Source organism: Bufo gargarizans, chromosome 6 (genome assembly GCF_014858855.1).
Source record: "Bufo gargarizans isolate SCDJY-AF-19 chromosome 6, ASM1485885v1, whole genome shotgun sequence".
Classification (NCBI taxonomy): domain Eukaryota; kingdom Metazoa; phylum Chordata; class Amphibia; order Anura; family Bufonidae; genus Bufo; species Bufo gargarizans.
Window position 1 is genome coordinate 294,452,365 of NC_058085.1, and position 144,179 is coordinate 294,596,543.

Genomic DNA, 144,179 nt, shown 5'->3' on the forward strand with positions numbered 1-144,179 from the left:
AAAGGGCTTATTAGCCGTTGTGTGGTGAAGTGAGAAAATTGCAGACTTTTTTGGGGTGTTTCAATTAGCTTTTTATTTTTTTTATTTGATGTAACAGTATGTCAGCCAGAGAAGTACCAGGCCCTGCACTGGGGAGTGGCAGAGGCGTAAATGTTTCAGGCGGAGGAAGAGGTTGCAGCAGAGTTAGGGGCCATGGGAGCAGGGGTCACTTCGAGAGCTCTGAGCTTCCAGTGTCAGCTAGCGGTCGTGTCGTGAGCAGCAACCCAGCGGTTCTTAAGTGGTAGCGTCGATCTTCGACTTCGTCGCAAGTGATATTAGACACCCCCAGCCAAGATTCAGTGGGTTCGTCAGACACAACCCTTAGTTGACCTGGCCTGGGAGCAGGCCCTGTGCACTCACCTGTCCACAACCTTCCTCTGTCCTTTTCTGTTCCCAGAGCCAGAGAAGTATTGTATGCTGTGGGCTCAGCTCCACTATACAGTGAAAACGAGCTACTAGAAGACAGTCAGCAGCTAATGGCCAGCCAAGATGTGGATGAGAAATCCGCCGCTTCCTCCACTAGGCGGGCAAGTAGTAATGAGGAGAGTGGCGTGGGAGCTGGTGTTTCGAGTGGTCAGGCTTCTGACCATAAGACGGTTGAGGAGGACATCAGTGACCTGCAGACAGTACTCGATGATGATGATGTAGCTGATCGCACTTGGAAGCCGGGTGACGAAGGGGCTTCATTATTTTTTTCTTTATATAATAATGTAATATTATACAATCTGGTGTCTCCATAATAAATCTGCAGAGTGGGGGCCCCGTGTGGCTTCTACACACTTTCAAAATAATCCTTCAGCGGTGCGAATAGATGCCGGGTGACTGGGACGCTCTATGACCTTCCCAGGAGCTTCTGTCGGGAGCAGCGGTTCATTTCTGAGATGTCCGTATAGTGCGGGGGTAATAGGAAGATCCTCTCCATCTCCGTGCACTACAGGATGTCCTCCTTCCCATTCATGATGACTGGGAACTCGTGATGTTTTCCCTAATGAAGAGACCAGGGACTAGTAGTTATGGTTTGAATCTTGATGAACTTTGCGACTCTTCCGGGCTCCAAGCAATCTTGAAGCTTTGTCTTCTCATTGTCTGTAGCTACTAGAGGCATGTTCATGCCAGGCAGGTTACCCCAGAAGTATCTGGGTTGATGAGCAGCCGATACTGCACTTGCATCAATCTTGACAGGATTCGTCTCCAGGTGGAGAGAAAATGTTTTTTGGAATGCTTTCTCCATCGCAACAACATTCTTGAATAGCAAGAAGACTGGCCAATTCTCTCCTGTCTTATGCAACACTTTATTGAGTAATCGTGGAAAGTCAAAAAGTCAACAGCCCCCATAAAGGCCTTTCTGGTACGGGTTAATCACAGATAAGTTCTTACCAGAATGCGAAAGGACGGCTCTGGATGCGTATAGAGATCCTCTAAAACGTCTCCTTTATTTGTAGATAATAATAGCAGCAAACATATCCACCAGTACACAAGTTCAGTTGACGCGTTTCGGAACTATGTCCTTAGTCGTAACTTTGTAACAAAATGTAGCACCATATTTAAATACATTTCTAATCCTCCTTCCCACATTTTCAGGGAGGGGAAGCTGACATCATTGGTTGCTGCATTAACGTTAACACCCCTCACATCTAGCACATCTAATCAAAGTAGAAAATGACTTTCACATTGTGCAGATACCTGAAGCCCTTTAACCCTTTTTACTTGATGGTCTTGGTTTATTGAGATCCATGCGAAGGGCGAAATAATAATAAAAGGCGCAGGGAAAACGCACAATGTGAACAACGTGGAAATTAAAAACAGGTAACATTAATTAAAACTAGGTAAATATAGCCTTCCCTTTATTGCTATACCTTTTTCACAATACACAAATATTCTATTATGTCATATTATGCCTTGGATTCATAACCATATAACAGAACATACCACATATAAATGAAACCAAAACCTGATAATACATGTGGAATGTAAAATATACAACAGTACTCTCAGATTTATTGGTAGATCTACATGAGCTCCTTCTTTAAATTTAACCCCGTAGGGACCCTGCTGCTCAATCTAAAAATCCCAAATGCCTCCCGCAAGAGGAGTTTTTTACGATGGTCACCACCTCTTGCGGGTGCAGATACCTTTCCTATCACAAATGCAGTAAAATTGCTGACTCTACAAGCATGAGCCTGTATAAAGTGTTTTGCTGCTTTTGAGACACCCAAGGCATTGGGGTTGCTGATATAATTTAGATGTTCCAAGAGTCTGTTTTTAAACTTTCGCATGGTGCTGCCTATATAAATTAAATCGCACTCTGAACAACGGATGATATATACAACTCCCTCCAAGTTGCAATTAATATAATTTTTAATGGAAAAACTACAGGAGTGGTCTGAAGACTCAAAGTATTGAGTGGGAGTCACATATCTGCAGCATTTGCATGGATTGCTCCCACATGTGGTGAACCCTCTATAGCTAAGTCAGTCAGTGTGGAGTGTTGGGGGTAAAATCAACTACTCGGTGGTGAGGCAGTTTTTTGTTAAGCCGCTGGAGGAGGTGAACATGGCCATATATAGAATCTGTGGGAAGAAGGTGAAGCATGGCGAGGGTGCCACAGCCCTGCGTCAACATATGCAGCATCACCATAAAGTGGCCTTGGAGAACCACAGCTCCTATGTGGTGGTCCAGCCTGCCGCAGCTACCGATGCATCACCCAATGGGATGCAGCCGATTTCAGGCAGTCAAGGCTCGACCTCCTCAGCCGAACCATCATCTGCTGGTCCTGATGCTCCTGCTCCTCGCCCTCCTACTCCTCGTCACTCATTCTCCTACTCATCGTCATTCATTCCATCAGCAATCGATCACTGGAGAGATTGCCAAGAGACAACGGTATGCATGCACTCATCCAACAGTGCAGAAACTGAACGTGCTCCTGACCAAGTTACTGGTGCTGCAGTCCCTCCCTTTCAAAGTGGTGGACTCTGCACCTTTCAGAGAACTAATAACTTGTGCCAAGCCAAGGTGGAGAGTCCCAAGCCGTCATTTCTTTACCAAAGTAACAGCCCTGCATGTAGAACAGAAGGTGGGGCAGTCCTTAAGCCTGTCAGTGTCTGCCAAAGTGCATGGCAGCGCCAACGTGTAGAGCTGCAACTACGGTCAGGGACTATACAAGTGCTTTACGGCCCACTGGGTTAATGTGGTTCCTGCACAGCCACACCAGCAACTTGGCCAGGTGACGCCGCTTCCGCCTTCACATATTCACACTGTTAGTCCTGCGACAATGTCCGCCTCTGCCTCCTCATCCTCTACAGTGTCCTGAGCCTCCACTGTAGGGACAATTCACAGGGCAGGGCATGGTGGTGTCACTGTTCTGCACCTCGTTTACCTGGGCGAATGGAGGCACACATGGGAGGAACTGCTCAGTGTCCTCCATCAAGAAATCGAATCCTGCCTTTTTCCGAGACAACTCAGAATCGGAACCATTGTGACCAACAATGGGAAGAACTAGCTGTTGGCGCCCTGCATGGCACATGTGTTCAATCTGGTTGTCAATCGGTTCCTGAAGTCTTCCACCCATCTGCAAGACATCCTAAAAATGGCCAGGAAACTTTGCATGCACTTCAGCCACTCGTACACCGCAAAGCACAGCCTCTTTTAGTTGCAGCGGCAGAACGGCATCCCCCAACATAGGCTGATATGCAACGTTTCCATCTGCTGGAATTCAACCTTTCATATGTTGGACCAACTATACGAACAGAAAAAGGCCATAAACAATTTCTTGATGATCCACGCGGACAAGAGTACTCCCCTGTGTAACTTCGATGTCAGCTAGTGGCAGCTTATGCGTGACACCTGTCATTTGCTCAGGCCCTTTGAGGAGGCCATGTTATTTGTCAGTCGCCAGGACTATGGGATTAACAACGTCATTCCACTGCTTCATGTCCTGGAACAGATGCTGGTAAATCTGGCTGGTCAGGGGACTGAAGACGTGGTGCCTAGATCTTACGGCCACATGAGCCCTGTGGGGGTTGAACTGGAGGAGGAGGACACTGGAGCACAAGCAATGTGTAGCAGAATGGGTGCTTTTTCTACACAGGTGACAGGAGAGGAGGAGCAGGAGCAGCCGGAGGGTACCTCTGAGTCACTTGCACAAATGGTCCAATGCATGCTCACTTGCTTGCGTACTGACAGCCGAATTGTCAGCATTCGACAGAGGGAGGACTTCTGGCTCTCCACCTTGTTGGATTCTCTCTACCGGTCCAAAATGGGGCCTTTTTTACACCGGCTGAGAGAGAGGACAAACTGAACTACTATAGAGACATCCTATGTGTTTAGTTGGCCGTTGCCTATCTGCGCCATCGTCCATCCTCTCGCAAGTCTGAGGAGTGGGCCCTGAAAAAGCTGTCCTGCCCGGACAGTAGTGTGGCATCAGAGTAGGTGTTTAGTGTGGCTGGGGCCATAGTTACCCCAAGAAGAACTTGCCTGTCCACCCAAAATTTGGAGAGACTGACCTTTTTCAAGATGAATCAGTTCTGGATTAGCCAGCATTTACACCCACCAATGCCTGATGCATCAGACTAGATCATTCAGGGTGCCACACCAACACTTTGACAAAAGAGACCGGTTTCTTCTGGCTACCCGCCTCAGCTACTATTCTGATGCTTCCACCAGTCTGATGCCACACATCTGATGCCAAGTGCTCCGTCTTTCACCCACAATCTTCAGCTGGTACTGGTATTGTCACCCACCTCCCCACTCTGTCACCGGGTCACTCTGTGGTCTCCTGATGCTGCTGCCACCTCACCACTCAGGTCTCCTGATGCTGCTGCTGCTACCTCCACACTGTCATTGGAGCCACGGAATGTGATTTGCGGCCAAATATAGGACATGTTCTATCTTTGCACGGAACGGAGATACAGAAACACGGAAACGGAATGGATACAGAGTACATTCCGTTTTTTGCGAACCCATTGAAATGAATGGTTCAGTATACGGACTGTATGCGGAATGCAAAAAACGGCCTGCAAAACGGAAAAAAAAAATGGTAGTGTGAAAGAGGCCTTAGTATAAGGATGTAAGTCCAGCTACAAAGAGTGCCAGGTTTGAAAGCGATGAAGCCAAAAATGACCTGATGATCAGGACAAGAGATGAGCAAATTTTTCAAATATTCGATTCGCAATTGCGGACAAGAATAGGACATGTTCTATATTTTTCGGGATCGGAATTGCGGACTGTGATTCTAAGAGCGACGCCTGTCATCTACATTTCATACTGACTCACAGTATTGTTTCACTACCACAGCCACTATGCGTGTTACTGCAAGGCACAGTGTTCTATACCACTATAAAAGCTCTCTGCAGCCAGGAAATAGCTGTTTTTAACACAATTCGCGACAAATACATTCGGATCAAACTGAATTTTTTAGGAAAATTCGGCGAGGAGGCAGAATCGAATTTTTAAGAAATTCGTTCATCTCTAGTATAACTGTCAAATGAAATGCAGAATGTTAAAGTAAACTAAAGTGGCCTCTCTGACCTATTAAGAAAAGCAGCAGTGTCTTGAAAAGATTAACATAGACAAATCACCGCGTCCAGATGGCATACAGCCCGTATCCTAACAGAATTAAATAATGTAATACAGTATTCCTCAACTCCAGTCCTCAGGGCCCACCTACCGATCATGATTTGAGAATATCCCACAGAATGAATACCTGTGGTAAGTCCTGATGCACTGATGCACCTGCTCAATACTAAGCAAATCCTGAAAACATGACCGGTAGGTGGGCCCTGAGGACCAGAGTTGAGGAACCCTGATGTAATAGACTGACCCTTATTTCTGATATTTAAGGACTATATATTGACAGGGAATGTTCTACAGGATTGGCACTATATGGTGCCAATATTCAAAAAGGGGTCAAAAACAGAGCCTGGGGTTCAGCTTGGGCCCCCCTTCCCTCAGTGCTTTGTAGCACCTAGCCTTTCTGTTGCCTGAGGCAAAAATTTAAATTCTACCCCCCATGCCGAATTATCAACCTAACCCTTTCTCTCCAGCCTTACTGTTAGGCCTCATGCACACGGTCATTGTTGTGGTCTGCATCTGAGCCGCATTTTTTGCGGCTCAGGTGCGGACCCATTCACTTCAATGGGGCCGCAAAATATGCGGACAGCACTCCGTGAGCTGTCCGCATCAGTTGCTCCGTTCTGTGGCCCCGCAGAAAAAAATAGCATGTCCTATTTCTCTCCGTTTTGAGGACAAGAATAGGCATTTCTACAATGGGCCGCCCGTTACGTTCCGCAAATTGCGGAACGGTGGTGTGCATGAGGCCTAAAAGACATACTTGGAAAACATTACATACAGTGCTACAAAACATACAGTGACGTCTCCTCTGATGTAGACATTCTCTTTCCTTGTCTTCTTCCTTCAGACAGACAGCCATTATGATTTCTTTGCACCATCTTTTGTCTCTGCAGAGTTTGACCAACTGACATCTCAGTTTCCTTCTTTTTTTTTTTATCATCCTTCTACCTTATAATGTGCTCCAGTCCAAATAATACCCCCTTATAATGTGTGTCAGTACAAAAAGTATTCCTTCATAATGGGCGCAGTTCAATAAATACCCCCTTATGATGTGTGCCAGTTCAAAAATACCCCATTATGATGTGTGCCAGTTCAAAAATCCCCCCTTACATATCTCTTTACCTTTCAGATCAGACAAGTAACACCAATAAAGAACGCACTCTACTTATATAATTGTAAAAATTAAGATACTTTATTATGATGCACTAATACTAATATAAGGTATTGACACACATCTCAGATGAGGCACCAAATACGTGGTCATAAGTGACACAATGATAGCAGCAAGACACAAGTAATACAGACCCAGTATGGTGCCTCAAAACAACCCCTGGAGGGGGTGAGTATGTGAGGGGAGGGAGCTCAATTATGACCATGTATTTGGTGCCTTATCTGTTGTGTGTGTCAATACCATATATTCATTTTTTAATCGTGCGTCATAATAAAGTATCTTAATTTTTACAATTATATATGTACAGTGCGTTCTTTATTGGTGCCGCTAGTTTAGTGTATGCATCTGCATTGTTTTCAATTGGCCCTATGTTTTTTGGGCTTTCAGATTAAACCCCCATATCAGACCTAAAATTAAAACCCTATATCACACCTCAAATCAGAACCCCATATCATACCTCAAATCAGAACCCCATGCCATCTGAATGTTCAGTGAGCAGGCAGCCTGTTCCCATTGAAGATAGATCTGAGCAGTAGATTTAGAGTTAATGAAGAGAAGGGGTAGGAGTGGAGATTAGTAAAAGTAGGAAGTGTCTTTCTCTGATGAGGTATATTATATTTTTTCTTATATTTGCCTATACTTATCATGTATAGAAAAAAGTGAAAAAATAAGCAAAAAAAAGTAAAAAGCAAGTAAAGAAATATACAAATAAAAAATACCCTGCATAAGTACAGTCACCATCAGATTGGATATTGTTAATTTTTGTTATGAGTAGGTGTAGGAGACGGTTTAATATTTAAGAATTATTAATGATTAACCTGAAAAGCTTTTATCTTTTTTCATTCAAATCATGCAGTGCAAAGGTATGTGGATCCTGTTCTCTGTATAGACTGCAGACCTGTGATGTTTGTACTGAATAGTTTCATTATTTCCTTTACTTGACATATTGCCTGTGTTCAAATATCACAATCATCTTGTATAAAATGTTGTTTCAAAGCTTAATAGCTTCTTTGCTACAGTTATCAGTTATTGTGTTCAATTCTACTTTCAAGTTTTCAGTCTTTCTTGTCGTTTCATAGCTGATAAAAAGGACACTTTCTATAAGATTTTCCTTAGTTTTCTTTTATATTTCTGATCAATGATCTCACATCATTAAAAGTACATTTCCCTGAAGGATTTTTTCATAGGTGATTAGCGTGAAGCTCTGTTCACTCCACCTTTGGCATTTATGCTGAGAAAATCTCACAACATATATGTCATACAAATGTACACATCACCCATTGATTCCTATTGAAAAAAAATTTGCACAGTATAATTATTATTTTTTTTGCAGTCTGTCCTTGTATTAACCCCTGAACAACCAGACTTTTTTTTGTGATTTAGCAGCCCTAACTTTTTTAGATTTGTTGGGCAAAATAATTTTTGCAGCATTATATGCGTGACATACAGGACTGTTTCTTAATATAGTTTTAGAGAATTTTTGTCTTGAAAGTTTTATATGGGTAATTTTTTCCATAAACTCTTTATTCTTTAAATGAGCAAATTGACACAAATATAAATTATTAATATTGGCTTTCCATTTCTGTTTAAATATGTATAGTCTGACACAAACAGAGTGGCTATGCATATAGTTTCAATTGTTGTTAACCTTTTTAATATTTGTTTTTTTACTTTTCTGTACTTGATTTTTTTAATGCATTTTTGACACTTAATGTGTTATTTACATCAGTTTCAGATAAGCATGTTCATTTCAAGAAGTGGTATTGAACGCTGCTCCTATGAAGTAAGCTTGCAACATTATAATGTTATCACATAGCACCTTGATAACAGTTCAGTAGATCAGTGCTCAACCTGCTCCTGCTAGATTGCAAGAGCAGGAGTTTAAAACCTGTTCCGTAAAGCTTAGCAGCCAAAAAGCTTTTTAATACAGAAAAAATGTTGGCTGGAGTATGTTGGACCATTTATAGAGTATGAGCTTGTTTAGTATATATATTACTTTGGGAGGACTTATGCCCTATACAGCTAATGTACCTGCCTTCTAAAGTTCTTATATTTATAGAATGTATACTAGTAATCCAATTCTGTAATACAATCCATACTGCTAATAAAACCATGCCAGTAATACATTCCATTCAAACAAAAGTCCATCGGGTCATTCACCCTATTTACACAAAACACTTCTACATGTATATTGTGCCAATAATCACCACATAGAAATTAACATGTAGTCACTACTCATGTAGCTACTGGAATAAATGTGAAGCTTTAGTAACTTTTAACATGTGAGTGAAATATTTATGAGGTTATCAATTAACCAAGAAAATACTGTAGCAACCAAAAGAATTATTTTATTAGTTACTTTTATTGCCAGTGGTGAACATGAAATAAAGAAAAGTTATATGGACTGTGGAGGAGGATAAGGACTGGCAACATATTAACCACAACAATTTCCATTCATTTCACACAGTGTACCATTTAATTGATCTTGATTAGAGTTGAGCGGACACCTGGATGTTTGGGTTCGAGGGGTTCGGCCGAACTTCGCTAAAAAGTTCGAGTTCGGGACCCGTGGGGGTCAGTGGGGACCTGAACTTTTGAGCACTAAAATGGCTGTAAAAAAGTCATGGAAAGGGCTAGAGGACTGCAAATGGCAGCAAAATGTTGTTAAGAGCATGGCAAGTGCTCTGCAAACAAATTTAGATAGGGAAATTAATTAAATTAACATAAAATACGTAAAATTAGGGTACACCCCTTAACATTCGGAAATATAACCATGTGTTAACCCCCTCCAGCCGTGCTAAACAAATGTTCAGACAATACACTGGCTGCAGGGCAGGCCAGCATCTTCAAGGCATAAAGGGCAAGCTCAGGCCATATGCCCAATTTGGAGACCCAGAAGTTGAAGGGGGCAGAGCCATCAGTCAGTACGTGTAGGTGTGTGCACACATACTGCTCCACCATGTCGCACGTCCCCGTGATGTCCACATTCCAATTGGATATCTGATCTATCAACTTTCAATGTTCTTTTCTGCACCTACCATGTTAATCACGGTTAGCGGCGAATCAGGGTTCCGCGCCAGAGAGGGAGCATGAGAAAGGGAGACCACATCCACGAGAGGTCAATGGCTGCAATGTGATCAAGCTGAAATGTGGGACAAGTTATTAAAGCGGAAGGATCAAATGAAAGGGCCAATTAAAGACGAATTTTAGAAATTAAATTCCCTGTCACTGTCAACTTTGTAGAGCAGGGGTTTTTCATCGCCAGAAATGGGTTAATGTCACCCATCAAACAGATGATTTTTAAAAAATTTCGGTCCCTGTCACGTATGCAGAGAAGAGGTTTAATCACGGCAAAAATGGTAAAATGTCACCCAAGAATGTAACAGAAAAATTTGTGAAATGTCTTAACCTCTCTAATAGGTAGAGCAGGGGTATATTATAGCCAAAAATTGGTGAATGTCACCCAACAATGTAACAGAAAAATTTGTGAAATTTATTAACCTCTCTAATAGGTGGAGCATGGGTATATCACAGCCAAAAATTGGTGATTGTCACCCAACTATGTAACATTAAAATTAGTGAAATTTATTAACCTGTCAGCTAGGTAGAGCAGGGGTATATCACAGCCAAAAATTGGTGAATGTCAACCCAAAATGTAACAGACAAATTAGTGAAATTTGTTTACCTGTCTACTAGGTAGAGCAGGGGTATAGCACAGCCAAAAATTTGTGAGTTTCACCTGAAAATGTAACAGACAAATTAATAAAATGACATAAAATCAAATCAAATACGTAAAAAAAATAAAATAATAATCTTGATATATGAAGTGGAGGTCCATATGGAGTAGCGGTGTAGGTGGATGCGGCGGTGGAGGAGGACAAGGTAGCTAACACTGGTTTTTGGTTTTAATAATTATTATTATTATAATATTATTTTTTTATTAGGGTACACCCCAAAAGAGTGGGAAATATCAAAAATACAACAATGAGCAATTGCGCTGTAGTATAACAATGGCTGGGTAAGGCCAGTATAAATGTCTGTTCTGCACAAGGTATGGACAAGTCCTGTGGGATCCATGCCTGGTTCATTTTAATGAACGTGAGCTTGTCCACATTGGCTGTGGACAGGTGGCTACGCTTGTCTGTGATAACGCCCCATGCCATGCTAAAAACACATTCAGATAACACACTGGCTCAAGGGCAGGCCAGCACCTCCAAGGTGTAAAGGGCAAGCTCAGGCCATGTGACCAATTTGGAGATCCAGAAGTTGAAGGAGGCAGACCCCTCATTCAGTACGTGTAGGCATGTGCACACATACTGCTCCACCATGTTGCTGAAATGCTGCCTCCTGCTAAGACTTTCCATATCAGCTGGTGATGCTGGTTGTTTTGGCATGCTGACAAAGCTTTTCTACATTTTGGCCATGCTAACCCTACCTTCTGAGGCGCTGGTGGTGCGCCAGCTGCGTTGGCGACCTCTTCCTCCTCCTCTGCCTTGGCTTTGTGCTTCCACTGTGCCCCCGCTGTCAGGTGGGAATGCCACCAGCAGCGCATCTACCAGTGTGCGCTTGTACTCGTGCATCTTACGATCACGCTCCAGTGACGGAATTAAGGACGGTAAGTTGTGTTTGTAATGGGCATCGAGCTCTGTTTGGGGGACTAACCCCACACCGCACAGGAGCTCCACAGCTCCTGTGCGGTGTGGGGTTAGTCCCCCAAACAGATACGTTTTAAAACTGCCTGCTGTCGTTTACCCCTGGCTGTGCTGAAGTTGGTGGTGAAGGTGTTACGCTGACCGGATGAGGAGGCGGTAGAGGATGAGGAAGCGGAGTAGGAGGAAGCAACAGGAGGCAAAGAGAAGTGCCCTGCAATCCTCGGTGGTAAAAGGACATGCGCCAAACTGCTATCCACCTCAGGCCCAACCACCACTGCATTTACCCAGTGTGCTGTTAGGGAGATATAACGTCCCTGACCGTGCTTACTGGTCCATGTATCTGTAGTTAGGTGGACCTTGCCACAGATGGCGTTGCGCAGTGCACACCTGATTTTGTCCCCCACTTGGTTATGCAGGGAAGGGAGGGCTCGCCTGGAAAATTAGTGGCGGCTGGGCACGACGTACTGTGGGACAGCCACCGCCATAAGGCTTTTAAAACTCTCCGTCTCCACCAGATGGAATGACCAGTAATTTTGAATTGCTGGCATTCGGGACCAGGGATCGCGGGTGGGTAGGGGGGTACTTCCTCTTCTGCTCCAGTGTTTGGGAGATGGAGAGCTGAATGCTTCTGTGGGTAATTGTGGAGATGCTTGGTGACCCAGGTGGTGGTGTTGCTGGCATATCCTCTGTTTGCGGGGTGGCAGGTGCCACTGTCACTCCAGAGGTGGATGAAGAGGCCGAGACTGCAGCAGAAGAGGAAGCAGGAGGCGCCAGAGACCTTTCTTTGTTTTTGAGGTTTCTACTCCACTGCAGCTCGTGCTTTGTACTTAGACGCCTGGTCATGCAGGTTGTGCTCAGGTTGAGAACATTTATGCCTCGCTTCAGACTCTGATTGCACAGCATGCAAACCACTTGTGTCTTGTCGTCAGCACATTGTCTGAAGAACTGCCAAGCCAGGGAACTCCTTGGAGCTGGCTTTAGTGTGCTCGGTCCCTTGCTGCGGTGTGCAGTAGCAGGAGTACTGTATCAGGGACGGCCTCTCCAATTTTGTACTCTGCTCCCTCTTCTGCTGTGCTGGTGGCTCTGTGCGACCACCACCTCTTCCACTGAACTACACAGGTCACTCACATGACCTTGATTCCATGTGGGGTCGAGGACCTCATCGTCCTTCACATCTTTCACCCAGTCTTCACCCCTGCCCTCCTTGTTGGTCTGCACACTTTCAAAAGCCACAGCAGTTGGCACCTGTGTTTCGTCATCAACCGAGATGTGCTACGGTGGTCCTCCCATGTACTCATCTTGAAACATAAGTGGTTGGGAATCAGTGCCCCACTTCTGGGGCAGGGCTATGTGGATGGCCTTGGGAAACCCTGCTAGCAGAGTCATCAAAAAGCAGAAGAGACTGCTGCATGACTTGGGGCTCATACTGCTTGGCTGATTTGCAAGGGGGTGAGGAGAAAGACTGATGGACATTAGCCGCAGGTGCTAACTCTGATCTTTCAGCAGGAGACTGGGTGGGACACAATGTGAAGGAACTGGAGGCACTGTCAGCAACCCAATCTACTATCGCCTGTACTTGTTCTGGCCTCACCATTCATAGAGCCGCATTAGGCTTGGCCAAATAACGCTGAAGGTTCTGTCACCTATTCGCACCTGAGGAAGGTGTTTCACTTGTGCGTGTAGCTGGCACAGTTGGACCACGTCGTCTCCCTGCATCAGGAGCTCCACCAGCAGCACCTCGACCAGGGCCACGTCCCTTATTCAACGCTCTCCTCATTGTCCGCAAATTTAGTATTTGGCCAAAAATGGGTGTTTTTTTAATAACAGTATCTAAAGTGTGTATTTCACACTGACAGATGCAGCAAACGCCTCAAATTTAATATTTTGCCCAAAATGGGTGTTTTTTTAATAGAAGACTATAACAGCAGTATCTAACTTGTGTATTTCACACTGACAGATGCAGCAAAGGCCGCAAATTTAGTATTTTGCCCAAAATAGGTGTTGTGGCGAAAGCCACTTTGCCACAGTGTTTTGGAGGGGGCTGTTTGCCCGCCTCCTGCCCCTGGATTACGGCCCTTTAAGATACTGGTTTGGGCAGGAAAAGCCATGCTTGCAAGTGATAAAAAAGAGACTTTTAGTAACTTTTAAACCCCTGAACCTATTCAAGTGGATTTTGGATAGGTTTGTCCCCAAGTTATACTGGTTAAATTGATATAAGTTATATGTATGTACGATGTAAACTCACAAAGTTGTAACAATTTATAAGAAGTGTAACTTTTCAGCTTAGGAGATAATTGAGTAGATACAGAAATTGACTCAATTATCTCCTAGACAGAGGGGAGGAATATGCCGGGTGTGTTTCTATTGTCCCATTTTGTCCGATGGGCTGCTGTACTTGCATTGTATGTGTTGTAATATGTTGATTGGTTAATGTATAGGTCCAGGGGGTATTCCTCTGGACTGACAAGGGAAAATAAAAGAGGCTGTATGCCCCAGGACAGGGTGTTATGCTTAACCTTCAAGCAAAGTGTCGTCTCGTTCTTGGGGGGGGGGGGGTAGGAGTGTATGCTGTTACAGTGCGACTGCCAGGAGTGTAAACTGTTCATAGGGTTTTTCCTGTTCGGCTGTATACAGCCTTCATGTGTTTTCCCTTTGGGAGTATGGAGTAATCACATGCTTGCAGTTCGGTAAATTGGTGCTTGCAGTAACTGCCTGTCAATCTGAAAGGAGGATATCGTCTGAACGGAGTTGTGTGCGAACGGTCCGTTACAATTGTTTTTTTTTAATAACAGAATATAACAGCAGTATCTAACCTCTGTATTTCGCACTGACAGATGCCGGAAACGTCACAAATTTAGTATTTTGCCAAAAATGTGTGTTTTTTTAATAACAGAATATGACAGTAGTATCTAATGCTTGTATTTTACACTGACAGATGCAGCAAGGGCTGTAAAACTTAGTATTTTGCCCCAAAAGGGTGTTTTTTGAAACCCAGAAAATTATTGCAGTATTTCAAGCTTATATTTCACACTGACAAATGCTGCATAGGCCCCAGATGGAGGGTATTGCCAAAAATGGGTGCTTTTTTAAACCCAGAAAATTATTGCAGTATTTCAAGCTTGTATTTAACAATGACAAATGCTGCAAAGGCCACAGATGTAGGGTCTTGCCAAAAATGGGTGATTTTTTTTTAAACCAAGAATATAATTTCAGTATTTCAAGCTTCTATTTGACTGTTACAAATGCACATATGCTGTGTTGGTGTAATGAACTTGCATAAAATTGCCTCTGCAGCCCACCTAACTAATAGACAGATAAAAGTTATTTTTCTGTGTCCCTGGGCTCAGGGCAGGGTATAAAGATTGGGCACTGCATCCACAAAACAAAATCTAGGTAGATCGTTGAGTTAACAAGCACTTCAGATTAAAGATTCTCTATTCTCTCCCTCACAGCAGCAGCATCCTCTCCCTACACTAGTAACAGCAGAGTGACGTGCAGCGCTACGTGACTCCAGCTTGTATAGAGGCTGGGTCACATGCTGCACTGGCCAATCACAGCCATGCTATTAGTAGGCATGGCTGTGATGACTTCTAAGGGCACACAAGTTAAATGCTTGTTGATTGGCTGCTCTGCAGCCTTTCAAAAAGCGCCATTAAATCGCCGAACACCGAACCCGAACCCTTTTACTGAAAAGTTCGGGTTTGGGTCCAGGGTCCAAAAATCCTAAAGTTCGGTACGAACCTGAACTTTATAGTTCGGGTTCGCTCAATCCTAATCTTGATGAGACAATACCTTACTAAGATGATGAATGCCAGGCTTCTGAGCCTACCCAAAAGTTGTGAACCAGAATTCAGTGCCAGGTATACAGGTCCTTCTCAGAAAATTAGCATATTGTGATAAAGTTCATTATTTTCTGTAATGTACTGATAAACATTAGACTTTCATATATTTTAGATTCATTACACGCCAACTGAAGTAGTTCAAGCCTTTTATTGTTTTAATATTGATGATTTTGGCATACAGCTCATGAAAACCCAAATTTCCTATCTAAAAAAATTAGCATATTTCATCCGACCAATAAAAGAAAAGTGTTTTTAATACAAAAAAAGTCAACCTTCAAATAATTATGTTCAGTTATGCACTCAATACTTGGTCGGGAATCCTTTTGCAGAAATGATTGCTTCAATGCGGCGTGGCATGGAGGCAATCAGTCTGTGGCACTGCTGAGGTGCTATGGAGGCCCAGGATGCTTCGATAGCGGCCTTAAGCTCATCCAGAGTGTTGGGTCTTGCGTCTCTCAACTTTCTCTTCCCAATATCCCACAGATTCTCTATGGGGTTCAGGTCAGGAGAGTTGGCAGGCCAATTGAGCACAGTAATACCATGGTCAGTAAACCATTTACCAGTGGTTTTGGCACTGTGAGCAGGTGCCAGGTCGTGCTGAAAAATGAAATCTTCATCTCCATAAAGCTTTTCAGCAGATGGAAGCATGAAGTGCTCCAAAATCTCCTGATAGCTAGCTGCATTGACCCTGCCCTTGATAAAACACAGTGGACCAACACCAGCAGCTGACATGGCACCCCAGACCATCACTGACTGTGGGTACTTGACACTGGACTTCAGGCATTTTGGCATTTCCCTCTCCCCAGTCTTCCTCCAGACTCTGGCACCTTGATTTCCGAATGACATGCAACAGTCCAGTGCTGCTTCTCTGTAGTCCAGGTCAGGCGCTTCTGCCGCTGTTTCTGGTTCAAAAGTGGCTTGACCTGGGGAATGCGGCACCTGTAGCCCATTTCCTGCACACGCCTGTACACGGTGGCTCTGGATGTTTCTACTCCAGACTCAGTCCACTGCTTCCGCAGGTCCCCCAAGGTCTGGAATCGGTCCTTCTCTACAATCTTCCTCAGGGTTCGGTCACCTCTTCTCGTTGTGCAGCGTTTTCTGCCACACTTTTTCCTTCCCACAGACTTCCCACTGAGGTGCCTTGATAAAGCACTCTGGGAACAGCCTATTCGTTCAGAAATTTCTTTCTGTGTCTTACCCTCTTGCTTGAGGGTGTCAATGATGGCCTTCTGGACAGCAGTCAGGTCGGCAGTCTTACCCATGATTGCGGTTTTGAGTAATGAACCAGGCTGGGAGTTTTTAAAAGCCTCAGGAATCTTTTGCAGGTGTTTAGAGTTAATTAGTTGATTCAGATGATTGGGTTAATAGCTCGTTTAGAGAACCTTTTCATGATATGCTAATTTTTAGAGATAGGAATTTGGGGTTTTCATGAGCTGTATGCCAAAATCATCAATATTAAAACAATAAAAGGCTTGAACTACTTCAGTTGGTGTGTAATGAATCTAAAATATATGAAAGTCTAATGTTGATCAGTACATTACAGAAAATAATGAACTTTATCACAATATGCTAATTTTTTTAGAAGGACCTGTATATATTAGAAACCCTTATGCTGAAGGCTGGAGAGCTAAGTAACTAGGAATGTCTGTCTGTATGTTTTTTTTTTCTCTAAACACCATTAATATTGTTTTTGAGCCTTTTTCTCTAAGCATGTTTGAAATCATAGACAACAGCCGATTTTATAGCATGTCTGAAAAATGTTATTTCAGTTTTTCACTCATTCATCTGATTCATTTTATCCAGTCCTTTTTTATAAATACTATTAGTGATTCACTTTGTTACAAATTAATTAGTCATAAAGTGCTTTAATTTAGGTTTATCCTGGCTTGCAGTTAAACTTTAGGGAGAATGCATCCTGGTGTACATCACTGTGCTGTGCAGCAACATGCATAGCTAGACCTTTCTGGTAGCGAAACAGTTACTGTGCGTCAGAATAACAGGCAGGTCACATATATGGACGTGCACATCATCGTACAGGTCATCAATATTCCTAGATAGCCCCTAGCTAAACCCCCTCCAAAAAAGCATACAGCATCCTTCAGTAAAGCAAAAAAAAAAAACACTGCACACCCCTGCCGGTTTCCCAATAACTCTTTGGAACAAAATAAGGACATGAGGTATAGTAAAGCAGTGGAGAATAAAAGGTTCTTTTAATTCATGTTGTTACAGTGCAAACACATGTGTTTGAACCCCTTCGGATAGCTGTAGAATGTGTGTCACTATTAGGCTTAGTTCACACTTCACTTATTTGGTCAGTTATTCTCATCCGTTATTGTCAACCCAAAGCAGGTGTGGGTCAAAATAGAACATGCACAGATCTATTCATGACACCTAATCTGAGAGTAGGCTTGGCTCCTGAATTCAATAAGTGATTGAAATAACTGGCCAAATAACAGAAGTGTGAACTCAGCCTTACAGGTCAATGTTAGTATCAGGTCTAATTTATCAGCATGAACTTACTTATTCAAGGAGTGCCCCATGACAGTATGGAGGGTGACTGCAGTAATGCTGTGTTCACATCTCTGCTTATTTTTCCGTGCATCTGATCTATCAGAAGAACATCGAAAAAAAGCTGATCCTGTAGTATGAGTATCGGCCTTCAAACCCTGAATATTTGGTAAGCATTTGTTCAGTATTGGTAAGGTAAAAACAGGAGTGGGTCCAAAACATAATTAACATGTAATGGAAATATTTGCATGTCTTCTGTGTTTTGGACCGACTGTAATCTCACTGTGCCAGAGGGTGGCAACAGCATGAAGATTCACAATAGTGGCCCCCAGAACAGAGTGGTGAGGGTGGCAACAGCATGAAGATTCACAATAGTGGCCCCAGAACAGAGTGGTGAGGGTGGCGACAGCTTGAAGAGTCACAGTAGTAGCCCTGGAACAGAGTACAGGGGGGGGGGGGCAACAGCAGTGGTTGTAACAGCACAAGCTCATAGCAGATCACAGTAGGAGCAGATGGCAGTAGAGGCAGCAGGCGTGTGGCATCAGGTGGATGACAGCATCAGAATAGTGACAGCAGCACGTGGGCAGAATTAACATTTCATTTGTCACAATGTTGCATAGTGACAGCACTCTATAGCCAGATCATTACTGCCAAAATGATCTATTCTGTTGTATCATTCACTGGTGTCTGGAAATGCTGGTTGATCCAGACCTGATTCATCAGTATAAAGGTTAGTCTCTCAACATTTTGTGTTGAAAGCTAAGTTCTCTTTGGGATAACTATGTCACCCACCGCACTAAACATTTGCTCTGATGCCACACCACTGGACAGACAGAAAAGCTTGCCCAGGGCCAGTTGCAGCCACAATTCAGGTTTGGCTGCCTAGTAGTCTAGAGGGATCTTGGATCTGAGGTTACTGGGTGCAGTCCAAGTATGCCATCATCTGCTGGTTCAGGTTCTGCTCTATGTCCTGCGGCTGGATTGTTTTCTTTATTAAGCGGATGAAGAAAGTGCTCATTAGAAATTTAAGTTGTTTCTCTTGCCCACCCAACCTCCTCCAGCAGTCATGGCAGTGGACCGTGAACTCAGAGGGTCCACCAGGTTAGAATTTTGTGCTGATGGGTGATGGTGCATGTAGGCAGTGAACAACCAACTACAAAGGATATCTCGATAGTAGTTGTGTTTTTCATCTCCACTGCATACTACCACAGCCTGTCAGGGTCATCTGCATTGTCTTTGTCATTGCACTCTAGCTCCTCCTGCTCCTCTCCTGTCACTTTGGCAGATAAGCAACCTAGTTCCATATAGAACCTCTTCGTCCTCCTCCTGTGCCAGTTCATCCTACACAGGGATCAGGTAACCCTGAAATGTAGTTGCCTGTCTCCTCGCCAGTCATATTTATCAGCATCCATTCCAGGATGTGAATGAGTGGAATAATATAATTCATCCCATAGTCCTGGCGACTGACAAATAAAGTGGCCTCCTCACAGACCCTGAACAAATGGCAGGTGTCACGCATGAGCTGCCATTGTTTAACATCAAAGCTACACCAGGGAGTAGTCCTCTCGTTCGGCATCATCAAAAAATCGTCACAGGTTTCCTGTGCTCATACAGTCACTCCACATGTGGAGCGTGGAGTTCCAACGTGTGGAAAGTCTGCCTTTGCAGCTCTAGGAGGGTGTGTTTTGCATGGTAAGAGTGGCTTAAGTTCATGCAAAGTGTCCTTGACATTTTCAAGACATCTTGCATTTGGGTGGAAGACTTCAGGAACCGGGTGAAAACCAGATTGAATATGTGCGCCATGCAGGATGCATAGGTCAGCCCTCTGTGAGACATCGCAGACAGAGTGTTCTTCCCAATTTTGGTGACCATGGTTCCTATCTCCAGTTGTTAAGGAGACAGCCAGGATTCAATTTTAATCTGGTTGATGACAAGGAGCAGTTCCTCCTCTGTGTGACTCCGTTCACCCAGGGTGACCAGGTGCAGAACCACATCACAATGCCGTGCTTTGCGTGCGGTAGGTTGTATGCTGGAGGACCACTCTAATCTGTGCCTACAGTGATGGTGGAGGACAAGGTGGAGGCTGTGAAGGCAGAGGAGGACATTGGCGCTGAAATCTCACATTTACCTGGCCAAGTTGCTGGTGTGCCTGGGCTGGAACCGCATTTATCCAGTGGGCTGTAAAGGACATATATTATCCTAACCATAGTTACATCTCCATACATCAGCTGTACCAGACTCTGACAGGCTCAAGGAGTGGCCCACCTTCTGCTTAACATATAGTATGTGTGCAGGACTGGTACAGCTTTTATAGGGAAGTAATGATGGCTTGGGACTCTCAACCTTCGGTGGGCACAAGCCATCAGTTCTCTGAAATGTGTAGAGTCAACCACATGGAAAGGGAGGGATGTAGTTCCAGCTACTTGGCCAGGAGCACATTCAGCTTCTGCACTGCTTGATGAGTGCACACATACTGTTGTCTCTTTGCCATCGCCTCGGTGAACGATTGGTGGAGAAACATGTGACGAGGAGTTGCATCAGGAACTGGTGGAGAGAAGGAATGACAGCTTCCTTCTACTGAGGTTTAGGAACCCTGACTGCTGGAGAAGGCGTGTGGGCCACTGGGAGATGCATCTGTTGCTGCATCAGGTTGTAGCACTATTAGCGCAATGGTTTTCCCAGGCCACTTTATGCTGACGCTCCATGTGTTGATGCAGGGCCATGGTGCCAACATTAGCACCCTGACCGTGCTTCTATTTTTCTATTTGAGTTGTGGAACTGCAAATTGCACTAACATTATGGTCGTGTGAATGCACTCTTACGAAGAGAAAGTAGCATTCGAATGGAGCACCACCTTCTCTTTAAATAGTTGTTCCCCAGGAGTGCCCAGTGTGGAACCCCTGCTGATCAGATATGGATGGCCTATCCCGAGCATAGGTCATCAATATACACTGCCTGTCCAAAAAAAGGTCGCCACCTGGATTTAACTAAGCAAATAGGCATAAGCCTCCTATTGGATAATTACTGCATGGGCGATTATCTTTCAGCTGGCAACAAGTTATTTAACCCCAACTGGTGCAATGAGTTGCTTCTCATTTCTTAAACAACCATGTTGAAAGACACATCTTGTGGTCATGGAAAAGATGTTAGTCTGTTTGAGAAGGGTCAAATCATTGGCATGCATTAAGCAGAGAAAACATCTATGCAGAAACAACTAAAATTGGGTTAAGAACTGTCCAACGCATTATTAAAAACTGGAAGGATAGTGGGGACCCATTGTATTCGAGGAAGAAATGTGGCAGGGAAAAAATCCTGAATGATTGTGATCTGCAATCACTTAAACATTTGGTGAAATCAGATCGAAGAAAAACAACAGTAGAACTCAGGGCTATGTTTAATAGTGAAAGTAAGAGAATTTCCACATGCACAATGCGAAGGGTACTCAAGGGGTTAGGACTGAACAGCTGTGTAGCCGTAAGAAAACCACTAATCTGTAGGCAAACAAGAAAAAAAGGCTTAAATTTGCTAGGGAGCATAAAGATTGGACTCTGAAGCAATGGAAGAAGGTCATGTGGTCTGATGAGTCAAGATTTATCCTGTTCCAGAGTGATGGGTGCATCAGGGTAAGAAGAGAGGCAGACGAAGTGATGCACCCATCATGCCTAGTGCCTACTGTACAAGACTGTGGGGGCAGCGCTATGATCTGCGGTTGCTGCAGTTGGTCAGGTCTAGGTTCAGCAACAGTATGTGTTCTAAGAATGAGGTCAGCTGACTACCTGAACATACTGAATGACTAGGTTATTCCATCAATGGATTTTTTCTTCCCTGATGGCACGGGCAGATTCCAAGATGACAATGCCAGGATTCATCGGGCTCAAATTGTGAAAGAGTGGTTCAGGGAGCATGAGACATCATTTTTACACATGGATTGGCCACCACAGAGTCCAGACCTTAACCCTATTGAGAATTTTTGGGATGTGCTGGAGAAGGCTTTGCGCAGCAGTCAGACTCTACCATCATCAATGCAAGATCTTGGTGAAAAATGTATGCAACACTGGATGGAACTAAATCTTGTGACATTGCAGAAACGTATCGAAACAATGCCACAGCGAATGTGAGCCGTAATTCAAGCAGTAGGTTTTTTTTTTTTTTTTGGGCGACTTTTGTTTTGGACAGGCAGTGTACTTGTATAGATACTTATATATAGGGTGGGCCATTTATATGGATACACCTTAATAAAATGGGAATGGTTGGTGATATTAACTTCCTGTTTGTGGCACATTAGTATATGTGAGGGGGAAACTTTTCAAGATGGGTGGTGACAACGGTTGCCATTTTGAATCCAACTTTAGTTTTTTCAATAGGAAGAGGGTCATGTGACACATCAAACATATTGGGAATTTCAAAAAAAAAACAATGGTGTGCTTGGTTTTAACGTAACTTTATTCTTTCATGAGTTATTTACAAGTTTCTGACCACTTATAAAATGTGTTCAATGTGCTGCCCATTGTGTTGGATTGTCAATGCAACCCTCTTCTCCCACTCTTCACACACTGATAGCAACACCGCAGGAGAAATGCTAGCACAGGCTTCCAGTATCCGTAGTTTCAGGTGCTGCACATCTCGTATCTTCACAGCATATTGTGCTGTATTTTATATACTTGTGCTAGGTCTGTATTTATATATTATGCTTAGTTGTGGTGGAGTGAAATTTATGGAACTAAATCTTGTGACATTGCAGAAGCTTATCGAAACAATGCCACAGCAAATGTGTGCCGTAATCAAAGCTAAAGGCGGTCCAACGAAATATTAGAGTGCGTGACCTATTCTTTTGGTGGTGACTTTTTTGGGGGGACAGGCAGTGTACATTGCTGCAAAACCCTTTTAAATCTAAAATGTTGCAAAACATTGCATTATATAATGAATGATTATTGATTAAGCATTCATTTAAAAAAAAAAAATGGAAAAGCACTCTAGTCTGCTTTCAAATGGTCATGTGTGGTCAGGAAAAAAATGGTCCGTGTGATGGACACTTTTCCCAGACCAACAAATAGTGCTCTATGATGCTGTGGGTTCCAGCCCGACCACATATGAAATGTGGCTGCCACATTGAAAGTTTTTCCTAGACCACATGGCTATATGAAAGCAGACTATTTCTTTAAATCTGACTATTAAGCCCATTGCACACGACCATATAGCTTTTTCAGTGTTTTGCAGTCTGTTTTTCACGGATCCATTGTTTCATTTTTTGTTTCCATTGTGTTTCCGTTTCTGTTCCATTTTTCGTTCAGTTTACCGAACGAATACAGAAGACATACAGATGCATTTCCGTATCTGTTCCGTTTTTTTGCGGACCCATTGACTTAAATGGAGCCACAGAACGTGATTTGCGGGAAATAATAGGACATGTTCTATCTTTCAACGGAACGGAAAAACGGAATGCATATGAAGTACATTCCGGGTTTTTTTCTGACCCATTTAAATGAATGGTTCCGTATACGGACCGTGTACGGAACACAAAAAACTGCCCGTAAACGAAAAAAAAAAAAAAATGTTGTGTGCATGAGGCCTTACTATTATGAAAAACAAGTTTTGGGCATTCAGGAATGTATGATGTAACAATTAATCAAGCTGCCGGATACTCAAATAAGAGGACAATTTAAGGACCTACATTTAACGGTAAAACATTAAAACATTGTAAAATCAAAGTATTGCAATGTATTAAAACACTTCTACAAGTTGCTACTGTCTTTAGAAGGAAGGTCTGATCCTTTAACAGTGACAACCATATTAGCATAAAGTCTCACACTCAGCCTAGAATTTCTTTATATACCTGGTTATTTCTTATAGCTATACACTTTGGGGCACATTTATTAAGACCGGTGTTTTAGACGCCTGTCTTGTGACATTGCAGAAACGTATCGAAACAATGCCACAGCGAATGTGAGCCGTAATTCAAGCAGTAGGTTTTTTTTTTTTTTTTGGGCGACTTTTGTTTTGGACAGGCAGTGTACTTGTATAGATACTTATATATAGGGTGGGCCATTTATATGGATACACCTTAATAAAATGGGAATGGTTGGTGATATTAACTTCCTGTTTGTGGCACATTAGTATATGTGAGGGGGAAACTTTTCAAGATGGGTGGTGACAACGGTTGCCATTTTGAATCCAACTTTAGTTTTTTCAATAGGAAGAGGGTCATGTGACACATCAAACATATTGGGAATTTCAAAAAAAAAACAATGGTGTGCTTGGTTTTAACGTAACTTTATTCTTTCATGAGTTATTTACAAGTTTCTGACCACTTATAAAATGTGTTCAATGTGCTGCCCATTGTGTTGGATTGTCAATGCAACCCTCTTCTCCCACTCTTCACACACTGATAGCAACACCGCAGGAGAAATGCTAGCACAGGCTTCCAGTATCCGTAGTTTCAGGTGCTGCACATCTCGTATCTTCACAGCATATGGTGCTGTATTTTATATACTTGTGCTAGGTCTGTATTTATATATTATGCTTAGTTGTGGTGGAGTGAAATTTATGGAACTAAATCTTGTGACATTGCAGAAGCTTATCGAAACAATGCCACAGCAAATGTGTGCCGTAATCAAAGCTAAAGGCGGTCCAACGAAATATTAGAGTGCGTGACCTATTCTTTTGGTGGTGACTTTTTTGGGGGGACAGGCAGTGTACATTGCTGCAAAACCCTTTTAAATCTAAAATGTTGCAAAACATTGCATTATATAATGAATGATTATTGATTAAGCATTCATTTAAAAAAAAAAAATGGAAAAGCACTTTAGTCTGCTTTCAAATGGTCATGTGTGGTCAGGAAAAAAATGGTCCGTGTGATGGACACTTTTCCCAGACCAACAAATAGTGCTCTATGATGCTGTGGGTTCCAGCCCGACCACATATGAAATGTGGCTGCCACATTGAAAGTTTTTCCTAGACCACATGGCTATATAAAGGCAGACTATTTCTTTAAATCTGACTATTAAGCCCATTGCACACGACCATATAGCTTTTTCAGTGTTTTGCGGTCTGTTTTTCACGGATCCATTGTTTCATTTTTTGTTTCCATTGTGTTTCCGTTTCTGTTCCATTTTTCGTTCAGTTTTTCCGTATGGCATATACAGTATACAGTAATTACATAGAATAAATTGGGCTGGGCATAAACCGAACGAATACAGAAGACATACAGATGCATTTCCGTATCTGTTCCGTTTTTTTGCGGACCCATTGACTTAAATGGAGCCACAGAACGTGATTTGCGGGAAATAATAGGACATGTTCTATCTTTCAACGGAACGGAAAAACGGAATGCATATGAAGTACATTCCGTTTTTTTTTCTGACCCATTTAAATGAATGGTTCCGTATACGGACCGTGTACGGAACACAAAAAACTGCCCGTAAACGAAAAAAAAAAAAAAATGTTGTGTGCATGAGGCCTTACTATTATGAAAAACAAGTTTTGGGCATTCAGGAATGTATGATGTAACAATTAATCAAGCTGCCGGATACTCAAATAAGAGGACAATTTAAGGACCTACATTTAACGGTAAAACATTAAAACATTGTAAAATCAAAGTATTGCAATGTATTAAAACACTTCTACAAGTTGCTACTGTCTTTAGAAGGAAGGTCTGATCCTTTAACGGTGACAACCATATTAGCATAAAGTCTCACACTCAGCCTAGAATTTCTTTATATACCTGGTTATTTCTTATAGCTATACACTTTGGGGCACATTTATTAAGACCGGTGTTTTAGACGCCTGTCTCACTAAAGCCCTAAGCTGGCTGGGGTTCCGCCGAACCACAGCCACCGCCGACCTCTTCATAACTTCGGCGGAACCTCTGCCAGTTCTAATTGCAAGACCTTACATTTAGACCTTTTTTACACCTCAAACAGGCTTAGAAAATTTAAGACCTGGTGTGAGCGGGGAGAAGTCGCAGATTGCGGCACAACTATCTGTTGCACTGCAATCTGCACCTGAAATACGCCTAATTATCAAATTGATAAATGACTCCGTTATGCCTGCACCTTTTTTAGAGGCCTAAAGAAAAAAATTTAAGGAAAGAAAACATTTTTGGCTGTGGAGCTATTTATTCATATAGTTTGATCTGAATGGTTGAGCTGAGGAAACAACTAAATCTAAATGAAACCAAAACATATTTTAAAATTTCACCTCCAAAACTATGGATTTGTTATGCAAATAAAAAAAGTGAGCTGGTAAACAGTGAAAAGAGTGCAGCGCTTATACAAACACTGAGTTTTCTTACTTTTCAACAGCTGATTGGTGGGGTATGCCAGGAGTCAGACCCCCGGCAGTAGGAGATTGATGACCTAACTATCTGAGAAAACTAAACAACCCCTTTAAGGAGGCCATAGACCTTCAATAGCTGCTAACCGATGTTTATATCTCCCAACTCCCCCCAAACACATGCACTATGGACTATATGTAACTCCTCAATTTATGTGCAATATAGGAATGATGACCTCTGTCCAAATTGTGGAATGAATGGAGCAGATATGATACCTAACACCTCATACATGTTGAAGAACATCAAACAAGAATGCAATTGCTCATTATGGCTAGGACGCATGGACAGACAGGCCATAGACCCTATAGGAAATTTCCTGCTGGGCGAATGCCCATAGGGCCACCTGAGCCCTCCCGGCCGGCTGCTGGCCGGGGACATGCTACTGGTGAAACAATAGGGGTAATTTTTAGAGGAAGTCCATGCAGAGTGCTGAAGGTAGGGCAGTCTTGGTGTTGTGGACTGCATGTCACCTTCTAAGCCTACTGCTTCATATCTATATTATAAACAATTGGAGGAAGACAGAACATAGCAGCTATTGATGGCCACCACAGAGAGACATCTTCAGGTGGGGGGGTATTTTGTGGTTTACTGTGATATTTGGTTCTGTGGGATGGTATTCTGTTCTGCACTATGGTATTACTCACCCTGGCAAATTGCATTGGCCCCAACTACTTGTGTTGCCCCACCGCCTGTGAATTTATATCCATCTACAAAATTGGGGGCCACTTTTATTTTATTTTTTCCAAGGCCATTTTAATTTCCTAGTCTGCCTTGCCTAGGAAGGTCATTGCAAATAATTGGTATTCAAAAGTGCAACTAAATTCTGAGAATTGGATTCAAATAGTAAATTAATGTTTTAGGTTGGACAGTCAAAGTCTTATGTGTTGAAAGATAATAGTTGACACCAAAGAAAATGACAGCCATCTGTGAATGTTCTCTTCCTCTGGTTCCAAGATTATTAGATAATCTAGGATATATAAATTACTTTTTTGTGAGCAAGCTTTTTTTAGGCAGCCAATTAATAGCATGCAGTAATAATTCATACAATTGAAGGTGAAAATGTAAAATGATATTACATGTATCGGTAATACAGTGGATAAACATAATTTAGCAATCCAAAACAAACCAACAAACTCAAGTAGCAATACACAACGAAAGCCTTAATACTAATAAGCTAAAATCTGAGATTCTTAGGATAAGCCATCAATATCAAATCAGTGGGGGTCTAACTGTTGACACTTGTATTGATATGCTAGTGGAAGGGACCATGGCACTAGGGTGAATATTGCCACCTTTTTATTGTTTTCCAAGCACACTGCCATTTTGTACATTTTGTGCATGGTACTGCTGTTTACTGCACCTCTACCCCATCCAGTTGAATTTGACTGCTGCAGAATGTATGGACTTGCTTAATTGTGGCAGATCCTTCAAATAGCTCATTGGGGTCGTAAGTCCGACCCACACCAATCTTATATTGATTACCTATCCTAAGGATAGACCATCAATCTTTAAGTACCTGAACACTATTTAACAAAGGAGAAGATTCGCTATAAAGAGGGTCTTAAAGGGAACCTGTCATGTGGATATTTGATTATAATCTAACTAATTATATACAATCATTAACTACTAAAAAGTACCTTAGATGTATTCACTTACTGGTGTGACCGATGGTTACCTCATAATATGCACACAAAGATGCCGCATGCTGCATGCTAATGAGCTGATTCGAGTCTGGCGTGATGTCATTGAGTCCAGCGTATATTTAATTCAGATCTGTAGCCACTCTCCTGCCCATCTGCTGCTGATTCATACTCAGCAGCAGGTGGGCGGGGAGAGTCAGGAGCTCATAAATATTCATGACTCATCATTATCAGCTGGAGCTTTTCAATACAAGATGTTGGCAGATTGACTGGGTCAATTAAAGAAAGTGACCCAGCATTTTGCTAAGCGAATCAGTCACTTATTTATGTTGCCCTTAGTTAGGACACCATAAAACTGGTGACAGGTTCCCTTTAAGGTGTCCGTTTAGGGATGGTTGCCCATATAACAATAAAGCTTTACATGAGCAGCTGCATATACTGTATAACAGCTGACCCCCGGATGTAGAAGTGGCTAACTGCATTCTGAAAGAGGGCTGCACATTTGAGATATCTTTTGCAGTATTTTGTGCACCATATATTATCCGTATTATCTTATGCATCTTTAGCTAAACTTGTATAGTCGATGACAGACCATAAGAATTAGCAATTGTATTCTAACCACATAGGGACACATTGATTAAGACCAACGTTTTAGACGCCGGTCTTAATAAAGGCCCATAGCTGGCAGGGGATCTGCCAAAGTTATGAAGAGGCGCAGGCCTCTCAATAACTTTGACGGCTCAAGCTCAGTTCTAAATGTAAAACAGCTTCTGAGCGGTCTTATATTTAGACCATTTTCTATGCCTAAAACAGGTGTAGAAAATGTTATATGAAACAGGCCATCTGGGCCATCCGGGCCGTCCCCTTCCCCGCCCACACCATGCCCACAATTGTAGACCTGGAGTGAGCGGGGTAAAGTTGTAGATAGTGGCGCAACAAACCGTTGCCCCGGCATTCTGCACCTAAACTATAATTTAGGCATATTTCAGAATAGTAAATGACCCCCTTAGTATTTTGCACACAAGAGAATTTCTGTCCACTATAACTTTACTATTTTGATACATGACATTTGCTTCATACTGAGGTGACATGTTTTAAAGCTCCCAACTACTGCACGATAGCATATAAAATGTAGCATTATTGAAGTTTTACAGAAAGGGATGCCTGATCCAATTTTTGTGTTTACAGCACATTACTAATCTCTGTCTACCAAGGACGCGAGTGACTGACATTGAGATTCACCCAAGGTTTGACTGCTTCAAAAGCAATGAAAATATCACAGTCACAGCTTATCTGCAATAGATTTTTTTTTATTTATGACCTATATTCTCCCATTAATCTCAGTTTAACACATAATGATTTAGCAAGACCACAGTTCACAGAGCCCTCAGATTTGCAACGCTCCTGCTGTGTTTCCATGTGTGATCAACACAAAATAACTCAATAATTGGTAACAGAAGAAGCTAGAAAAAAAATCTATAAATTTGTTCCTTGAGCTTGTTATGTAGCTGAAAGCTTTTTAATTCCCTTAAAGTATTGAAGGTTTTGAAATCTGTAAGAATATCTACTTTTGAATAAAGAACAGTAAATGTATATGAAATAAGACAGGAAAAAAGACTATCCCTTATGTTTTTTTAATTTTATTTGCTACCTAGCAGCTGGCTACAGACTGCTGATTATTTAACTTGTGATTGTAAAAATCATGTGCGGGTGCAAAACAGATCAACATCTGCACCCATCAAAATGCTGCATTTTGTAGACAGTTGCTTAGTAGGTTGTTGCAGGAAACATCTGCAAAAGAGTCCCTCTGCGCATGCGCAACATCACTTAACATGGCTTGTAGCTGGCCAGCTAAGACCTGTCCTAGGTTGCTTACATAGCTTATATGTTTATACAGCTAGACCTGCCAATAACCTTAATACATTTCCTATGTTTTATGTGCTAAAGACAAAAGCAGAGTTATTTACAGTGATTTCATGTTTGGATGTCATATAACTGTTATATATATATATATATATATATATATATATATATATATATTGTGTTCACAGAAGCAGAAAAGATAATATGCCTCTAAGATTAATTATATGAATGTGAGGTAAGCTCAATGACACAGAAGAAACAGCAGAAAGCATAGAGTTAAACTGTTGTTGCTGGGCAGGAGTCTAGACCAATCACAGCCAGCCTCACACATAGCAGGAGTCTTGGCCAATCACAGCCAGCCTCACACACAGCCTGTGTGGGAAATTCCCTAGCAGGAGTACTAGAAATGATTATTCATTAGAGAGAAGAGCTGAACAGACATTCACTCCACTAAGAGCTGTGTTTTATGGAAGCAGAGAGGCCAAAATAGGTATTTAAAACAGTTATATAATTTTCCTACTTTTAATATAGTGATTACAACTGTATAATGAACCAGTTATATGGGTGTACGAAAATTTCCACCAATTGCATACAAGCAAACTACTGAGCCATACAAATCCAATTGAAAACGACATAGTTCACAATCCAAATTCAAATTCAATATTGCAATACAGGGGATCAGACCCCAATAGTTGTGGGAAAAATAAAAGTAAAAAAAAATGTTAAAATTAAGTTTTGCATAATAAAAAAAATAAAAGTTTCAAGTAAAAAAAAAGCGTTCTTTTACAATAATTAATAAAATAATTGTAAAAAATAGGAATAAAAAATATACATATTAGGTATCGCCGTGTCCATATCGACCGGCTCTATAAAAATATCACATGGTCCACCCTGTCAGGTGTACGCAGTAAAAAAAAAGCCAAAACAGCAATTTTTTTGTCACCTTCCCTAACAAAAAGTGTAATACCAAGCGATCAAAAAGGCGAATGTACCCCAAAATGGTACCAATCAAACCGTCATTTCATCCTGCAAAAAATCAGACCCTACCCTTAGACAATCTCCCAAAACATTAAAAAAATATGGCTCTCAGAAAATGGCAACACAAAAACAAGATTTTATTCTGTTTAAAAATGCTTTTACTGTGTAAAACTTAACAAAAATTAAAATAATAGACACATTGGGTATCACCACGTCCGTAACAATCTGCTCTATAAAAATATCACATGAGATGCCCCTTTAGGTGAATGCAGTAAAAAAAATATAAAAAAAATATATGCCACAACAGCCTTTTTTCACCTTACCTCACAAAAAGTGTAATACCAAGTGATCAAAAAGTCTTAGCTACCCTAAAATGGTACCAATGAAAACATCACCTCATCCCACAAAAAATGAACCCCCACATAAGACAATCACTTAAAAAATAAAAACCAATGGCACCCGTAAACTAATCCATCAAAATCTGTGCTGCAAAAGTCATATGGCGCGCCTTCCGTTCTGAATCCTGCCATGTGCCCCCCCAGCAGTTTAAGACTACATATGGGGTAACAAATTATGGGGTGCTTTTTACCCCTTGCAAAAATTAAAAATTTTGGGGCTAAAGCAACATTTTATGAAACTTTTCATTTTCAGAGCTGTTTCCAAATTCCGTAAAACGCTTAACCCTTAATATATTCTTCGAAGGGTGTAGTTTACAAAATGGGGTCACTTTTTGAGGGTTTCCACTGTAGGGGTATGTCAGGGTCTCTTCAAATGCAAAAAGGTGCCTAAAAACCATTTTAGCATAATCTGCCTTCGAAATCCATATGGCGCTCCTTTACTTCTGACCACTGCCACATGCCCATAGAGCAGTTTATCGCCACATATGAGGTATTTATGTAAACTGTAGACTCAGAGTAATATTTATTGAGATTTAGTTTACTGTTAACCCTTGATGTGTTGCAAGAAAAAAATTATCAACATGAAAAATCTGCATACAAAATTTAATTTTGCTTGAATTCTTGTGGAACACCTAAAGGGTTAACAAAGTTTGTAACATTAGTTTTGATTAATTTTAGGGGTTTAGTTTCTAAAATGGGGTCATTTTTGTGTGGTTTCCATTATGTAAGCTTTATATCTGAATTGGTGCTAGAAAAATGGCTTCTAAACTTCTAAGCCTTCTAACATGCTAGAAAAAAAATTACATTTACAAATTGATGCCAACATAAAGTAGACATATAGGGAATGATGACTGATAACTATTTTATTAGGCATTACTAAGAGAAGTACAAATTTAGAAAATTGAGAATTTTTTTAAATGTTTGGTAAATTTGGGATTTTTTTTATTAATAAAGGAAAAATATATTGAGTCAAATTTACCACTGTCATGAAGTACAATGTGTCCCGAGAAAACAGAATGGCCTGGCTAAGTAAAAGTGTTCCAAAGTTACCACATAAAGTGACACATCTCAGATTTGCAAAAAAATGGCCTGGGCAGGAAGGTGAAAACTCGCCCGGGGTAGAAAGGGTTAATTCCTGTGGAATATATAAACATTTAAAAAAAACAGCTTTGAATAGTTTGATGGGTGTAGTTTCTAAAATGTGGCAATTTATGGGTGGTTTCTATTATGTCAGTGTCTCAAAGTGACTTAAGAACTCAATTGGTCTATAAAAAATAGATTTTGGATTTTTTTTTTCACAAATTGCTTTTTAAATTCTAAACCTTTTAGAAAAAATTAAATAACATTACCAAAATGATTCCAATATAAAGAAAACATATGGTGAATGCTAATGAATAAGTATTTTATGAGGTATCACTATCTGTCTTAAAAGCAGAGAAATTACAGTAATTTTTGGTAAATTTTGGATTTTTTTTATAAATCAAGATAAAAGATATTGACTCAAATTTACTATTAACATTATGTACAACTTGTCACGAAAAAACATTCTCAAAACATCTTGGATACGTAAAATCATTCCAAAACTATTATCACATAAAGTGACAAATAAATACCTAATTGGTCAGATATAGTAACAATGCTGTTACTGGGATACTCAAAATTATCTATGTCACCACACTAAATGAGTACTACACGTTCCGTTCAGTTTAAAAATATTTAATCTTTATTTAACAAATCACAATATCAAGATGATTCCACATCTAATACACATTTCATATATTAATGCCTAAGCCTTCTAGTGGATATATCTAATAAGTTACTACACCTATTATAAACGGAGTATACCTCATATAAGGAAAAGATTGTCAGTGGTGAGTGTCATAATAGGAAGTAGGGATTCTATGGATCAGTCTAGCATGGGGCACAATGAGATTTCTCATTATACATGGACCAAGTCTAAGGTTAGACGATAAACCCACTTCCTAATAGACAGTCTTAATTACACAGTAAGGTACTAAATGTTCCCAAACTAAAAACCAAGGACAGATAAGATATCATACCAGTGAGGGTCCAGATTAATATGTAGTCTCCCCGACGTACGTTTCACCGTTCTGCGTCCTCAGGAGGAGTAAATAGATGGGGCTGGATAATCGGTATTTAAAATGAGGTCATATCCAATGGGGAGAGTCTATTGCGGTCACATGTATAACATGTCAAATGACGGCCCTCGTTAGCGCATGACTCATCAGAGCCGGCCGCCTGGTATTCACTTCCGCCCGTCCCCCGAGTCAAACGCCGGCAAGGGCAGTCACGTGTCACGCACGGCACTGACTGACGTCACCGACGTCGGATCTCCTTGGAGACGGAGGGAAGCCTGCTGACCATTGACTCGTCATGCGCACTGGGCCGATCACATCCCTTACAATGATGGCTTTCACCATTGAACATTAGACCGGTAAGAGAATGGGGAACGATATTCCACTCAATAATATATTAATATTTACAGGGGAGTATCTAAAATTCACCTCTATCGACATATGAAAAGAACATGAATTTGGCTGATCTTTTAAGACAATACAAAAATAAAGGTCACTCATTACATGAATTTCACTGAAAAAGTGACAGTATCAAAGAATAAACATCAATATTAAAAGTAGATACTACAACACAAAGATATATGTTTACGCATGATAATAAATAACAATACAAAGCAGTGGAGACTAATTACTGTGTAATAAATAAATTGAAAATAAAGTGCAAAGTGCATTAGATAATAGAGCCATATATAAATGGCTTATTTAATACCCGCCAATTAATGGGGGTTTTTAGGTATAAAGTGGGTAAATGGCCTGGTCTGGAAGTGGTTTAGGTGTTGGACAAAGGGAGTGTGTTCCTTCTGTCAGTACAACATAACCCCACGCCACCATCATGCAGTGTCAATTTTTGCTACAGGACCTGGGAGATCTAATAAAGGGCCCCAGGCATGCCCACATTATCTTCCTATTAGGCAATGCCACTGAAATGGCTTAAAAAGTTGCCTGTCAGTGTATGTAATGCTTTGATATATGATGTAGTGATCACTTCTTCAACTCCTCCTGACAAATAGACACATAAATAAACCCCTTTTTTGTTTTTTATCAAACATTTTTTTTCCATAGAAATACATATTTGTTACTGCCATAATTGTAACAACTCCCTGTGCCCTTGCTGATCAGTTGTTCATAGTAGCTCCAGTGCAGGAAGTCTTTGTTGGAACTACACAACTCTTACTTTGTGTAGTGGATGGAGCTTGCAGCTGCAGCAGTAACCACATAATAGACAGAGCTGTGTAGTTCTGCCTCTGTCTTACGATGCTAGGGCTACTCTGAAACAGCTGAGGCTGAGTGGCTGGGATGCAAGGTGTCTACCCTCCAACGATCAGATGAGCTGTACACTGAGGATAGGCCATCAATATTAAAATCCTAGAATATCTTTTTAAGGGACTGCTCTGAGAAACATGATTTTGTAAATGAGTATCAAAACATAGAAAAATGGCTATCGCAGAGGGGCTACAAACCATTGATGTGGCTACCACATCTTCGTAACCAGGAATATTTTAATCTGTGTATTTATGTATCCATTGCATGTTACTATGCCACTATGTACCTGCCTACCGACACCTTTCTGTAAGTGGTGGGGCAAATTATGTTTTTATGCCATGACCAAGGCTAGTTTTACACTAGTGTTAAAGAGACCTGGCAGACTGTACTGGCAGGGAATAGCCTGCCGAAGCATTCTGGATACGGCATTGCCAAAGCTGCCTAAATGCCCCCCAGGCCCATTAACAGCCTGACGGATCTCATTAACATTAGTGTGAAACTACTCAAAATGATAAATGTGGGTTTTTTAGGAGGATGGGTAGCTGATCTATCTTTTGGCAGCCACAGAGAACAGTGAGTCATTTAACAGCTTACTTTACTTCACCAACACTGGCCTGATAAAGCCTGACTGTATCTAAAGTTCTGAATATATACCTCGGGCAATGAGCTTTGACTCCCCAGGCCTAGTGATAATGATGAAAACCAGATAAGGAAATAAATCTAGAAATCCGGTATAAAATCACAAGACTTGATATGTAAGAAAGGAAATATAACACAAGACTAATCCCTGATCTTCAGCCAAAATGTAACTGGTTTCCATGCAATAGATGAGTAATATAGCACTGCAATGTACAAATATTAAACACAACTTTCTCAAGATCTTTTGAAGAACCTTTTCTAAATCTGTGCTGGCAGAGTGATATTGAACTATTTCCATAGATGTATTTGGAGATACTGTACATTCCATATTTAATGGAAAACAGCTTTATTCAATTATTGTACTTTGAATAGATTATATTTTACAAGCAAATTCAAAAATGTGCCTCCAATATTTACTTGATGGCTATACTGTAGGTCAAATCATTTCTCATTCCCATTAAGTTTTAGAGCATTGCATAGGCAAAAACCAAGACAAAATCTCACCTATGGCCCTAAATGAAGGTCTACAGCTGGTCATAGACATGAAATGTAAACTGAACTTTTGACTATTTTTGGCACAATGACCAAATGTAATACAAAGAAAGAAAAGTAAAAACACCAAGTCCTATGAGCTGCTAATAGGTCCATTTGCTATAAACTACAAATCACAGGGCACTCCGAAATATCATATAACAAATATTCAGGGATGAGAATAATCTTAAAAGCTGACAAAATTAAAATTAAAATATAAATTAAGGCATATTCTAATATTATATTATATTAATTTATATTATATTCTACTACTACTTTTTGACTGGGTGAGTCAATAGGGCTTTGCAGCACCCACTCCAGAGTTACTGACAGGGTGAGCCACCATTTTCCTTCAAAATTAAAATTATGCCAACAATAAAATGACCAAAAATACAAACATGTAACTCCTCTCTGGTACCATCTTTCTAATTTCTCCTCAAAGGCCACACCACATAGCAAATAAACAAAGGAGCTTTCTCAAGTGTTGCTTCCAATGCCCCAAAATGTCTTCCGTATAAGGCATGGTAATCAGAATGGTTGCTTGTTGATAAAAGGCTTCCAAATCACTTTTAATCCATGGGTGCAGGACGTCCACTTTCCCTAAATTACCTTGTTGGGAAATTGACACAAAGGAACCTAACCACAGGGTCTCTGCCCTGATAAGGACAGCTTGGTAAGGATCCTTAACCTTAAATACAGCTATTTTCCCTTATTTTTTTCCTAAGAAATGCAATATATACTGTATCTATTATTAAATGAAATGTTGTGCATGTTATAGATGATTTAGCTACACTTCCAGATGCGACGTTCCTTTTGTGAGAAAAAACTAAACATGTTAAACTTGTGGGAAATTATGCAAGAGAATTCGATTTGGCTGGTTTTCAAAATTTTTGGGAAAAATTCGCTTTGATCTGAATTTATTCATGGACAATGGCGTTAAAAAACAGCTATTTCCGGGCTGCAGAGAGCCTTTATAGGGGTGTAGAACACTGTGCCTTGCAGTAACACGCATAGGGAGTCTGTTGTGGTAGTGAGACAATACTGTGAGTTAGTATTGCATGTAGATGACAGGTGTTGCTCTTAGAATCACTGTATACTTCACTTATTTGAGCAAAAAGTGACCAAATAACTCAAGTATCAACTCAGCCTTACAGGTAGATGTTAGCGTCAAGAAGAAGCACACTCCTTTTACACCGTCGTCAGCTGATTCCACATAGATGTCTACAGAACCTGTTCTATTAAATGCTTAGAAAAGTAGAGCCCCCCTGAACAAAGTGGAGAGGGTGTCAGCAGTAAGTTTGTGTTGATGTCACTGATTATTTTGCCCTTCCTCTGATCTGTCAATAAAATAACCCCTAAAAACAAATCCTGTCTGTGGAGCAACTGCCTTCACTTGGTCAGCATTTGGTCAGTAATCCATCAGTATTGCTAAAGCCCAAAAAAAAAACAGGAGTGAATGTAAAACAGAGATGACACGTGAACCGAATATTTGCATCTCTTCTGTGTTTTATAGCCACTCCTGCTTTTGGCTACCATACCAATATATAAGCCAATTCTGATGGGACCATACAGGCCTTAACGCTGCTACACAGACAGGATCCGTTGTGCGTCTCATTTTTCCTTCCTTCTTACAGATCAGAAGAAGTGTCAAATGATGTCAGCGAGGCCTAAAGCCAAAATTATGGACCAGTCATGAAGTGGGGAAGGGTGGGAACAGCATAAGAAGTCCACAGAAGTCCACAGAGTGGACCTATGACAGTGGTGAGGAGGAAGCAGGATGATGAGACCACAGAGTGGCCCAATGACAGAGTCTGAAGGTGGAAGCAGTATGAGGAGGCCACCAAGTGCCATAATGACAGAGTCTGGAGGTGGCGGCAGTATGAAGAGGCCACTGAGTGGCACAATGACTGAGTCTGGAGTTGGCAGCATCATGAGGAGGCCACAGAGTTGCACAATGACAGAGTCTGGAGGTGGCAGCAGCATGGGTAGGCCACAGAGTGGCACTATGACCTAGTCCGGAGGTGCTAGCAGCATGAGTAGGGCACAGGAGGGGCACAACGACAGAGTCTGGAGGTGGCAACAGCAGCATCAGGAGGAGACCACAGAGCGGCACAATGACAGAGTGTGAAGGTGGCAGCAGCATGAGGAAGCCACAGAAGAGCACAATGACAATGAGTGTCAACAGACAATGACAAGCCAAAACGTCAAGATAGCTTTGAGCCCGGAAGAGTCGCGAAGTTCATTAAGATACGTCACTAAAGATCTTACCGCATATAACCGCAGCGCTGATCACAGAATAAATTTAGTATGTCAACCAAAATACTTCAATAAAGAATAGAAACATAGAAGCATAGAATGTGTTGGCAGATAAGAACCATTTGGCCCATCTAGTCTGCCCAATATACTAAATACTATGGATAGCCCCTGGCCCTATCTTATATGAAGGATGTCCTTATGCCTATCCCATGCATGCTTAAACTCCTTCACTGTATTTGCAGCTGCCACTTCTGCAGGAAGGCTATTCCATGCATCCACTACTCTCTCAGTAAAGTAATACTTCCTGATATTACTTTTAAACCTTTGCCCCTCTAATTCAAAACTATGTCCTCTTGTAGCAGTTTTTCTTCTTTTAAATATTCTTTCCTCTTTTACCTTGTTGATTCACTTTATGTATTTAAAAGTTTCTATCATATCCCCTCTGTCTCGTCTTTCTTCCAAGCTATACATGTTAAGTTCCTTTAATCTTTCCTGGTAAGTTTTATCCTGCAATCCATGTACCAGTTTAGTAGCTCTTCTCTGAACTCTCTCCAAAGTATCAATATCCTTCTGGAGATATGGTCTCCAGTACTGAGCACAATACTCCAAATGAGGTCTCATCAGTGCTCTGTAGAGCGGCATGAGCACCTCCCTCTTTCTACTGGTAATTCCTCTTGCTATACACCCAAGCATTCTGCTAGCATTTCCTGCTGCTCTGTGACATTGTCTGCCTACCTTTAAGTCTTCTGAAATAATGACCCCTAAATCCCTTTCCTCAGATACTGAGGTTAGGACTGTATCACTGATTTTATATTCTGCTCTTGGGTTTTTACGTCCCAGGTGCATTATCTTGCACTTATCAACATAAAATTTTAGTTGCCAGATTTTTGACCATTCCTCTAGTTTTCCTAAGTCCTTTTCCAATTGGTGTATCCCTCCAGGAACATCAACCCTGTTACAAATCTTTGTATCATCAGCAAAAAGACACACCTTACCATTGAGGCCTTCTGCAAATTCACCGCATATAACCGCAGCACTGACCATTGAATTAATTTTGTTTTTCGACCAACATACTTCAATAAAGATTTTACCACATATTACTACAGCGCTGAACGCTGAATAAAATTTGTTTTTCCACCGAAATACGTCACCAAAGATTTAACCACATATAACTGCAGCGCTGAACGCTGAATACAATTGGTTTTTCCACCGAAATACATCAATAAAGATTTTACCGCATATAACGGAGCACAGAGATAGAGAGGGTGTTCGGATTCCCCCCCCCCCGGACATATACGGACATTTCAGAAATGAACCGCTGCTCCCGACAGCAGCTTCTGGGAAGGTCATGGAGCACCTTGATCATCCGGCATCTATTCGCTCCGCTGAAGGATGATTTTGAAAGTGTGTAGAAGCCACACAGGGCGCCCACGCTTCAGATTTATCACGGAGACATCATGGAGATTTTACCGCATATAACTACAGCGCTGAACGCTGAATAAAATGTGTTTTTTCCACCAAAATACATCAATAAAGATTTTACCGCATATAAGTACAGCGCTGAACGCTGAATAAAATTTGTTTTCCACCAAAATACGTCCCAAAAGGTTTTAACTAAAGGTGGCACGAATTAAATATTTTTAGAATCCAAATCCGAAAAGGTTCTCAAATATATTGAATCTCGAATCCTATGAATCCTGCACATAAGAATTGTGTGAACAGTGTAAGAAACAAAGTGATCTGTGGATGACACACTATTATAAGGGATCTGTGGATGGCGCTGTTATGGGAGGGATCTGTGGATGACACTGTTATAGGGGATCTGTGGATGACACTGTTATGGGGGATCTGTGGATGACACTGTTATGGGGGATCTGTGGATGGCGCTGTTATGGGGGATCTGTGGATGGCACTGTTATGGGGGATCTGTGGATGGCACTGTTATGGGGGCATCTGTGGATGACACTGTTATGGGGGGATCTGTGGATGACACTGCTATGGAGGGGATCTGTGAATGACCATGCTATGGGGGATCTATGGATAACACTATATAGCATCTTATGCTATATGTGTCATCCACAGATCCCCCCCATAATAGCGCCATCCACAGATCCCCAATAACAGCGCCAATCCAGAAATCCCCCTCTCCATAACAGCGCCATCTACAGATCCCCCCATAACAGCACCATCCACAGATCCCCCAAACAGTGCCATCCACAGATCCCCCTCCCCATAACAGCCCTGGCCTGGCAGTAACTTTTACTTTAACTTTAAATCAGGATCAGCGCATCTGTATTACCTTACAATGAAGCTCCAGAAACAGGCAGAGCATGCGGCGTAACGTAACTCACTCACGTGACGCGCCTGCTCCGCCCACTTTATGAATAAAGCAGGCGCGTCACGTGAGTAAGTGACGTTACGCTGCCACCCGCTCTGCCTGTTACTGTAGCTTCATTGTAAGGTAATAAAGATGTGCTGATTTAAAGTTAAAGTAAACCGCCCGCATAGCAACGAATCAGCCGATTATTAGATAACGGGTTTCTTCAACCACGAATCCCGTTATCGAACGTCGGGATTTGAGTCCACAAATCCCACAAATCCAGCAAGATTTGAGGGATTCGTGGATTCTACAGATTTGTCGTCCCTCCTCTAGTTTTAACACATAGAGCTAAACATATATGTCAATTAAGATTTTACCACATATAACTAAACTGAGAATGTATTTTTCTGTTTGTACTGAAATAGGCCACTATACGCTTTCACCAGAATTAACTGCAGAAATGCACTGAGAATATATTTTTCTTGTTTTACTGAAATACGCCCATATACACTTTCACCAGAAATAACTGCAACAGTGCAGTGCATATATATATTTATTTTTTTACTGTAATACGCCCCTATACGCTTTCAACAGAAATAACAACAGAAGTGAACTGAGAATATATTCATCTTGTTGGACAGAAGTAGGCCACTATATGCCTTTACCAGAAAAAACTTACAAAGTGAAGTGCATATATATATTTTTTCTTGTAGTACTGAAATAAGCCCCTGCACACTTTCACCAGAAATAGCTGCAACAGTGCAGAGGTATATATTTTTCTTTTTTTACTGAAATATGCCCCATACGCTTTCAACAGAAATAACTTTAACAATGCAGTGCGTATATATTTTCCTTATTTTACTGCAATATGCCCCTATAAGCTTTCACCAGAAATAACTGCAACAGTGCAGTGCGTATATATTTTTCTTTTTTACTGAAATACACCCTATACGCTTTCACCAGAAATAGCTGCAACATTGCAGTGCGTATATATTTTTATTTTTTACTGAAATACGCCCTATACGCTTTCACCAGAAATAACTGCAACAGTGCAGTGCGTATATATTTTTCTTGTTGTACTGAAATATACCCCCATAAGCTTTTAACAGAAATAACTGCAGAAGTGAAATGAGAATATATTTTTCTTGTTGGACTGAAATAAGGCCAGTTTACGCTTTGACCAGAAAACAATTAAAGAGTGAAGTGCGTATATATTTTTCTTGTAGTACTGAACTACGCCCCTATACGCTTTCACCAGAAATAACTGCAACAGTGCAGTGCGTATATATTTATCTTTTTTTAATGAAATACGCTCCTATATGCTTTCACCAGAAATAATTGCAACAGTGCAGTGCATAACTATTTTTTGTTGTTGTACTGAAATACCCCCCTATGCGCTTTCAACAGAAATAACTGCAGAAGTGAACTGAGGATATATTTTTCTTGTCGTACTGAATAAGATCCTAAGATATAAGCCACTAAAGGCTTTTCAGCATAACACTTGCAGCCCAATAACAAAAATCTGGAATGACAGAGCTGTCTAATGACTATTTGTATCCCCAAATAATCGATCCCTGCACTTGTAAATCACTTCCCTTTCAATGTCCCTAGCGCCTTCTGACATCTCTCCCTGCACTAAGATGCTGTGAAATGATTCATATCCTTTCCCTGCACTTATAAATCCCTTTTTCTTTTTTTTTTTTCCCACAATCGTTTTCCACTTGCTCTCCCTAGCACCTTCACACATCTGTCCCTGCACTCTGAACGCTGGAAAATGGCAGAATCTAAAATGGGGGCTGTGACATTACAGGGCTGGCTGCTGATTGGCTGCATGCAGGCATGTCAATCAGGGTGATCCCGCCTTCCCAGAGCTCCTTGCCCCATGTCCTCATATGTGTAGCCGCCACTTTAGGAAAATTGCGATTCGTTACCACGAAGCGCGAGGAAATTTGCATTCCTTGCAAATCGAATTTTTCCTGAAATTCGGATCAAAATCCACTTCGTCAGCTTCAATTCGCTAATCTCTAAAAAGAACTGACGGCAATAATTTTCCCTTTTTTTCTTTTAAAAGGCATCAACTGTACTGCGACAACTTCATTTATTATTGACAACCTCTCCAAGCCTGTTCACTCTGTGGCTACCAGCTTTCGTTAGAGATCTCTCTAAATGTCTGAAACCTTGGACCAGGGAACCATAGTTATGAAATTGGCCCACCATGACTAGCCTATGAAACCTTAGGAACTTTAGAAAACTGTTTCAAATGTTTTTTATGTTCATTGAGAATTGCTGGACTATTTTCTCAGCATGCATTTCATGTGTTATGAGTTTGTAGTTAGATAGCGAGCTCTAACCAGAATTTGCAATTTCATGTACAAACTCTCAGAGAAAAGGGAATATAAAAATAAATAAACAATACCCAGTACTCTCTTCTGTTATATAATGGCTCTGCATACAGAGAAGTAATTGGGGGTACTCTGTAAATCTATATTAGCGAGGAGAAAAGGACACACTTGAAAAAGAAAGCTTCCTAGGTTGGAGTGTCCTCCCTGGATATTGCAATGGTCCATAATGTGACTGTTTCTTCTACAAAAGTCTTACGGCGCTATTGTGGATGACAAATAGTATGTAATATCAAGCCAAGCATGCATGTGTGTATTTTTAGGTCAAGAAAAACAAACATTTGGCTGGCTGATATCTAAAATGTATGGTCAGCTTAGGGCGGATTTGCATTTGCGTTATGGAATTCAACAGGACAATTTTTTCCGTCATGTATAACAGAACCATTATGTGTCCCCATAGACATCTATTAGGACGTAGCAAAATCTAATGCCTCTTAAAGGCTTCTGTTTTGCATTCCATGCTAAAATTCCATTACGAAACCTATAACGGAATTCCAAAACGCAAGTACAAACCCGCCCTTAAAGGGGTTTGCCACTCTGTTAGCACTTATTAAAACTCTAAAGAAAGGTTGGAGATATTACACTTACTAATATATCTCCTTAAGCAGATCTGCCTGGTTTCCTTGCTATTGGAAGTCAAACTCCCTCCTGTCCTGCTTTCCCTCATCCATCCCTGCACATGCCTTGTCCATCAATGCCTGAAGCCTGTGCTGCTGTCGGGGTCGTAGAAGCACCCTGCTTGGATCAGAGGTGCCTTCTGTCTCTCATGGCTGTGCAGGGCTGGAGGGGCTTAGCAGGAAGGAATGTTAAAAGCAGAAATAAAGGAAATCTGCAGTAGGAAGGGAGACTGAGGAAAAGCGAATATGATGAATATTCTACAAATTATTCGTGAAATATTGTGAATTCGAATATTGCCCCTGCCGCTCATCACTAGTCATATATTCATAGATGATGTCTCGGCTGTCAGCTGGGAGTAAGGCTACTTTCACACTAGTGTTTTTTGTGGATCCGTCATGGATCTGCAAAAACACTTCGGTTAAAATACTACAACCGCATGCATCAGTCATGAATGGATCCGGTTGTATTATGTTTTATATAGCCATGACAGATCTGTCATGAACACAGTTAAGAGTCAATAGGGGAGCGTCTTGCTCCATACCACATTGTGGACAGAAAAACGCTGCTTGCAGCGTTATTCTGGTCGCGATGGGGACGCAACCAAACAGAATGGAATGCATTGTGGTACACTCCATTTTGTTCAGTTCAGTTTTGTTCCCATTGACAGTGAATGTCCTATGACGGATCTCAATAGCGGAATTGAAAACGCTAGGGTGAAAGTAGCCTAAGTTTTGTGTTGATAGTACAGTGCCGGGAGGCTCGTTGCTGCACGTACGATATCAGAAGCATGCAGCATCTCTCTAAGTCAGCAGACCTAAAAGTGTTTGGCAAAACCATTGCATACCCACCATCAGGGTCGCAATGTGTGCAACAGCCTGCATAAGGGAGCTCCTCCAGGAAAGCATGTCATAGTGAACAGGTTACAAAAATGATATATAGCCAGTACATGTCACATGATATAAATACTTCATAGTTTTGGTTATTGTCTGGGGCACTTTGGATTTTTGATACCTGGGGTGGCTAACACCTTTAAACACTATCCATAGATAAGTATAGCCGAATGGCAGAAGGGCTCACTGTTGGGGTATTATTAGTTTGGATATTATAACAGCCATTTGAAACCAACTATAATGGAAAAACGGTATGAAGGCGCTAATTATTAATCAGTGAAATGGGCAATTTAATTATCTATATTAAAATATGTTTTAGATAAAAATAAGAAAAATATATACTGTAAACTTTTATTAAAATGAAATATTTTACCATCCAGCATCTCGAACAGAAAATAGAAAATCAATCTAAATCAAACCTAAAAGGCTTTTAATCACAGCAACTGTTCAGAAGTGTACCAAAGTCGTTAGCTATGTCAGAATTCAAAATATCTTAACAAACTGCTCACCAATCGATCGAAAGTAAGCTCTCATTAATGTGCTTTTCCTATCTTAGATTTTAACCCCTTCCCAACATATGTTATACTACTACGTCATAGTGGGAAGTGACTTCCCGCAAATTGGCGTAGCAGTACTTCATGATGATTGGGCAGGCACAGGAGTAGTGCACGGCCAATCAATGTAAAAGCAGATGTCGGAGGATTAACCACTTATATTCATATTTTTTTTTCTTCCTTACTCTGGATCAACTTGCAGGATAACAGGCCGAACTAGATGGACAGATGTCTTTTTTCGGCCTTATAACTATGCTACTATGTTACTAATTATATTTAAAGGGAATGTGCCACCATTTTTCTTCTGCCAGTAAAAAACAACAAAACATCTCCTTTTTTTCTAATCAGTTTTTATTCTCAGGTTTTTTATTCAATTTTCTGAACATGATTATAGGGGCAGCCATCTTTAAAGAGCTGTTCTTTACGGCATTTAAAAAGCATTAAGAAAATCGCTTTACTGCAGCCACATAGGCCATAGACACAATGGGGGACCTCATTGACTTCTATGGGAGAGTTTTTCTTTACAAGGAAAGAATAGATAAGCTTTGACAATCACCTATTGTGATCCTCTTTTATTTGCACACAGAGGTGCTATCTGTCATTCTAATCCTGCTTTTAATGATAAGGAGATAATTGCAGTAAAGTGATCTGTACAGACTAAGAAGTTTTATTAGGTTTAGTGGCCAGTGTGAAAATTGCAGGATTTATGGGTTTTGTTTAAATATAGTTATTGACATGGAAAATTAAAAATAACATAGTCAAAAATTCTTTAAAATTTGTTTAACATAAAACATCATTTAAACAATAGGTCATTTTATGATGACATATTACCTTTAATATTTTGAAGACCTTCCTGGGCACTGCTATATTATTGACACACACCTCCATGCTGCATTGTATTTATGGACAGTGCTTTAGGATGTGTGTTCTGCAACTGCAGAGAATTGGAGTTAATATATAGAAAAGTGTCCAGAGGCAGATAGAGTCTCCATGAAGTGATGGAGTACAGAACCCTTTCTCAGAGACCAGGGAGTGACTGACGATCTGCAAAAAAAAATCCTGATTTGTGTGTATAATATTATTAATTAGCCCAATCTCTGGGCTGACTACACACCATTGCTGAAAAGTGAGCTGGGGAAGTCAGGAAATGTCAGTCTAGTGTGAATGACCTAGTGGTAAATGTCAAAACTGGAATATGTCAGGATTTTTTTTTACATGGGTACATAGGATTAAAAAAAGAAATGTGATTTTGTGATGATACATTCTCTTTAAAATTATAAATGTGATTGAGCATGCTCTGCATCCAAATTTATCAAGTTCTAGTAGATTTCAGGGACACGAAGCATTAAAGCTCATAGATTTATAAGTATAATTAAGAACACCACAACAGGAGAACCATGCATTGTCTATATGGTTATTAATAGCAATGGATTCAAAAAGTAAAAATGACATACTGTAAATAATAAAAGGATATTGCTTTGTAGATGAGGGAGGTTAGAGGAGATATGCAATGCTTCCAGAAATGTTAAAAGATAATCATATTAGATTTTATTTATTTTTAGTGCAAAGATTCTTTAGCTACATAAGTCAAGCATACATACATATATTTGCCTGATGACAGTAACAAAAAGTACAAACTGGGAAATAAATTCTAATAACTATAGGATTTATATTTTGGCATTATTACAGTATACATCTGCAAATCTTGGTATTTTGGTATTTTTTATTTTGTGATGGATTGGTCCAATTCAACTTTGCTTTAGAAATTGTAATTTCTTTTTCATCTAAAATATCAAATTACACATTTTTTTATCTGTCATTAAGGGACCTTATTCTAGTGCCACATTTTAATGACGCTCTAGAAAGACAGCTGCCTGGAAGGTTGGGCCTCTTCTGTTATAAAATAAATTTGCAGCATACAAAGAAAAGGTTCCACATGTATAGCTTGGAAGAAAGACGAGACAGAGGGGATATGATAGAAGCTTTTAAATACATAAAGGGAATCAACAAGGTAAAAGAGGAGAGAAGTTTTAAAAGAAGAAAAACTGCTACAAAAGGACATCGTTTTAAATTAGAGGGGCAAAGGTTTAAAAGTAATATCAGAAAGTATTACTTTACTGAGAGAGTAGTGGATGCATGGAATACCCTTCCTTCAGAAGTGGTAGCTGCAAATACAGTGAAGGAGTTTAAGCATGCATTGGATAGGCATAAGGCCATACTTCATATAAGATAGGGCCAGGGGCTATCCATAGTATTCAGAATATTAGGCAGACTAGATGGGCCAAATGGTTCTTATCTGCCGACACATTCTATGTTTCTCTTTTAATAAAATAAAAAATAAAGCAAAAAAAAAAAATGTATAGCCAAATGTCTGTGAATTCAGGCAGTCTGTAAAAAATGGGACCTTTGGTCAGCATCAGCAATATAAAATAGTTGTGTCAGTAACTTTTGAAACTGAAGATAATTGTTAGTCCTCATGCACCGTTGTTTTGGTCTGCATCCGAGACGCAGTTCTTGCGGCTCGAATGCGGACCCATTCACTTCAATGGGCCCGCAAGAGATGCGGACAGCACTCCGTGATATTTTGAAAACTATGAAAAGAATGTTTTTGTTGCACAACCTCTTTAATGGAATATATTAACACATACTCTTCTTTGTAAGCTGTTTCTGTAACGGTATCAACCGTTGGCGACATCCTTCTACCCTAGTAAGAGTGGCGCTGTAGAGTTGATCCAGCGACTTCCAAGGCCGAGTTGTGATTCCCAGTATCTTTGCAGCTCTTACATGAGCAAGTAGTAATATTGCTGTTCCCTACAACATGAGACGAGGCGGAGAGTTGAGGGTAAAAAGATTCACCTTTATTGGTGCCACACTTGGCCTTATATACAAGTCCCCATGCAAGGGAACCTCCCCTCTGGACCTAATGGGGAACTGGGTGACAAACATACAGACCAATGGAAATAACCACACAATCCGGGACACTCCCACACAATGCCTCCCCTCTGCCTGGAAGATAATTAGGTCAGATGCTGTATGTAACCCAATCATCTCCATACAGTAAAACCCCATCGTTTATAAAAACTCCCATACAGGACACACAATGCCTCCCCTCTGCCTGGGAGATAATTAGGTCAAAGCTGTATGTAAATCAATCATCTCAACAGACAGAGGGCTTCTGTTACAGTTTCATTTTCTAGTTGTAGGTTTTTTTGTTCTATTTTATTCCAATATGCAATATGATATATGAGTCAGTAATTAACCAGATGAGTAGTTTTCAGTTCTTATTTCCCAAGGAGGAGTGGTCTTCATTGCTCTGATGCAATGTTGATTTTATAGTGTCAGTGCATTAAAGATCACTCCCCAGGGAAACGGCATCAATGTACAAAAGGTTGTAGGTTTCAAAAGTTTGCACAGGTGACAGGTCACTTTAAAGACTCTAGGGGTCATTTAAGTCCGGAGTTTTAGCTGGACTCTACATAACTTCGGCACATCCACTGCCAATCTAAATCTATGCCAGTTTCCTTGCTAGAGTAGATTTAGAACATATTCTATGCCTAAAACAGACGTAGAAAATGATAAATGAGATGGGCCTGGTGGCTTGTCCCCTTCCCCACCAATCCCACACAACCTTTTTTAGACATGGCTTGACATGACCGGGCAAAAGTCGCAGATTGCAGCACAAATAACCTTTGCGCTGCAATCTGTGACAGATATCTGCCAGAAAATGGGTGTATATCAGTTATTAAATGACCCCCTATATTCTCCTATAGAAGCCACTTATCTAGAGAAGAATACCTCTATGTGTATGGAGTCTGATGGAGCAAGCCATGCTTTTTTTTTAATGTGAAAGTCGACAGTAAAAACTTCCGTACTTCCATATGAAAAATTGAGGCTTGTGAATATACAGTAGAGGAGGTCAGTGGAAGCCCTATTCTGGCTCCTTACAAATCAGCCTTTACCTAGAAAAGGAACTGGAAGTTACTCATGAATATTTACATTCTGATTGATTGCTCTTCAACTTTGAACATGAACGTCACATTATTTTAATTCTATGAATACAATATTGTGAACAGTTCTTTTAGGAATATTATAGAATTTCAGATTTAAGCCTTCCATCTTAAGTTGTATGCATATTTTTTTTCCTTCTGAAGCTTTATAGATGTATTACAATTATAGCCTGTTTGATCTGAAAAAAAAAAAAACATCTTATGGATCTGTCTTTCATAATCATATGGGTGAAATTCCTCACATTCTTTTATATATGGATTCATGAGAAATGAGTTAAATGTCTTTGAAGTCTTTCTCCCTATGTTGAGCTTTTACTGAGTGCTCTTTAATCTTAAACTATTAACCAAGTATTTTGTGAACAATAATTCATAATTTAATTTTGTGACATCACGGCTGAAGAGCGAGCAGATCCAGGCTTATACTTCTCCTGCCTGAATTTGTGTAAGTACCTCATTGTACTGGAATGTTCAAAGAAGAAATGTAAACAACTTAATTCTTTCCTCATCGCCACAAAACATCTGGCCAAGCTAAATTCGAAGGCTCACTTTCATGCTCAGCTTTTATTTTTAAAGAAGAAACAACTACTCAACCTTTACAGTGTAGATTTACATTTTTTTTTTACCTTGGATGACATAAAATAGTATTTTATTCCATGCATTATGCAGATATTGGCCTCTAGAAATATAAACAATGCAAACATTGTTATTACAGGGACACAAAATACAGAACATGCATACAAAAATAAAAATGTCCCTAGCACGATCCCTTTATCAATGAGTCAACTCAATGCTCCTCTGGGTTTCTAGGAAAAATATATGAAAATTAGCACATCTTACATCTGCTGGCATCAGACAGGCTTAGGTAACTTGAAAGCTAATTTGAATATCTTTACCAGAAACCCAGAGGAGCATTGCCTTGCTGCACTTCACACACATACTATGCATAATAAGAAATTATCAGAATCATAATCTCTCTCTCTTTCTTCAAAAATCTGAAATCCATTTTTTTTTTTATTGGTTCATTTCTAATATACTTTTCATTGTATTATAGTGAAAAGTCAGCCATGTTTACCCCTCCTCCTTATACTGCCTTGTGTCTGGGAGATAGACATCTAGCTGGAGCAGGAGTCTTCCTGCTGTGCCCTCTTTGTGGTAAGAGAGAAATGTCATTACCACATTTTATTTTCTCGGGTCTATTAGAAAGGTACATTATGTAAACTGTAATGAATGTAATCTTTTTACCGGTGGCTGTATCATGTGAAAACACTCTATCTCTCCAACTGACATAGTGGGGAAAATTTATAAAAACTGGTGTAATGAAAAAAATTGCTTAGTTGTCCATACCAACCAATCAGATTCCACCTTTCATTTTCCAACGAAGGTCTACAAAATGAAAGGTAGAATCTGATTGGTTGCTGTGGGCAACTAAGCCAGTTTTCCTTTACACCAGTTTTGAAAAATCTGCCCCAGTGTCTTATGTGTGAACATGACGTCTGATTCTCTTTTTATTCATATGAGACCTTTAATATGAGTTTCATATGAATGAGAAGAGAAACTTACGTTGTGTCAACAGAGCAGACAATGAAGTTTAATATTTGAAATGCACACTTTTGGCACAATCTGAACCAAATAACTGCCAAACATAGTTTCCACTGGAAGTATTTCAGACCATTTCGTAATGTTTTTACGTTTTTCCCTACAAGGGAGAGTGGCTTAAGAGAAGGTTTGTGGCTTCAGATGAATAGACCACAAGTTAAATGTGATGCTATGTGACAAAAAACATCAGTACATTTTTTTTTGCATTTTAGGGATAAAACTAAGCCCACAAATAGGGGATGTAAATATATAATAGAGAGTCCATAGGTATGAAGATATATCATCCAGCATCAGCCACTGTGATAAACCCAGTGCAATTTAAAACTAAGTCTATGCTATCTTACTTTTAGACAGTATTAGTAAATTTCCCTTACTTTGAACCAAAGTGTTAGTGACATGACAAAGCTGAGGACTAGAAGGGAGGGAATAACTCACAAATGCAGCTAGATTACCTTCACTACAATTTATATAATTTACTATGTTTTTTGGAAAGTCTTCAGACCCTTTTTTAACATTTTATAGGAAATAGTGACTATAAAGTAATAACCTTCCAATTATCATTCTTCACGGAGGAATAATAATACCAAGCTTCAAAAATGCTAAATTTAGAACTAAGAGAACTAAGAGAGGCCATAGGCCTAACTAACTGAGACAACGTCCTCAAAAATAAAAATACAGCCACAAAATTGAATATTTTGAAAAGCATCCTAAAATCTAATTGTGAGAGGTACATACCTTATGGGAAAAAAAATGAATGGACAAGAAGAAACCAATGTGAATAAATAGAACTGTAAAGAAAGCAATAAATGACAAAAAAAAGCATTTAAATCACTAAAACAGGAGGGTATCGAGGACGTACTGAAAAACTATAAGGAAAAAAATAGAATATGTAAAAAACAAATAAAAGCAGCCAAACTAGAGACCAAGAGATTAATTGCCAAAGAGAGCAGAACTAACCCTAAAATGTTCTTCAATTATATAAATAGTAAAAAGTATAAATCTGAAGGTGTCAGCCCTCTACAAAGTGATGAGGGGGAAGTTGCAGAGAGCAATAAGGAGAAGGCAAAACTATAAAAATGTGTTTCTCTACTGTATTCACTGAGGAAAATAAACAGTCAGATAAAATGCAGAATGTAAAAGTTCATTCCCCATTAATAGTGCCCTATCAGACCCAGGAAGAAGTACTGCGGTGTCTCAAAAGATTAAAATAGACGAATTGCCAGGATGGCATACACCCCCGTATTCTAAGAGGATTAAGTAATGTCCTAGCCAGACCCTTATTTATGATATTTAAGGACTCTATACTGACAGGGAGCCCAAAAACAGAGCCCGGAAAGTATAGGCCGGTAAGTTTAACATCTGTCGTGGGAAAACTGTTTGAAAGTTTTTTAAGAGATGCTATCTTGGAGTACCTCAATTTAAAATAAGCAAATAATGCCATATCAGCATGGCTTCATGAGGGATTTGTCATGTCAAACTAATTTAATCAGTTTCTATGAGGAGGTAAGTTCTAGACTTGACAGCGGCGAATCAATAGATGTCGTATATCTGGACTTCTCCAAAGCATTTGACACTGTACTGCATAAAAGGTTAGTATATAAAATGAGAATGCTCAGACTGGGAGAAAATGTCTGTACATGGGTAAGTAACTGTTTCAGTAATAGAAAACAGAGGGTGGTTATTAACGGTACAAACTCAGATTGGGTCACTGTCACTAGCGGAGTACCTCAGGGGTCAGTATTGGGCCCTATTCTCTTCAATATATTTATTAATGATCTTGTAGAAGGCTTGCACAGTAAAATATCAATTTTTGCAGATGACACTAAACTGTGTAAAGTAATTAACATGGAAGAGGACAGTATACTGCTAAAGAGGGTTCTGGATAGATTGGAGGCTTGGGCAGAGAAATGGCAGATGAGGTTTAATACTGACAAATGTAAGGTTATGCACATAGGAAGGAATAATGCAAGTCACCCGTACATACTAAATGGTAAAACACTGGGTAACTGTCAGGGTCCCTCAGTTGACTGATGTCAGGAAAAGTCTCTACAGAAGTTAATTGTCGCGTTTGTGTTTGTTATATTCCCTGTTGTTTGTATCTGGGCCTGTGACAGAGACTTCCATTCGTCCATCTGGGGAGGAATGGGTTGTCTCTGGTCCTAACCTTTTCCAGGGCCTTATAGGGATATAAAGGCCTAGGTTTACTGCATACTATCCTACCTTCAGGGTCTATTTATATTGATAGATAGGGTCTGGATTAGGGTTGTCTAGGAGGTGACCTGTTTCTTCCCTAGGTTCCAGGCCCAGTTACTGTTCCCCTTCCCTTCTGTGTTCAGTGTGGAGTTTCCCCCTCACACTGATCGTGACAGTAACACTGACATGGAAAAGGACCTAGGAATTTTAGTGAACAGCAAACTAAGCTGTAAAAACCAGTGTCAGGCAGCTGCTGCCAAGGCCTGTGATGAGAACATAGTCCTACCACTTTACAAATCACTAGTCAGACCACACATGGAGTACTGTGTACAGTACTGGGCTCCTGTGAACAAGGCAGACATAGCAGAGCTGGAGAGGGTTCAGAGGAGGGCAACTAAAGTAATAACTGAAATGGGGGTACTACAGTACCCAGAAATATTATCAAAATTGGGGTTATTCACTTTGGAAAAAAGACAACTGAGGGAGATCTAATTACTATGTATAAATATATCAGGGGTCAGTACAGAGATCACTCCCATCATCTATTTATCCCCAGGACTGTGACTGTGACGAGGGGACATCCTCTGCTTCTGGAGGAAAGAAGGTTTGTACACAAAAATAGAAGAGGATTCTTTACGGTAAGGCAGTGAGACTATGGAACTCTCTGCCTGAGGAGGTGCTGATGGTGAGTTCACTAAAAGAGTTCAAGAGGGGCCTCGTGGTATTTCTGGAGTGTAATAATATTATAGGCTATAGCCACTAGAGAGGGGTCGTTGATCCAGGGAGTTATTCTGATTGCCTGATTGGAGTCAGGAAATAATTTTTTTCCCCTTAAGTAGGGAAAATTTGCTTCTACCTTTTTTGCCTTCCTCTGGATCAACTTGCAGGATAACAGGCCGAACTGGATGGACAAATGTATTTTTTTGGCCTGATATACTATGTTACTATGTTATGTTGCGACCTTGTGTTAAAATAAAAAAATATATATATTTTGTCCCCACATCATTCTGCATTTAATACCTCATAATGACAAAGTGAAAACAGAATGTTAAAAATCTTTGCTAATTTATTGAAAAAAAATCTAAAATATTGCATTGACATAAGTATTCAGATCCTTTACTCTGTACTTAGTTGAAGCACCTTTGGCAGCCATTACAGCATCCAGTTTTCTTGGCTATGATGTCACTAAATTTGCATAACTAGATTTAGGGATTTTCTGCCATTCTTCTCTGCAGATCCTCTCAAGCTCTGTCAGGTTGGATGGAGACTGTTGGTACAGAGCCAATTTCAGGTGTCTCCAGAGATGTTCGATTGGGTTCAGGTCAGAGTTCTGGCTGTGCCACTCAACAACATTCATAGAGTTGTCCTTAAGCCACTCCTGTGCTGTCTTTGTTATGTGCTCAGGGTCATTGTCTTTTTGGAAGGTGACTTTTGGCCCAGTCTGACATCCAGAGCACTCTGGATCAGGTTTTCATTAAAAATATATCTGTACTTTGCTCCTTTAAACTTTCCCTCAACCCGGACCAGTCCACGCCACCATGCTTCATGTAGGGATATTATTGGGCATGTGAAGAGAAGTGCCTTTTTTCTTCCAGACATTAGGCTTAGAATTGAGACCAAACAGTTGGTTTTATCATACCAGGGAATCTTGTTTCTTACAGTCTGAGAGCCCCTTAGATGATTTTTTGCAAACTCCAGGGGGCTTCATCTACTTTTACAGAGGAGAAGCTTTTTTTCTGCCTATAAAGTAAGATTTGTGGAGTGGTGCAGTGATAGTTTACCTTCTGGAACTTTCTTCCATCTGCACATTGGGTTCTTGGTCTCTTCTCCTACCAAGGCAGTTCTCCACTTATTAGTTTGCTGGGATGACCAGCTCTATTAAGAGTCCTGGTTATACCAAACTTTTTTGATTTAAGGATTATGGAGGCCATTGTGCTCTTAAGAACTTTCAGTGCAGGAGAATCTTTTTTGCTTCCATGCAATCCTGTCTCTGAGCTCTACGGACAGTTCTTATTTCCTCATGGGTTGTTTTCTTCTCTGATATGACATGTCAGCTGTGAGACTATTATAGACAAGGTGTGTCTTTCCAAATCATGTCCAAGCAGCTGAATTTACCACAGGTGGACTCCAATCAAGGTACAGAAACATCTCAAAGATTTCTATAGAAATAGAAGGCCCCCACATCAAAATTTCAAAAGTCATAGCAAAGGGTCTGAATGCGTATGTCCATGTAAAATTTTAGTTTGTCCTTTCGAACAATTTGTTTTCACTTTCTCATTATAGGGTATTGAGTGCAGATTGATGGGGGTAAACTATATTTAGAAATAAAAAAATGACTACAAGGTCACAACATGCGTAACAATGTGAAAAGTGAAAGGGTCAAAAGACTTTCCAACTGCACTGTACCTTTTTAACGGCCAGAGAATCAAACATTTTTTGTGAAAGTGCTTCTTTAAGCTGCACATTTACTATGCTTCAGCTGAACATAGAAGAGATCAGTAGATGATTAACCTCTATGTTCTCTGCAGGAATTGTACCAGAATGGTGTATCAAGATCATGCAAAAATATGCTGCAGACTGACAAACCGTGAGAACAACTATATTTTTTGGGTTCACCTTTATGATTCATATCTAGGTTTAGTGTTCCTTTAAATATTATTTTCATTATAAATGTCTTGTTTCTGTGCACATATATTAATTTTCCGGTGATAAAACTGCTTCATGAAAAAGGCAGTCAGAGAACCAGTCACTGCTATAGAGCTATTTTAAAGGGGTACAAGGGTTCCCCATTGAAAAGCTAAGTACAAAGTGCACCTCTGTTGGCATCCATCTCTCCACAGTTTTATGGGTTTTGTTTTTACAAAGTTCCCTATGTGGTAAAACTAACCTGTTACCTTCATTCTGTGGGCCAGTACAATCACTGCAATACCACATTTATATAGTCTTTCTTGTGTTTTAATACACTACTCAACACTGAAATTGCAACATCAAGAAGAATAAATCATAGCGTTGTGGAAATCGCAGGATCAATAGACAAATTAATAATATGCAAATTATACAAAATTGGAAACAAAAAAATTTAAAACATCTCAAACATTTATTGATTACTGAGTATGAGCGCCATCCTCAGAAATACACTTACAGTACTTACACCTTGGTATGGTATCAATGAAGTTAATAATGGTTGTCTGAGGAATGTTCTGCCATGCTAAATGCTCTAGGACACGCAAATCATAAAGATCCACTGCTGGGAGCTACCTCCACTGCTGACTAATAATTCCCCAGATGTGCATGGCAAACCGGAAATGCTGCAGGCCGAGGTTGCACATTTATGGTAAAGGAAATTCTGGTCAGGCGCAAAATCACTGGTTCAAGTCGGTCTCTGAAGGTGAATCTTCTTGTATTTGCATAACAAATGTATATACACAGAACAACGCGTTTCGGGGCTCAAATTGTCCCCTCCATCAGGTTCATAGATAATCACTTTTTTTTTTAAAGGGAACCTGTCACCTGGTTTTTGGGTATAGAGCTGAGGACATGGGTTGCTAGATGGCCGCTAGCACATCCGCAATACCCAGTCCCCATAGCTCTGTGTGCTTTTATTGTTTAAAAAAAACGATTTGATACATATGCAAATTAACATAAAAGAGTCATATATTACTTGTGTGACCAGAGAAGAGTCATATTTTCAAGCTCTGACTTATCTCAGGTTAATTTGCATATGTATCAAAGCGGTTTTTATACACAATAAAAGCACACAGAGCTATGGGGACTGGATATTACAGATGTGCTAACGGTGATCTATACACAAAATCCAGGTGACAGGTTCCCTTTAAGGTGAATCTTCTTTTATTTGCATAACAAACGTATATAAACAGAACAACGCATTTCGGGGCTCAAATTGTCCCCTTCATCTGGTTCATAGATATTTACAATGACTAGTAATAATCTCAGGTTTATATACATGTTGAAAAACCGCCAAAAACGAATGACCTGAGGGCTGCCCTTAGGTAGGAGGGGCTAGCCCAGGTATCATAGCATATAATGAAAAACAACTATTTATAGTCTTCAAAATGCATGTGGTTATATATTAAATTAGGTTTGTACATAAATTCATTAAAACGATGGGGTAAATGTGTAAATCTAATAAAATAAAAATCCGGCTAGAAGAGAAAGGTCACGTGACCGCCTCACTTCGTTCACGTGATTGGGGCAGGCCGGCTCGTGGGTTCACAGAGCGCTAGCGCATGCGCTCTGTAACCCTGTCTTCTCTCTAGAGGCAGCCCGGTCATGTGATCGCCGACCTTGCGATCACATGACTGGTCTCCCTGGAAACAATGACGCTAAGGCTACTTTCACACCTGCGTTCAGGTGTCCGCTCGTGAGCTCCGTTTGAAGGGGCTCACAAGCGGCCCTGAACGCAGCCGTCTGGCCCTAATGCATTCTCAGTGGAGGCGGATCCACTGAGAATGCATCCGCCTGCCAGCGCTCAGCCTCCGCTCCGCTCAGTGAGCGGACACCTGAACGCTGCAAGCAGCGTCCGGGTGTCCGCCTGGCCGTGCGGAGGCGAGCGGATCCGTTCCGACTTACAATGTAAGTCAATGGGGACGGATCCGCTTGAAGATGACACCATATGGCTCAATCTTCAAGCGGATCCGTCCCCCATTGACTTTCAATGTAAAGTCTGAATGGATCCGCTCAGGCTACTTTCACACTTAGAAAATTTTTCTAAGTTCTAATGCAGACGGATCTGTTCTGAACGGAGCCTCCGTCTGCATTAATATGAGCGGATCCGTTCAGAACGGATCCGATCGAACGCTAGTGTGAAAGTAGCCTTATGTGCGTCCGAGCGGAGCACACTGACTAAGGCTGGGGGCCATTAGCTGTAATTAGCGTAATACAATGGTAGTGTGAAAAATATGTTTATCTATATATTGCCATTATTAGGGCAATTTAGAAAGGGTTACTTAATGACTCCTATTTATCTATATGTCGCCGTTATTAGGGCAATTAAGAAGGGGCTGCTTGGAGATGCATGCCTGTAAAAAAATATATATAAAAGTATACAGCAATCAGTGGCCGGCGCACTTGGTGGTGATATAAGGTTATATGCAGATTAGATATATATATAATAGGACCACCTACACATATATGAATATTGGATCTAAATAGACACATAAAACTGTTTAAAACTATTAGTGGAGATAAAACATTACTGTGGGGGTAATAGTACAATCACATATGATAATATAGGAATAAAAAATAAAAATAAATAAAAATATACATATATACATAAAAGAATATATACAAAATATGTAAAATATATAAAAAATATATATATAAATCACATAAATATTGTAGAAATTTTATGACGATGAATATATTGAGGTTATTACTAAATGTACATATGGAAAAGGGGTAATAAATACATAAAATATCAAATATTCATTCTACCAAGTAAACGGGAATAGAACACAGCGGCACTGCAAGCGACAGGTCGAAGCTCCGGTCCTTAGTGCTGGCTAAAGTAACAGCAATGTAGCTAATCTGCTTCATATGTGGTGCTCAGCATAGAGACGGGAGGCGGTATCAATTGTAACAATGTAGCGAAGGTAAAAGAAGTATGCGGCACTCACCGAGGAATATGAATCTGTATCTTTTTATTCAGTCCTCAACATTGGACGAACAGGTGGGGTTATGAGGCGGACACGCTCCTGCAGATGAATGGCGGCTACGGCTGTTTCGCGCAATGTGTTGCGCTTCTTCTGGCCGATGATCGTCAAGGCGCAATACTGCGCCATATATAAGCGACGCCCATCAGCCGGCATCCTGTGCAGCAAGTGACTTAAAAACATGTCAATGTGGTAGAGGGGGAAGGAGGAACATACCAAAATATAAACAGAAAAGCAAAAGCAAGGTTAACACATCCGGCAGCAATAACTTATCATACAGGCAGAAGTCATTCCTATGGACAACAATTTTAAATTAAAACAGCACGGGTGTAGAGAGGACAGAATCCGAAGGGGTAAATCTCTAAAAGGGCCATGGGATCCATTCATGACACAACAAACCCCCCACTTTGGCTATATTCTTAAATGCCCCACTCTTAAAGGAATACGGACATGTCATTCCTATCGTTTAGTCCTGCAGCGCCGGTGGCTTTGGTACGGAGAATCCACCTTGCTTCCCTCTGCAGGAGTAGCCGGTGATGATCCCCTCCCCTAGGGATGGGTCGGACCTGTTCCACTCCCGCAAAGGAAAGACAACGGGGATGACCGTCATGCGCGTCCCTGACATGCTCGATAAGGCGGGGACATCCTCTACCTGAACGAATGGAATTAACGTGCTCCCGTATCCGTTCAAAGAGCGGGCGAATGGTTTTACCGATGTAGTACCTATTGCAAGGGCAAAACACGGCATACACAACGTATGGCGTGCGACATGTTATGAAGTCCCGTACCGTGTGCTGAACCCCTCCTATCAGCAGCCATTTACTGCACGTATTTAATGCGCAAAAGGAGCAATGCCCACATTTATAATTGCCCTCAGGTTTTTTGCTGGTGAGCCATGTCTCCACCTTGGGTGTGCAGAATACACTGTTCACCAATTTGTCCTTGAGGGTTGCGCATTTTTTAAAAGTAACCAATGGTCGCTGACTGGAGAGGTTACTTAAGGCTGGATCTCCCTTAAGAAGGTCCCAATTATCATGTATTACACGCTTGATGATGTCTGCAGCTGGACTGTACTTAAAAGCAAAAGCGAAACGGGGTGATTTAATGTTTTCAAAAAAAATGTTTGCTGAATCTCCCTCTAGAAATGCTACACCACTGCCTGGAGAGATCCCGGCGACAATCACAGGGACTGATTTCCATCTTAAGGGTCGTTTCAGTGAAGAGGAGATACAGTGCATCCACTTTCTGGCCAACATGGAGACAGACACCTTAGACAGTGGTGGCCATAAGGTGGATACATATACCGGTGGCATCGGGTCCACCTTCCTTCCTCCCATGCCGGCCGGCTCCGCCATTGACCTGTTCCACAAACGGGTGCTAAGAGATATACGTGCGCTGATTTACCCAGCAGCACCCCCGAATGTCACCGGGGAAGAATATCGAGCCCTTCTGTGGTTTAAACAACAGGATGGCATTATTATTAAGCCGGCCGACAAGGGAGGGAATGTGGTCCTGATGACCAGGGAATATTACATGGAGGAGGCTGGGAGGCAATTGGGGGACAGCGCGGTATATCTTAGATTGAAGGGAGACCCTGTACAAGCAATACTAGATAAACTTCAGGTATTCATTGAGAAGTACATAGCAGCTGGTTTCTTGCCTAAAGGCATGGCCAATCGACTCATCCCTCCCCAATCCCAAAGTTCCGGTCTGGTACTTCGTACCAAAAATCCACAAGTCGCTGACCCGGCCCCCGGGCCGCCCTATAGTGGCCGGGATCGGGTCAGTGACGGAGCCACTGTCTGGCTATGTGGATTGGCTCCTCAGGCCACTTCTTTTGGGGACCCCGACGTATCTCAAGGACACCGGGGACTTCCTCCGAGCACTCCAACACTTTGAGTGGCGGAGGTAGTTCCGCCTGGTGTCCTTGGACGTCGAGAGTCTCTATACCAGAATCCCGCACGACCTGGGACTCCGGGCTGTTAACACTGTTTTGAATAGAAGTGACAAAGACCCTATGTTTAAGGGCTTTGTTATGGATGCGCTTGACCTCATCCTCACCAGCAATGTGTTCCAGTTCGACGGTCAATGGTACCGCCAGGTACTAGGTACCGCAATGGGCACGCCCGTGTCGTGCACGTTTGCGAACCTGTACCTGGCGGTATTTGAAGATACATATATATTCTCGGTGGGTAACCCCTTCCTGCGGTTCATGCATTTATTCTTACGTTATGTGGACGACATTTTTCTGGTCTGGTCAGGCAGCGAGGAGTCGTGCCGCAATTTTGTGGAGCACCTTAACACGCACAACAGGATGAATATGCGATTCACCCTCAATTTTGGGGGCGAGTCGCTAGACTTCCTGGATGTGCGTGTGACAGTCAAGGATGGCGTATTACACACCACGGGCTTTCGCAAGCCCACTGCGACTAACTCGCTGCTTCACCAGACCAGCTATCATCCACCCTCAGTCAAGAAAGCCGTCCCATACGGACAATTCGTCCGGCTTAGGAGGATTAATGATACTGAGGAAGGTTTCCACAGGCAAGCTAATGAGCTAAGTCATCGACTCGTGGTTCGGGGTTACCCGCCGGGAGTAGTCTCGGCAGCCCTACGTAAGGCTGCCGCACTTGACCGTAACACATTGCTGGTGGAAAGGAATAGAAACATTGAATCACCCCGTTTCGCTTTTGCTTTTAAGTACAGTCCAGCTGCAGACATCATCAAGCGTGTAATACATGATAATTGGGACCTTCTTAAGGGAGATCCAGCCTTAAGTAACCTCTCCAGTCAGCGACCATTGGTTACTTTTAAAAAATGCGCAACCCTCAAGGACAAATTGGTGAACAGTGTATTCTGCACACCCAAGGTGGAGACATGGCTCACCAGCAAAAAACCTGAGGGCAATTATAAATGTGGGCATTGCTCCTTTTGCGCATTAAATACGTGCAGTAAATGGCTGCTGATAGGAGGGGTTCAGCACACGGTACGGGACTTCATAACATGTCGCACGCCATACGTTGTGTATGCCGTGTTTTGCCCTTGCAATAGGTACTACATCGGTAAAACCATTCGCCCGCTCTTTGAACGGATACGGGAGCACGTGAATTCCATTCGTTCAGGTAGAGGATGTCCCCGCCTTATCGAGCATGTCAGGGACGCGCATGACGGTCATCCCCGTTGTCTTTCCTTTGCGGGAGTGGAACAGGTCCGACCCATCCCTAGGGGAGGGGATCGTCACCGGCTACTCCTGCAGAGGGAAGCAAGGTGGATTCTCCGTACCAAAGCCACCGGCGCTGCAGGACTAAACGATAGGAATGACATGTCCGTATTCCTTTAAGAGTGGGGCATTTAAGAATATAGCCAAAGTGGGGGGTTTGTTGTGTCATGAATGGATCCCATGGCCCTTTTAGAGATTTACCCCTTCGGATTCTGTCCTCTCTACACCCGTGCTGTTTTAATTTAAAATTGTTGTCCATAGGAATGACTTCTGCCTGTATGATAAGTTATTGCTGCCGGATGTGTTAACCTTGCTTTTGCTTTTCTGTTTATATTTTGGTATGTTCCTCCTTCCCCCTCTACCACATTGACATGTTTTTACGTCACTTACTGACGGCGCACAGCTGCTGCACAGGATGCCGGCTGATGGGCGTCGCTTATATATGGCGCAGTATTGCGCCTTGACGATCAGCGGCCAGAAGAAGCGCAACACATTGCGCGAAACGGCCGTAGCCGCCATTCATCTGCAGGAGCGTGTCCGCCTCATAACCCCACCTGTTCGTCCAATGTTGAGGACTGAATAAAAAGATACAGATTCATATGCCTCGGTGAGTGCCGCATACTTCTTTTACCTTCGCTACATTATTACAATTCATTCTACCAAGACTTAAAAGTGTTAGCTTCTATAAATTAATCTCAAATGCTTCGTTAAGACCATAGGGGTTTAAACTATTCAATTAAAAAATCCAGTACATTTCTCTATGTCTAATGTACTGGATATCCTTTTATAAGTGACTTGGCATTTGTTCAATTGGGGTCACATTAAACCCAGCTGAACTCCCCTCATGGTGTTCTGTCGCGTGTCTAGATACACTGCGTTTCAGATATTTTTTCCTGATGTTTGATCTATGTTTGTTCAGTCTATTCCGCAATGTTTGAATCGTGCGCCCCACACACTGTAAATGGCACAGACATTCCAAAAGGTATATAACATGATTGGATTCACAGTTCAAACTACTCAAAATAGAGAAGGACTCTCCACTCACTCGGCTATTGAAGGTGGATTTCTGACATATACTTGAGCAGCATAAGCATCTTTTGTGTCCGCACCTTGAACTGCCTTTGGGGGTAGTGGTACCATGATTCTCAGTGTGATGTTCAACTGGATTTAGTTTACTAGGTGCGAGAATATTTTTTAAGGTACGCGCTCTTCTGTATATAAGCTTTGGGAGTTTAGGAATAATCTGATTTAAAATGGGGTCTCTTCTTAAGCTATGCCAGTGTTTTTCTAACATCGCTTTTATGGATATATGATTTTGATTGTAAGTAGTGATGAAATTGCAACCGTATTTATCGCTATTGTAATCTTTTTCTTTTTAGATACAGGAATAAGACATTCATCTTGAGTGAGTTTGGCGGCTTTCGTTCTTGCACCAGAAATAATATTAGACGGATAGCCTTTTTGGCTGAACCTAGAGGCCAGAACATCACACTGTTAGGCGAAATCATCTTCAAGAGTACAGTTTCGTCTTAATCTTTTGAACTGACTGAAAGGAATGTTTGAATTCCATTTTCTATAATGTGTACTCTTAAAGTCCAGGTAGCTATTACTGTCAACTTTTTTGTAAAATGTATGTGTGTTTATTTTATTATCCTGAATAAAGATTTCTAGATCCAAAAACTCGATTTTGATGTTATCATATATTCCAGTAAAGGAGATTCCCCAATCGTTGGTATTAAGATGGGAAAAATTATCAATAGATGATGAATCCCCATTCCAAATAAAAATGAAATCATCAATATACCTGCGAAAAAAAATTATATTGTTGTTCGCCCAAAAGTTTGAATGGTAGATAAACTCCTCCTCAAATTCCCCCTTAAATAATGGCAAAACGCGTCCCCATTGCGGTCCCTCGCATCTGCTTGTAAATATCATTTTGGAACATAAACACATTGTGCGTGAGTATGAATTCAATGCTCTTCATGATAAACGTCTTTTGGATAGCAGGCATTTCATGATCATTATCTAAGAAACTCGATGTACACTTCATATCTAAGTCATTAAAGATATTTGAATATAGTGCCGAAATGTGTAGAGTCACCCAATGGTATCTATCTTGCCACACAATATCTTTTAATAGGGTGATAAGAGATGCAGAGTCCTTAAGATGGGATTTCAGGTTGAGGACGTGTCTCTGTAGATAGATATCGATATATCGTTATAGGTTCCGGTTAAGAGAGGAGACCCCTGATGTTATAGGTCTACCTGGCGGATTTTGGATATCTTTATGGATCTTAGAGAGGTGATAGAAAGTAGCTAATGTGGACTCCTTCACCATAATATATTCTTTTTCCTTCTTATTCAAAAAGAGATCTGCTGATTTGACTAAAGCTTGAAACTCTTCTCTGTGTATTATGGAGGGGTCACAGTCAAGGGGTAGATAGTATTTTCTATTAGATAGGATGTTTAGAGCTTCCTTGACATAATCTTCTCGATTCTGGATGACAATGCCCTCTCCTTATCGGCATTCCGTTCACTATCTTCTCTGATTGTTTCATATTATGCCTTATTTCTGGTTCATGGTTAATAGCCCTAAAATCATTGGAGACAACCGAGTAAAAGGTATCAAGGAAATTACCCTTATTGTGGATTTGGTAAAAGGTCGATGGCGGTTTTAAACCTGAAGTTATAGCTACAATCTGTTCCTTATTGGGGGATGTAGCATTTATCTCTTTCTTAGGCCCAATATTAGAATTTTCCTGGATTTTAAAATGCCTTTTTAGGGTAAGCTTCTTGATATACCGGTTAAGATCGAGAAAGAGATCAAATTCTTTAATTTTACTAGTGGGACAAAAAGAGAGTCCTTTGGACAATACCGCAATCTCATTTGGTGTCAATACATGAGTGGACAGGTTAAAAATCCCATTAGAAAGGGGTGATGCAATTCTGTTGGGAATCAGTGCTGGTTGTGAGAGGTTGGAGTCCTTCTTTTTGCGTTTGCCTGCTCTGCAACCTCTCCTTGGTTTTTTCTTTTTACTAATTCGTGGGTGAAAAAAATTCGCTACATTGGTGGTTTTTGGACTTTTTGGAATGGAATAGATGGCTGTAGGGTGAATCAGAGGGGGGAGATCTAAAAAAGAAACCATAGATATAGAAGGACCAGCTATAGATGATTATACGACTGGTGTACCATTGCGATGATTAGGGTTGGTGACATCTGGGGTTGTGGAAAAAGCACTGACATGTGTGTTGTAGTCATCTTGTGAGGGGACCGAGTCAACCAGCGAGGGGACCGATTGGGGGGTGAGTGGTGGAGAAGTGCTCACATGGATGGTAAGGAGAGAGTCAATAATCAAATCAGAGGAAACAGGAGTGGGGGAGCTAGATATAACTGAAACGTTTGGATCCGGATAAATAGAAAACTCAGTTGTTGGTAAATTGAGTGGGCCACATGTGTTGAGTATTTCAGTGGAAAAAATTGAAGACGAAGAGGTAAGTGTTAGTGTGGTAATAGTAGTAGGAGGGGCCGATACTCCACCAGGAGTAAGTAGGGGCGTCTGAAACACAGAGACAGGGGATTCTTGGATAGGTGTGTCCTTATATAGTGTATTGTTGCAAACAGATCTACCACTAGGCGTATGACAGACATTGCTAGACAATTGTTGATCAGGATCTATAATGGGTACCTTATCAGCTAGTATTCTATTGTGTACAGGTGTATAATGTTCCTGTGATCCTTGGTGGTTCTTGGATCTATTTGGATAAGAGTGTGATGTTTGGTGGTTATTGAGTCTATTTTGATTGGAATATGACACCCAGAGTTTACAAATTTTTTGCATTTATGATCATGTTTGTGAGGAAAGGGAGGCTGTGTGTGAGCTCTACTGTAACTGTGGGGATGCGTGACTGGATGGAGTGTATTGGTGTTCCCTGCTGTGCTGGCCTCTGGGGTGGTATTACCTGGGTGTGCAGGTTTCTGCCAATACTTGATGTTATTTGTGGCAAAATCCTGTCTGTCTCTGGTGAGTTTAATACTTTTTTGTATAGTGTGTCCTTTTCGACTGATAGAATCCTAGATGTAGTGAGCCGGTCGAATCTAGTAAAGGCAGTGTGAGATTTATATTTGGATATTTCATTGTGGCATTCTAAAATCTTCCTACCACATTCCAAGTATAGTGACCGCCTTTTGTCTATTAATCTAATCATAAGTCCTTTTGCACATTCAAGTAAATAATTGTCCCATTCTTTGCAAAAGTCAACATGAACTCACCATACCCCTCACGGAATCCAAATGCGTAAAAATGCTCTGTGAAATCCTAAAGGTACTCATTGGAATTTGGGCCCCTTTGCGCATCTTGGCTGCAAAAAAGTGTCACACATGTGGTATCACCATACTCAGAAGTAGGGCAATGTGTTTTGGGGTGTATTTTTACATATACCCATGCTGGGTGAGAGAAATATCTCTGTAAATTGACAACTTTGTATAAATAAATTGAAAAAGTTGTCATTTACAGAGATATTTCTCACACACAGGATGGGTATGTGTGAAAAGACACCCCAAAACACATTGCCCTACTTCTCCTGAGTATGGCGATACCACATGTGTGACACTTTTTTGCAGCCTAGGTGCGCAAAGGGGCCCAAATTCCAATGAGTAGAAGTAGAAGAAATAGGGCAATGTGAAGAAGAAGTAGGGCAATGTGTTTTGGGTGTATTTTTACATATACCCATACTGTGTGTGAGAAATATCTCTGTAAATGACAACTTAAAAAAAAATGTTATACAAAGTTGTCAATTTACAGAGATATTTCTCTTACCCAGCATGGGTATATGTAAAAATACACCCCAAAACACATTGCCCTACTTCTCCTGAGTACAGCGATACCACATGTGTGACACTTTTTTGCAGCCTAGGTGCGTAAAGGGGCCCGAAAGTCCAACGAGTACCTTTAGGCTCTACAGGGTTGCTCACAATTTAGCTCCGCCCAAAATACCAGAACAGTAAACACACCCCACAAATGACCCCATTTCGGAAAGTAGACACCCCAAGGTATTCACTGAGGGGCATAGTGAGTCCGTGGGAGATTTTTTTTTGCCAGGTTAGAAGAAATGGAAACTTTATTATTATTATTTTTCCTCAGAAAGTGTCATTTTCCGCTAACTTGTGAAAAAAAATTAAATCATACATAAACTCACCATGCCCCTCTGCAAATACTTTGGGGTGTCTTCTTTCTAAAATGGGGTCAATTGGGGGGTATTTATACTTACCTGGCATTCTAGCACCTCAGGAAACATGACAGGTGCTCAGAAAGTCAGAGCTGCTTCAAAATGCGGAAATTTACATTTTTGTACCATAGTTTGTAAACGCTATAACTTTTGTGCAAACCAATAAATATACACTTATTTTTTATCAAAGACATGTAGCACAATAAATTCTGACATCAACTTGTATAGAAATGTAATTATATTTGAACAATTTTACCAGAAAAACTTAAAAATACATTTTTTTTTTTAAATTATGGTCTATTTTGATTAATATCAGAAAAACAAAAAATATCAGCAGCAATCAAATACCACCAAAAGAAAGCTGTATTTGTGAGAAGAAAAGGAGGTAAAATTCATTTGGGTGCCAAGTTGCATGACCGAGCAATAAACCGTTAAAGTTGTGAAGTGACGATTTGTAAAAAAGGGCCTGGTCACTAGGGGGGTATAAACCTGTGGTCCTTAAGTGGTTAATAAGTATTACAAGCAGGAAGGAACATCGGTATTGTGCCTAGAAAAGTGTTATGACTGATTTCAATGATCTTATGGGTACTCTTGGTTTTGATGTTCTGCTTGTACACTGGTTCTAATCCTTCTAGTCCCTCTGGACCTGATTTGTAGTTTTCAGCCCAAGTGCAAACACTTCCATTGCTGTGGTTCTGCCTTACCACAGCATTCATAATCTATTTCTCTGTCCCAACTCTTGGCTTAGTTATGATATTGATTGAAAGTATATCATCTCAGTGTATCCTCATTAGTATCACAAAAAGCCATTAGCAAGACTAGCAGAATGTTTCTATCCGCCAGTTGGTTGAGTGGACCATCATATACCTTCCTAAAATTTAATGGAAAAGACCTGTGTTCTAATTATGTGCTTCTCTAGGCGCAAGATCTATATTTACCATTCCTATATTGTATTGTAAATGGAAAGGTTTTTTTTCTCTCCTCTTCCTCTCTTCTCCACTCCTCTCTCAATATGAGGGATGAATCTAGATTTATTCTGAATTTGTTTATTTATTTATTAATATTTGTAGTATGGTTTGAAAATAAAAGAAAACAAAAATAAATAAATGTGTGTTAGCAAAGTGTAGGTAGAGATAATTGTATGGATGCAAGCATAAGGGTCCATTCACACGTCCGTATGTGTTTTGCGGATCCGCAAACCACGGACACCGGCAATGTGCATTCCGCATTTTTCAGACCGCACATCGCCGGCACGCTCATAGAAAATGCCTTTTCTTGTCTACAAATGCGGACAAGAGTAGGACTTTTTTTGCGGAAAGGATAGGCTAATCCGGAAGTGCGGATCCGTGAACAGCACATTCCGGCCCGATTGAAAATAAATGGGTCCACACCTGTTCCGCAAAATTGCGGAACGGATGTGGATCCATTTTGCGGAAGTGTGAATGGACCCTAACACTGAGCAATGTTGACCTTTATTAAACTACTTTGAAGGGGATGGTGCCTCTTTGTATGCGTCAAAGTGCTCCATGCTCCATTGGCCAAAAAAGCTGACTGACCACCTTTCTTTTGGACATTTTTCAAGCATGAAATTTGATGTAAAAATAAATGACATCAAATGACATAAAACATAAGCATATTAACAGAACTGTAGGAGCGGACAGGTCACTCTTCCACAAAAGGTCACCAAAAATGTCCTGCTGTTTATTGTCTTCAGACATTTAATACAGAGATATGTTTCTTCAACTAAAGGAAAATACATTTCTATTTTTGATCTTCTATCTGGATCTGATCTGGATCAGTTGTATGTACACATAATGTCAGCTATTCCCTGTACATCATTTGCATAAGTCACGCAATAATCTCTTTATATCAATGCCTATACTAGGTGTTAAAAATAAATGCTGTATACAGTGGTACAATTTTATCAGCTCAGAAATAGTCCTTACAACTATTTTCAAATGTGATTTCCTGCTGACAAAAAGACTGTTGTGAACTTGAGACTTTACCTAATTGCACGGAATATGTTTCCTCTGGGATAATGGTTTGCTTTTGCAGTATTATTCTGTGTTTTGCAGCCGGTGCTAGGTTAATGTTTAATGGATTACTAAGGGCATTTAATGTTTATACTTTCTTGATTACCTTTAGTGTCCTTGTAAATAATGTATAACATGGCTACAGTGTTCTGTGTGATATAATAAAAGCAGATGTGAAAATACATTCTTTAGAGAACATATGACTTTTTTCATTGTTTTCTGCTTTCATTATTTCCCAGCCAAAGATATCAGGCAATATTTATATCAACAACATTGTGTACAAAGGGCATCCAAAACCTGTCTGAACCAGATACAGAATATTTAAAGCATTACTCTGCTGCTTATAACATATCTTGTTTCAGCCCAACCATTCATTTTTTGTTTCCCATGTTCTGCCAAGAATGTAGTTGAAACAAATTAGCAAAAACAACAGTTGCACATAATGGCATGTCCATAAAAGGTGCTATCCCAGGCAGTAGTACACGCTGAAGCTTCAGTATAATGTAGGCTTGCTATTTATATAGAGTCACTAATACCCACCATTAATATAAAATACAACTCGTTCATGAAACTTCACTACAGATGCATTAACAATAGCATTACCTCATCCAAATGTTCCAGCTTCTTTTCTAGGTTGTATTAAATAAGATACAAAAACACAATCCAAGGGAATCATAGTGTAGTCATTTAGTTTTCACACTTACAGGTTTGAACGTAAGTACTTTATAATGGAGAGATAAAACAATAAAAAGAGACAATTAACCTCATAATAATACACTGTAAAGGGAAAGGAGAGCACAATAAATCAAACCTTCACTTAAACATACTGGAGCAGATTTACTATTGAAAATGTGTCAGTTTTTGGCACAGTTTGTGGCAGAAAACTGGCTTACCTGCATTGCACCACATTTAACAATGGTTTTATATGCTTTTATAACCATTTTATGCCTCGTCCAACAAGGGTGCTTGGCTTTGTGGAAAGGGGCATGGTCTCTTGGGAAATAGGACGTCGCTTAATGCAACTCCATGATCCCAAAAAGGCACATTTTTATAAAAACGTATGTCAGCCTGCAGGCGGTGTAAACTTAGGATAGACAGTTTAACCCTTAGTGACCAGCCTGTTTTGGGCCTTACTGACCAAGCATTTTTCTTCCTTTTTTCATCATCGCATTCCAAGAGCTATAGATTTTTTATTTTTCCATCTATATAGCTTTATGAGGGCTTGTTTTTGCGGGACTTTGTAGTTTTTAATGGCACCATTTTGGGGTACACATAACTTTCTGATTAACTCTTATTAACTCTTTCTGGGCGGGAGATGGGAAAAACAGCAATACTGCTACTGTATTTTTACGTTATAAATTTTACGACGTTCATTTTTTGGTATAAATAACATAATATCTTTATTCTCTGAGTCAGTACAATTACAGTGATAACAAATACACTACGTGCAGAATTATTAGGCAAATGAGTATTTTGACCACATCATCCTCTTTATGCATGTTGTCTTACTCCAAGCTGTATAGGCTCGAAAGCCTACTACCAATTAAGCATATTATGTTGTGCATCTCTGTAATGAGAAGGGGTGTGGTCTAATGACATCAACACCCTATATCAGGTGTGCATAATTATTAGGCAACTTCCTTTCCTTTGGCAAAATGGGTCAAAAGAAGGACTTGACAGGCTCAGAAAAGTAAAAAATAGTGAGATATCTTGCAGAGGGATGCAGCACTCTTAAAATTGCAAAGCTTCTGAAGCGTGATCATCGAACAATCAAGCGTTTCATTCAAAATAGTAAACAGGGTCGCACGAAGCGTGTGGAAAAACCAAGGCGCAAAATAACTGCCCATGAACTGAGAAAAGTCAAGCGTGCAGCTGCCAAGATGCCACTTGCCACCAGTTTGGCCATATTTCAGAGCTGCAACATCACTGGAGTGCCCAAAAGCACAAGGTGTGCAATACTGAGAGACATGGCCAAGGTAAGAAAGGCTGAAAGACGACCACCACTGAACAAGACACACAAGCTGAAACGTCAAGACTGGGCCAAGAAATATCTCAAGACTGATTTTTCAAAGGTTTTATGGACTGATGAAATGAGAGTGAGTCTTGATGGGCCAGATGGCTGGATTGGTAAAGGGCAGAGAGCTCCAGTCCGACTCAGATGCCAGCAAGGTGGAGGTGGAGTACTGGTTTGGGCTGGTATCATCAAAGATGAGCTTGTGGGGCCTTTTCGGGTTGAGGATGGAGTCAAGCTCAACTCCCAGTCCTACTGCCAGTTTCTGGAAGACACCTTCTTCAAGCAGTGGTACAGGAAGAAGTCTGCATCCTTCAAGAAAAACATGATTTTCATGCAGGACAATGCTCCATCACACGCGTCCAAGTACTCCACAGCGTGGCTGGCAAGAAAGGGAATAAAAGAAGAAAATCTAATGACATGGCCTCCTTGTTCACCTGATCTGAACCCCATTGAGAACCTGTGGTCCATCATCAAATATGAGATTGACAAGGAGGGAAAACAGTACACCTCTCTGAACAGTGTCTGGGAGGCTGTGGTTGCTGCTGCACGCAATGTTGATGGTGAACAGATCAAAACACTGACAGAATCCATGGATGGCAGGCTTTTGAGTGTCCTTGCAAAGAAAGGTGGCTATATCGGTCACTGATTTGTTTTTGTTTTGTTTTTGAATGTCAGAAATGTATATTTGTGAATGTTGAGATGTTATATTGGTTTCACTGGTAAAAATAAATAATTGAAATGGGTATATATTTGTTTTTGGTTAAGTTGCCTAATAATTATGCACAGTAATAGTCACCTGCACACACAGATATCCCCCTAAAATAGCTAAAACTAAAAACAAACTAAAAACTACTTCCAAAAATATTCAGCTTTGATATTAATGAGTTTTTTGGGTTCATTGAGAACATGGTTGTTGTTCAATAATAAAATTAATCCTCAAAAATACAACTTGCCTAATAATTCTGCACTCCCTGTACATATTTTTTTAAATGTTTTACTACTTTAAAAAGCCCTTAATAAAACCCACTTTTTTTAAAAGAAAAAAAATATATATTTTTGCATAGTCGCTTTTATTTTTCTTTCTATGGAATTGTGTGAGTGCTTGATTTTTGCGTGATGACTTGTATTTTCCATTGGTATAATTTTGGAGTAAATGACGCTTTTTGATCGCTTGTTATAACTTTTTTTGGTGGCAACAAAAATACCAAACTTCAAAAAAGCTAAATTTAGCCAACTAAGAGAGGCCATAGGCCAAACTAACTGGGACAAAGTCCTCAAAAATAAAAATACAGCCACAAAATGGGATATCTTTAAAAACATCCTAAAATCTCATTGTGAGAGGTACATACCGTATGGTAATAAAAGGTTAAGGAACAAAAAGAAACCAATGTGGATAAATAGAACTGTAACGAAAGCAATAAATGACAAAAAGAAAGCATATCATTCACTGAAACAAGAGGGGAGCACGGAAGCACTGAAAAACTATAAGGAAAAAAACGTAAAAAAATGTAAAAAACAAATAAAAGCGGCCAAACTAGAGACCGAGAGATTAATTGCCAAAGAGAGTAAAACTAACCCTAAAATGTTCTTCAATTATATAAATGTTAAAAAGTATAAATCTGAAGGTGTCGGCCCTTTAAAGAGTAAGGAGGGGGAAGTCGCAGAGAGCGATGAGGAGAAAGCAAAGCTGTTAATTATTTTTTTCTCCAATGTATTCACTGAGGAAAATAAATTGTCAGATGACATGCAGAATGCAAAAATAAATTCCCCATTAAAAGTGTCCTGTCTGACCCAGGAAGAAGTACATCAGCGACTTAAAAAGATTAAAATAGACAAATCGCCAGGACTGGATGACATTCACCCCCGTATCCTAAAGGAATTAAGTAATGTCATAGCCAGACCCTTATTTCTGATATTTGCAGACTCTATACTGACAGGGAATGTCCCACAGGATTGGCGCATGGCATATGTGGTGCCAATATTCAAAAAGGGGCCAAAAACAGAGCCTGGAAACTATAGGCCGGTAAGTTTAACATCTGTTGTGGGTAAACTGTTTGAAGGTTTTCTGAGAGATGCTATATTAGAGCATCTCAACAGAAATAAGCAAATAACGCCATATCAGCATGGCTTCGTGAGGGATCGGTCATGTCAGACTAATTTAATCAGTTTCTATGAGGAGGTAAGTTCTAGACTTGACAGCGGCGAATCAATGGATGTCGTATATCTGGACTTCTCCAAAGCATTTGACACTGTACCACATAAAAGGTTATTATATAAAATGAGAATGCTCGGACTGGGAGAAAACATCTGTATGTGGGTAAGTAACTGGCTCAATGATAGAAAACAGAGGGTGGTTATTAACGGTACACACTCAGATTGGGTCACTGTCACTAGTGGGGTACCTCAGGGGTCAGTATTGGGCCCTATTCTCTTCAATATATTTATTAATGATCTTGTAGAAGGCTTGCATAGTAAAGTATCAATTTTCGCAGATGACACTAAACTGTGTAAAGTAATTTACACTGATGAGGACAGTATACTACTACAGAGCGATCTGGATAGATTGGAGGCTTGGGCAGATAAGTTGCAGATGGGGGTTTAACACTGATAAATGTAAAGTTATGCACATGGGAAGGAAAAATGCAAGTCACCCGTACATACTAAATGGTAAAACACTCGGTAACACTGACATGGAAAAGGATCTAGGAATTTTAATAAACAGCAAACTAAGCTGCAAAAAACAGTGTCAGGCAGCTGCTGCCAAGGCCAACAAGATAATGGGTTGCATCAGAAGGGGCATAGATTCCCGTGATAAGAACATAGTCCTACCACTTTACAAATCGCTAGTCAGACCACACATGGAGTACTGTGTACAGTTATGGGCTCCTGTAAACAAGGCAGACATAGCAGAGCTAGAGAGGGTCCAGAGGAGGGCATCTAAAGTAATAACTGGAATGGGGCAACTACAGTACCCTGAAAGATTATCAAAATTAGGGTTATTCACTTTAGAAAAAAGACGACTGAGGGGAGATCTAATTAATATTTATAAATATATCGGGTCAGTACAGAGATCTATCCCATCAGCTATTTATCCCCAGGACTGTGACTGTGACGAGGGGACATCCTCTGCGTCTGGAGGAAAGAAGGTTTGTACACAAACATAGAAAAGGATTCTTTACGGTAAGAGCAGTGAGACTATGGAACTCTCTGCCTGAGGAGGTGGTGATGGTAAGTACAATAAAGGAATTCAAGAGGGCCCTGGACGTATTTCTGGAGCTTAATAATATTACAGGCTATAGCTACTAGAGAGGGGTCGTTGATCCAGGGAGTTATTCTGATGGCCTGATTGGAGTCGGGAAGGAAGTTTATAGTCCCCTAAAGTGGAGAAAATTGGCTTCTACCTCACAGGTTTTTTTTTTTTTGCCTTCCTCTGGATCAACTTGCGGGATAACAGGCCGAACTGGATGGACAAATGTCTTTTTTCGGCCTTATGTACTATGTTACTACTATGTTACTATGTAACTAAGAATAAATTAGCAATTCTGTCTTTTTCTAAAAACTGTTTTACGGTGTTCACCGTAGGTGATTATTTATGTCATATTTATGTAGTCTGGGTCGTTATGGACGTGGCAATACCAAACATATGGGTGAGATTTTAGTTTTACAATTTTTTCATTGAAAAGCGTAATTTTTAATTGAAAAAAAAGCTTAATTTTTTAATGGAAATTTTTATTGAATAAATGTTTTAGGTTTTTTTTACCGCTTAATAGTCCCACAAGGGGACTACAACAGACAGCTTTTTGATTGATTTTAAAATGCAGTGCAGTATCCCTATAGTGCATTGCATTTTAAGTTCAGTGCTATTCTGACATTGACCAGCAGGCTGCACCAGAGAGGCGCAGCCGTGCTGTAAATTACTCAAGGCTGGTCTGGGGCCTTCATAGACCCCAGCCAGCCTTCACACACATCGGCACCCAGCGATCGCATTTGCAGTGGGCCGAAGGGTGTACAGTGGGAGACTGCGCCCTCTGTCACTTTACATGCAGCGGGCGCCATTGCTCGCAGCATGTAAAGTGTTAAACAGCCTGGATCGGCACTCCTGCCAGATCGGACTGTTAGAGAAGGGCCGCGGCTCTCATGTGTAAAAAAGTGGTGGCCGGGATTTTCTCCGGCCAAAATTCTCGAACACTTGCCAGAATGCCGGCATTAATTCCCATTGAAATGTATTAATGCCGGATCCGGTACCAAGTGTTTAAAGGTCGCATGCCCAGACCTTTAAAAATGTGAAAAAAATAAATACGTGCGAAAGTTTAGCTATGAGTATGAGGTCAGGAGACCAAAGATAAGGCTTCACATGAGCCAACAGCTGATGGAACTCAGGAGGGACAGTCTGAAAATAGACTCATTTTTAACTGCATATATAAAAAAGGTCCAAAACGGGTACAATGCAATCACTAAAGAAATTGCCCAAAAGATGTCCATAGCCTTTAAAGGGAACCTGTCACCAGTTTTATGGTGTCCTAACTAAGGGCAACATAAACAATTGACTGATTCTTTTAGCAAAATGCTTGCTCACTTTCTTTAACTGTCCCAATCAATCTGCCAACATCTTGTATTCAAAAGCTCCGGCTCATAATGATGAATCCTGAATATTGATGAGCTCCTGACTCTCCCCGCCCACCTGCTGCTGAGTGACAGTTATTTTCCATATGAATCAGCAGCAGGTGGGCAGGGGAGCGGCTATAGCTCTGAATTAAATATACGCTGGACTCAATGACATCACGCTGGATCAAATCAGCTCATTAGCATGCGGCATCTTTGTGTGTATATTATGAGGTAACCATCTGTCACACCAGTAAGTGAATACATCTAAGGCACTTTTTACTAGTTAATAATTGTATATAATTAGTTAGATTATAGTCAAATATCCACATGACAGTTTCCCTTTAAGCCTTCGCACACTGAATTGGAAGCACTGCTTTAGGAGTCCCTTCTCTCTGGTTGATTCCATATATGGATATAGCTGAGGAGTCCCTGCTTTCTTCCTGACTCAAAAAATGGAGTTGATACTATGAGGATGAGTATTCCCATTGCTTGGTGATACCCCTGTATAGTTAACTATTCTTCTGTCTTTACTTTTAAGTGGTCTCTGTCAGGTCTTGAACTCTGGACCTTTTATTAATAGCACAATGCTATTAATACAAGGTTTTTCTCATGAGTCATGAGTCATATTGATTATGGTCTGAAATGCGTAACACAAGTGTACCTGTACTATGGAATATTTAAAACCGCTTGAATAAAGATTTATACCTTGAACATTGGAGCTGGACCCAAAAAGTTTTTTCTGAGGTTTAACCACTTCAGCCCCGCTAGCTGAAACCCCCTTCATGACCAGAGCACTTTTTACACTTTGGCACTACACTACTTTCACCTTTTATCGCTCGGTCATGCAACTTACCACCCAAATGAATTTTACCTCCTTTTCTTCTCACTAATAGAGCTTTCATTTGGTGGTATTTTATTGCTGCTGACATTTTTACTTTTTTTGTTATTAATCAAAATGTAACGATTTTTTTGCAAAAAAATGACATTTTTCACATTCAGCTGTAAAATTTTGCAAAAAAACGACATCCATATATACATTTTTCGCAAAATTTATAGTTCTACATGTCTTTGATAAAAAAAAAAAGTTTGGGCAAAACAAAAAAAAAAATGGTTTGGGTAAAAGTTATAGCGTTTACAAACTATGGTACAAAAATGTGAATTTCCGCTTTTTGAAGCAGCTCTGACTTTCTGAGCACCTGTCATGTTTCCTGAGGTTCTACAATGCCCAGACAGTAGAAAAACCCCACAAATGACCCCATTTCGGAAAGTAGACACCCTAAGGTATTCACTGATGGGCATAGTGAGTTCATAGAACTTTTTATTTTTTGTCACAAGTTAGCGGAAAATGATGATTTTTATTTTATTTTATTTTTTTCTTACAAAGTCTCATATTCCACTAACTTGCGACAAAAAATAAAAAATTCTAGGAACTCGCCATGCCCCTCACAGAATACCTTGGGGTGTCTTCTTTCCAAAATGGGGTCACTTGTGGGGTAGTTATACTGCCCTGGCAATTTAGGGGCCCAAATGTGTGAGAAGTACTTTGCAATCAAAATGTGTAAAAAATGGCCTGCGAAATCCGAAAGGTGCACTTTGGAATATGTGCCCCTTTGCCCACCTTGGCTGCAAAAAGGGTCACACATCTGGTATCGCCGTACTCAGGAGAAGTTGGGGAATGTGTTTTGGGGTGTCATTTTATATATACCCATGCTGGGTGAGAGAAATACCTTGGCAAAAGACAACTTTTCAATTTTTTTTATACAAAGTTGGCATTTGACCAAGATATTTCTCTCACCCAGCATGGGTATATGTAAAATGACACCCCAAAACACATTCCCCAACTTCTCCCGAGTACGGCGATACCACATGTGTGACACTTTTTTGCAGCCAAGGTGGGCAAAGGGGCACATATTCCAAAGTGCACCTTTCGGATTTCGCAGGCCATTTTTTACACATTTTGATTGCAAAGTACTTCTCACACATTTGGGCCCCTAAATTGCCAGGGCAGTATAACTACGCCACAAGTGACCCCATTTTGGAAAGAAGACACCCCAAGGTATTCCGTGAGGGGCATGGCGAGTTCCTAGAATTTTTTATTTTTTGTCGCAAGTTAGTGGAATATGAGACTTTGTAAGGAAAAAAGGAAAAAAAAGAAAAATCATCATTTTCCGCTAACTTGTGACAAAAAATAAAAAATTCTAGGAACTCGCTATGCCCCTCACAGAATACCTTGGGGTGTCTTCTTTCCAAAATGGGGTCACTTGTGGCGTAGTTATACTGCCCTGGCAATTTAGGGGCCCATATGTGTGAGAAGTACTTTGCAATCAAAATGTGTAAAAAATGGCCTGTGAAATCCGAAAGGTGCACTTTGGAATGTGTGCCCCTTTGCCCACCTTGGCTGCAAAAAAGTGTCACACATGTGGTATCGCCGTACTCGGGAGAAGTTGGGGAATGTGTTTTGGGGTGTCATTTTACATATACCCATGCTGGGTGAGAGAAATATCTTGGCAAAAGACAACTTTTCCCATTTTTTTATACAAAGTTGGCATTTGACCAAGATATTTCTCTCACCCAGCATGGGTATATGTAAAATGACACCCCAAAACACATTCCCCAACTTCTCCTGAGTACAGCGATACCAGATGTGTGACACTTTTTTGCAGCCTAGATGCGCAAAGGTGCCCAAATTCCTTTTAGGAGGGCATTTTTAGACATTTGGATCCCAGACTTCTTCTCACACTTTCGGGCCCCTAAAAAGCCAGGGCAGTATAAATACCCCACATGTGACCTCATTTTGGAAAGAAGACACCCCGAGGTATTCAATGAGGGGCCTGGCGAGTTCATATAAATTTTTTTTTTTTTGCATAAGTTAGCGGAAATTGATTTTTTTTTTGTTTTTTTCTCACAAAGTCTCACTTTTCGCTAACTTAGGACAAAAATTTCAATCTTTCATGGACTCAATATGCCCCTCACGGAATACCTTGGGGTGTCTTCTTTCCGAAATGGGGTCACATGTGGGGTATTTATACTGCCCTGGCTTTTTAGGGGCCCTAAAGCGTGAGAAGAAGTCTGGAATATAAATGTCTAAAAATGTTTACGCATTTGGATTCCGTGAGGGGTATGGTGAGTTCATGTGAGATTTTATTTTTTGACACAAGTTAGTGGAATATGAGACTTTGTAAGAAAAAACAAACAAAAAAAATATATATTTCCGCTAACTTGGGCCAAAAAAATGTCTGAATGGAGCCTTACAGGGGGGTTGATCAATGACAGGGGGGTGATCAATGACAGGGGGGTGATCACCCATATAGACTCCCTGATCACCCCCCTGTCATTGATCACCCCCCTGGTAAGGCTCCATTCAGACGTCCATATGATTTTTACGGATCCATGGATACATGGATCGGATCCGCAAAACACATGCGGACGTCTAAATGGAGCCTTACAGGGGGGTGATCAATGACAGGGGGTGATCAGGGAGTGTATATGGGTGATCACCCTCCTGTCATTGATCACCCCCCTGTAAGGCTCCATTCAGACGTCCGTATGATTTTTACGGATCCACTGATACATGGATCGGATCCGCAAAACACATGCGGACGTCTGAATGGAGCCTTACAGGGGGGTGATCAATGACAGGGGGTGATCAGGGAGTGTATATGGGATGATCACCCCCCTGTAAGGCTCCATTCAGACGTCCGCATGTGTTTTGCGGATCCGATCCATGTATCCATGGATCCGTAAAAATCATACGGACGTCTGAATGGAGCCTTACAGGGGGGTGATCAATGACAGGGGGTGATCAGGGAATCTATATGGGTGATCACCCGCCTGTCATTGATCACCCCCCTGTAAGGCTCCATTCAGACGTCCGCATGTGTTTTGCGGATCCGATCCATGTATCCATGGTTCCGTAAAAATCATATGGACGTCTGAATGGAGCCTTACAGGGGGGTGATCAATGACAGGGGGGTGATCAGGGAATCTATATGGGTGATCACCTGCCTGTCATTGATCACCCCCCTGTAAGGCTCCATTCAGACGTCCGTATGTGTTTTGCGGATCCGATCCATGTATCTGTGGATCCGTAAAAATCATACGGACGTCTGAACGGAGCCTGACAGGGGGGTGATCAATGACAGGGGGGTGATCAATGACAGGGGGGGTGATCAGGGAGTTTATATGGGGTGATCAGGGGTTTATAAGGGGTTAATAAGTGACAGGGGGGGGGTGTAGTGTGGTGTTTGGTGCGACTTTACTGACCTACCTGTGTCCTCTGGTGGTCGATCCTAACAAAAGGGACCACCAGAGGACCAGGTAGTAGGTATATTAGACGCTGTTATCAAAACAGCATCTAATATACCTGTTAGGGGTTAAAAAAAATCACATCTCCAGCCTGCCAGCGAGCGATCGCCGCTGGCAGGCTGGAGATCCACTCGCTTACCTTCTGTTCCTGTGAGCGCGCGCGCCTGCGTGCGTGCGTTCACAGGAAATCTTGGGTATCGCGAGATGACGCGCCGATGCGTCCAGGAGGAACAAATCAACCACCTCCCGGACGCATCGGCGCGTTAGGCGGTCGGGAGGTGGTTAACTGATAGCGCATCCAGACACTATGTCCGGGCTCAAGACAAGACTATATAGGTACGTTTGTTTTATTAAAGGATTTTCTCTAAAAACCTCAATAATATTATTTCTATGTATAATGTATTGTACAGATACATGTATCAATATTTACTAGTACATTATATGTATGTTTTTAAGAGAATGAAAGTAGACATATATTTTTATATATTTTGTATATTATATTGTATATTTCTATATATTTTCTTAGTAGTCCTAATGACTATAAAATGACCATACAATGATTGCACTGACTATAAAATTTATGCCTCCAGACGGACCACACTGACTATAAAATGAACGCATCTTGATGGATCACCCTGACTATAAAATGAACTGTCTGGCTATGGGAGTGAGGAGAAGGATTTATTTAGGTAGACTTAGTATTTAGCAGTCCCTATCACAGCTCCACATAATGTGTTACCCAGCTTTGCCGGGCCCTCAATTACAAATCCGCCTAGCTATGTTACAGTATGGAGGATTTGTTATGGGTTTCTTACTCAGCTTTTTCAGGCTCCTGGCTAGCAAATCCAGCTAGGTATTCTACAATACTGGGGAGTTACCAATTCATAAACAGGCTAACCTGGCAATCTGCAGTCTGGGAAAGCTGGATAACAATCTATGTGGAGCATGCTGGCTAGCTATATAAAATACACACAATGCCGCCCTGATATATTGTGTGAATCTATGATTTGATACCAGAGGAGCATCGTTTGTTGTCACCAATGCAACTTACAGTCTAGTTACTAGTATTGATCACAAATATTCTAATCGCTAATTTTTATAGCGAATATTGGCACTTCTAGAATTTGCGGATATCTAGAGTATAGTGCTATACACTACGTGCAGAATTATTAGGCAAATGAGTATTTTGACCACATCATCCTCTTTATGCATGTTGTCTTACTCCAAGCTGTATAGGCTCGAAAGCCTATTACCAATTAAGCATATTAGGTGATGTGCATCTCTGTAATGAGAAGGGGTGTGGTCTAATGACATCAACACCCTATATCAGGTGTGCATAATTAGTAGGCAACTTCCTTTCCTTTGGCAAAATGGGTCAAAAGAAGGACTTGACAGGCTCAGAAAAGTAAAAAATAGTGAGATATCTTGCAGAGGGATGCAGCACTCTTAAAATTGCAAAGCTTCTGAAGCGTGATCATCGAACAATCAAGCCTTTCATTCATAATAGTCAACAGGGTCGCAAGAAGCGTGTGGAAAAACCAAGGCGCAAAATAACTGCCCATGAACTGAGAAAAGTCAAGCGTGCAGCTGCCAAGATGCCACTTGCCACCAGTTTGGCCATATTTCAGAGCTGCAACATCACTGGAGTGCCCAAAAGCACAAGGTGTGCAATACTCAGAGATATGGCCAAGGTAAGAAAGGCTGAAAGACGACCACCACTGAACAAGACATACAAGCTGAAACGTCAAGACTGGGCCAAGAAATCTCAAGACTGATTCTTCTAAGGTTTTATTGACTGATGAAATGAGAGTGAGTCTTGATGGGCCAGATGGCTGGATTGGTAAAGGGCAGAGAGCTCCAGTCCGACTCAGATGCCAGCAAGGTGGAGGTGGAGTACTGGTTTGGGCTGGTATCATCAAAGATGAGCTTGTGGGGCCTTTTTGGGTTGAGGATGGAGTCAAGCTCAACTCCCAGTCCTACTGCCAGTTTCTGGAAGACACCTTCTTCAAGCAGTGGTACGGGAAGAAGTCTGCAAGGTAAGAAAAACATGATTTTCATGCAGGACAATGCTCCATCACACGCGTCCAAGTACTCCACAGTGTGGCTGGCAAGAAAGGGTATAAAAGAAGAAAATCTAATGACATGGCCTCCTTGTTCACCTGATCTGAACCCCATTGAGAACCTGTGGTCCATCATCAAATGTGAGATTTACAAGGAGGGAAAACAGTACACCTCTCTGAACAGTGTCTGGGAGGCTGTGGTTGCTGCTGCACGCAATGTTGATGGTGAACAGATCAAAACACTGACAGAATCCATGGATGGCAGGCTTTTGAGTGTCCTTGCAAAGAAAGGTGGCTATATTGGTCACTGATTTGTTTTTGTTTTGTTTTTGAATGTCAGAAATGTATATTTGTGAATGTTGAGATGTTATATTGGTTTCACTGGTAAAAATAAATAATTGAAATGGGTATATATTTGTTTTTTGTTAAGTTGCCTAATAATTATGTACAGTAATAGTCACCTGCACACACAGATATCCCCCTAAAATAGCTAAAACTAAAAACAAACTAAAAACTACTTCCAAAAATATTCAGCTTTGATATTAATGAGTTTTTGGGTTCATTGAGAACATGGTTGTTGTTCAATAATAAATTAATCCTCAAAAATACAACTTGCCTAATAATTCTGCCCTGTACCTTCGTAATCGCGAATATTCTCTATTTTTTTCATCAGTACCCATAATCCCTCACTGCTTATTGCTTGTGGGCCAATGAGAAGGCTGCAATATATTTGACTTTAGGAGTAGTGTTGATCGCTAATTTTCGTATTGCAAATTTTTATAGTGAATTTTCTGACTGCCGATTTTCGCAATCAAGAAAATAATGACGAGATCATGAATTATCGAATTTGCTAATATATGATGAATATTCGCCCAAATATTCGCCAAATATCGTGAATTCGAATATTGCCCCTGCCGCTCATCACTAACTAGTTACCCCACTTTGCTAGAACCCTGAATGGCAAATTGGTCTAGTTATATGAAGGCATTAATCACTGCATAACTAGGCAAATTTGGAATTCAGCTGTCTGGGAAAGCTGTGTAACAGCCTCTGCAAAGATGTAATGGAGGCCAGTGGCCACACTTGGGACATACATTCTGTGTACACTATATAAATATAATATTAGAACAACTGTGAATATACACTATTTATGTAATTTGATTGCCAGCATACCACCACATGTTACCTAGCTTTTCAAAGATACAAAGAGGCAAATCTGCACAAATTATGCAGTAAAGGGAGGAATTATCACTGTATAACTAGGTATATTAGCTACTCTGCTATATATAGCATGGCTGATACCATGCCTATTTTGTACTATTACCAACTCAGAGATTCCTTCAAACAAAATGGCCATGCTCACTGTGTAGACAAAGATTATCCAGACAAACCCCATCCTCCTAAACTTCCTGGCTCACATGCACTAGCATCAAAGGGGGAGGCCTGAGGGAACAATGCACAGTTTTTTTATTGTATTTTCCATGGTCTGCAATTGTGATATCTTATGAAACAAGATCAAATAACAGATAAGGGGATTATGTTATGTTTTGTTGATTGTTGTTTTTTGTGTTTGGATTCTGGGTTTAGTGGCCCTTTAAACTCCACCATGTTCTTCCTCCTGTTCACTAACTTGTGCTTTGCTGTATGACATACAGCTAGGGCCTCCCCCCTCTGTCCCCCCTGCAGTAGGACAAAAGGATGATTAACCTCCATACCCCTACTCATTTAGCCATAAGCGTAACCCCTTATTGGCCACTCACTGTCTTTTGTCATTGCTGCTTTAGAAGGAACAGAGCACCTCAGTGAGCACTCCTGCTCTACAGATAAACTGTAACTAACAACTCTGGTTCTTAGAGCAGTCTTCTGCTCCAATTCCAGTTATTAAGCCTTTGATTGCTTCTGTCTGTCACCACAGCATGATCAAGGGGAATTTCCCCCTATGATTCAGTCCCAGTGATCTGTTTGGGCGGCTGGGTAAATACTCTGCAGTCAGCCCTGACTTAAAGGATCCCAAGGCTATTAGTTCCATAATTTTGCTGTTAGGGACACACTTGTGTTGCCCCAACCATAGCCTATACCATAGAGGAGAGCGACTAAACTGATAAGGGGCATGGAGAGTCTTAGTTCTGAATAAAGATTAAAATAATTGAATTTATTTAGTATTGAGAAGATACGTCTAAGGGGGGACATGATTAACCTATACAAGTATATAAATGGGCCATACAAAAAATACAGCAAAAAGCTGTTCCATGTAAAATGTTCTCAAAAGACAAGGGGGCACTGCCTCCGACTAGAGAAGAAAAAGTTCAGTCTCCGGAAGCGTCAAAGCTTCTTTACTGTGAGAACTGTGAATCTGTGGAATAGACTTCCTCAGAACGTGGTCACAGCAGGAACAGTGGACAGTTTCAAAAAGGGTTTAGATGAATTCTTAAAAGTAAAAAAACATTAACATTGTAGAGGGAAGGATTATTATGATTAATATATGTATATATGCCTTTTCATATATACATATATATTGGCCCTGTATGGCCAGTATAGGCCCAAGTATGTGTATGCATAGAGATGTATGTATGCCCCCTTGTCAGCATACATCTCTATGTATATAATATATATGTGTGAGTGGACTTATTGCTGCCCATTCATACCCCCAGTTTTGTGTACATATGTATATCTATGTAGGTATATGTATATATATATTTATAGATGTGCCCCAAGTATATATATATATATATATATATATATAGTTAAAATGCTGGCTGAAGAATGACCCCCAAGAATGGTGCCCCCCCCCAGCTGAGGAGAGGCCGACAACTGGACATTTATGTCCAGTTTCGGCCACTTCAAAGGACAGATGATCAATAAAGATCCTCTGCCCTTTGTCACCATCTCCGGCGCTGGTATGCCTAACAAAGAGTTCCTATGACCCTGTGTGGCGCTCACCTCCGGCGCTGTAATTACAGCGCCAGAGATGTGCGATATCTCCAAAGGCGGGAGGATCAAAGGATTGCGGGCTGGGAGTGCGGGCTGGTGAGGTGATGTCATATCACCGCGCCAGCCCACTTGGACCTGACTGCAGGCGTGCATACGCATGCCTGCAGGGCGGGAAAACGGGAGCGAGCGCCACGGGGTTTAAATACCCGAGCGGCTCTGAGCACGAGAGTTTGGGACTACTACCCGCCTCCCTGAGGCAGAGCGCTGTGCTGCGCTCCGAAGATGAGAAGAGTGCAGCCGGCACTCAGAAGAGACACCCCCACCCCTGACAGGCTGCGCTAGCGTTCGGGATCCCTACCTCCCCCTCATAGAAGAGAGCGCAGGCAGCCATGTGCCGGGCTGCGCTGCTCTAGGAGAGACAAGATCCCTACAGCCCCCAGAAGAAGGAGAGTGCCACAGGCGCTCTGAAGAGAACCCACTCCCCCCTGCAGTTCCCATAGCTAGGAGAGAGCAAGCAGCACTCTGAAGAGGGATCCCGACCTGCCCCTGAAGAGAAGTGCAGGCAGCACACAGCCCTGCACTCACCAGACCAGATCAGATCCCCGGCAGCCCCGGAGAAGAGAGAGAGAGAGGGAGCAGACAGTGCTCATCGCTGACTGAGACATGGATTGGCTAAGTATCCCTGCCTCCTTCCCCTGATCCTTTGCATTGCCCTGTACCCCTGGTATCTGACCATTAACCCCTTCACTGCCAGCTGCTCTGTCCCTGGGTTCATTGCCACCACCTACCAACCCCTAACCCTGGCTGCTGAACTCAGCAGTAACCCCTTCACTGCCCTTATCCCTCCCTGTGAACCCTGATACCCCTGCAGCAGTAACCCCTTCACTGCTGCCCCATACCCTGTGTTCCTTGGCCTGCATGTATTAACCCCTGCAGTGCCACAATTGTGTGTTTAACCCCTTGTACCCTGTAGGGACAGTAAGTAGCCAGGCGGGTGGGTTACCGATAGTGGTGTGTATGTAAGTGTATTATTGTATTCTATAGCTAGTGTGTGGGGTGGAATTTGGGATTGTGTAGTGTAGTTTAGTACTGTATATTTAGTGCTGTATTGTTAGTACTGTATTGTTAGTGCTTTGCGTACATTGTGTACTGTAGGTTAATAAATACTGTGTGTTATTTGTACCTACTGTGTAACGTGTTGTTATTAGCGGTAGTTAGCTCAGTTAGGCGCTTGCAGCTAGCTTAGTGATTAGCGTAAGGCAACGTGAAAGTAGAGTGTTATTAATATAAAGGTATAAATAGGCGGAGTCCTCATTAGACGACTCCTCCTATTTATGAATATTAATTTTTGATATTTGCATAAATATTGGTAATTCATATTTCCCCTTTACAAACGTGTAGAAATCTGAGTCTCACTTCCTTCTGGGATTCGCGTCCTCACCTATCCCTTGGTTGAACTTGATGGGCATTTGTCTTTTTTTCTACCGTATTAACTATGTAACTATGTAACTATAATACACAGAGCATAAAGTATTAGCATACATACTTTACAAAAATAATTTTTTAAGATAGTATTTCCTTAATAGTATTTAAAAAAAAAAGTAAAAAATATATTATACATTTATATTAAAAAATATATTTTGTTGTACATATATTGCAAAAATGCAAAATAAAAATACCAACAACAATGCAATTTATCATGCATATAACTAGACCTTATGCAGCCATGGCTACTTAAACATGGAGTGGCAAACATTGATGAAAATTAGTTGGTCTTTAAGATGGAAGAGATCAGCACAAGTTTACCCCTATGTTCCCTGCAGGATTTCCACTGTATGTTTGTGTCAAAATCATGCAGAAAATGCTGCAGACTGATGAACAATGATGGCAACTATATTTGTTTAGTTTGATTGTTTATTTTTAGGTTTAGTGTTACATAGTGTACACCAAGTTATGGCTTGCACTGTATTGCTAAAGTCTTGCAAGTGATGATGTGACATTTTAATGGTAAAAGTTGAGACCAATTTAGGCAATTAAAATAAGAAAAGTGGGCAAATGTTCATTTCATTTCCTAACTGCCAGATAATAACAAATGTCCCAAATGTGTCTTTTAATAAATTTGGTGCAAAACAAATCACACTGATTCTCTCTGTTACTTAGTTTGAAACAAGAAAACATGTGTTGGTAAATGTGGCCCAGTGTTTGAGGGTCTGAGGGAAGAAAAGATGTCATTTTCCAGGCTTAGACTATTGTATGTGTAATAATGTGTGAGGGATTTATTTGTTGTAAAGTACTTCCCTTGGAATTGTAGAAAAGCTGTATTTAAGCCCAGACTTTTCTTTAGTAAAAGTTATAGAATCCAAAGGCCAAAAAGCTAATTGTACAGATTTTTGTGTTGTTGTGACATACACATGTGTTGTATCTTTTTGTTTAAAAATGTATTAAACATTTCCCAAGTCCAGCAATCACAAGTTGATCAAGGTTTGAGAACTTAAAGAGCACCTGTCATCAAAAAAGATCACCATTTTCTTTAAGCAGATCCGGAAACAACCATCCTTCGGCGCAGATGAACCAACCAGTCGGAGGAAGTCTTCATCAAACATTTTTTTAATTTTTTTCTCAGAATTCCCCTACTTTAGGTGAAAACAGTGCTTAACTCAACAAGCTTACATACAGCTTTATATATACACACATGTAGCAGAGATGGCGCCTAAAACAGAGGTCAGAGGGGGGAGAGGGTGCAGTCCTGGGGTTCAAAGGTGATCCCAAAGAAACAAGCCCCTTAGAAACAACATAAAATTATTTAATAGTAGAAAAGGTATGCACCTCCTGGACACTACGCTCTTATGTCCCTATTTGCATCACATTATTATGAGATTAAAATGGTTTAGACAGTTATGATAGTTAAAATTTCCGGGGTATTTCTTTGACCGGAGCGGAGGTCACATGATGATGGTCACAAAGCGGTCACATGATGCCGCCAGCTCCATGGAAACATGACGCCCTAGTGCCGATGATCCCAGGGAGACCGGTGCTCGGAGTGGGTTGATGGAGAGGACTTTAATAAAGGCAGGGTACTCTAGGGGACATTTATATAATTAAAATTAAAAGAATATCATATCAGCATTCTATAGATAAAAGGAAATTTAAGATCCAAAATATACAAACCGGATTCCAAAAAAGTTGGGACACTAAACAAATTGTGAATTAAAACTGAATGCAATGATGTGGAGATGGCAAATGTCAATATTTTATTTGTAATAAAACGTAGATGACAGATCAAACGTTTAATCCGAGTAAATGTATCATTTTATAGGAAAAATACGTTGATTCAAATTTTCATGGTGTCAACAAATCTCAAAAAAGTTGGGACAAGTAGCAATAAGAGGCTGGAAAAAGTAAATTTGAGCATAACGAAGAGCTGGAAGACCAATTAACACTAATTAGGTCAATTGGCAACATGATTGGGTATAAAAAGAGCTTCTCAGAGTGGCAGTGTCTCTCAGAAGCCAAGATGGGTAGAGGATCACCAATTCCCACAATGTTGCGCAGAAAGATAGTGGAGCAATATCAGAAAGGTGTTACCCAACGAAAAATTGCAAAGACTTTGCATCTATCATCATCAACGGTGCATAACATCATCCGAAGATTCAGAGAATCTGGAACAATCTCTGTGCGTAAGGGTCAAGGCCGTAAAACCATACTGGATGCCCGGGCCCTTAAACGACACTGCACCACAAACAGGAATGCTACTGTAAAGGAAATCACAGAATGGGCTCAGGAATACTTCCAGAAACCATTGTCAGTGAACACAATCCACCGTGCCATCTGCCGGTGCCAGCTGAAACTCTACAGTGCAAAGAAGAAGCCATTTCTAAGCAAGATCCACAAGCTCAGGCGTTTTCACTGGGCCAGGGATCATTTAAAATGGAGTGTGGCAAAATGGAAGACTGTTCTGTGGTCAGACGAGTTACGATTCAAAGCTCTTTTTGGAAATCTGGGACGCCATGTCATCCGGACCAAAGAGGACAAGGACAACCCAAGTTGTTATCAACGCTCAGTTCAGAAGCCTGCATCTCTGATGGTATGGGGTTGCATGAGTGCGTGTGGCATGGGCAGCTTGCATGTCTGGAAAGGCACCATCAATGCAGAAAAATATATTCAGGTTCTAGAACAACATATGCTCCATCCAGACGTCATCTCTTTCAAGGAAGACCCTGCATTTTTCAACAAGATAATGCCAGACCACATTCTGCATCAATCACAACATTATGGCTGCGTAGGAGAAGGGTACTGAAATGGCCAGTCTGCAGTCCAGATCTTTCACCTATAGAGAACATTTGGCGCATCATAAAGAGGAAGGTGCAACAAAGAAGGCCCAAGACGATTGAACAGTTAGAGGCCTGTATTAGACAAGAATGGGAGAGCATTCCTATTTCTAAACTTGAGAAACTGGTCTCCTCGGTCCCCAGACGTCTGTTGAGTGTTGTAAGAAGAAGGGGAGATGCCACACAGTGGTGAAAATGGCCTTGTCCCAACTTTTTGGGGATTTGTTGACACCATGAAATTCTGATTCAACATATTTTTCCCTTAAAATGGTACATTTTCTCAGTTTAAACTTTTGTTCCGTGATTTATGTTCTATTCTGAATAAAATATTAGAAGTTGGCACCTCCACATCATTGCATTCAGTTTTTATTCACGATTTGTATAGTGTCCCAACTTTTTTGGAATCCGGTTTGTATATATAATTATATATGCATGAATAAATAGATATACAGGTCCTTCTAAAAAAATTAGCATATTGTGATAAAATTAATTATTTTCTGTAATGTACTGATAAACATTAGACTTTCATATATTTTAGATTCATTACACACCAACTGAAGTAGTTCAAGCCTTTTATTGTTTTAATATTGATGATTTTGGCATACAGCTCATGAAAACCCCAAAATTCCTATCTAAAAAAATTAGCATATCACGAAAAGGTTCTCTAAACGAGCTATTAACCTAATCATCTGAATCAACTAATTAACTCTAAACACCTGCAAAATATTCCTGAGGCTTTTAAAAACTCCCAGCCTGGTTCATTACTCAAAACCGCAATCATGGGTAAGACTGCCGACCTGACTTCTGTCCAGAAGGCCATCATTGACACCCTCAAGCAAGAGGGTAAGACACAGAAAGAAATTTCTGAACGAATAGGCTGTTCCCAGAGTGCTGTATCAAGGCACCTCAGTGGGAAGTCTGTGGGAAGGAAAAAGTGTGGCAGAAAACGCTGCACGAGAAGAGGTGACCGGACCCTGAGGAAGATTGTAGAGAAGGACCGATTCCAGAGCTTGGGGGACCTGCGGAAGCAGTGGACTGAGTCTGGAGTAGAAACATCCAGAGCCACCGTGTACAGGCGTGTGCAGGAAATGGGCTACAGGTGCCACATTCCCCAGGTCAAGCCACTTTTGAACCAGAAACAGAGGCAGAAGCGCCTGACCTGGGCTACAGAGAAGCAGCACTGGACTGTTGCATGTCATTCGGAAATCAAGGTGCCAGAGTCTGAAGGAAGACTGGGGAGAGGGAAATGCCAAAATGCCTGAAGTCCAGTGTCAAGTACCCACAGTCAGTGATGGTCTGGGGTGCCATGTCAGCTGCTGGTGTTGGTCCACTGTGTTTTATCAAGGGCAGGGTCAATGCAGCTAGCTATCAGGAGATTTTGGAGCACTTCATGCTTCCATCTGCTGAAAAGCTTTATGGAGATGAAGATTTCATTTTTCAGCACGACCTGGCACCTGCTCACAGTGCCAAAACCACTGGTAAATGGTTTACTGACCATGGTATTACTGTGCTCAATTGGCCTGCCAACTCTCCTGACCTGAACCCCATAGAGAATCTGTGGGATATTGGGAAGAGAAAGTTGAGAGACGCAAGACCCAACACTCTGGATGAGCTTAAGGCCGCTATCGAAGCATCCTGGGCCTCCATAACACCTCAGCAGTGCCACAGGCTGATTGCCTCCATGCCACGCCGCATTGAAGCAGTCATTTCTGCAAAAGGATTCCCGACCAAGTATTGAGTGCATAACTGAACATAATTATTTGAAGGTTGACTTTTTTTGTATTAAAAACACTTTTCTTTTATTGGTCGGATGAAATATGCTAATTTTTTGAGATAGGAAATTTGGGTTTTCATGAGCTGTATGCCAAAATCATCGATATTAAAACAATAAAAGGCTTGAACTACTTCAGTTGGTGTGTAATGAATTTAAAATATATGAAAGTCTAATGTTTATCAGTACATTACAGAAAATAATGAACTTTATCACAATATGCTAATTTTTTTAGAAGGACCTGTATAGGTCAAGGAGGACGCCAATTTAGTGATGCCCCTCTGCAATGAATTTTAAATATTATAATATCAAAACACGTACATTGAGGGCATACACATATCATATGCCTAATATTAAAAATTAATAGATCATATGAATTATGAAAACATGGTATAGTATGAATGATAAAAGGTTATCTAATTGACATCAATATTAGTAAATATACATAACAATAACAATAAATATATATATACTAGCAGTATATATACTGCCTTCATAGTGGACGTCACTTTAACAGTGACCTTCACAGTGCCCGCCCCTTTAACAGTGAACTCCACAACGCCTGTCCGTTTAATAGTGGCCCCTGCCCCCCATGCATGTAGCAGTGTAGTTGTGCCGTCATACATCATATGACTGAATATTTAAGGACCTGCGAACTGCTAAAACCTGTGATCGGTTGTTTTGGCAACCGGGAGTAGGACTGCGAGCTTCTATCGGCTGATAAGGGACATGTGACCGTGTAAATGGCAGTTCGGATTTAAGTGAAAGACTTGCTGGCTTGTATTGGCTAATGCGGGTCATTTTTTGGGAATATCTCAGGAATGGTACGTCATAGAGAGCTGAGAACCGGTCTGAAAGACAGACAGACAGAAAGACAGAAACTCATTTTTTATAATATAAGATAAAACTTGAAAAATTTGAATATCATGCAAAGTTAATTTATTTCAGTACTGCAACTTAAAAGGTGAAACCAACTTATGAGCAGGCCTTTTTTTCTGGCGGAATGCCCCGGAACGGCGTTCCGCCACCTATTTTCTCCCACTCGCCCGCCCCCCTCATGGGCATCCGCCCGCCGCCTCAAACTAACCCAGTACTAAGTTAAGATATGTGATGTGAACAAGAGAAATCCTCTGCGATCCTCTCCGTACTCACAAACTCAGTAGCAGGCAGGCCGGGCAGCAGCGTAACTCACTGACGTCACGCGCCTGCTCCGCCTGCTTCATATATAAAGTGGGAGGAGCAGGTGCGTGACATCAGTGAGTTGCGCTGCCGCCCGGCCTGCCTGCTACAGGAGTTTTTGAGTACAGAGACTCTGTAATCCAGGGAATAAGGCAGGTGAGACGAGGTCATATATGAGATGTAATATTGCTGTGAGGGGTGGTCAGATAATGACAAGATGGGCGATGCTTCAATACCAGTCTGCAGGTAAAGAAGTCATGTAGTAATCTAGTGCTGAGTGCTCTTCTGGGAGAGATCTTGTCTGCGGTAATTGAGGAAACGCAGGGTAGAAATGACACTGCAGGCTGTACAATACGGTAATCTTATGGAAATGCGGGAATCTGGAGTGGACCGCTGGTTTCGGATGAATACGGCTCCGCGGACGGCACACAGCTCGGGCAGTTTCGGGTCTCGTGCCGGGTAATTGATCACTTAGCGCCGCCATTATCGATCATTTCCATAAATGGATTAGCAGAGGATCCCAGACACTGGACTCAGGGCTGCCCGGTGTAATTCACTTATCCTGCCCAAGAGTTCACCAGTGATCACTGCTGCTAGCAATGCCATATTACTGCCACTATATACCACCACTACACCACCACTACACCTAGATTACTGCCATATTACTGCCACTATATACTACCTCTACATCACCACTACACCGGGCCCCGTTCACTGTAATATTGAGGCATTAATGTAGGCAATAGGCATTTTAAACAAGAGAAATCCTCTGTGATCCTCTCCCTCTCTGTGGAGAGGATCGCAGAGGATTTATCTTGTTTAAAATGCCTATTGCCTACATTAATGCCTCATTATTACAGTGAGCGGGGCCCGGTGTAATAGAATACAGTGACTGCACCGGGCCCCGCTGCCATTACAACACCAGATGCCGGCCCCCAGACCCTGTATTGGGGATCATTACCTCACAGGGACACTGTTATGGGGGGATCTGTGGATGACACATATATAGCATAAGGTGCTATATATGTGTCACCCACAGATCCCCACAACAGTGCCATCCACAGAGCCCCCACAACAGTGCCATCCACAGAGCCCCCATAACAGTGCCATCCACAGAGCCCCCATCACAGTGCCATCCACAGATCCCCCCATAACAGTGCCATCCACAGAGCCCCCATAACAGTGCCATCCACAGAGCCCTCATAACAGTTCCATCCACAGATCCCCATAACAGTGTCATCCACAGAGCCCCCATAACAGTGCCATCCACAGACCACCATTAGTTCAAAACCCACCAAAAGGGTTTTTATTTGGCTATTCCCCACCCCTCTTGTAATTGTTCCACTACTTGTGGGCTGCGCGGGCATGAGTTCAGTCACTTCGGTGTGCAATGCCGCCCTGCAGCGCGTGACCCCCCAAATTTTACTTGCATCCCTGTTCTCTAAAGGGGCGGTTTTAGGGGGTGGTCCTAGGGGTGGGTAGGGGCGTGGCCAGGGGAGGGGGGGGTGAGTTCCACCACCTTTTCTCTGAGAAAAAAAGCCCTGCATATGAGATAGAATCATTACATGCAAAGCGAAATATTTCAAGCCTTAATTTGCTATAATTTAAATGATTATGGCTTACAGCTTATGAAACCTCAAAGTCACAATCTCGGGTCCCCTTTGCTCAGGGGGTATGGACTAATTAGCTGACTAGAGTTTGACACTTTGAGCCTAGAATATTGAACCTTTTCACAAAATTCAAATTTTAAGCTGCATTAATGCGCTAGTTGATGCATCGCGAGATTATGGCGCTCTATCTTTGTAAGGAGCAAGGAGGAGATTCGGAGGATGCGGGGCGGTGCTGGGCTCCTTCACAGTAGGCGTGGCTGGGCTCAGAGTCAGAGAACGCTGGACTCATCTCTCAACGATAGAGGATACAGGACTCATCTAAGGTTCATTTACATATCTATAAAATCGTTTTTTTGGACACAATAAAAGCACACAGAGCTATGGGGACTGGATATTGCGGATGTGCTAGCGGTGATCTAGCAACCCATGTCCTCAGCTCTTTACCCATAATCCAGGTGACAGGTTCCCTTTAAGTGTATACTAATTTTGTGGGGTTTTATTTAGAAAGGGTATTGTAGAGGTCACTAACAAAGTGGCGGCAGCTGTGGAGGTCACTGTTAAAGGGGAGGGCGATGTGGATGTTACTGTTAAGGGGGCAGGCCGCTGTGGAGGTCACTGTTAAAGAGGTGGGGGACTGTAGATGTCACTGTTATAGTGGATGGTGTTGATATCTTTTAACAACACACACAAACATTAAATTAAATAGAAGAAATATGCCCGTGCGAAGCCGGGTCATTCTGCTAGTATAATATAAAAATAAAAACAGGCCAGAAGGAAGAAGGGAATATAGAGTCTGAGTCATTGTAGAATTCATGTCATACTAAGACCAATAAATCTCCAGTGCCATGTGATCAGGGGTTTGCTTCCTGTGTCTGAACACACACCGCGGTTTGATCACCTGCATCAGTCCACTACTCACATCCCACAGTGGAAGTGTGGACTTCCAACCTGTTCAAAAAATCTGCAGACCTTAGTCTGACCTGTAGAGTCTGTTCTGGTTGTATTGCTTTGCAAGAAGTAGGAAGATTGCTCTAAACAGACACTGTGGCCTATTAACTATCTGCAGCTGTGAAACCTGTAACATCTGTGAAAAGTGCATTTTGTGTACTAACTGCCAGTTTCTGCATGCTAAGAACTGTCCTAATATTTTTGCATCTTCAGTAAAGAACTGTTCTGCTGCACAACTGCCTCACCACTTTGGCACCTCAACTTTTATCAGGCAGGAAAACCCTAGAACAAGAGTGTGCTAGAAGGGAAGAAAGGTGCGCACTTCCCATCACTGCACAACCCAAGAGAGTGACAGAGTGAGTGAGTAGTACTACCACTATTGCCACTAGTGATGAGCGGCATAGGCAATATTATTTTTTGCAATATTTCACGCATTTTACATAAAATATTCGCAATAAATTTGCGAATTCTAGAATTCGTGATCTCCAGTCATTATTTTTGCAATTTCACATTTTATCAGGTCTGAGTAGATATTACTGATTGGTGCACTAAGTATTGTTGTGACATCACAGCACTATGTCTGTAGCAGGTATGAATGGACAGCAGAGAAACAGTAATTCCTATCACACTACCTAACACCCTGCACTGCAACACTATATCAGCTACACTATATCCCTATCTAACCTACACTGACTATCTCCCCCTAACTATCTGTAGTATATATATGAGCTAACTAACTATATAATGTAATTGGATAAGGAATAGGTTCCAGATGACAGCACAGAGCACAGCAATGACACTGCTCTCTCAGAACTGCAAAAAACAGCTGAAAATGGCTGCTGGGGAGATTCTTATATAGTAAAGGGGTAGGCAACTTTCCTATTGGTTGCTAGGGATGTTGCTAAGCTCTGACAAAGATTTTGCAGCCTTTTCATTGGCCCACAAGCAAGAAGGGAGGTTACTGATCTAGAAATCTAGAATATTCGCGATTACCACTATATAGCACTATATTCTACTTCTTTGCAAATTCACGATTAGAATATTCACAATCAACACTAATTACTACTACCCTCCTCTTCTGCGGCACACTGAATGTGCAACACTATGAGGGGAATTTATCAAAGACTGGTGTTTTTATGCCGGTCTATTATGATATCCCCTGTACTTCCTGGGGATGGGCCTCATTTATAACAAAGCACATGCCTAGTCATAAATTGTGTGCCTCCTCTGGCAGTCTGTGCTCCTAAACTGAACAACTGCACAGAACATGATGAATATATAGGTATGGAATAGAGTCTCCATAGTGGTCAACACTTCAAGACATCCGCTTCCGTTCAAAGCTATTTGTTCATAAACTTTTCTATCTCTTGGTATCTCAAATAAGTTGCATTTTCAGTTCTACCAATCTTTTTGGGATATTGGTACATGATGATGCCTGCATTCTAACCAGCCATGTTTCGTAAGGTGACAGCTGACAAATTTGTTGTGTCCTCTCCCTAATTGTTTTTTCTCTCTTCTTAACAATCCCTTTCCATATGTGCTATTTGGGCATATAGTTGGCATGAAGATGGGTCTGCCCCTCTCGGTTCCTAACAAAGAGCAGCTCTCACTATGGTCTATTTATTCCATAGTCAGCCATTTATTTGAAGACTACTTTTCCCTGCAGCAGAAATGTAGGGAGAGTGGCATTTCCACTGAGGTAGGTGATAACCGGAAGTCTCTGAAACTGAACCCATGATCTTCAGCTAATTAGCTGGTTGGCTGACTTGGTGTGAGATACCTTTCATGAGAGGATGCATAACTTGCATAGATGGTGTCTATGTTTCCCTTCTCAGCAGATAGAATTAATTGTGCTAGATGATTCATGTTTGTAATTGTAGGCTAAATATTTCTAGTGTTGAGGATTCATGAAAGTTGTACTTCTCAACCTAGACCAGTGGTGGCGAACTTATGGAACGGATGCCAGAGGTGGCACTCAGAGCCCTCTCTGTGGGCACCTACACCCTGGAAAAAGTCTATGGTGTGCCAATATGCCTTAGACGTATCCTGCCATCAGCGCAGGGCGCACTATGAACAGCACAGGCAGCGCACTGAATGTCGGCAGGCTATTATAGCTACATGATAAAGTAGATGGAAGATATACTATAGTGGACTGTATATTCAGGTTAAATTGCTGCACTTTGCAATAAGTAAGTGGGTTTTGAGTTGCAGTTTGGGCAATCGGTCTCTAAAAGGTTTGCCATCACTGACCTAGACAATCTGAAGGATCTACTGTATCCAATATACTGTAGATATGACCTGTTGGAATCCATGATCACTGAACTTAGGTAAAATGACTTTCAGAGGAGCGTAAATGGATATCATTATTATAGTTTTCTTTACAATAGTATACAATTAGTCTAATATGTAGTCCCCTTCACGGCTGACATACAGCTATATACGTGCTATCTGCACATACCCCGTGCAGCTCACACGTATATAAATGTTATGGCAGCTCTCTTATCCAAGCGCTGCCAAACTCTTGGATTAAAGCTTCTGCCCCATGACTGCCGCTCTTATGGATAGCATACAGTCCAGTAATCAGAGTGGTCCCTTGCCGGGGATTGATTCGATTGGTTAGTCTGTGCAGACTAACCAATCAGATTACTGCAGTGTAAAAGTGCCTTTTTCAGGCTCTGATCTGCATTCTGCAGATGAGAGCCTGAAATCAGGTAATGTTTGCTCAGTGCTCCCCGATCTGGGGGCCCCATCTGTGCCCCCGCATCAGTCTGTGCGTACCCCAAACCTCACCTCTCCCCCCGTGCTCCCCGCCCCCACCACTTTTTGCTGGACATGCACTCTTGCACACTTCTGTCCCGGCAGTGCCCCATCCGTGCCCCCTCCATGCTGACCATACCCCCTCCCCTGCCCCCATTTGTGTCCCCTGCCCCTGATGCAGTCCCCCTGCTGTATGTGATGGCGGCGGCTCTGTTTCTGAGCTGCCACCATCAGCAGCGAGTGTCAGCTGTATGCCACGTTGACACGTTGCTATGTCGCGGCAGCGGCATCCATGGGGTTAATAGAGGGAGTGGGTTCCCTTTGTCAACTATCAGGCTGCCATGCTGCAATGGCAGCGGCCCAATTGTTGCCATGCAACCGGACGCTTTGCAAAGGCGTCCGGTGTTGCCATCTATCAGGAAACCTGACAGTACTATTTTTGCAATGCAAGAGATTAAAGATCCAAGTGGGACTTGATAAAAAATGTGTGAAAAGTGTGAAAAAGTAAAAAAAAAAGAAAAAAATGTAAATTAAAAATAAAATAAATTGCCTTTTCCTATATCTGCTCATTTATAAGAGATTAAAAAATAAAACTCTCCCCCAAAAAAACTACACATATTAGGTATAAATGCATCCATAACGACCGACTCTATAAATATATCACATGATCCACCCTGTCCGATAAACACAATAAAAAAAAAACGGTGTCAAAAAAAGCAACCTTACTGCACAAAAATTGCAACACGAAGCGATCAAAAAGGCGTATGCTCCCCAAAATAGTACCAATCAAACCGTCACCTCATCCTGCAAAAATTTAGATCCTACCTAAGGCAATCGGTCAAAAAAATAAAAAAAACTATTACTCTCAGACAATGGAGACACTGAAATGTTTTTTTTTTTTGCTTCAAAACTGCTATTATTGTGTTAAAGTGAAATAAATAAATAAAATAAAAATAGACATATTAGGTATCGCCACATCCATAACAACCAGCTCTATAAAAATATCACATGACCTAACACCTCGGGTGAACACCGTAAAAAATAAAAATAAAAACAGTGCCAAAAAAGCAATTTTTTGTCAGCTAACATAAAGTGCAACACCAAGCGATCAAAAAGGCGTATGCACCCAAAAATAGTACCAATCAAACCGTCACCTCATCCTTCAAAAAATTTGACACTAGAGCTTCATGCAGACGTCCGTTGAACACGGTCTGTGAGATGCCTAAAAGGCATTGCAGGAGCATGGATGTCTGCATTAGACTTAACTAAGACAATCGGTCAAAAAATTAAAAAGTTATGGCTCTCAGACTAAAACATAATTTTTTTCAAAAATTCTATTATTGTGTAAAACTTAAATAAATGAGAAAAAGTATACATATTAGGTATTGCCACATCGTAACGTTCTGCTCTATAAAAATATCACATGACCTAACCCCTCAGGTGAACGCTGTAAAAATAAATAACTAAATAAAAACTGCTACAAGAACCAATTTTTTGGTCACCTTGCCCCATAAAGATCAAAGACCAGAGATAAAAAAATCATATGTACCGAAAAATTGTACCAATAAAAATATCAACTCTTCCTGCAAAAAACGAGCCCCTGCAGAAAAATAAAAAAATATGGCGTTCAGAAAATGGAGACACAAAGAAAGTTTTTTTCCAAAAAGGCTTCATTATGTAAAACTGAAACAAACAAAGAAAGTAGACATATTTGATATCATTGCATCCATAACAACCTGCTCTATAAAAATAGCACATGATCTACCCTGTCAGATGAATCTTGTAAAAAAAAAGTGCCAAAACAGCAATTTTTAGGTTACCTTACCTCACAAAAAACATAATATAGAGCAATTAAAAATCATATGTACCCCAAAATAGTGCTACTAAAACTGTCACCTTCTTCCCTAGTTTCCAAAATGTGGTGACTTTTTGGAAGTTTCTACTGTAAGGGTGCATCATGGGGGCTTCAAATGGGACATGGCTTCTAAAAACCAGTCCAGCAAAATCTGCCTTCCAAAAACCATATGGCGCTCCTTTTCTTTTGTGCTCTGCTGTGTGCCCTTATATTAGTTTACGACCTCATGTGGGGTGTTTCTGTAAACCGCAGAATCCGGGTAATAAATGTTGAGTTTTGTTTGGCTGTTAACCCTCGATGTTCTAAAATTCTTAAAGGGAACCTGTCACCTGGATTTTGTGTATAGAGCTGAGGACATGGGTTGCTAGATGGCCGCTAGTACATCCGCAATACCCAGTCCCCATAGTTCTGTGTGCTTTTATTGTGTATAAAAACCGATTTGATACATATGCAAATTAACCTGAGATGAGTCAGAGCTTGAAAATATGACTCTTCTCTGGTCACACAAGTAAGATATGACTCTTTTATGTTAATTTGCATATGTATCAAATCGTTTTTTTTACACAATAAAAGCACAGAGAGCTATGGGGACTGGATATTGCGGATGTGCTAGCGGCCATCTAGCAGCCCATGTCCTCAGCTCTATACCCAAAATCCAGGTGACAGGTTCCCTTTAACCTTCTAACGTCCTAAAAAAATTAAATGACATTTACTAAATGATGCCAACATAAAGAAGACATATGGGGAATGTTAAGTAATAAATATTTTATGAAGTACCACTTTCTGTTTTAAAAGCAGAGAAATAGAAATTTTGAAAATTGCAAATAAAGGTGAAATATTTGACTATCATGAAGTACAATGTGTCACGAGAAAACAATCTCAGAATGGCTTGGATAAGTAAAAGTGTTCCAAAGTTATTACCACATAAAGTGACACATGTCAGATTTGCAAAATTAGACGTGGTCACGGGGGCAGCAATGAAATGACCCTTGGTCATGAAAAGGTTAATGTTTTAAACAGAATTCTTTGCTTCATTTTCATGAGATGAGATTTTATTTATGTATGTCTTCGGCTAAAGCCTACGACAAATGTATATTTTAAACATTTGGCATGAACAGGATATCAGAAAAAGAAATATTTCTTTATAATTGAAAGCATAAGGATTTCAAACACATGATTCTGATTAAGTATACAATTTGGGGTTGGCATTTCTGTATTGTTTACCAGAATATATAAACTGTTCACATTAAATTTACATAATAATTCCATAATAAGTCAGTCTAACTAATAGCATACAAATGTTTGCATGGCAAGAATAGTCTTTCTCAATCCCAATACTATTTTGGGTTACTTCACTTGACCAGATTGTTCGATTTTATAAGGGTGTGTTTGAAAAGGTTATTCCATGACTAATGTAAAAAAAAAAAAACAGACACCTTATAGTACATGACAATACCTTTCTAACAAAGCTAGAACCAGCCCTGTACCTCACATTGATCCAGAGATCTCCTCATTCATTGCTCTGCTAGATTTATATCAAGCTGACAGATCAAGGGGAGTGTCTTTCCATGCTCTCAGGAGGCAGCTAAAGGATGAAACTGAGCATGTGCGGCCTTCTCAGTGAGCAGGTCATCAGAAAATGACTTATTATTGAAATCATATTTTTATGTTAAACTAATTTTTATTTTTATTTTTGGCGTTTTCTTATTTTTTTTTTTCATGTCACTATCTATATATATATCTATATATATATCTATATATATATATATATATATATATATATTTCATCTATTTCATTTAATGTTTGTGTGTGTCGTTAAAAGATATCAACACTATCCACTATAACAGTGACATCTACAGTACCCCACCCCTTTAACAGTGACCTCCACAGCGACCTGCCCCCTTAACAGTAACATCCACAGCGCCCTCCCCTTTAACAGTAGCCTCCACAGTGGCTACCCCTTTATTAGTGACCTCAAAAGTACCCCATCTCGTTAGCAGTGATTTTCACAATAACCCGCCCACTTAACAGTGAACTCCATAGAGCTCCGTTCCCTTAAAATGTGACCTCCACGACACCGCTACCCCCTTAAGAGTGACCTGTACAGCACCCCACTCCTTAACACTGACCTCCATAGCGGACTGTCCCCTTAATTGTGACCTCCACCTTTTCTTTCCCCCTTAACAGAGACCTCCACAATGCCTGCCCCCTTAACAGAGACCTCCACAGCACCCGCCCCTTTAACAGTGAGCTCCACAGCATCCAGTAACCTTAACAGTGACCTCTACAGCAGCCTGCCCCTTTTACATTGACCTCCACAGTGGCCGCCACTTTATTAGTGACCTCCACAATACCCCATCTCCTTAACAGTGATTTCCACAACACCCGTCCTCTTAACAGTGGCCTCTACAGTAATCTGCCCCTTAAATTGAACATCCATAGCGGACCGTCCCCTTAACTGTGACCTCCACAGCAGCCTGCCTCTGGGGTGGCCAAAGGTCTGGTTTTAGGCCGGACAGTCTGGTTTTCAGACTCCCTGTCCTCCGTCCAGGCCCTGCCCTGACACAGGGATGTCCTTTTGAACAGCTTACTCTCAGACAGCAGCCCTTTGCTGTCTGAGCGCGAGCTGCAGGAAGAAAGTCACCCTGCCTCCCACCCCTGCAGCTGACAGAAGTTGATTTTTACCTTAAGTTTGGGAGCGGGTGTGGCCTAAATAGGTCATTGGAATGGCTTAGTGGGACCTGGCGGCAGGGTTTTTATGTCCGTCTTTACCCCCTTAACTGTGACCTTCACAGCACTCCGCTCACTTAATACTATCATCCACAGCGCCCTGCCCCTTTAAAGCTGACCTATAGCAGTGAAGAAAAATGGCTGGGTTGTTATGGAAACCTGGTGTAAAACTGTGTGTATGTGGAGACTATGGGGTCTGCAAGCTTCTATTGGCTGATAAGGGTCTTTTGACCAGGCCTCTATTGGCTAATGCATTTTTTGGGAAATATCTCAGGAACGGTACAGGCTAGAGAGCTGAGATCTGGTCTAAAGCCTTCCCAGGCCCCTGATGTACATGTGTGGCAAATTTCGTGATTGTAAATGTGACGGTGCAGATTCCTGTAGCGGACATACACACACATACACTCAGCTTTATATATTAGATAATGTATATAATCATGAAGTTTTGACATAGGCCACTATGCCGAAAATATCTTAAGACTTCCTGTCTTTTGGCAGCAGCTACATAGGCCATAGACACAATGGTCAAGAGCTGACCTATTGATTTACATAGGAAAGTTTTCTAGGCATGCTCTGTGACCAGAAGGGAGCTGTGATATCGCTTATTGTGAATGGTGAATCCTGTGTTATCTACATAGAGGTGTTACTTGTCATTGTAATTCTGCCTATAATGATAAGATACTATATTTCCCACTCCATAAGGCACACTTTTTCCCCCGAAAATGGGGGGGGGGGGCAGGAATGACTGTGCGTCTTATGAAGTGTAAAATAATGAGCACTTTTATTATGGAAACGCTCACTATTACATAGTAGGACTGGGGAGCTGGCTGTCCTCCCCATTTCCTGGTCTTCTGGCGTTACTGTGTGCTGTGACCTGACATTGCACAGCGTAAGAGCGCACTATGACCTGATGCTGTGCATCATTAAGCGTCTAGTCACACGTCCGTAGGTGTTTTGCGGATCTGAAAATTGCATTTCGCAGAACGCACATCGCCGGCATTATAAAAAGAAAATGTATTTTCTTGTCCACAGTATTTTTTTCGGGAACGGAATTGCGGGTCTGGAAATGTGGATCTGGAAATGCGGATGCAGACAGCACATAGCATCTGTTCCGGCCCCATTGAAAATGAATGAGTCCGCAAAATCCAGAACAGATCCGGAAACAAAATGGCGGACGTATGAATGGACCCTTAGTCACAGTGTATTGTGGCACAGGAGAAGACCAGGGAGTGGCGAGGGCAGGAAGACGTGCATCTGCTAGTGGTGGTGCCTTCCAAAGTAAGGAGAGGGAAGTTCTTTTATTTATTTTATATATGATCTGATGTCTCATGGGGGTATGATCTGAGGTCTGAGGAGGAATTTGGTGGCCTGGTGAAGATTGGAGGTCTGATCTGCGGTCTGATGAAGATTGGAGTCTGCTAAAAAAAAAAAAAAAAAAATCTTATTTTCATCCTCTAAAACCTAGGTGCATCTTATGGTTAAGTGTATCTTATGGTGTGGGAAATACCGTATGTACTGAAAAGTTACCAGTGCAGAAGGCCTAGTTTACAGGTCCAACATTTGCTGGATTATATACATTTATTAAATATAGGTAGTGACATGAAAAAAAAATCACCAAAAATTATTTTTAAAAAAGAATGTTAACCATAAATATGTGATTTCAACAATAGGTCATTTTCAGATAGCACATTCCCTTTAACCTGTGATACTTCAGATGGCAGCTAAATAAATATAAGTCACAAAGAGACATTTATATTAAATAGAATTTCACTCTTTTAAATGTCTCTTCCCAAGAAATGTCAAGAGTTGACTCAGTGCCATCCAAGGATTTTTATAAAAATTGTACACTTCTTTGACATCCTATGATCTTATCCATATCCAAGGAAATGTAAAGAATATTTGACTATTGTTGAATATGTACAATAAAATATCAAAATGTTATTCATTTGTTCTCCAGTCTTCTCATCAAAGCCCTGTGAAGAGAAATGTCTTAGTTATCTTGCAGTTATGCAATCACTGTTCAACGATGGACACTAAGGAATTTAACTAATCAATCACTGAAAAATAATTCCCCTTATAAAATCTATCTTTTAATATATGTAGTTATAAAATTATAAACACTGCGAACAAACAAGCATATTTAATATCATTAAACACCAGTGGATAGCACGGTGAAACCATACATGGATAATGAGGATACACTCACCCCAATCTTAATGGAAGACTCCTCAGTGGATTTTGTCATCCAGGAATATCATCTGTTTTGGTGATGCATTATTTCTGTAAATGAAACAAAAGTTATATTGTATCCCTACAAATATCCTGTACTACCACCGGCAGAGTGCCAGCCCCTAAAAGGTTGAACGCACAACATTGTACCCATTTTATCCTAACAGTTAGTGATAAGCGAATCTCTTTAAATTCGATTAGATTTGATAGCATTCAGTCGGGTAATTCAATTTTGGTCCGAATAAATTTAACACAAATAGAAAATGCTCCAATTGCCCCGACAAGTTGTGGATGACATTATACTGTCTTCTATGACTGTATGTAACCCATTTTAAGCTCTTTAAAACCAAGCTAACATCATTCATGTCAAAGTTACAGTGACATATATGATTATGGGCAGTAATGGCCAGTTCGCAGTGTTCACCCGCAAACACATGCGGGCTGCCATCTTGACTCACAAGTCCGGCGATGCATAAGTAAGTCCTTACCTGTGCAGGGAGCCGGTCTGAAACAAATGCGGTCACCGGGAGCAGGCAGTTCCGATGATGGCCCCCGGCGGTTGTTCTCGGAACTGCCTGCTCCCGCTGACCGCATTTGTTTCAGACCGGCTCCCGGCACGGGCACAGGTAAGGGTCAAGATTCAGGATTGCAGCCCACGCGTGTTCGCGGGCGAACACTGCGAACTGGCCATCACTGATTATGGGTAAATGCATGACTGTTGGTGGTGACAAACAACCTGTTTAAAAACAAACAACTTTTTTTTTATGGTCTAAAAAATGTTTCTTTTGGTGGCAAATATCTGCCTATGCACACACCACTTGGGTTCATGTGATTCTCATTCATCTTTCCTGTTTTGTGATATGAAAAATGGCTAAAGGTATTTTGAGAAATTCATCCAAATCACATCAACAAAAAATGTTATATACTTTAAAAGTTTTTTTGGCTTGCGATGCTCAAGAGGAGATATCAAATGTCTTAAGCACTTTTAGCAATACAAATCACACTAAAACCTAACAGCAGTCAATTATACCTCTCTTATCTATGTTAACCCGCCTTTGATTTGGGGGCAGTATAGGATTTACTAATATTGACTGGGAAATAATAATGCTATAGTTTTTTGGATGCTTAAAAATGACAAAAAATCAAGGAAAATGATTAAACTCAATTCATAATTATTCTGATGTACTCTATGGCACCAATGTCCAGCGTAGGAGCGGTAGACAATTCATATTCCAGTTGGTGGAGATTTGGATGTTTTGCCAAATTTTTTATTTTTTTTGCATCATTCCAAACTAATTTGTAACGGAGCTTGTTAAATCAGCTATATCCCAGCCTGTATTCTTGGTGTACATCACTGTGCAGTTCAGCAACATGCATAACTAGTCCTTTCTAGTAGTGAAACAGTGACTGTGCATCAGTAGGACAGGCAGGTATTATACAGTATATGGAAGTGCGTATTGCTGTGCAGGCCAACAACAGTCCTAGCTAACCACTAGATAAAGCATGTATGTAAGACCTGTGTCCCAATGGCTCTTTAGTGGAACAAAAGATGGACATGGAGGCTGTGCAAATTAAGTAATGGAGAAAAAAAGGTACTTTTAAGTAGTGTTGATCACGAATATTCAAATTTTTATCGCGAATATAGGTAATTCAAAAATTCGCGAATATTTTGAATATAGTTATATATATTCGTAATTTTGAATATTATTATTATTTTTTCCTTTTTTTTTTTTAAATCAGTACACATGATCCCTCCCTGATTCTAGCTTGTGGGCCAATAAGAAGGCTGCAATATACTTTAGACTTTAGGAGTAGTAGTGTTTGCGAATTTTGCTCTATATTCATTTTTTCGAATATTCTCTATATTGCTATATATTCTTGTTTTAGAATATTACAAATATTCTAAAAAACTAAGTTATAGCAATATAGCGAATATTCGAAAAAAAAACGAATATAGAGCAATTTAGCTAATATAGTGCTATAATCTTCTTTGTCTAATAGTTGTAAGTTGAAAAATTCACAATAAAAATTCTAATCTGAAAATTCAAAGTACGAAAATTTGCATATTACACAATCATTACCTTGCCGATTTTCGTGAATTTTCGAATTTTTGAATATTCGACGAATACTCTAAAAAATATTCGCGAAATATTGCGAATTCGGATATGACCCCTGCCGCTCATCACTACTTTTAAGTTATATTGTGGCAATGCAAACACATGCTTTTGATTCACTTATGTTAGCTGTAAAATGACTGTGTTAGACTCTGTTCACATTTCACTTATTTGGTCAGTTATGGGTCAAAAACACAGAACAGGTGCAGATCTTTTCATGATACCTTATCTGAGAGTAGAATTGGCTCTGGATTTTGGATCACCTAACTGCTGAGTGCTGTGGGTGTTAGAAGCATGAGAAGTCAACATAGTGGTCCAGTCACAGAGTGGGGACGTTTCAACAGCATGAAGAATCAACATAGTGGCCCAGTCACTGGGTCACTGAGTGGGGGGCAACAGCAATGACAGTGACAACACAAGATGGTGGCAGTAGGATAAGATGACAGCAGAGGCAGCAGGTGTGTGGCATCAGGCAGGCTGGAGTATCAGAATAGTGGCTAAATCACGTGGCTAGAAGTAACAGGCCATATGTCACAGTCAGAACATTACTGCCAGAATGATCTAGTCTATTGTGATCCATGCCTGATTCATATTTGTAAAGTGTAATCTCTTAACATTTTGTGTTGAAAGTCGAGTTCTCTTTGGGGTAACCATGCCTCACACCGCACTAAACAACCACTCTGATGCCAGACTACTGGTCGGGCAGGAAAGCTTGTCCAGGGCAAACTCGGCCTGTTACGACCACAATTCAAGTTTGGCTGCCCAGTAGGCCAGGATCTGGGATCTGGGGTGACAGGGTACAGTCCAAGTATGCCACCACCTGCTGGTTCAGGTTCTGCTCCATGTTCTGCTGCTACTGGCTAGTTTCTTTAGTAGGTGGGTGAAGAAACGTGCACATCAAAGACTCGAGTCTCAAGTTGCTGTGGATGGATTGGTGCTGCCCCTGCAGCTCACCCCCACCTCAACCCCTCCTCCAACAGTCATGGCAGTGGAGCTTAAGCGCAGAGTGTCCCCTGGGTCATGCATTCATGGCCCAGTAGCAAGGGTCTAACATCGTGGAATGCCAGTAATCATCCCTCTGCCAAATAGTGATAATACAACTGTCATTACGCAAGCAGCTTAGCAGGCATCCGGCCTTTTGTGCAAGGGAATTGTAAGGACTCCCTGCCTCCATCTCCACTGCATAGGGCCATTTTTATACGTATTAAAGGGAAATTCTCAGAAATGTGCCCTGCTGGAGCCTAAATTTTTTTATTTTAGGCCACGGGAGTACGATCCTTAAAAATTATGCATTCACCTGACATAAAAGAAATTGTGATTATGTGGCTCGAGGTACATTATGCGGTCAATGGATACAAATTTTAATGTAGGTCAGTGGACTACAGGCACCAAGAATTATTCATTCACCGTACAGAAAAGAACAATTGATAATATGGCTGGAGGTACATTAGGCAGTCACCGTATAACAATTTTACTGTTGGCCAGTTAGATTACAGGCCCCAAAAATTATGCATTCACCGTACATAAATAATCAAGTGATTATGTGGCTGGAGGTATATTAGACGGTCATCATATAAAAATTTTACTGTTGGCCAGTTAGATTACAGGCCTCAAAAATTATGCATTCACAGTACATAAATGATCATAGGGTACATAGAGATCCTAGAAAAGTTTAAAGACTGCTCTTCTTGCTCCTCCTCCTCCTCTTCCCTCCAGGCACCATCCTGCTCTGACTCCTCTTCAGGCTCCTGCTGACTTGTCTCAGATGGAGTAGCCCCCCTGGGAATTCATTCAGCATTGCGACTACCTCATCTTCCTGCTCCTGGTCCTCGACGGCTTGATCAATGACACAATGCAATGCCTGCTCCAGAAAGAAGGCGTAAGGTACGATGTCACTGATGGCGCACTGGCTGCAACTGACCAGTTTGGTGATCAATCAGATTTTTTGGGGGCCAACTGGTATATCACACCAGTTGCAATTAGTTGTTCCAATGGTGTTTGTCCCTCTGTATAGCTGTGGTATCTCAGCAGAACTGCACACAAATGCTGTACAATACAAACGTACTACCGTATTTTTCGCCCTATAAGACGCTCCGGCCCATAAGACGCACCTAGGTTTTTGGGGAGGAAAATAAGAAAAAATATATTTTTAACCAAAAGGTGTGCTGTGTGTTTGGTGGGTTTGGAACGAATGGTGGTCTCTGGATGGCACTATTACTGGGGATCTGTGGATGACTGACACTTATGTGGGGGATCTGTGGATGACTGACACTGTTATGTGGGGGATCTGTGGATGACGGACACTGTTATGGGGGATCTGTGGATGACGGACACTGTTATGGGGGATCTGTGGATGACGGACACTGTTATGGGGGATCTGTGGATGACGGACACTGTTATGGGGGATCTGTGGATGATGGACACTGTTATGGGGGGGGATCTGTGGATGACGGACACTGTTATGGGGGGATCTGTGGATGACTGACACTGTTATGGGGGCGATCTGTGGATGGCACAGTTATGGGCTGGGGGGGTCTGTGGATGGCACAGTTATGGGCTGGGGGGGTCTGTGGATGGCACTGTTATGGGCTGGGGGGGTCTGTGGATGGCACTGTTATGGGCTGGGGGGGGGGATCTGTGGGTGGCACTGTTATATATGTGCCATCCACAGACCCCCCCAGCCCATAACAGTGCCATCCACAGACCCCCCCAGCCCATAACAGTGCCATCCACAGACCCCCCCCAGCCCATAACTGTGCCATCCACAGACCCCCCCAGCCCATAACTGTGCCATCCACAGATCGCCCCCACCCCCGCCGCCAGTATACTAAAATAAGATGTCATATTCAATTAATACTTATTAAACATGCCCCCTCAGTCCTAATACTACCTTACATCCTAATCGCTAGTGTAGAATTCAGGCAGGCAGGACGGGTCGGCCGGCGCGTCTCTTACTGACGTCACTTGCCTGCGCCGCCTGCTTCATTCATAAAGTAGGCGGCGCAGGCACGTGACAAGAGTTACGCTGCCGCCCGCCTGCCCGGCCTGAATTCTACTGCCGCGATTAGGATGTAAGGTAGTAATAGGACTAAGGGGGCAAGTTTAATAAATATTACTTGAAAATTACATCTTATTTTAGTATACTGGAGCGGCTATTGCCAGCCCCCAGATCCTCCTCCCAGGCCCTCCCCAGGCCCCCGCTCCGTACATCGCAGCTTGCGATGTAAAACTGCAAGCATTCGCCCCATAAGACGCAGGGGCATTTCTCCCCCATTTTGGGGGAAGAAAAAGTGCATCTTATGGGGCGAAAAATACAGTATATAGAAATTATAATCTAGGTATATAGCACCACTGCCTCAATCAGATTTTTTGGGGGGCAACTGGTATATCACACCAGTTGCAATTAGTTGTACCAATGACGTTTGTCCCTCTGTATAGCTGCGGTATCTCAGCAGAACCGCACACAAATGCTGCACAATACAAATGCACTATATAGAAATAATATTATAGGTATCTCACCCCCCTGCCTCAATCAGATTTTTTGGGGGCAACTGTTATATCACACCAGTTGTAATTAGTTGTTTCAATGACGTTTGTCAATCTGTATAGCTGTGGTATCTCAGCAGAACCGCACATAAATGCTGCACAATACAAATGCACTATATGGAAATTATATTATAGGTATGTCACACCCCTGCCTCAATCAAATTTTTGGGGGGGCAACTGTTATTTCACACCAGTTCCAATTAGTTGTTCCAGTGGTGTTTGTCCCTCTGTATAGCTGTGGTATTTCAGCAGAACTGCACACAAATGCTGCACAATACAAATGCACTATATAGAAATTATATTATAGGTATATTACACCCCTGCCTCAATCTGATTTTTTGGGGGGGGGGCAACTGTTATATCACACCAGTTTCAATTAGTTGCTCCAATGGCTTTGGCCCTCTGTATAGCTGCCTTATCTCAGCAGAACCGCACACAAATGCTGCAATACACAAATGAACTATATAGAAATTATATAATAGGTATATTGAGTTATTGAATTGTGGGTCTGATCTGAGGTCTGATGAAGATTGTTAGTCTGAATTAGTGGACTGATCTGCGGTCTGATAAGGATTGGGGCTCTGATTGCGGGATCTGATGGAAGGTTGGAGGTCTGATGAAGATTAAGGGTATGTTTTGAGGTCTGATGAAGATTGGGGGTCTGATCTTAGGTCTAATGAAAAATATTTCCCTCCTCTAAATCCTTGGTGCATCTTATGGTCCGGTGGGTCCTATAGTCTAAAAATACAGTTACTGCCTATGTGCAAACCACTCTCCAATGTAATGTAACCAGCCTCATTGTGGTATTAATAACAAACAAAATGCTATACCAAATAAATGGTCATTGAACAGAAACCCCTTGGACCATCTTGTCTAAACTAGACCAGCCAGAAGGTTGGAATAGCAAATCAGTTAGATAATCCAAAGACTGGGACCTAGACATGTAATATATCATTTAATAATAATAACAATTTAAAATCTCGCCAGATTTAATGCCATATCTGCCCATGGGCACTGTATGGCATTGTAGTTCAACCCCGTTCATCTGAATGAAAATAAGCTGCACGTGGAAGGACATAGCGCTGTTTCTGGCATGAAAAGTAAAAAAATGTTTTCCCAATACTGGGCAAACCCTTGAAATATTGGCAAACATATTTTTTAATCGTTTATATATCTGTCTGCCAGCGTTATTGTCATCTTCAATTGTCTTCTTCTGCTTGCAGTGAACAAATGTTGAGTGAGTTCTTACATTTTACATTTTATTCCACCTCAAATATATTTCACACTGTTCAACTGAGTTTAATCAAATTTTTGAACCAACAAGTACCCAAGTTATCCTATATATCAGCATTATTAAAACATTATATTTAATTACATAATTCTTGGCACAGTGCTCAGTCCTTAATACCATTCATTATATTACCTCTTAGGTAGCAAAATCTTTTCTAAAGTCCATAGAGACTGAGATATAATTAAGTGCATGCAGTCAATATACATTGGATATCACACCCCTGCCTCAATCCGATTTTTCGGGGGGCAACTGGTATATCACAGCAATTAGTTGTTTCAATGGTGTTTGTCCCTCTGTATAGCAGCCGTATCTCACAAAGCAGAACCGAACACAAATGCTGCACCACACAAATGCACTGTATGGAAATTGTATTATAGTTATATCACACCCCTACCTCATTCATAATTTTTTGGTGGTAACTGTTATATCACACCAGTTACAATTAGTTGTTTCAATGGCGTTTGTCCCGCTGCATAGCTGTGGTATCTCAGCAGAACCGCACACAAATGCTGCACAATACAAATGCACTATATAGAAATTGCATTATAGGTATATCACACCCCTACCTCATTCATTTTTTTTTGGGGGGGGGGGGCAATTGTTATATCACACCAGTTGCAATAATTTGTTCCAATGACGTTTGTCTGTCTGTATAGCTATGGTATCTCAGCAGAACAGCTCACAAATGCTGCACAATACAAATGCAGTATATAGAAATTATATTATACGTATATCACACCGCTGCCTCAATCAGATTTTTTGGGGGGCAACTGGTATAACACTAGTTGCAATTAGTTGTTCCAATGGCTTTTGTCCTTCTGCATAGCTGCGGTATCTCAGCAGAACCGCACACAAATGCTGCAATACACAAATGCACTATATAGAAATTATATTATAGGTATATCACACCCCTGCCTCAATCAGATTTTTTTGGGGGCAACTGTTACTGTATATCACACCAGTTGCAATTAGTTGTTCCAATGGCGTTTGTCTCTCTATATAGCTGCGTTATCTCAGCAGAACCATACACAAATGCTGCACAATACTAATGCGCTATATAGAAATTATATTATAGGTATATCACACCCCTGCCTCAATCAGATTTTTTGGGGGGCAACTGTTACTGTATATCATACCAGTTGCATTTAGTTGCTCCAATGGCATTTGTCCCTCTGTATTGTTGCAGTATCTCAGCAGAACCGAACACAAATGCTGCACTATACAAATGCACTATATAGAAATTGTATTATAGGCATATCACACCCCTACCTCATTAATTGTTTTGGGGGGGGGGAAGTAAATGTTATATCACACCATTTGCGATAATTTGTTCCAATTACGTTTGTCTGTATGTATAGTTGCGGTATCTCAGCAGAACCGCACACAAATGCTGCACAATACAAATGCACTATATAGAAATTATATTATAGGTGTATCACACCCCTGCATGACACGCTCTGAATAGGTGATATTCTGGAGGATCACTCAGAACTGTGCCAACAGTTGAGGCTGAGGACAAAGTGGAGGATGAGGAGGCAGAGGAGGACATTGGCACCGGAATCACAGAATTAGAACGTGGAGGTGGCATTACCATTACCTGGCCAAGTTGCTGGTGTGCCGGGCAGGAACCACATTTACCCAGTGGGCCATAAAGGACATATATTGACCTTGACCATAGCCTTGACCATAGCTCTAGCTCGACACAGTGGCACTGCCATGAACTGTACCAGAAACCAACAGGCTTAAGAACTGGCCCACTTTCTGCTGTACATAAGATGTGCCTTTTTTCTCCCAAAACTAGGGGAAACGGCAATGCATCTTATTACGCTAATACTAATGAGTGCTTCCATTATGAAAGTATATAGTACACAATAGGACCGGGAAGAGGTAAATATAGTGCTCCTGGTGCTGGTTATACCACTCCCTGTCTTCTCGGGGCACCACACTGCACTGTGTCCTGACTGCATTTCAGGAGCAGGAGAATAAGTTAATTTATTTATTTTATGTCTGATCTGAGGTCTGATGAGAAATAAGGATCTGATTTGGGGGTCTGATCTGGGGTCTGATGAGGAATGTGGGTCTGATTTGGGGGTCTGATCTGAGATCTGATAAGAATCGAGTTAATGAATTGTGGGCCTGATCTGAGGTCTGCTGAAGATTGTTAGTTTGAATTAGTGGTCTGATCTGAGGTCTGATGAGGATTGGGGCTCTGATTGCAGGATCTGATGGAAGGTTGGAGGTCTGATGAAGATTAAGGGTATGTTTTGAGGTCTGATGAAGATTGGGGGTCTGATCTTAGGTCTAATGAAAAATATTTCCCTCCTCTAAATCCTTGGTGCATCTTATGGTCCGGTGGGTCCTATAGTCTAAAAATACGGTTACTGCCTATGTGCAAACCACTCTCCAATGTAATGTAACCAGCCTCATTGTGGTATTAATAACAAACAAAATGCTATACCAAATAAATGGTCATTGAACAGAAACCCCTTGGACCATCTTGTCTAAACTAGACCAGCCAGAAGGTTGGAATAGCAAATCAGTTAGATAATCCAAAGACTGGGACCTAGACATGTAATATATCATTTAATAATAATAACAATTTAAAATCTCGCCAGATTTAATGCCATATCTGCCCATGGGCACTGTATGGCATTGTAGTTCAACCCCGTTCATCTGAATGAAAATAAGCTGCACGTGGAAGGACATAGCGCTGTTTCTGGCATGAAAAGTAAAAAAATGTTTTCCCAATACTGGGCAAACCCTTGAAATATTGGCAAACATATTTTTTAATCGTTTATATATCTGTCTGCCAGCGTTATTGTCATCTTCAATTGTCTTCTTCTGCTTGCAGTGAACAAATGTTGAGTGAGTTCTTACATTTTACATTTTATTCCACCTCTCAGGTCTAATGAAAAATATTTCCCTCTTATTAATCCTTGGTGCATATTATGGTCCGGTGGGTTTTATAGTCTGAAAAATACGGTAACTGCCTATGTGCAAACAACTCTCCAATGTAATGTAACCAGCATCATTGTGGTATTAATAACAACCAAAATGCTATACCAAATAAATGGTCATTGAACAGAAACCCATGGACCATCTTGTCTAAACTAGACCAGCCAGAAGGTTGGAATCACAAATCAGTTAGATAATCCAAAGACTGAATATTCCTTATATTCTACGATTTTTTTTTATGTGAAAAATCGGCAAGGTAATGATCGTGTAATATGCCAATTTTCGCAATGCGAATTTTCGCAATGCAAATTTCTTTAGACAAAGAATATTATAACACTATATTAGCTAAATTGCTCTATATTCGTTTTTAATATTCACTATATTGCTATAACTTTGTTTTTTCGAATATTCCTAATATTCTAAAACAAGAACATATAGCAAATATAAAAAAAAACGAATATAGAGCAATTTAGCTAACATAGTGCTATAATCTTTCTCTAATAGTTGTAATTTTTTCATCATCTGAAGTTCAAATTGGAAAAAAATTACAACTATTAAAAAAAAGATTATAGCACTATATTAGCTAAATTGCTCTATATTCATTTTTTCTAATATTCGCTATATTGCTATAACTTCGTTTTTTTCGAATATTCGTAATATTCTAAAACAAGAATATATAGCAATATAGCGAATATTCGAAAAAAAACGAATATAGAGCAATTTAGCTAATATAGTGCTATAATCTTCTTTGTCTAATAGTTGTAATTTTTTTCTCATCTCAATCGTTTATATTTCTGTCTGCCAGCGTTATTGTCATCTTTAATTGTCTTTTTCTGCTTGCAGTGAACAAATGTTGAGCGAGTTCTTACATTTTACATTTTATTCCACCTCAAATATATTTCACACTGTTCAACTGAGTTTAAGCTTATTTTTTAACTTAGTACCCAAGTTATCCTATATATCAGCATTATTAAAACATCATATTTAATTACATATTTCTTGGCACAGTGCTCAGTCCTTAATACCATTCATTATATTATCTCTTAGGTAGCAAAATCTTTTCTAAAGTCCATAGAGACTGAGATATAATTAAGTGCATGCAGTCAATATACATTGGAGATAATTATGTAAAAAACTTTTTTAGGGTCTAAGCAGTTTACGTAATGAAAAAATGATATTTGAGTTTTGTATCTCGATGATAATACAGTATATTGAACTAAAGTGATATTCCTTTTCCATGTCTGAACATTGAGTATCGCTGTAAAGGGATCTTTAGACGTGTGGATGAAGGACTTATTCCCTTTTGTTAAATCACATGGGAACGTCTCCATATACTAGAATGTACTGTCGGATTTGAGAATTACGTTGAAATCGCAATTCGATTATTCGATAATAATCGAATTGCGATTTCAACTTAGCACTGCTATATTCCATATTAGGCTAGAATTAACGAATATGGAATATAGCAGTGTTAAGTTCAAATCGCAATTCGATTATTATAACTTGAAATAATCGAATTGCGATTTCAACGTAATTCTCAAATCCGACAGTACATTCTAGTATATGGAGACGTTCCCATGGTGATGGGGACGCTCCATGAGCATGGAATATAGCATTACTAAGTTGAAATCGCCATGCGATTACTTTGAGTTATATTAATCGCATTGCGATTTCAACTTGGACCTGGTTTACTATGGTTGGCTTCAATGGCTTGGTAGAATTAGCGAATATGACGAATGTATTCGTCATATTCCACAAAACGAATATACGAATGTATTCGTCATATTCCACAAAACGAAGATATTCTCCATCTTCGTTTTAGCTACCTATCCATCAACTTTGCGAATTCTAGCAATCATATAGGAAAGTTGACTATATAGACAGCTAAGTTTAATTTGCTATTTAAAAAAAAAGTTTAATTCTATTTATTTTTTAAAAAAAGCTAAGTAATATAATCGCATAGCGAATTAAACTTAGCTGTCTCTATAGTCAACTTTCCTATATGATTGCTAGAATTCGCAAAGTTGATGAATAGGTAGCTAAAACATAATATACATTCGTATATTCGTTTTGTGGAATATGACGAATACATTCATCATATTCGCTAATTCTACCAAGCCATTGAAGCCAACCATAGTAAACCAGGTCCAAGTTGAAATCGCAATGCGATTAATATAACTCGAAGTAATTGCATGGCGATTTCAACTTAGCACTGCTATATTCCATATTAGGCTAGAATTAACGAATATGGAATATAGCAGTGCTTAAGTTGAAATCGCAATTCGATTATTATAACTTGAATTAATCGAATTGCGATTTCAACTTAGTACTGCTATATTCCATATTCGTTAATTCTAGCCTAATTCGTTAATTCTAGCCTGATATTCGAGAAAAAAATTCGCAATTCGAATATTCGCACTCAACACTAATTCTTATGACTCTATGTTGTGCCATTTCTTTATTATTCTTGATTGAGGTTGTGGATGAATCGTTAGCCATTTGCAATGAAAGTCCAGATAGGTGATAGTAGTTGAGTATGTCCCCGCACAGTCTGACACTGGAAGCACTGATTGGACAGTGTCACGCTGTGCAGGGACATCCCCTACTGGTAACAACTTCACTTCAAACTGCTAGAAATTCATTCATAACTTCTAGCATGATTAATAAAGGAAGGGCACATCATAGAGCTATAAGACTAGATGCTTCCAAATTTTTATTACATGAGAAATGCAAGTAGTTACTGAAACAGACATGTCAGGAGAGGTGACAAGTCCTCTTTAATGATGAAGAGAGATGAGTCCTGCACATGTTCTTATCATTCAGTAGGAAAGAAGCCTGGGACTAACCATGATTTTCTGCACAGTCTGCCTCTAAGATGTGTGTGCCTCTTCTTAAAGGAAATATCACCACAAATCTGGACTATTATCAGCTGTAATGCATGAGTAGTACTGCAGATAAGGAGTCCAGATTGCCATTTTTTATTTTTCTATTGTTCCCCATTCCTTTACTATAAGCTCTCAAAGCTGGGCTGAAACACACTGTCCAAACTGCTGTGCTAACATAATGGAGAGGACTCCTGTGCTCATGCAAAGCTCATGTATTACTGCAAATAATAGTCCAAGATTCTGGGGACAGATTCCCTTTAAGTAAATAAAAATGTGAGTAACTTTGTAAATAAATAATTTGACCCATTTTGCTTGGCTTATGTATTATATTCCACACCTATATTCATAATTCTGCTGGTTGTCATTGTTAAAATTCTACAAACCTGTTGCCATTGCTGAGGCCATTAATTGTCAGCAGCAGTGATGTGTATGTAAATGGCATGTCACACTTCTGGTCCAGCATGGAAGCAGAGAAGAAGGGAGCTTGGTGCTGGAATTTGAATGCTGAAAGTTGAGTCCATTTTTTAACCCTTGCACCCAGACTGTAAATACAAAAAAGGGTTCTCGATCTTGGCGATCTTCTCCTTTAATCTCTGAATTGTGAATACAGCTATGAGCTTTAACCAGCCTGTAACCCTTGATTTACACAAGATAAGCAAGGGCACTGATAGAATTACAGCAATTATGTAGAAAATCATAACTTAGTTATGCAATGTTATGTGATATAGCAGATGTATATTTTTTATCCCTGGTTCATAGTACAAACATTCTTTTAGCGCTCACCAGTACATTTTAAAGCCTCATTTTAATTTCCATTAGAAATGAAAAAGTTGAAGAGAAGTCAAGAAAACCCTTTACAGATGAATGTTTTAACCCAACCAGAAATATAACTTGGAAAACCAACTTACAATACAATGGACCCTTTAAAGGGGTGCTCTCATTTTATTATGTAGAAAATGTTAATACAAAGCACTTACTAAAGTATTGTAATAGTCTATATTGCTTCCTTTGCTGGCTGGATTCATTTTTCCATCACATTATAAACTGCTCGTTTCCATGGTTATGACCACCCTGCAATCCAGCAGCGATGGTTGTGCTTGCACACTTTAGGAAAAAGCACCAGTCTATGTGAGCTCCCACAGTCTCGGCCACCAGAGAGCCCAGAATGTTTTCCTATAGTGTGAAAGCACGGCCACTGCTGATGGATTGAAAGGTGGTCGTAACTATGGAAAAGTGAAGTGTATAATGTGATGGACAAATGAATTCAGCCAGCAAATGAAACAATATGGACAATCACAATACATTAGTGACTTGTATTAACTTTCTCTACGTAATAAATGCTATTTGCTGAAGTGAGGCAAGCCCTTGAAGGTCTGTCCCATTGCAGTCTGCTGGGATCTGATGCACATATCTTGACACTTCCAGGCCTATTATACTGCCCATCAGCCATAAACTGTTTGTAACCAGCGCTGCACTGTGATTGTTTCTGGCTATAATATTTTTTCATTTGTTTTTCCTTTCCATTGTTCAGTTTACAACTTCCCCACTGTATTGGTTCTAAAACCCTGCAGAGATTTTACCTAGTGATGCCAAATATACCAATGCAAAACTTTTAATGATGTTACCAATGTTTTTGTTTGGTCTGTATGTATGTCATTTCCCAATTGTTTCACGTATCTCTTTTAAAAATGAAGATCCTATAAACACAGCAGTTGTCATTGTTCTTCCATTATTTAAGCATGCATTTTCAGACGTGTAACATATAAATGTATGAAATATGTAAAATCACTTAGAAATATAACGTTTTTACAAGGCTAAAAATGTTCTTTTATGTACATTAAGCTTCATCTTATTTTCTTAAATGCAACACTTTGAAAACACTTTATGTTGTTTAAAATTGCCAGTTTTCTGCTCCTCTGGGAAAGTTACACATTTTTCACATCATAAGTACCTTATTATTGAATAGCACCCAATTCAGACAATGCCTTAAGGTAAATGATGTAGAAGAAAATAAAGATGATTAAAGAAAGGAAATGTTCTATTTTTCACAGTTTAATAGGCGACATATAAAAGTCTCAGATCTCTGGAGTTCAAGTTTGGCAAATTTTAAAATGATCTGCAGAGATTCCAGAGCTATAAATACCATGTTACACTGAACTTTTATATTCACAAAATTTTCATCAAAATGTTACCATGCAGTTTGGATACTAATAATTGAAAAAAAAATCTAATGCATATTTTATATGCAGATTTACTCACTTCATATATTTACAGCTCATCTACACAATATGAAATCAATATCTAATAAATGGAGGCCCAAGGCAATGGCTATGCTAAAAACCTCTTTCTCCAACTCTGACATGTGACACTTTATGCGATTGTTGTTCTGCTTCGCTTTATTGAACTGTTGTATAACACTAGTCAGACAGTCTAACAATAATTCAGAAGTCAAAAAAACGTGAGACATCAGATCTGTATGTATTCTTTGTTCAGAATAACTTTATAAAACTACAACATAAGCACAAACAAAACATATGTGTCAGTACTATGTACGGGAACGCGTGACAAAACGCCCCAAAGAAGCTCAAGAACTTTTTTGAGCGTCGGGGCGTTTTACAGCGCGATCGTACACGCTGTAAAACGTCCAGGTGAGAACCATTCCCATAGGGAAGCATTGGTTTCCCCTTGTTGAGCGTTTTACAGCGCGTAGGAACGCGCTGTAAAACGCTCAGGTGTGAACCCAGGGTTAAGGACCAGTTCAGGTCTGAAGTCACTTTGTGGGGCTTATATAATAGAAACCCCCATAAATGACCCATTGTAGAAACTACACCCCTCAAGTTAGTCAAAACTGATTTTGCTAACTTTGTTAACCATTTAGGTGTTCCACCAGAAATAAAGGAAAATGGAGATAAAATGTCAAAATTTCACCTTTTTGGCAGATTTTCCATTTTAATCCATTTTTTTATTTAGTACATCGACCGTTAACAGCCGAACAAAACTCAAATTTTATTACCCTGATTCTGAGGTTTACACATGTGGTCGTAAACTGATGTAAGTGCACATGGCAGGGCACAGAAGGAAAGGACTGCCGCTTGGTTTTTGGAAGGCAGATTTTGCTGTTTGTTTGTTTTTTACCGTATTCACCTGAGGAGTTAGGTCATGTGATATTTTTATAGAGCAGGTTGTTATGGACGCGGCAATATCTAACATATCTACTTTTTTATTTTATTTTGCTGAAGGAAAAAAAAATCAGATTTTAGTATCTCCATTGTCTGAGAGTCATATTTATTTTTTATTTTCTGGGCGATTCTCTTAAATAGGGACTCATTTTTTGCGGGATGAGGTGACGATTTGATTGGTACCATTTTGGGGGGCATATGCCATTTTGATCGCCTGGTGTTGCAATTTTTGTGATGTAAGGTGACTAAAAATGCCTTTTTTTGGCACAGTTTTTATTTTTATTTTTTTACTGTGTTCACTTGAGGGGTTAATTCATGCAATATTTTTATAGAGCTGGTTGTTATGTATGCGGCAAAACCTAATATGTATCCTTTTTTTATTTATTTCACTTTAACACAATACATTTTTGAAACAAAGAAAATGATGTTTTATTGTCTCCATGTTCTGAGAGCTATAACTTTTTGAAATTTTTGATCGATTGTCTTAGAGTCTCATTTTTGGAGGGCTGCGGTGACGGTTTGATTGGTACCATTTTGGGAGGCATACACCTTTTTGATCGCTTGCTGTTGCACTTTTTGTGATGTAAGGTGATAAAAATAACTTTTTTTTAAAGAGTTTTTATTTCATTTTTTTACGGTGCTTATCGGACAGGGTGGATCATGTGATATATTTATAGAGACGGTCGTTACAAATGCAGCGATACCTAATATGTGTGTGTTTTTTCTTTTTCTATTTCCATGACGTAATAGTAGGTCAAAATGCCAAAATTCACCTGCCACCGTGGCATACTATTACGTCATATGTTGGGAAGGGGTTAAACATTATACAACAGCTTCATTCCATCAGTGAGTGTACTCACGGACAATTCCATAATAAGTCCAGGAATAGCTCAGAGCTCCACTGTATGCTGCTTGTTAGATCCAGTAACAATTACAAAATGCAGGATAGGAAGTTCCAGGTTAAAGGTTACTGTCTCTCTATGTGAAAATTACCACTTCCTGTCAAGTCCTGATTTAACTAGGTATAATAATAACTAACTCTGACCACTAGATGGCAGTAACATCAAAATAACATCACAGTATAATCCATTACAGTACTTTGCATATATTTACTTTCAACAATATGGGCAGAACAATAGTAACTTTGGAACTTATTCAATTAGTTCTGAGAATGTTTTCCATGGCACATTTTACTTATGTTGTACATTTTGGTTTATGTTTTTGTTTCTTAAAAAGAATCCAAAATTTGCTGAACTTTTTGAACAATTTTCAAGTTCGATAAATATAATTTTTACGCTTGTGAGATAGATTACCAAACCACACAAATTAGTTAGTAATTGACATTTAACATATGTCCACTTTATACTGCCATAGTTTTTAAATGTCTTTTAATTTATGTTAAGATGTCATCCTGTTAATAACTGTAGAAGCAATTTTTCAAATGTTCAAGAGATTGTTCAAAACATATTTTTTTAGAGTTCAATTCAGCTTTGATGTGGTTTTGAAGTGCCTATCTATTAGAACCCTAATGTATACTTCCATTTTAAAAGGTCCACCCATCAAAGTATTCAAATGACATTTAAGATTTTTGTCAATGCTTTAGGTATTTCACAGGAATTAAAGTGTAACGGAGGTGAAAGTTGTAAACATTTAAGCCTCAGTCTTGAAGGAGCATCTTATGAAATTTGAGCCTTTTATATTACAATGTTTTAGGCACCACTTTATGTTTGCTGGGGCCTTGAGGTGATAAATCATAAGAAACAGCCTAAAAAATCCCCCATTTTGGAATGTACAAGCCTCATGGAATTCATATAGGGACAGTGTGACCATTTTGACCCAACGGTTGTTTCATAGAACTTGGGCAGTGTAAATTAAAATTTTCAAAAATATGTAGTATAATATGCAGATTGTTTTTCATTTTCACATGGGTTAAGTGAGTTTTCCAGGACTTAATTACTGGTGACTGATCCTTAGGAGAGTTTATCATCATTTTTAGATCTTCAATGATACAACTCCTAACAATCCCTATGATTAGCTGTGTTTTAATCACTGCAGCATCTGTTTCAGGTACCGGAGGTACACGGTCTGTACACTGTGTAGGGGCTATACTTTAAGCAGGGACAGCCATTACAGAATGTACAAAGCTGTGTAGTACTACTTTTTAAAATTTTTAAATAAAGAGGACAAGGTTTTAACTAAATCCAGTGGATATGGTTACTTTCATTTTTGTACATCTAATAAACCTTATTCTTCTATAAAATACAGAAGATCTAAAACATGCTCTATCAACTATTATAATATTGAAGATAGTTTTCCAGCAACTGACAAAATGATTTCTGCTGCCAATATATTCAAGTGTTAACTTGCGCATTCTAATCAGTGTAATATTTTAAGCTAGCCATAGGTATGTAACTTTTAATGGAAGTAATCTGTCAATTTTGGTACCTGATGCACCTTCAACCTGTGATATCAATGGCAATATATATCTTGAGGGTAAAAGTTTTAATGTATGGTGTAGCATACATTTTTTCTTATCTCAGACAAACCATTTATTGTGGGTTTGACAACATTTGATTGAAAGATCATCCAGTGGACAATTATTCTAAACAGGGAACTACATTGCGCTCCTTCATGCACTCCTCTTCATCAGCTATATACTCTGCATTTGCTGCAGTGCCTAAAACAATGCTTCACATTGGTGGTGGGTAATTCAAAGACATGAAAAAAGAATATCCTGCACTTGTCCAAAATCATGATAAAAACAGTAATATTTATTCCATCAGGTTAAAAATAGTACCTAGGAAAATGATTTTGCAATTTGATCACTACAACTAGGGGCTTCAGTCATAACAGCTAAGAACCCTGGTAGTAGGCCACAAAACCTATGTTTTTTTTGGATTCTGATGGAATATTGCTGTTTTTATAACAAATTTGAAGTAGTGCTAGACATAATTTTTCAACTTTTACAATTTGTTTATACATGATCTAATCTTAGAAAAAAAGTCAAGCAGAAATGTTATAAGCTAGCAAAAAACAATACTTCTATCTCCAATCCCTGCCCCCAGTCTTTTTTTTTACAATCTCAGCCTCATGACCTCACCTGCTACGTGCCATACTAGTAGGACACCACTTAACATGCTGCTTGCTTGTAAGCAAAGAGGGGACCACCAGAGCTTCTGCGCTGAATTGTTGGGTGATTGTAAAGGCGAGTACTGTTTTCTGTTGCTTTATAACATTTGCAGCATTTTTTTCAAAAATAGGCCTACTCTTTTATGACCTAAAATTTGAACCCGAACCCCATTGAAGTCAATGGGAACCTGAACTTTGGTGCACTAAAATGGCTTTAAAATAGTCGTAGTAAGGGCTAGAGGGCTGCAAAAGGAAGCAAAATGGGGATAAGAGCAGGACAGTTGCCCTGAAAACAAATGTGGATAGGGAAAAAACTGAATAGAGGAAAATAAAAAATTATAACCTTGAACTAAGAGGCAGAGGTCAAAGTGAAGTAAGAGTTTGAGGAGACGGTGGATGTGCCGGTGTAGGTGGAAGCGGCTGTGGAGGAGGTAGTGAACACTGTTTTTTATTATTTTTATTTTCTTTCTTTATTTATTTTTTAATAAATTTGTGAAGATCCAAAAACATTGGGAGATAGAAAAGAGAATGCAAAGAGAAAGTACGCTGGAGTATAACAATGGCTGGGTGAGGCCGATATACTTGTCTACTCAGCACAATGTACTGACAAGTCCTGTGGGATCCATGCCTGGTTCATTTTAATGAACGTGACCTTGTCTACGTTAGCTGTGGACAGGCGGCTCTGCTTGTCTGCGATTACCCCCCCGCCATGCTAAACACACGTTCGGGCAGGCATAAAGGGCAAGCTCAGGCCATTTGCCCAATTTGGAAACCCAGAAGTTGAATGGGGCAGACGCATCAGTCAGGATGTGTAGGCATGTGCACATGTACTGTTCCACCATGTTGCTGAAATGCTGCCTCCTGCTAAGACGTTCTGGTTGTTGTGGCTGGCTGGCAAAGCTTTTCTGCATATCGGCCATGCCAATCCTCCCTTCTGAGGTGCTGGCGGTGCCCCAGCTGCGTTGGCGACTTCTTCCTCCTCCTTTTCTGCCTTCGCCTTGCGCTGCCACTGTCAGGTGGAAATGCCATCAGCAGCGCATCTACCAGCGTGCGCTTGTACTAGCGCATCTTCGGATCACGGAATTAAGGGTGGCACGTTGTGTTTGTAGCGGGGATCCAGTAGGGTGGCCACCTAGTAATCGGCACTCCGAGCCACTTGTGCATGACTGGCCTGATAACCGTGGAAATGATCCCTCTTCCTCCTGTGCCACATCCTCTTCTATCATCACCAGAAGCATTTTTTCAAGGAGACATAGAAGCGGGATAGTAACACTGAGGACAGGGTCGTCGGCACTGGCCATGTTGGTGGAGTACTCAAAACAGCGCAATGCGGCACACACATCAGTTTGTATTATCTTTAACATAGCCAGGACGGATCCGTCTTGACCACCATTGAAAGTCAATGGAGGACGGATGCGTTTTCTATTGTGCCAGATTGCTCAGTTTCGTCAGACCGAAAAGAGATGGAATGGAGGCAAACGGATGCATTCTGAGTGGATCCTTTTCCATTCAGAATGCATTATGGCAAACTGATCAGTTTTGGCCACTTGTGAGAGCCCTGAATGGATCTCACAAACGGAAAGCCAAAACGCCAATGTGAAAGTAGCCTAACAGATGGATTAACTATATTAATTTCCCTTTCACATATGCAGTGCACGTGTATCTCACACCAAAAATGGGTATATGTTACTAGCCAAACTAGCAGTCAGATTAACGATATTAATTTCCCTGTCACGTATAAAGTGCACGTGTATCTCACACCAAAAATGGGAATATGTCACCCACCGAACTAACAGACGGATTTACTTTATTAATGTTACCGGCCGAACTAACAGTCAGATTAGCTATATGAATTTCCCTGTCACATATAAAGTACACGTGTATCTCACACCAAAAATGGGTATATGTCACCCACCAAGCTAACAGACGGATTCATTATTTTAATTTCCCTGTCTCGGATGCAGTGCAGGTGTACCTCACACCAAAAATGGGTATATGCTACCCACTGAGCTAACAGATTAACTTCTTGTGATGAGCGAGCACTAAAATATTCGGCCCGAACACTTTGCTATATTCGTGTGCTCGGCCGAGCACCCGAGTATAATGGAATTCAATGGGAGACAAGCAGGCAACCCCTGCTCGGAAGAGAAGAGGGTGTCTGGTTCATGAAAAAAGGTAAAAAATTTATGGAAACCCTATCAAAATGGTTTGGAAACAGCATTAAGAAGATAGCTGGATGCATCTTAGATTCCAATTATGTACAACATACAATAGACAACCACACAAAGGGCTGTATGCCAAAAGCCAGGTATGTGCAAACTATTAATCTATCCATGAGACAGATTACAGGCTTAGTCAGAATACCTTACAATGGCAGCCTTCTACACTATGAGATATTCCAAACCAGCTCTCATCTGACTGAGAACTTCAAAGTTATTTAGCATCTGTTGGATGGCTTGGGTGGACCTGCACACCTAGATCAATATCATTAGGGCAACAAAAAGTTTTCCGATTGTCCTAACATAATATTCAATAACCTTTGTATACAGTTTTGTCATCTAAAAACTCATTTGTATGAACATGTGGTAAAGACATGCAAATAAGCAGAATCTGCCTTGTTGTTCAGCTGTCATAAGACTACGAAAACCAATAGATGGCGCTATTGAGTTACGAACAGCGCGCTCTATTGGTTTCACAGTCTTATGACAAGACAAATATTCTTGTCAGAAGACTATGAAATCAATAGCGAGTGCTATTGAGTTATGAACAGCGCCCTATATTGGTTTCACAGTCTTCTGACAAGACAAATATTCTTGTCAGAAGACTATGAAAACCAATAGAGGGCGATGTTCATAACTCAAAAGCGCCATTTATCGGTTTCATAGTCTTATGACAAGAATATTAGTGTAGCCTTTTGAATGGAAAATTCGAGATAAAAGTTAGCGATTAGAATATTCGCGATCTACACTAAGATGATATCTGACACCGGCAAAGCTGGGTAATAACTCAATGATAAAATCAGAGTTATTGCCAAGCTTTTCCAGTATCGTATGTTATGAATTTTTTTAGAATATTCGTAATATAAAAAAATATATATATATAACAATATAGCGAATATTATGTAATAAATATGTAGTAAGTCATTGATAATGTCTGACACTGGAAAAATCTGGATAATATCCAGTTATTACCCAGCTTTCCCAATGTCAGATATCATCCTAGTGTAGATTGCGAATATTCTAATCGCTAATTTTTATCGCAAATTATCCATGCAAAAGGCTACACTAATAAGTTTGTCATAAGACTCAGTCTAATATTCTTGTCAGAAGACTATGAAACCAATAGATGGCACTGTTGAGTTATGAACAGCACCCTCTATTGGTTTCATAGCCTTCTGACAAGAATATTTGTCTTGTCATAAGAATGTGAAACCAACGGAGGGCGATGTTTTTAACTCAATAGTGCCATCTATTGGTTTCATAGTCTTCTGACAAAAATATTTGTCTTGTCATAGGTCTGTAAAACCAAATGAGGGCACTGTTCGTAACTCAATAGCGCCATCTATTGGTTTTCAGTCTTATGACAGCTGAAAAACGAGGCAGATTCTGTTCATTTGCATGGCTTTCTTATATGCCCATGTTCATGCAAATAAGTTTTCACATGACAAAACTTTATAGAAAGGTTTTTGAATATTATGTTAGAACAATTGAAAAACTTTTTGACGCACTAATGATATTGATCTAGGTGTGCAGGTCCACCCAAGCCATCCAACAGATGCAAAATAACTTTGAAGTTTACTGGTTCTCAGTCAGGTGAGAGCTGGTTTTGAATATCTCATAGTGCACAAAGCTGCCATTGTAAGGTATGCTGGCTGTCATCTGTCTCATGGATAGATTGATGGCTTGTACATATCTGGCTTTTGGCATATAGCCTTTGTGTGGTTGTCCATTGTATGTCGTACATAATAGGAGTAGAGTTGAGCGGAAACCTGGATGTTCAAGCTCGGCTGAACTTCACAAAAAAGTTTGAGTTCGGGACCTGAACTTGACCCTGAACCCAATTGAAGTCAATGGGGACCCGAACTTTGGAGCGCTAAAATGGCTCTAAAAAAGTCATGGAAAGGGCTAAAGGTCTGCAAATGGCATCATTAAGAGCATGGTAAGTATTCTGCAAACAAATGTGGATAGGGCTTTGACTTAAAATAACATAAAATACGCAAAAAAAAAGTATAATCTTGATCTAGGAGGACGAGGTCCATATGGAGTAGGAGGTTGAGGAGGCGGTGGATGTGGCAGTGTAGGTGGAAGCAGCGGTGGAGGAGGGGGAGGTAGCCAACACTGGTTTTTGGTTTTATAATTTTTTTTGTTTTGTTTAAATTAGGGTATACCCCAAAACATTGGGAAATATAACCTGTGATAACCCCCTCCAGCCATGCTAAATACAGACAATAAACTGGCTGCAGGGCAGGCCAGCACCTCCAAGGTGTAAAGGCCATGTGCCCAATTTGGAGACCCATCAGTCAGTACATGTAGGCATGTGCACACATACTGCTCCACCATGTCACACGTCCCCCGTGATGTCCACGATCCAATTGGATATCTGCTCTATCAACTTTCGATGTTCTTTTCTGTGCCTACCATGTTGATCACGGCTAGCGGCGAATCAGGTTTCCACGCCGGAGAGGGAGCGTGAGAAACATATACAACATCCAAAGGAGGTCAATTGCTGCAATGTGATCGAGCTGAAATGTGGTACAAGTTATTAAAGTGGAAGGATCGAATGAAAGGGCCAATTAAAGATGAATTTTAGAAGTTTAAGTCCCTGTCACCTATGCAGAGCAGGGGTTTTTCATCGGCAAAAATGGGTTAATGTCACCCACCAATAGAACAGAAAATTTTTACAATTTTGAGCCCTGTCAACTATGTAGAGCAGAGGTTTATTCACGGCAAAAGTGTGTTCATGTCACCCACCAATTGAACAGATTATTCTACAAATATTATGTTCCTGTCACCTATGCAGAGCAGGGGTTTGTATATGGCAAAATTGGTAAAATGTCATCTGACAATGTAACAGACGATTTTTAGAAATTTTTATCCTTGTCACCTATGCAGAGCAGGGGTTTATTCATGGCAATAATAGTAAAATGTTGCCCAAGAATGTAACAGACAAATTAGTGAAATGTATTTCCTTGTCCACTAGGTAGAGCAGGGGTATATTACATTAAAATTGCTTCCAGTCCGTTAATAAATGGAACGTGCAGCGAGTCTCCAAAGTAATGTGGGTTCAGTTCACATGCAGCATGAATAAACGGATGAGACCGCGTGTTTTTCTCCTCTCAGAATCCAGGTGTATTCCCTCTCATCACCATACAAGAAGACCGGGGTCCACAGATGTATTTTCCAAATTACGCCAAGCGCACGCAGGTTAAAGGCACATCAGTTAGAGTCGGGTATTCTCCCCCTCTGTGTTCACTCTGTATCCCGTCATGCACACAATGCTCCTAGGAAGAGTGTTACTTCCATAGTGAAATACCGTCAATGTTAGTATAAAAAGAATTTTATTATACTCACAAGAAATTCGATAAAACAAGGAAAAATCAATGATAAAAGTCCAATATCCTCTAGTCGACCTGGGCGGCCAAAAATTGGTGAATTTCACCCGACAATGTAACAGACAAATTATTGAAATTTATTAACCTGTCCACTAGGTAGAGCAGAGGTATATCACAGCCAAAAATTGGTGAATTTCCCTCGACAATGTAACAGACAAAATAGTGAAATTTATTTACCTGTCCAATAGGTAGAGCAGGGGTATATCACAGTCAAAATATAGTGAATGTCAGCCAACTATGTAACAGAAAAATTAGTGAAATGTATTAACCTGTCTACTAGGTAGAGCATGGGTATATCACAGCCAAAAATTGGTGAATTTCACCCGACAATGTAACAGACAAATTAGTGAAATTTATTAACCTGTCCACTAGGTAGAGCAGGGTATATCACAGCTACAAATTGGTGAATTTCACCTGACAATGTAACAGACAAATTAGTAAAATGTATTAACCTGTCTAATAGGTAGAGCAGGGATGTATCACAGCCAAAAATTGGTGAATGTCACCGAACTATGTAACAGAAAAATTTGTGAAATTATTAACCTGCCTACTAGGTAGAGCAGGGGTATATCACAGGAAAAAATTGGTGAATTTCACCCGACAATGTAACAGACAAATTAGCGAAATTTATTAACCTATCCATTAGGGAGAGCAGGGTCATATCACAGCCAAAAATTGGTGAATTTCACCCGACTATGAAACAGACAAATTAGTGAAATTTATTAACCAGTCTACTAGGTAGAGCAGGTGTATATCACAGCCAAAAAATAGTGAATGTCAGAAAACTATGTAACAGAAAAATTAGTGAAATTTATTAACCTGTCTAATAGGTAGAGCAGGGGTATATCACAGCAAAAGATTGGTGAATTTCACCCATCAATGTAACAGACAAATTAGTGAAATTTATTAATCTGTCTAATAGGTAGAGCAGGGGTATATCACAGCCAAAAATTGGTGAATTTCACACGACAATATAACAGACAAATTAGTGAAATTTATTTACCTGTCCGCTAGGTAGAGCAGGGGTATATCACAGCCAAAAATTAGTGAATGTCACCCAACTATGCAGCAGATAAAATTGTGAAATTTATTTACTTGTCTACTAGGTAGAGCAGGGGTATATCACAGCAAAAAATTGGTAAATTTCACCCGTCAATGTAACAGACAAATTAGCGAAATTTATTAACCTGTATACTAGGTAGAGCAGGGGTATATCACTGCCAAAAATTGGGGAATTTAACCAGACAATGTAACAGAAACATTAGTGAAATTTATTTACCTGTCTAATAGGTAGAGCAGGGGTATATCACAGACAAAAATGGGTGAATTTCACCCGACAATGTAACAGAAACATTAGTGCAATTTATTAAACTGTCCACTAGGTAGAGCAGGGGTATATCACAGCAAAAAATTTGTAAAAATTCACATGACAATATAACAGACAAATTAGTGAAATTTAATAACCTGTCTAATAGGTAGAGCAGAGGTATATCACAGCCAAAAATGGGTAAATTTCACCCAACAATGTAACAGAAAAAGTTAAATTTATTAACCTGTCCTCTAGGTAGAGCAGGGGTATATCACAGCCAAAAATTGGTAAATTTCACCCGTCAATGTAGCAGACAAATTAGCGAAATTTATTAACCTGTCCATTAGGTAGAGCAGGAGCATATCACAGCCAAAAGCTGGTGAATTTCACCCGACAATGTAACAGACAAATTAGTGAAATTTATTAACCTGTCTACTAGGTAGAGCAGAGGTATATCACAGCAAAAAATTTGTGAATTTTACCCATCAATGTAACAGACAAATTAGTGAAATTTATTAACCTATCCACTAGGTAGAGCAGGGGTATATCACAGCCAAAGATTGGTGAATTTCAACCGACAATGTAACAGACAAATTAGTGAAATTTATTAACCTGTCCACTAGGTAGAGCAGGGGTATATCACAGCAAAAAATTGGTAAATTTCACTAATCAATGTAACAGACAATTTAGTTAAATTTATTAACCTGTCTAATAGGTAGAGCATGGGTATATCACAGAAAAATTTGGTGAATTTCACCTGTCAATGTAACAGACAAATTAGTGAAATGTATTAATCTGTCCACTAGGTAGAGCAGGGGTATATCACAGCCAAAAATTGGTCAATTTTACCCAACAATGTAACAGGAAAATTAGTGAAATTTATTTACCTGTCTAATAGGTAGAGCAGGGGTATATCATAGCCAAAAATTGGTGAATTTCACCTCACAATGTAACTAAGAAATTAGTGAAAATTATTTACCTGTCCACTAGGTAGAGCAGGGGTATATCACAGCCAAAAATTAGTGAATGTCACCCAACTATATAACAGAAAAATGTGTGAAATGTATTAACCTGTCTACTAGGTAGAGCAGGGGTATATCACAGCCAAAAATTTGTGAATTTCACCCGACAATGTAACAGACAAATTAGTGAAATGTATTAACCTGTGCACAAGGTAGAGCAGGGGTATATCACAGCCAAACATTTTTGAATTTCACCCGACAATGTAACAGACAATTTAGTGAAATTTATTAACCTGTCTAATAGGTAAATCAGGGGTATATAACAGCCAAAATTTGATGATTTTCACCCGACAATGTTACAGACAATTTAGTGAAATTTATTAACCATTCTAATAGGTAGAGCAGGGGTATATCACAGACAAAAATTTGTGAATTTCACCAGACAATGTAACAGACAAATTAGTGAAATTTATTAACCTGTCTACTAGGTAGATCAGGGGTATATCACAGCAAAAAAATTGTTAATTTCACCCATCAATGTAACAGACAAATTAGTGAAAATTATTAACCTGACTAATAGGTAGAGCAGGGGTATATTACAGCCAAAAATTGGTAAATTTCACCCGTCAATGTAACAGACAAATTAGTGAAATTTATTTACCTGTCCACTAGGTAGAGCAGGGGTATATCACAGCCAAGGCGAGCAGCAGCAGGGTGAGAATGCCGAAAGCGCGCACAGCACATTCTGCAGCAGCTCTGACATATTGGGTAATTTTTAAGGAACCTCTGCACCACCAAATTCAGCACATGCGCCAGGCAAGGGATGTGCGTCAAATCAGCTAGTCCCAGAGCTTGTACCAGATTTCGCCTATTATCGCACACCACAAGGCCGGGCTTGAGGCTCACTGGCAACAACCACTCATTGGTCTGTTGTTCCATGCCCATTTACAGCTCCTGCACGGTGTGCGGCTTGTCCCCCAAACAGATACATTTTAAAACTGCCTGCTGCTGTTTACCCCTGGCTGTGCTGAAGTTGGTGGTGAAGGTGTTGCGCTGACCGGATGATGAGGCGGTAGAGGATGAGGAAGTGGAGTAGGAGGAGGAAGCAACAGGAGGCAAAGAGAAATGCCCTGCAATTGTTGGTGGTGGAAGGACATGTGCCAAACTGCTATCTGCCACAGGCCCAGCAGCCACTGCATTTACCCAGTGTGCTGTTAGGGAGATATAACGTCCCTGACTGTGCTTACTGGTCCACGTATCTGTAGTTAGGTGGACCTTGCCACAGATGGCGTTACGCAGTGCACATCTGATTTTGTCCCCAACTTGGTTGTGCAGGGAAGGGATGGCTCGCCTGGAAAAGTAGTGGAGGCTGGGCACAACGTACTGTGAGACAGCCACCGCCATAAGGCTTTTAAAACTCTCTGTCTCCACCAGACGGAATGACAACATTTCAAAAGCCAGTAATTATGAAATGCTGGCATTCAGGGCCAGGGATCGCGGGTAGGTAGGGGGGTACTTCCTCTTCCGCTATCAGTGTTTGGGAGATAGAGAGCGGAACGCTTCAATGGGACATTGTGAAGATGCTTGGTGGTGGCGTTGCTGGCAGATCCTCTGTTTGTATGGTGGCAAGTGCCACTGTCACTCCAGAGGTGGATGAAGAGGCTGAGACTGCAGCAGAAGAGGAAGCAGGAGGAGCCAGAGACCTTTCTTTGTTTTTGAGGTGTCTACTCCACTGCAGATCGTGCTTTGTACGTAGATGCCTGGTCATGCAGGATGAGCTCAGGTTGAGATCGTTTATGCCTCTCTTCAGGCTCTGATAGCACAGCATGCAAACCACTAGTGTCTTGTTGTCAGCACATGTCTGAAGAACTGTCACGACAGGGAACTCCTTGAGGTTGGTTTTGGTGTGCTGGGTCTCTTGTTGCGGTGTGCAGTAGTAGGCGTATTGTCTAGGGGACGGCCGCTCCGCTTTTGCCACCTGCTTCCTCTTCTGCTGTGCTGGTGGCTCTGTGCGACCACCGCCTCTTCCTCCGAACTACACAGGTCACTCGCATGACCTTGATCCCATGTGGGGTCGAGGACCTTATCGTCCTCCACATCTTCTACCCAGTCTTCACCCCTGTCCTCCTTGTCGGTCTGCACACTTTCGAAAACCCCAGCAGTTGGCACCTGTGTTTCGTCATCATCCGAGACGTGCTGCGGTGGCCCTCCCATGTACTCATCCTGAAACATAAGTGGTTGGGCATTGGTGCACTCAATCTCTTACACTTCTGGGACAGGGCTATGTGGATGTTAGCAGAGTCATCAAAAAGCAGAAGAGACTGCTGCATGACTTGGGGCTCAGACTGGATGATTTGCAAGGGGGTGAGGTGAAGGACTGATGGACATGGGCTGCAGGTGCCAACTCTAATCTTTCAGCAGGAGACTGGGTGGGAGACAATGTGAAGGAACTGGAGGCACTGTCAGCCACCCAATCTACTATCGCCTGTTTTTGTTCTGGCCTCACCATTCGTAGAGCCGCATTCGGCGCTACCAAATAACGCTGAAGGTTCTGTTGCCTACTCGCACCTTAGGAAGGTGTTGCACTTGTGTGTGTAGCTGGCACAGATCGACCACGTCCTTTTCCTGCAACAGGAGCTCCACCAGCAGCACCACAACCGGGGTCACGTTCCTTATTTGACAGTCTCCTTGTTTTTGCATTCACCTACCAATCTAACTGATAGTTTATGTCAGGCAAAAAATGTAACCGCCAATAGTCAACAATTAAGTTCACTGAGATTATGGCAGTGCCGGTGTCATAAAGAGGAAAAATGTATTAAGGTCACACAACAGTGTGACAGGCAAGTTTTATACAATTACTTCATGGTCACAAAAATTTTATTTGTCAACCAACAATGTAACTGCAGTATTGACTGGTTATTTTTCACTGTGAAAAAATTTATTATCTTGCCCAAAATGGGTGTTTTTTAAACCCAGAATATTAGTGCAGTTTTTCAAGCTTGTATTTCACTGTGACAAATGAAGCAAAGGCCACAAATTTTGTATCTTACCCAAAATGGATGGTTTTTTAATACCAGAATATAACAGCGGTATATAACGCTTTTATTGTACTGTCAGAAATGCAGCAAAGGCCGCAACTTTATTATCTTGCCCAAAATGGGTGTTTTTTTATACCCAGAGTATTATTGCAGTATTTCAAGCTTGTATTTCACTGTGAAAAATGCAGCAAAGGCCCCAGATGTAGAATATTGCCAAAAATTGGTGTTTTTTAAACCCAGAATATTTTTGCAGTATTTCAAGCTTGTATTTCACTGTGACAAATGTAGCAAAGGCCCCAGTTGTAGGGTCTTGCCAAAGATTGGTGTTTTTTTAAACCCAGAATATTATTGCAGTATTTCAAGCTTGTATTTCACTGTGACAAATGCAGCAAAGGCCCCAGATGTAGGGTGTTGCCCAAAAATTGGTGTTTTTTTCAAACCCAGAATATTATTGCAGTATTTCAAGCTTGTATATCACTGTGACAAATGCAGCAAAGGCCCCAGATGTAGGGTGTTGCCAAAAAATGGGTGTTTTTTTAAACCCAGAATATTATTGCAGCATTTCAAGCTTGTTTTTGACTGTCACAAATGCACATATGCTGTGCTGATGCATGGGACTTTCATAAAATGGCCGCCAATTTTTTCTGTGTCACTGGGCTCAGGGCAGGGTAAAAAAATTGTGCACTGCACCCACAAACCAAAATGGCTGTATATAACTGAGTTAACAAGCACTTCTGAAAAAAGATTCTTTCCTATTCTTTCCCTCACAGCAGCAGCATCCTATCCCTACACTAATAAGAGCAGAGTGACGTGCAGCGCTACGTGACTCCAGCTTATATAGAGGCTGGGTCACATGCTGCACTGGCCAATCACAGCCATGCCATTAGTAGGCATGGCTGTGATGGCTTCTAAGGGCACAGATTAAACGCTTGTTGATTGGCTGCTCTGCAGCCTTTCAAAAAGCACCATTGACTCGCCGAACACCAAACCTGAAACGGGGTAAAAAAAATCCTAAAGTTCGGTACGCTCAACCCTAAATAGGAGTCTAAGATGCATCCAGCTATCCTCTTAATGCTGTTGTCAAACCATTTTTATGGGGTTTCCATAAATTTCTAACCTTTCTTTATGTACCAGACACCCTCTTCTCTTCCGAGCAGGGGGTGCTTGGGGTTCTCCCATTGACTTCCATTGTATTAAATTGTATTCGAGCACCCAAATTATTCGGCCGAGCATTTGGATCTGCCGAGCATAGAGAAGCTCGAGCCGAACAGCAGTTTGCCCGAACACGCTCGCTCATCACTATTAACTATATTAATTTAAGCATCACATATGCAGTGCACGTGTATCTCACACCAAAAATGGGCATATGTCGCCGGCTGAACTAACAGTCAGATTAACTATATTAATTTCCCTGTCACGTATAAAGCGCACGTGTATCTCACACCAAAAATGGGTATATGTCACCCATCAAACTAACAGACGGATTAACTATTATATTTTTGTGTCAGGGGTACAAAAATGGTGCATTGCACCCACAAAATATTCACTATAGGTCACCCACAGAATTAACAGCCAGATTTATTATTATATTTCTGTGTCAGGGGTGCAAAGCTGGTGTATTGCACCCACAAAAAATCATTATAATTCACCCACAAAACAAATAGCCAGATTCCTAACACTCTCCCTCGCTTCAGCTGCCTGCTTCCTGTCCCTGCACTACTCAGAGTTGATGGGCGGTACTACATGTGATCCAGCTTGTATAGAGGCTGGGTCACATGATGCACCAGCCAATCACACCTATGCTATTAGTAGGTATGGCTTCTGAGTGCCCACAGCTTAAAAGCTTGTTGATTGTCTGCCTTTCAAAAGCTTGATTAAATGCTCGAAAACCAAACTTGAACCCAAACTTTTCCGGCAACGTTCAGTTTACGGTCTGGGTACCCAAACTCACAAAGTTCAGTATGGACCAAAACTTTACAGTTCGGGTTTTCTCAACACTATTCATATTCGTTAAATATGATTTGTATTCTGTCTATATATGAAACACAATCTGCCAGAATTGTTGCATTTTTCTCTCTTGACTTGAAATTCTGTAAGATAATCATACTAAAGCGCTGCTATGTATTACAATTGTTCACAGAACATTTTCTATCCATCAAACTGCCGTAAGTGAACTGTAATTTGTTTTCATCAATAGGCATTACCCTAATGTACTGTGCAAGTACAGAAAGCTATCCAAGTAAAGACTGTAAATAGTCGTATGTTTTCCTTATAATATCCAGTTGGATCTGACAAATGACCCATATTCTTCAGCTCTTTCAGGATTTCCAAGTATACAATATTTCCTCTCCGAACATTAATATTTCTCTCATTTGCGCTGGTATGCGGAAAGAGGGCTACAGTGCACTGTAGAGCATAATACAAATCAGATTTCTTCCTCTTACAAAAGTACAAGAACAGGTTTAAACAATTAAAATTCCTGCAGTGGCAACTGATCTGTAGAATTTGTTTCCATGTTCTGCTTAAAACATCGAATCCTGATATTCAAATATTTCAGCTTTTCTATTTCACAGAAGAATTGCTTTATTGTTAATATTTTATGTTATTTGTGTTTGCAATTAAATATTCAGGAATAATTAGCAAACTGCAAATTCCTGAGTCTTTACACATATCTATGAATATATTTTCTAATAATAATCTCTTTGAGAAAATAACAGATTGAATCAAATGTTCTATTGACTGGAATTTACTATACAGAAATATTGTAAATATCCAGATAATATATCTGTAACAGCCATAGTGCCAGAGCCCAGGACCACTTTAGGATCCTTTATTAGAAACTTTATTAGAAAATTCCATAACCTTTCAGTATACAAATGATAAAGTCAGGGGGATACACAGATCTCATAGGGTCCCATACCAAAACGTAGTATGGGTCCTCTTCCCTACCCAGTTTCCCAGTATGTTTGTAACAATCAGTACTGGGCACCACAAAACACAATGCCCAGAGTCTGAAGAATTTAAGTTTTTTAATTAAGCAGAATACAGCTTTCCCAGCCCACCTGCACCAGCTGTAATGCTTCCAGGGGTTCTTGTATATACGTGATATGGGCCTGTCCTGTTCTACATACCGGTTAGATATTCAAGTGTTTATAAAAAACAGACTGGGGCTTCCTGGAGTTTGCGCGCCTACAGTAAGTTTATTGAGACTGGTCACTTATTTAAATCCTATGAAATATGGCAGAAAGGTACATAGATGTATAATGTTCTACACTCAATAAGTAATTCTTCTTAATTGGAAAGCCCCTAAATGTCCCACAATTTTCTAATTAGTACAACTGATTAATAATGACAATCACTGTATAAACTGACCTATGTCAGGGGAACCCGTTATCGTTTTCTACTGATTTGAGATCCTTGGATCCAAGCTCAAACAAATCTGGCTTTAAACTAGTGAGTGTGTTGCGATATCTATTATATATGCATGTTAGTGCGTTAGCATGCTGGCACTGGCTGGTTGTTTGTTCTGTGTGTTGGGAGGAACTACATTAGCCTCATCTGGAATCCTTGTTAGTACTTTGTATTATTGTAAGATGTTTAAAATATTGCCTAGTGTATTGTTGCAAACTTGTTGTTACGTTGAAAATCTATAAAAATTATCTATTCAAAATTTTAACTTCTATGTTCTAAAAAGTGGAATAGGTAGCTTCATAAATATGCTAAGCATTCTAGGCACCATATTTCTCACCAGACGACTGGTAAAAATTTATAAATCTGCTTTCTTTTTATTACAAGCTAGCTGCAGCCACCACTACTTGGAGCTCAATGTATAGGAGTTTATACAGTTGAGCACCTCTAATAGCGGTGCGGTGTATTCTTATCAGGAAAAGAAGGAGTTGAGTGCAAGCCACCCCCTCTTCCCCCCGGTCCCATTAAAGGTATACCACAGGATAAACTGTATTTACTAGAAATGGAAACCAACTTTAATCCACTGATTATCCGTGATTGCAAGGAGTCTTTTATCTGTACATTCTTATCAGCACACTAAATTATTATTGCAAGTTGAGTTTGACTCCAGGTAGTCATAGGTGTTACTTTAGAATGTTCTTTCTTGCGAGTCTTAAGGCTTTTCTGTGAAAGTTTTATGATTTCCAAGATTCCTCCCATTCATCCTGTAGCATTTTCTTCATTTTTACTTCAACTCTTCTAAGAATAACTGTGTTCTACAATGAAATGTGTCTTCTCAAGAATTCAAAAACAAGTCATTTGTTCTTCAAATGGAAAATGTATTTTCATTTGGGAAAGGATCCATTTCTTCTTCATCTTATCCAAAGTATTCTCAATAGTCTATGTCAACATCAAAGCTGAAAGTCATCAATAGTGTCTGGACAATTGTATCTCTATTTATATTTAGAGATGCAGCTTTGAATGTAGAAGGTATTTGCTATCTTAGCATTGTCCAATCATGTGACAATTTGTGGTGTATTTCTTGACCTTTTATAAATGTTCATAGAAGGCAAAATGTAAGGATAGCTGCCATTCTTTTTTAAATAACCAGTTTTTCTCCATATTTCCCTAATATCACATTTCTTTACTATGTGTCTTAACTTTTCTTGTGTCATCAGACTCATAAAACTGTACCAAAAAATGACAAAACAATTAACTAAAGCATTTGACAGATTTCATATCACTGGCAATTACCTACTTAATAATTACTGTTACTGTTTAGGGCTCATGATATAGTTGGCTCATAATTTGAGTCATATCCTCATTAGGGGGCCACCTCTGGCCATCATTCCTATTTCCAGAACGAGGACCCAGAAGTGAAGGAGTGCAAATTGCATGTGTATGGCCACCCCCCTTTCACCTCCATAGGAGTTCTGGAAATAACTATGCTCTGGTTTAGCTATTTCTGACAGTCCCATAGCATTGAGTGAAGTTTAAGCTGTGCACGCTCAGTTTGTTCTCCTTCACTTTGGGGGCCACATTCCGGAGATTAAAGGGATTCCCACAGGTGGGAACTGCATCTATTTGACATTTAAGGCATATTCTAGTTGCAGTGGGAAACCAATTTTTTCAACTCCATAAACTTTTTTTAATTTTTACAAACAGCAGACTATGGTATAAGCCTTATCACTCTCCAGAGGCACCAATTCAGACACTTACCTGTTTGCTGGAGGTCTCTGCTTACCTCACTCCAGTGATGTGTTATTTTGATATTTGACTGCTGCAGCATATCAGTAGCCACACAAGTGACCTTATGGTGTCTACTCATCACCTCTATAGATCGTGATTGACTGCATCAGTCATATGTCAACACACCATGTTGTCACTGTACAGGGGTCCCAACCGTCTAGATGCTTCTGGATAGTTCAAACAATAAGGGACATTTTTCCAGTGTCCACAAAAAAATGTGATGCCTCAATGATTCTTTTGCGGCTGGTGAGTCTTGAGCAGATCATTATGATTGTAATGATCATTTTACAGCTATGCTAATAATGATTTAACATCAGTACATTGAGCTATCAACATGTATCATTTACTATCTTTATTATTCATTATGGTTATCCATATGGTTGTCCTTTTTTGATAAGTTGTCAGGAAAAAAACAATGAAGTTTGCAATGTTACTGGAGCCTGGTGAACAAAGGCAGTTGGGAGAACAGGGAAACATCAGTATGGGAGTGGCATAGAACTCGTTAGGTGAGTATTACTCTTTTATTTTTACCGTTGTTAGCTATTTGTTAAAATATTCCATGTACCGGTAGTTGGAAACTTTCTTTAATTAAATACTGATGTTTGCATTAGAAACCACCAATGCCTCCCTGCATTCAGTTAGACATAACTTTTTTTATTAATTTTTTCATCAATATAGCTGAATTTTTTAGGAACTATTTTCAAGTAATATTTTATTTTGGAAAAAAAAGTTTTTTCACAGCTTTTTACATTTTATTTATTTGTTTTATTGGAATGGATTAAGGAGGAGTATAATAAAGAAAAGATACATTAATTTACTGTTTTTAACATAATTTTACCACAGATATTAGTGTCTTGCAGCCTTTGGTTCAATCCATTCTTGGTTTTTACAAGACACTCGAGCTGTGTTACTATATGTCACTATATACTGTGATACCGCATGAGATGGCTATTGTCTGTCTCAAATGGTTTCTCAGTATTTATTCAGATTTCTCTCCTGCTTTTCAGAATTATATTTGCTGTGTTGTATGGTTTCTACTCAAACACAATGTATTCATGTTTGATCACTGCTTTTTTTTTGCAACATACTGGTGTTTCCATGGGGGCAAAATTCTCGCCCTCCATGGAAAACATTTACATGGCATGGTGGGAGCATCATCATTTATTTTCATCTGACAATACTTCGGGGGGTTCCCTGAAGGGGTACGGTCGTTATATTGACTACCTACTCTTTGTGTGGTCAGGCGATCGGGCGGCCATCCCTTTCTTTAGGGACTTCCTCAATGATAATGAATGTCATCTTAAATCTACTATTACATATGATGCTTCCACCATTCCATTTTTAGATTTGTATCTCCATGGTGATTCTGCTAAACAACAAGTCGCAAGCAATACTTACTGTAAGGATACTGCTGGTAATACCACCCTTATGGCCACATCATGTCTTCCCTCTCATGTGGTTCATAATGTTCCTAAGGGAGAATACGAGCAAAACGCAATTGCTCCAGTAATTCCGCATTTGAAATGGAAATGGATGAGATGGCCAACAGACTATCCAAGCGCAAATATCCATCTTGGACTTTAAATCATGCTAAATCTTGTGCATTGGCTAAGTCTAGACAGGCTTTAGTTTTTCCTCATACCACACAACATGAGAGCAAGAGATATAATAAGAAAACCACTGGGTCTACTCTTTCTTTTGTAACTAATTATAGTACAGAATTTTCGCAAATTTGTCGCATAGTCAAAAAACATCTTCCAATTTTGAGTTACAATGAGCAGTGGTCTGACACCATCGGCAATGGCATCAGATGCATTGCTCATCGTGCCCCTGTAGTGGCACAAAAAATTAGCCCCAGTCTGTTTTCAGATAGGAATGACAACAAAAAAGCTATTTAGCTAAGGCAACATGGTGCTTAAAAGTACAGACATCGTATCTGCACTTGCTGTAATTTTGTACATATAGGTTCTTCTATTCATTTGATAGCCACACATAACTCGTAACTTTGAACTAAAACAATACATCGATTGTAACATCAGCTTTGATGTTTACTGTTTAACCTGTTCTATTTGTCACCTCCAATATGTGGGTTGTACTACAAATAGTTTGAAAGTCAGAATTTGCAGACATTTGTCAGACATTCCGCATGCTGGGACTAGTAATGTTTCAGCCGTCAGTCTCCACTATGCGGTTGTCCACCAAGGCAATACTGCAGGTTTTCAAGTCCAGGGTTTGGAGAGAGTTAATCCACCTGTTAGGGGTGGAGACCACAAGCGCAAACTTCTGAACAGGGAAAACTACTGGACATTTTGTATGGGCTTCTGTGTCCCGCCAGGCAAGCATGATTTGATTTTGCATTACAGATTCTTCTCTATATACATGTATTTGTTTTGTTGTGCTATTTTTAAGGTATGTCTTTATATTAATATGGTATCTCCAACTTTTTAGTGTGATGTCAATAGGGGCATGTTTTGTCTGCTGATCCCAATTACTTGTGATTAGCAACTTCAGCTATATAAGCCTTAGTCTTTTTGTAACACGTAGACAGGGTTGCCATGTTGGATTGTAATATATTTTGGGAATAAAGAATGTCACTTTTTGGAAGCTGGACTCTTCATGGTTTATTCTTATATATGTTCAAGTGCGCTTCAATCCCAGCGCAGTCCATGCATCCATCTCAAGTGGAATCAGGTGAGCGCAGCTTTGGGCTTTTCTCTTTTGTTTTTAATAATATTCCATGTAGTAGGAAAATTTCTTTAATGAAATACTAATATTCTCATTAAAAACCACCAATTCCCCCCTGCATTCAGTTAGACATAACTTTTTTTTTTTTTTTAAATTCAGCAATATAGCTGACTTTTTTAGGAACTATTTTCAAGTAATATTTTATTTTGGAAAAAAAATGTTTTTTCACAGCTTGTTACATTTTATTCATTTGTTTTATTGGAATGGATTAAGAAGGAGTATAATTAAGAAAGGATACATTGATTTACTGTTTTTAACATTATTGTACCACAAATATTACCGCTAATATTTTCCTATTGGGCAACACACTTTTTCTCCTGCCTGACATAAACAGCAGGAGGGCTAAAGGGGTTGTCAGGTGAGGTTATATATATACAGTTGCAAGAAAAAGTATGTGAACTCTTTGGAATTATATAGATTTCTGCACAAATTGGTCATAAAATGTGATCTGATCTTCAGCTAAGTCACAACAATAGGCAATCACAGTAAGCTTAAACTAATAACACACAATGAATTAAATGTAACCATGTTTTTATTGAACACACCATGTAAATATATAAAAGTTCAGGTGGAAAAAGTATGTGAACCCTTGGATTTAATAACTGGTTGAACCTCCTTTGGCAGCAATAACTTCAAACAAACGTTTCCTGTAGATCAGACGTGCACAACGGTCAGGAGTAATTCTTGACCATTCCTCTTTACAGAACTGTTTCAGTTCAGCAATATTCTTGGGATGTTTGGTGTGAATCGCTTTCTTGAGGTCATGACACAACATCTCAATCGGGTTGAGGTCAGGACTCTGACTAGGTTACTCTAGAAGGCGTATTTTCCTCTGTTTAAGCCATTCTGTTGTTGATTTGCTTTGGGTCATTGTCCTGTTGCAACACCCATATTCTGTTTACCTTCAGCTAATGGACAGATGGCCTTAAGTTCTCCTACAAAATGTCTTGATAAACTTGGGAATTAATTTTTCCTTCGATTATAGCAATCCGTCCAGGCCCTGATGCAGCAAAGCAGCCCCAAACCATGATGCCCCCACTACCATACTTCACAGTTGGGATGAGGTTTTGATGTTGGTGTGCTGTGCCTCTTTTTTCCCACACATAGTGTTATGTGTTTCTTCTAAACAACTTTGGTTTCATGTGTCCACAGAATATTTTGCCAGTACTGTTCTGGAACATCCAGGTGCTTCTTGTGCAAACTGTAAACATGCAGCAATGTTTTTTTTTTTTGGACAGCAGAGGCTTCCTCTGTGGCATCTTCCCATGAAATCCATGGGATAAAATTTTTGTTTAGTGTTTTACATATCGTAGATACACTAACAGGGATGTTAGCATATGCCAGAGACTTTTGTAAGTCTTTAGCTGATACTCTAGGATTCTTCTTCACCTCATTGAGCAGTCTACACTGTGCTCTTGCAGTCATCTTTACAGGACGGCCACTCCTAGGGAGAGTAGCAGCAGTGCTGAACTTTCTCCATTTATAGACAATTTGTCTTACCGTGGACTGATGAACAGCAAGGCTTTTGGAGATACTTTTATAACCCTTTCCAGCTTTATACAAGTCAACGATTCTAAACTGCCTCTTTTGTGCGAGGCATCATTCATATCAGGTAATGCTTCTTGTGAAAAGCAAACCCATAACTGGTGTGTGTTTTTTATAGGGCAGGACAGCAGTAACAAACACCTCCAATCTCATCCCATAGATTGGACTCCAGTTGGCTGACACCTCACTCCAATTAGCTCTTGGAGATGTCATTAGTCTAGGGGTTCATATACTTTTTCCACCTGCACTGTGAATGTTTACATGGTGTGTTCAATAAAAATATGGTAACATTTAATTTTGTGTGTGTTTAAGCAGACTGTGATTGTCTATTGTTGTGACTTAGATGAAGATCAGATGACATTTTATGACCAATTTGTGCAGAAATCCATATCATTCCAAAGGGTTCACATACTTTTTATTGCAACTGTGTGTGTGTGTGTATGTGTGTGTGTATATATATATATATATATATATATATATATATATATATATGCAAAAAAAGGGCAGCACTCCAGAAAGTAAAAATGCAAAAAATGCTTTATTTACCCATATGGGACATGCAACGTTTCGGCTGTATGCAGGAGCCTTTCTCAAGGCATGAGAAAGGCTCCTGCATAGAGTCGAAACGTTGCATGTCCCATATGGGTAAATAAAGCATTTTCTGCATTTTTACTTTCTGGAGTGCTGCCCTTTTTTTTGCAATTTTTATCTATTTGGATTGGCTTATATCCACATTGGGCCAGCTGCACCCGTTTTTATACTATTGATGGTGCTGCCACTATATATATATATATATATATATATATATATATATATATATATATGATATAAAAATTCTACAATGATG

At 40.4% G+C, this 144,179-nt stretch overlaps 1 long non-coding RNA gene across 1 annotated transcript; it reads left to right on the forward strand.

The window, feature by feature from the left end:
• Window positions 1-8,505: 8,505 nt before the first annotated feature.
• Window positions 8,506-62,831, forward strand: LOC122940006. Its single transcript, XR_006390225.1, has 4 exons — window positions 8,506-8,561; window positions 49,616-49,716; window positions 54,882-54,940; window positions 62,625-62,831. It is a non-coding gene; the product is annotated as an uncharacterized LOC122940006 (long non-coding RNA).
• Window positions 62,832-144,179: the final 81,348 nt, after the last annotated feature.